Source organism: Perna viridis, chromosome 13, assembly GCF_037379345.1.
Source record: "Perna viridis isolate PV_CMFRI_1.1 ecotype Kerala chromosome 13, ASM3737934v1, whole genome shotgun sequence".
NCBI classification, from domain to species: Eukaryota; Metazoa; Mollusca; class Bivalvia; order Mytilida; family Mytilidae; genus Perna; species Perna viridis.
The window spans coordinates 31495885-31640063 of NC_142457.1; the positions used below are offsets into that span (position 1 = coordinate 31495885).

Below are 144179 nucleotides of genomic sequence, written 5' to 3' on the forward strand. Positions count from 1 at the left end.
ATGGACCAGGTGCATTGGTAGGGTAAGAGTCCTTTGCTTTTCTAAAAACACCCGCCGAGTCAAGTCCGGGGTAGACGAAAGAGGAAAGGAAAACTATGACACGTTGAACAAAATCATCTCTCATGGTGCAGTTGGATACACAGTAGCGATCCACGAGTTCATGATGACGACCATAAAAGTTCTGTAACTTCTAAAGTGAGCAACACCTGCTTCGGTCACGACACTAAATATAACACTCAATCCATGGTACTGTCCATTGGTTATGTGCTGTCATGATACAATGTAGAAATTACTTTCAGGATGTTAAGCAAAAGTTAATTGAAAACACTCAGGTCAACCCCAAAGACATATCACTTATTAAAATATAAATGTTACAACAAACATGGATGTATCTATGATAAATTTCACTCTCAAGCAAATTTAAAAAAAATATATCATAGCTAAATTTAACGTTTAAAGCATAATTTTTAAATTGCTTTATGCATTATACACATTTCATTGTTACACTTTTTCAGAACTTGAGGGAGCATTTTATTTGTTTGCGAACGATGATAGGATAACTTACACCGATCTGGGAAAGATAATGAACATTCTAGAGGGCGGGGATTATTATGATGAAGAACTTAAAAGTATATTAAAATCTATTGGTACAGAAGGTATGTTTTAAAACCAATCAAGCAATTGAGACATTAAGTACCAGTACATACAAAATTCAGACTGCCTGTGGTACAGGTGATTCATGGTGTAGAAACAACCACAAATGTGTTTGGTCTTCAGATGCTATATGATGGGGTTACATTAGTTCTATCTATATTCAGATCTGTACATTTGAAAGTATCATAAATGTACATTCATCTCAAAATAAATTCCAGCAAATGTAAGCAAATCAAGAACGATAACTTTCAATGTGCTTATTTCATGTACAACCTATATAAACTTTATCTCAAAAGTGCAACACCGAAATGAAAAACTAATTTTTGGTTCAATTTAGGACTGTGGAGTACAAGTTGCTCATTTGCTTTTATTACTTTGTATGTGTTTTTTTTTAGTTATTGTATATTCTGTGTTGTGTGTGTCTGTATTCCCTCTCTTGTCCTTGTCTTTCGTTTACATTCTTTTGATTCCTGGTTCCCTTGATTTTCCTTTGTAAATATTAATACTTTAAATTCATCGTCCACAGAAGAGGGGTTTGTCACATTTGATGAGTTTAAGAAAGTAATGGCTGCTAAAATCGAGAAAATGGAGAAACCAGACAGTATAAAAGAAGCCTTCCAAACATTTGATATTAATGGTTCAGGAATGGTTAGCACTGAACATATCCGAAATGCTTTAACTGGACTTGGTGACCATGCGACAGAATATGAACTCAATGACCTTATGTCAGGTTTTGATGGAACAACAGCTATCAATTACGATGCCGCAGTAAACATGTATGAAAGTAAATTGTCTGCATATAAAAGCGCAACTCAAAGTAGTTAAGTATGTTTTTCTCATTTATATGTCTATAAATCTTATATATAAAATTGTATTTTTTATTTTGTGTGATTGATTACATTATCAAATATTATTAAAGTACAAAATGTATCGATCTCTGTAAGAATCAGGCAATGGGTAACAGATGATTTTTTCCTAATTTAGTCATGTTCACCAAAAGTATATTCAGTACATCTAGAAAACATCTGTGGCGTATATATTTTTGACTGTTTGTACAGGGAAAGAGTTCGGGAAAGTTTTTTTCCAAGGTGCATTTCAACTGAACTTGACCTACCAATATCTTAAATTTGCACGTTTTACAGACACTTTGATAGTTATTTCAGGTTGTTATCAGGTAAATGCAACTAAATCTCTGCGTTTTTTTCCTTCATGTGCCACACCTTATATACATTTTGCCCGTTTCTTACACAGAAAAGTACTTAAATTCGATAAATAATTATTCTTTTGGATGTTTACATCACGTTGTTTAACCATGGTTACATCAATGACAACATCAAACACGAATATGTGTGGTGAAACAAATAAACAACACCGTATATTCATTAAATGTTGAAACCGAAGGGCACTAACTTTATCTACCGTGTTTACACCTCTTATTTGTGTTAATTCAACCCCTGGTAAGAAAGTTGGGGAAGTTTTTTTAACAATTGTATTTTAGTTATACATTTTGGATACTGTAATATATGTTTTCCTTAAATACATTTTGTGATCAAAGGGAACGAACTCTGCTTACCTTAATTTTAGTTATTTTTTACTTAAAGATGCATCCAACATATCCAAAGACAAAAAATCGGACAATTTTATCTATCATGTGAATGTAGAATTAAACCAAAACTTTAATAAACAGAAGACTTGTTTGAACCATACTCGTTTGAAAGTCCCTTTTCATCAATGTTATTGTCATTTACTGGACACCTGTCATATCCGAATGTAAAAGTTAAAAAGAGGTTTAGTTTACACAGGCTTCACTATAACACTGATATTTCGTTTGTTCAAATTTAATTTAGTTTAAATTTAAATGTACTTATTTCGCTATTATTGCGTTGGACAGAACACCGCAACTAAAACCGTAAACACGAATTAGATTTTTATAATTATAGTACGTTAACCATTTTTTGAAGCCCCAAAAATACATACCTGCAAATATGCTCAAGTGACAGACTCAGCGATGTAACCGCGATATGTTTACAGGAAGAAGATTATATTTCTTTCCTTTTTGCACATTCAAGCTATGTACTCGGATTTTTTGCATTTGAATTGTCCCGTTGTTGACGCTGCGGTATTTTTTGCCTAATTCTAATAGAATATCAACAAAAAGTATATATATGGCATTTCAATGTGAAGCGGTAGGGTAAGCGTCCTCCGTTTTTTTTTATAGAAAGACTCCCCAGGTTGCTCATAAAAGTCAAGCCCGAGGTAGTCGATAGGAAAACTATAACATGTTGAACAAATCAGATATCATAAGCGAGTCTACGCATACCTAGATACAGATGACCAATGTTAAAACAAATTTATAAGTAGAAAGTAATCTACCTGCTTGACCGACATTTTTCCCCCATTACACAATCAGTGGAATAAACTTATTCAATAATGCCTCGTTCATATTCAACCATGCCTTAATCATGTTTAACCACGCCTTACTCATGTTTAACCACGCCTTACTCATGTTTAACCACGCCTTACTCATGTTTAACCCTGCCTTAATCGTGTTTAAACATGCATCGTTTATGTTCAACCATGATACTTTCATATTTTACCATGCCTCAGTCATATTCAGCCATGCTCATATTTTGCCATGTCTCATTCATATTCAACAATGCCACAACCATATTCTACCATGCCCCATTCCAATTCAATCATGCCATTTTCATATTTCACCATGCCCAATTCATGTTTCCTTATGTTCCATTAAATTTCAACCATGACTGTGCCCTATTCATATATTTAACCATGCATCTTCACATATTACCATGCTCCGTTCATATTCAACCATGACCCATTCAAATTCAACTATGCCTCATTCTTATTTAACAGTGCCATTGTCATATTTTACCATGTCCAGTAATGCTTTAATATGTTAATTTTCAAACATGCCCATGCCCCATTTATATTCAACCATGCTCCCATTAAAATCCAAATAAGCCCCATTACATGTTACCATGCCCATTCATATGTAACCATGTCCCACTCATACTTAACCATTTCCTATTAAATTCAGCCATGTCCCATGCATAACAAACGCAAATCGTACATTTTATAAAAAAAAACATCTCATTCCTTCAGTTGTTTAGTCGAAACACAATTATTACTTTTTTTATGATCACTTTTAACTAATATATTTTGATTAAATTATCAAGCCTAAATAGATATGAAAGTAATTGCATCCATTCTAGAACAATTTGTATATATAACAAACTTGAACAATATCACGTAACAGTTGTTTCTGCGATAATTTAATTTTATAAAATATTTCATCATTGTAGTAGATAAAATATTTGATGACTTTGAGAAATATGTTTGTGATATGACGCCAATGTAGAACGCCTGGTATTACTAGTATTTACAAGACGGTATAAAACGCTTTAATGTAAAATTGCAAAGGTCGAGAATTTATATATCTATCGAGGAGATATGAAAATTTCATATGTTTAGGAATAGAAATGTCCTTGTCGCAAATTTACAGACAACTTTTAAACTAAGGACGACATTTAACAATGATAAAGGCAAGTCATACAGTTGAAAGATTAAAATCTTAAATGAATGGTGAACCATTATATTAATGTAAATGTATACCTTTGCACTTAATAAAAGTTAAGAATTTTTTGTTCAGTTTCTCATAAAATTGAAAAATAATTGTGCCGTTTCATCAAATGAGAATTGGCACAGAAAAACAAGCATACTGATAAACACAGGCAATTGAACAAAGCTAGAGGCTTTTAACAATCGCTAATAACAAAAGGTCATCTGTTACTGTACGTTATCGGCATGCAATCACACTCCGTCAGCTTTCTAAAAATAAATTGTATCAGATATGGAAGTACTAATGGGAGAATCACAAAACTCTTTCCATGGATAAACATATTGGAGATGTTTATCATTTTACTTGACAAACTATACTTCATATCATGTTAACAGTTTCGTTTTCTGTATTTTTTTTTATATATTTGTATGTTATAGCAAGTATAGTTGTTTATTGGGATGAACTCTGCCCATTCCATGTAAACAACTTCTCCTTCCCCCATCCCCCATCGCCGCATTCGCAACAAACACATGCCATTTTCCTTTCAAAAAAAGAATCAAAAGTTATTTCGGGTAGTTGCAATGTTTAAATCCCCGAATCAATGAGTTTTATAAAGAAATAAAGAAAAAAATAATCATCTACATAGCAGAAAAAGAGATCAAAAGATCTTGCTAAACGATGTTTCTTTTCTTGTACATAATCAGGTATAAAGCCAGTCTCATACTAGCTAAGGGATAAATCAACAATACTCGACGTCACATACAGCACATTTTCGAATGGAAGCATTACTTTTTAAACCGTTGGGACTTACCGCTAGAGTTGTCTCTCTTTTATTTAATCTGAAGATAGTTCGCGTATATGCATGACGTGTTAGTACCAACGAGTCGTTTATTGGCTTAAATCGTGCGTCACAAATCCTTACGGAAAAGTCCCGTACTAATATCCGCCATGTTGGTTTCTACGGGATGATCTGTTTACAAACGAAGTTCGTAAGTTCCCGTCGAACTCCGGTGACAATCGTCTGCTTGATCAACTTCTCAGAATTGTACGTTGTTCGCGTAAAATAAATCCGAGATGCATTCTGGGTTCTTTGGTTTTTGGACAAACCATTTAAACGTAAACAATATCTCCTAGCAACCCGATCACTGTAAACATGGCCGACTTTTGACAATGTAAATATTGGGACCGAGAATTAAAATCTCGCCGGAATTTAACGATTCAATGTTTAAGGAGAAGTCGTTTGGCTAAACGAATGAACAAGTCATTTAAGACAATTTAAACGACGATGGGTGTCAAAGAAAGTCGTAAAAAATACATCGTCGAGTACAGTAGCGAAGCACAATTTGTTTCCAAGTAAATGCCGACAGTCCATGACACTAGAGAAATATTTTGTCGACCAAACAAACCAGTATTTTGGCATAGACGGTGATTTGTAATTTTTGTTTACAATTGTGGATAATGTATACCAAGTACCGAATATTTGTATGCAGGTGTTCCATATTTTTGTCTTAGTAACATCGTTCTGCATTGTTATTGAGTCAGAATTTCGTCTGAGTATGAAAAGTAGATAAAGAAAAATTATAGGTCTAAATGCCATCATGTTTTGATTATAACTTAGTAATATTTTTGTCTATAAAATCTTTTGAGTCTTTCAGGATCCATATTGAATTAACACCACTACCAGAAAAAAAAATGTCGTGGCTGAAGACCCAGTTTCAAAACTGCAAGTACGGAAATTAATTGTTTCGAATGAAACTTTACAGAACATTTTGCAGATGCAAGCATGAAACATTATGCGTAGGTATTATCTTTAAATCCAGCACATAAACAGAAGATCACAATCATTGTCTTTTGTAGAGAGACTGAAAAATGAACAGAACATATCTGTAGTATTCAACTGAATTTTCTAGTCGTTTTAACAATGATCCATCATCCTGCATAACAAAACCTATATGGACTGTCCCGTACTACATACATCGTGTACTAAGTTACAATCCTTGATTAATACCATGAGGAGCAATGACCCGACCAACGAAAGCTATATTTTTTTATAGCCTAGCTGGCCGAGTGGTTTAGGGCTCTGGATTTCATGCAAGCGGTGTTGCCATAGATCTCACTGCGGGGGAACGACCAAACATTTGTTCTATCATCGCTGGGAATTTTTCAGACCTTTTTATGCTAACGTTATTAATTTGATCCGATGGATCAGTGTAGCGAATAGAGTCTTCACATTCTAAGACGTTTGCCTATATATATTTTCGAAGACAGACAAATAAAGAGAATGCTAAAAAATGTTCTTCTGAAAATTGTGTTGAAGATTTAATTGAGGACAACATACAATGATCAACAAGAAGTCCAACATATGACTTTTAGTTGGTGTAATTATAGTATACAAACAATTTTTCAGCTGTATTATTTAATCAATACATTACGTACTGAAGATATTGAAGCGATGTTTTATGTTCTACAGGGAAACATTTCTTTGAATAGCAGCACTCGCAAAATTATGAAATTCATGTTTTAAACAATTCCAGTGCTTCTCGTGCATAAACAAAATAAACGATATGTAATTAGCATGGTTTTATTTTCTATTAAGCATTTGAATTACACTTTCATTTCATATTAATGTTAGATGTAATGTTGTATCAAGGATGAAAACAAAATTCCTCAAAGCAAAACAAGCTCATAAGGTAAAGTATAGTAAAGCAAAAGCAAATTAAATATATTTTGCAAAATGGGCAAACAAGTGTAGAACAAATACGTTTATTCAAAATATGAAAAAAAAGAAACGTGAAATAAAAACAAAAACATATGTTGTCAAAAACATACAGACAAAAGAGAGAAGCCTATTTGTTTCAAAACATTAATATGAATAAGATGTGGGCATTCGGCTATTGAAATGGCCTAGAAGGGTCAATTGTTTTGGAATAACTTGAAAATTTATGTAAACATAAAAAAAAGATATGTTTAATTCTTTGGATCGTTGGGATAACGTCATAATGTTATAGCAATTATATCTAATTTTTTTAGACAATGAGCCGAAAATTCTAAGTTTTGTGTTTTTTTTATGTTTACATTTAGAAAAACAATTTATTTCACATGATCAATAAACGAAATTCATGTAATTTTCAAATAAGTTCAGCAACGAAAACACTGTGTCATAGTTAAAATAATTTTAAGATGAATTGTGGTTCACGTGAAATCAACATCCCTTCAGCACCCGCGCATGGAGTGTTCATATCACAACTCATACGTTATGCCAGAGCTTGCCGAAACTACGTCGACTTTTTGTATCGCGCTAGAACTCTAACAAATAGGCTTCTGGAACAGGGTTATGTCGCTACAAGATTGAAGTCATCACTACAGAAGTTTTATGGTCTTCATCATGATCGAGGATTGTTATGGTGTATCCATGAAAACCGATTTATTCAGCGGGTCATAGTTTTCCTTTCCTCGTTTGTCTACCCCAGATTTGACTTTTTATGAGCAACTTAGCGGGTGTTTCTAGAAAAGCAGAGGACGCTTACCCTACCGGTGCACCTGGTCCATGATCCTAGTTTTTAGTGGAGTCCGATTTGCTTATTCACTTTTGTTACTTTGTGTGTATGATTTTAGTTACTTTATATTCTTTGTTGTGTATGTCTATTTTCCATGTCTGGTCTTTGTCCCTGTATTACATTCTTTCGATTACCGCTATAACCTTGGTTCCCTTGATTATTCTTTCGCTTTAAGTGACTTTCACGTGAATATTTATGTGAAGCTCGATCAACATGTTTTTCGTGACCAGTATAAGCCTATGTCGACTTGAACAACAAAGAACTAATAAGAAACGAAAACAAAATATCAGTCTTTGCAAAGAATCAGGCAGTTGGTGAAACATGATATGAAAAAAACATTATTTTAAAAGTGTAATTTGACAGTTTGCACGATCAGAATCAATGGAAAAACATGATTTTCCATTTTTATGTTACTGCATTCAGATAAAATTTCAATGAAATGCACTGTAAATAGACATTTTACGGGCAGATAATTCTGTAAAAACCCTCATTTTTCTAACTATCTATTGAAAAATTTACCAGTAAATCCAATGATACATAGACCAAATAATAATCTGTTTCAAATGGAGAAGAGCATTCTTGAGTGAAATTTTATTGTGAGATCGGTGGGTTTTTGACATGCATTTTTCTGATTTTCCCCATTTTTACTGATTCTCACAAATATTTACACTTAACCATCTAAATAAATCAATAATGCATAGTTATCTAAAACAAGTATGACTATAGCGAGTATATCCCGAGCTGAGGCAAGGCAGCAGCAAGAGTGTGGAGCTCTAAGGCAATATGCACGAGCATGTTAGCGGGGTGCAGAATGATGATCAAAAATCGTCGCCTGAAAGTCAAATGTCACGGCGGGAATGCAAATTAAGTTAAGTGTCCCCAATAATTATTTTTAGATCTATAACAATTTCTTGAATGATTAACAAATCTAACTTAAAAAGCAAATGAGGATCGGAAATTCATAACACATTATGAGAACGTAATATTGTAATTCATTTCGGTCATTTTGCATAATTCGTCCCAAACATTGGCAAAAGCATTGGAAATGTTAAATGCATAATAGAATATTATTGCAGCTAATAAATTAGAAGTCACTTTGTCTTCACTATTGAGATATTAAGAGTGTTACTTCTTTGAGAATACAATACTTGGAAATCTAAGATACCCAAGGTACGATTTAACGGAGCTTTGCTACTTAGAACACCAACGTTCCCCAAAATTGAATGCGAAACTCACACCGACTTAGTATTCCAATATAATGCATTGATTTAAAATGATTTTCATTCTACCACTAGACACATAATACATCATGGCCAAGTGTAAAATAAAAACCACAACAGTCGCAGCTAAAAACTTTACGTTAAACAATCAATCACTCATTATAATTGTTAAAATTGATATTTTTGAAACATATATTCATGATATTGGTAGGATAAGACTGTCCACTAGCTCTGTATTAACCTGTTCTATTTGACGGAAATTAACGCACGTGTTCAGTCTCACGTATTGTAACAGGAATTCTAAATCATTTTCTGAAAATACAGAAGAAGAAATTGTTAAATGCTTATATGTTTGATCAACGACATATTGTTCAAACATGGTGGACGAGTTTTTCTCAAGAGATCGACGTCAATCCAATGGGAGCTAATTGTGTGTGCTGCACTACTCCCTGATCTTTTCCTTCACCAATATGAGGATAACTTAATAACTGATTTAAATCTATAGAAGGAAACCGTTTACATGGTTTTGCCAGGTCATTTGATCTCGATTACTCTTATTTAGATGACGTGTTGTCTTTAAACAATCTTCCCTGGGGAAATTGAGATAAAGGACATTACAGACACTGTGAAGTCAATCCCATATCTTGCTGTACACATAACAATCAATGGACAAGCAAAACTATTGATGAATGCAATTACTTTTTATTCCGAATTGTCAACTTTCCATTAATCTGTGGCAACATCTCTTCAGCATCTGCGGAAGGAGGTTTCGCATCTCAACTGATACGTAATGTCAGAGCTTGCTGAAACAATTTTAAATGTTGTAAAAGTGCTTGACTTTTACACCAAGGTAATAGGAATATGTTGTCACAAGATTAACGTCAACACTTCAAAAGCTTTATGGCCATTATTGTTAATTCGTGTATCCCTATCTGCCATTATATCGATTTGTTCACCTTGTCATAGTTTTCCATTTATCTTTCTTCTATCCTTTACGTGATATTTTATCATCAATTCCGCGATTTATTCTAGAATAAAAAACAGATGACGCTTACTCTTATGTTGCATCTGGTCCATACCATGTGGAGTTTTATGTGGAGTCCGAGATGCTCATTAAGTATTGTTTTTTTATTTAGGTTATTTCGTGTTCTTTGTGGAATATTTTGTAATGGGTAAGAAGGAAGGTTGGACATATTCTGACTTGTTAAAATTAAAGACCGAATAGTCATAACAATTCACATGTACAGTGTGTTTGCATATTAAATGTTAATTTGAAAATTAAACAAAACAAACGTGAATATTATTAATTGAGATATATATATATATATGAATTTTAATGCAACAAACTGTACATGAACAATTCATTCAGTACAAAGCGCGGTTACAAAGGTATAATCGCGCAAAATGGACAAATATCAGAATTATTCATGTCAAACCACTGGCCGCACAATCATATTCCCTTAAGAAAACGTTTTGATCTCGGGACCACATGTTTGGACATTTTTTAACAAGGTAAATTGAAAGGGTACAATTAAAACCTTCAAAACCAGAAGAGTAATGAAATTAACTACGTAGTGATGAATAATCAAAGAAATGAGTGTATAATATAGTTTCAATATATAATTATGACGCACTCTACTAAGGAGTGACAAAGGGAGCGGAAATCCAAGGATAACTACTAGTCAGAACAAAGAACACAACATTTAAAAGAAAACAACAGGCACAAAGGGAAGAAATAGATAAACAACCTTGACCCCCTTAAAACTGGAAGCATGGACCAGATGTCCCAGATTAAGTTCGATCTTTGATATACTTCCTTTTATAAAAAAAAATTGTACCATTGTTTGTAGAAGAATTGGAAAAAAAAGTGGGTGTTCAAATCCAGTTTATTCGAAACGTAAATAGACGTGTTCTTTCTTCTTCTGTGAGAGAGATAATCGTATAGGACTTTCGTTTTCATTTAAGTTTACTATATAGTAACATCTTTTTATCAAACATGTTAATGAAATACACGAAATTTGTCCTCATTTTTATTTACATTTTATAAAGTTCGATAGCTTGCTATCTGACTTTTTAATGATATTTTTTTATTAAAACGTTTACTCTTGCCTCAACATCTCTTTGTTATTTTTTCAATGTAAGGTAAATTTTTAATTACCGAAGTAGTTAAATCTGCCCATCTGGCCCAAAGCGCAATCAAAGGGAACCAATATTCGAAATGGTAATCTAAATACTAGTATCATCATTCAATACTCGTCTGCTCTCCTCATGAGGACTAGAAGTATCTTTTAGAGACGTTTTGTTTAAATCAATTAATAGTCAATAGAGAGTCCATGGGGTCAGATTTACTGCCGGTCAACTGTTTCTTACTTTATTAGTCTTAAGTCCAGTTTCATTGATGGTGATAATGAGTATAACTGTATTCGATCTGATACCCCCGGATTATCTAGTTAAGGCTCTATTAACAGTTCTATACTTGTAGTAAATATGAATCATCAATTGTTAAATTAACGAAACAATATTAATTATCAATTGTTTTATAAGCAAAAACAAAAAATACCCACACAGCAGTTCTTGAAATACGTAACATGTCAATAGCAATCATATAGAACTTTAAGACTACCCAAGGATCAGTTTTAATATTCCAGAACTTAACTACTTCAGAAATCTCAATAATTGTTACTTATTTGTTCTGTTTAATTTTCTACAGATCACGGCGCAGACGGAATGTACGAAACGAGGGAGTTATTCAGCTTTCTTAAGGAGGTACACCTGGGATAAGGGCATATAATTCTAACTCTTGAAATCAGTGATATGTTTGCATCATATTCAATTTCATCAAAGTCTATCAAGCTTACATTTGAAATAGAATGAAATCAATCCAAGTTAATTTGATGCTTCGATAAGATTGATGTTAAATTCTTTACACAAACGTTCCAATACTTTCTAAGAGTTATGACTTTTACCCTAGGTTTACTTCCTAAAGACCAATTCATTATAACGTAAGATTTAATAGGAAATTGTCATTTGTATAGAAGTCCTGCAAAGAAAGTTTCAGAGGCGTATAGAATATATGAGTCTGTTCACCCTTGAACCATGCAAGTTCAATTGAAACCATTTGATGAAATATTTAACAAATCCGCATTTTTAGTAGTCCTACAAGCAAAGTTTAAGAGATTTATATAATTCTATGTGTCTGTCTGTTCACCATTGAACTATGTAAGTTCCTTTGACACCATCTGATGTATGTTGAAGATTCTATTGAAAACATAAAGCAAAATAATTTTTACCTACTTGTAATACTTAATTAGAGAGTTGATACATGTACAACTTAAAAAGAAAGACGATGCACGTACAACTTAAAAAGAATGACGATGCGTGTACAAATTGATAAGAAAGATGATACGTGTACAATTTAATAAGGAAGATTATACATGTACAACTTAATAAGAAAGACGGTACATATATAACTTAATAAAAAAGACGGTACATGTACAACTTGATAACAAAGTTGATACATGTTCAACTTAATAAGGAAGATGATATATGTACAACTTTATATGAAAGATACATGTGCAACTTAATGGTCTTTTTCCTGTGAAGAGTTAGTTGATTTAAATGAAACTTTATATGAATGTTTGGCAAGTAATATAGATTCAATATGTAATTTTTTGTTATCAATCATCTATTTGTAAAAAATATGCTTTGTAACAATTTATTGATTTCAAAATACAGAAACATTGGTATTTGGTTACCAGACTGTATTGGAAAAATATGGAAAGAACAGATATAACACAACAACAATGGAACTTTCCCCAATTGTTACCTTGGGCGCGAAAAGCTCAAAGCCGTCAACACTAATTTCACATCCAACTTTGGTTTTTGTCCTGCCGCAACGCGGAATGGGACTTAGAAATACCGGTGTCCGCGCGTGCTTCCGTCCGTCCGTCCGAACCTTTGGGATGCAAGCCCTCAGAGACCACTGAATATATCTTGATTCGGCAATTTTATGAAAGTTATTTGACTTTGTTGATTTTTTACATGGTTCGCTTTAGGAACACTATGTGGACGCAACTCCTCGGAAACCGCGGAATGAACTGAATCTGACCCCCTGTTCTGTTATCCTTAATGTTGCATTGTTTGGATTAGGCCCTTCGGTCACTGTCTGCTATTTTGACTGGATTAGCCTCCTCGGTCACTGTCCGCTATTTTGATTGGATTCGGCACTTCGGTCAATGTAAGTTACATTGACTTGATTAGGTACCCTGTCACTGCCTGTTTTGTTGATTGGATTAGGCCCCTCTGTCACTTTCTGCTATTTTGACTGGACTCGGCATTTCGGTCACTGTAAGTTGTATTGATTAGATTAGGCCCCTCGGTCACTGTCTGCTATTTTGATTGGATTCGGCACTTCGGTCACTGCCACTGCAAGTTGTATTGACTCGATTAAGTCCCCCGTCACTGTCTGTAATGTTGACTGGATTAGGCCCCTCTGTCACTGTCTGTTATGTTGACTGGGTTTGGTCCCCTGTCACTGTATGTTATGTTGACTGGATTAGGCCCCTCTGTTACTTCTGATATTTTGATTGGATTCGGCACTTCGGTCACTAAGTTATATTGACTTGATTAGGTTCCCTGTCACTGTCTGTTATGTTGACTGGATTAAGCCCCTCTATCACTGTCTGTTATGTGGACTGTATTAAGCCCCTCTACCACTGTTTGTTATGTTGACTTTAATTAGGTCCCCGTCACTGTCTGTTTTGTTGACTGGATTAGGCCCCTATGTCACTGTCTGTTATGTTGACTGCATTAGGCCCCTCTGTTATTGTATGCTATTTGGATTGGATTAGGTCCCTCGGTCAATGTTTGTTATGTTGACTGTATTAGGTCCCCTGTCACTGTCTGTTGTGTTGACTGGATTAGGCCCCTATGTCACTGTCTGTTATGTTGACTGCATTAGGCCTCTCTGTCATTGTGTGCTATTTGGATTGGATTAGGTCCCTCGGTCAATGTTTGTTATGTTCACTGGATTAGGTCCCCTGTCACTGTCTGTTATGTTGACTGCATTAGGCCCCTCTGTTATTGTGTGCTATTTGGATTGGATTAGGTCCCTCGGTCAATGTCTGTTATGTTGACTGGATTCGGCCCCTCGGTCCCTGTCTGTTATGTTGACTGCATTAGGCCCCTCTGTTATTGTGTGCTATTTGGATTGGATTAGGTCCCTCGGTCAATGTCTGTTATGTTGACTGGATTAGGCCCCTCTGTCACTGTCTGTTATGTTGACTGGGTTTGGTCCCCTGTCACTGTATGTTATGTTGACTGGATTAGGCCCCTCTGTTACTTCTGATATTTTGATTGGATTCGGCACTTCGGTCACTAAGTTATATTGACTTGATTAGGTTCCCTGTCACTGTCTGTTATGTTGACTGGATTAAGCCCCTCTGTCACTGTCTGTTATGTTGACTGTATTAAGCCCCTCTACCACTGTTTGTTATGTTGACTTTGATTAGGTCCCCGTCACTGTCTGTTTTGTTGACTGGATTAAGCCCCTCTGTCACTGTGTGTTATGTTGACTTTGATTAGGTCCCCTGTCACTGTCTGTTATGTTGACTGGATTCAGCCCCTCTGTCACTGTTTGTTATGTTGACTTTGATTAGGTCCCCTGTCACTGTCTGTTTTGTTGACTGGATTAAGCCCTTCTGTCACTGTCTGTTATGTTGACTGGATTCAGCCCCTCTGTCACTGTTTGTTATGTTGACTTTGATTAGGTCCCCTGTCACTGTCTGTTATGTTGACTGGATTAAGCCCCTCTGTCACTGTCTGTTATGTTGACTGGATTCAGCCCCTCTGTCACTGTTTGTTATGTTGACTTTGATTAGGTCCCCTGTCATTGTCTGTTTTGTTGACTGGATTTAGCACCTCTGTCACTGTCTGTTATGTTGACTGGATTTATCCCCTCTGTCAGTGTCTGTGATGTTGACTGGATTAGGCCCCTCGGTCACTGTCTGTTATTTTTATTGGATTCGGCCCTTCGGTCAATGTAAGTTATTTTGACTGGATTAGGTCCCCCTGTCACTGTCTGTTATGTTGACTGGATTAGGCCCCTCCGCTCTCTGCTATTTTGACAGGATTAGGCCCATCTGTCACTGTCTGTTATGATGACTGGATTAGGTCCCTCTGTCATTTTGTGCTATTTGGATTGGATTAGGTCCCTCGGTCACTGTCTGTAATGTTGACTGGATTAGGCCCCTGCATTAGGCCCCTCTGTCATTGTGTGCTATTTGGATTGGATTAGGTCCCTCGGTCAATGTTTGTTATGTTCACTGGATTAGGTCCCCTGCCACTGTCTGTTATGTTGACTGGATTAGGCCCCTATGTCACTGTCTGTTATGTTGACTGCATTAGGCCCCTCTGTTATTGTATGCTATTTGGATTGGATTAGGTCCCTCGGTCAATGTTTGTTATGTTGACTGTATTAGGTCCCCTGTCACTGTCTGTTATGTTGACTGGATTAGGCCCCTATGTTACTGTCTGTTATGTTGACTGCATTAGGCCTCTCTGTCATTGTGTGCTATTTGGATTGGATTAGGTCCCTCGGTCAATGTTTGTTATGTTCACTGGATTAGGTCCCCTGTCACTGTCTGTTATGTTGACTGCATTAGGCCCCTCTGTTATTGTGTGCTATTTGGATTGGATTAGGTCCCTCGGTCAATGTCTGTTATGTTGACTGGATTCGGCCCCTCGGTCCCTGTCTGTTATGTTGACTACATTAGGCCCCTCTGTCATTGTGTGCTATTTAGATTGGATTAGGTCCCTCGGTCAATGTCTGTTATGTTGACTTGATTCGGCCCCGCGGTCCCTGTCTGTTATGTTGACTGGATTAGGCGCCTCTGTCACTGTCTGCTATTTTGATTTGATTTGGCACTTCGGTCAGTATTTGTTATATTGATTCGATCCCCCTGTCACTGTCTGTTATGTTGACTGGTTTAGGCCCCTCGGCCACTGTCTGTTATGTTGATTGGATTTGACCCGCTGTCACTGTCTGCTATTTTGACTGGATTCGGCACTTCGGTCAGTGTTAGTTTTATTGAGTTAATTAGGTCCCCCTGTCACTGTCTGTTATGAGGACTGGATTAGGCCCCTCTGCTGTCTGCTATTTTGACAGGATTAGGCCCATCTGTCATTGTCTGTTATAATGACTGTATTAGGTCACCTGTCACTGTCTGTTATGTTGACTGCATTAGGCCCCTCTGTCATTGTCTGTTGTGTTGACTGGATTAGGTCCCTCTGTCATTGTGTGCTATTTGGATTGGATTAGGTCCCTCGGTCACTGTCTGTTATGTTGACTGGATTTGGCCCCGCCGTCACTGTCTGCTATTTTGACTGGATTCGGCACTTCGGTCAGTGTTAGTTTTATTGAGTTGATTAGGTCCCACTGTCACTGTCTGTTATATTGATTAAATTAGGTCCATCGGTCCCTATCTGTTATGTTCACTGGATTCGGTACTTCGGTCACTAAGTTATATTGACTTGATTAAGTTTACCTGTCACTGTCTGTGGTGTTGACTGGATTAGGTCCCCTGTCACTGTCTGTAATGTTGACTGGATTAAGCCCCTCGGTTACTGTCTGATATTTTGATTGGATTAAGTCCCTCGGTCACTGTCTGTAATTTTGATTGGATTAGGTCCCTCGATCACTGTCTGTTATGTTGACTGAATTAGGTCCCCCGTCACTATCTGTTATTTCGATTGGATTAGGCCCCCTGTCACTGTCTGTTATGTTGACTGGATTAGGCCCCTATGTCACTGTTTGTTATGTTGACTGGATTAGGCACCTCTGTCACTGTCTGTTATTTTGATTCGATTAGGTCCACTGTCACTGTCTGTCATGTTGCTGGATTAGGCCCCTCTGTCACTGTCTGTTATTTTGATTCGATTAGGTCCCCTGTCACTGTCTGTCATGTTGCTGGATTAGGCACCTCTGTCACTGTCTGTTATTTTGATTCGATTAGGTCCCCTGTCACTGTCTGTCATGTTGCTGGATTAGGCCCCTCTGTCACTGTCTGTTATTTAGATTCGATTAGGTCCCCTGTCACTGTCTGTTATTTTGATTCGATTAGGTCCCCTGTCACTGTCTGTTATGATTACTGGATCTGTCAGCTTTATCACTGTCTGTTATATTGACTGTTTCTGGCACATCGGTCACTGTCTGTTACTTAAACTGGGTTAGCTCACCCCTCCCCCCTCCCCGCAAATCACTGTCTGTTATATTGACTGGATTATGCGCATCGGCAACTATTTGTAGTTTTGACTGGTTTATACCTGTACAGTTACTTAATCTTATTTTATTTTCAGGACAATTGTCTAGCTAGTGGTGTGGAAGAAAGTGTCAGAAGAAATCCAAGTCTGCGCTCTCATCTCAATTTTTCCCTGTTAATCTTGACTGTGTGCATATAGCTGTTTGAGATTTTGGCATTTCATTAAAATCCAGAAAAATAAGGATATCGAATTAAAAAAAGTCTTCCAGAATTTAGCTAGAACCTCCACTTCAGAAGACAAGCCTGTCGATTTTTGGTAGAAGTTTTATCAGTGGGATCATCTTGATAGAATTTCTTATGCATACAATGTATTTTTAGAGAAAATTCAGTTGTGATGAATGCTCCCTGGAACTGCTTTATGATAACTGACATAGCACATTGTAATATACAATACGTATTTTGCACAGAATCTGTATTATTATGTTTTGTTAAGTAACAGAGATATGTCACTATATTTATTCATCTATATGCATTATTTAATTTAAATTTAGTAAAGATTACACACGGTGAAAACTCCCTAAACTTTACTATCTCAGACTTTAACATATATACATATAAATAACATTTTTATTATATGAAATTGAAGATCCAAGGTAAGTAAAGTTCCACACACTACTCAGGTAAGGATAATATGAAAATTTTAATATTAGAAGGGGGCTGGGACTATTCTGAAAAAAATATATATATTCCAAATTTTAGCATTTTGTTTTACTAAGTCATAGTAAAAAAATAAAATTAACCATGTCGATTTACAAATTTTAAATGTTTACTCCTGCTAAAAAATTGATTACATATGCACATGCAAAAACATATCTAACTCAATGTAAAATTCCAGCCTTCCCCTCAAAATGAAAACGGCCTGCACCTAATTTGCAATAAACATCTTGCTTTATCTCGGTATTTGTTGAATATCTAGAGTTTGGGTAGTCAGTAAGATCTCGTACTATACATAACGTATACATATACAAAGCGGTAAATATATGTAACTATACCAATGGAACGCCTCAAGCCATGTAGGACCAAAAGAAGTGTTCAATTTACAGCATTTTAACTCCTGGATCAGTAAACTAATGGTGGTAATGAAGGGTGTTCAGTTGATTGGTTCCGTTAAAATATGTAGTTGGCTCCATATTAATTTTAATTTTTTGAGATAAGAAATTTAAAAATTTTGGTGGCCAAAACGATAGAAATGACATTTTTGGACAGGCGTTTTTTTTTTTTTTTTTTTTTTTTGCTTTTTGTTTTTTTTTTTTGTTTTTATTTTTTTGTTTTTCTGTTTGTTTTTTTTTCAGCAATATTTGGACACATGCGTTGTCCGCAACTCCTACTCAAGAACTTAGAGGATTGTTATACCACCTGCAAACTAAAAGGTTTTGTGAGGTATATAGGAATCACCGCGTCTATTAAAGTGAATATTGCCGTCAATACTAACCCGTATGGAAGCTAGCCGTCAATAATATTCATCAGCCGTGCGCTCCAAAATTTGAATTGAGTTGTTTATGTAATAAAAATGATAAATAGGAATAAATATAGTTAGACTTCTGTAAATATTTTTTGCTTTTGTTTTCAATAATGCTTTCAGGGGCGGGGCCGGATCTAGAAATTTTGAAAATTGGGGTTCTAAATGGGTTCCCGAAACAAGGGGATGGATCCAGACTGCTCATTTTTGCCCAAATTTTATCAATTAAAAATTACAAATTTACTATATTTTCCAACAAAAAAACGGGGGTCGGATCCTGTCTTTTGAATCCGCCACTCAGTATAAGATCTGATTTCTCGTTTTTTATAATTCGCCATGATGGTCCATTTATGATAACAGTCACATGTCTAAGATGTTTCAATAAATGTAAATTCATTACAATAACTTGGATATTTTGAACTTCAAAAGTGACTGGCGCTTGATTGTGTTCTTAACTGTTTTATTAACAATTTTAAGTTTCCGTGTCTTTTCAATACAAAGTTCGTTCATTCAACTAATAAGTCGATATATGGTGTAATAAAATTGAAGCATAAGAAAATCTAGATAATAGCAGTAGAACATCTAAAATGTCAAGATGATATTTCGAAAAACTTAAAAGAAGTATGATGAGTCCGATTATGACAAATACAATATTTATCCAAAAAATAACTCCTGTCAAAAGGGACCCTCAAATCCATTAAGTATCAACTTCGAAGTCGGTGGCTGGTACCAAGGTCCATGAGTCCATCTTTGGACTGGAGTGAGATTTTAGGCCTACTTAAGGACTATAGAATATGAATACTAGTACTAATTTTATCCGAGACTAGCCATACTGGACTGAGGCGTAGCAACTATACATTTATTGACTAATTAGCTCAATACGTCATATTAGCCTACTGCAGACCAATATTCAATTTGATCTTAGCCAGGCCAAAATCACGTATTGGACGGATAAATGCCGTATAGAAAGGTAAGAGGACACAATTAATTCCGTAGTGCATTTCGACAGACCCATCTTGACATATAAAAAAATTCCACCGCTTCTAACTCAATAAAACTTCACCAATATGGAAACATGTATAATAGCAGATTTCTATAAGAGTGCCAGAAAAATTCACCATCATTTTTTTTTATTTTTAGCAACTTTGCTTCGGAGACCCGGTAGACATGAAAAGTGACTACTGCCAAATGTCCTAAAATTTGACCTTCTTCCTTAGGACCAAATCACAACTTCCACATAAAATTACAGAATGAAAAAAAATCTCTTATAAATTTGACCCTTGCTCATATTTCTGCAGTAAATACTAAGTAATAAAGCTTATGACAGCAAAGAAAAAAATCAGGAAGAAACACACTAAAAAAAGAACTATATATTGGCGCACTTTTGTATTTTGTATTGTATTGGCAGTTTTTATCATATTTAGCTTATATTCGAACGTTTATTACAATGAATTAAGTTGTCATATATTTCTTAAAATGTTACACCTTACATGTAAGTGCGCCAGAGTATATAATGTTACACCTTACATGTAAGTGCGCCAGAGTATATAAATTTTCGTTGAATTATTATTTTTATTTTTAAACGCACCCGAATCTCAGAAATATTATTGACGGTTAGCTTTTGTGCGGGCTGGTATCGACTACTAGCTTCACACTGGTATCGCGAATGTCTGTTGTCCGAATGTCAGTTATGAGTGGCCGTTCATGTTATTGGCGGATTGACATACGCGTATATTTACGCGTATGTTATCCTACTTGGGATTGTAAAGGTAGGAATCAACAATTACACAGCATGTATCAAAATGACCCTAAGCCCATTAAAAGCTCTCCCAAGTTTCCTTGGCATAAAGGGCATATCTAGCCATTCTCAAGTTATTGGCCCAAACCCGTGTCACAATGAAAACCATCGAATCGAGAGATTATTCCTTCGTCTATGGTTGGTCTCTAGATTTTTTACCCCGCGGGACTACATGTATATGTACATCCCTGATCGAAAACGTTGGTCGAACCAACACTTGTGCCATTCAAAGTCACTTTACAATATTATTTAAACGAACGCTTCTATTGTGCGTTTATCGTGCGTTTAAACGAACGCAAAACGATGTGAAAACGCACGTTACACGATGCACGAACGCTAAAATAGGAAACGTGAACGTCTCAAGGAGTGTACTTACAGAGGAGGTTATCAGTAGAAGCGTTTTTCAACTGATCGGAAAGGACATCGCTAATATGACATCACCGGGGAGCGACACAAATTTCTTTCAAGCTTTGGTTTAACTGCCCCAATGATGAGCGAAGTACTAGATGTACCTGAATCTACAGTCGGAGAAGAATACAGTAAATTTGTTTAATTTAATTGTAAATATGCGTAAATATAACATATTATATTAATTTGGTAATTATAGTATGTAATCACAATCAATTGTAATTTAAGTAGCACTCCAGCTAAGAATCATGCAAAATGCGATTCATGGGTGAAAAACCTATATATTTTTATTTTTTTTGAATGGCAGGGGAAAAACAGACATTAACATTCAGTTTTTCATATAACCTGGTCTTAGGAGATAAGTATTCTATAGAATGCACTGTAGAATTCAAAATTAAGGGTGATAGCTCTGTAAATGACACTAAAATACAATAGAAACTGTTGGATTTTTAATGTGGATTAAAGAGCAGACAGATTGGAATGAATATTTATACATTTCATCATATAGACCTGTAAAACCACAAAATAACAAAAATAGAAATGTGTAGCCTTTTTTGGGGCGTAGCACATTTTTCAGATTTTGCATGATTCTTACAAAGACAGCTACTTAATACTGATACATTCTATCAAGTAATCGCGTGACAATTTATTATTATATGAATATCAGAATATACACTGCTCCATCGGATCAAATTGATACAGGGAAGATATGTAAACGTATAGAAAGGTCTGAAAATTTTTTGGTCGTTCCCACCGCGGGACTCGAACTCGTACCGCTGTGACAGCTATGACAACACCGCCTGCACAAAGTCCAGCGCCCTAGACCACTCGGCCAGCTAGGCTATTTCACTTATAAATAATAATGTTCTGAGCACTGCATATGAAATATGGTGACCACTGCATATAATTGTTGTGAGCACTTCATATAATCTTGTGACCACAGCATATACTAAGTAATATTTTTAGCACTGCAAATAATGTTGTGAGCACTAAATGTAATCCTGTGACTACTTCACATATAGTGTTATGAGCACTGCATGTAATGTTGTGACTATTGCATATATAGTGTTCTGAGCACTGCATGTAATGTTGTGACTACTGCATATATAGTGTTATGAGCACTGCATGTAATGTTGTGACTACTGCATATATAGTGTTCTGAGCACTGCATGTAATGTTGTGACTACTGCATGTGATGTTGTGACTACTGCATGTAATGTTGTGACTACTACATATATAGTGTTCTGAGCACTGCATGTAACGTTGTGCTGTTGCTGTATATACCTTTGTCAGCTCTGAATACATTTCTATAATTTCGTGAACGCTGCATATAATTATGTCTCGTAGATGATGTTTTATGATATTGCTATTAAAAATGATGTTTCACAGGGCTTTTAGCATTAGTTGGAGACAAACATCTGTTATATCTGATGACAATCTAGATCAAAATAGAAAAGATAGGAGAAGTTGTTGGTACAAGCAATAGGAACTAATTCATCACGTGTTAGGTTGGCCAAGAGGAAATATATATATATATACACACAACAAGACAGAGTACTAGACGGATGTGCAAGAGTTGATCTAGCAGGGTGTGCAATTTGGTTTCTGGAGAGGAGAAATATTTAGAGGCCAACCTACAAAGCCGTTGGTCCAAACTCACTGTGGTATTTGGACGAAAATCATAAACTTACGTCCAGATACAACAATGAGTTTGGACCAGCGGTTCGCCTCTAAATATTTCTAAATCTGACATTTCTTTAAATGCTATACACAATGTAGTTATATTAGATATACAGGTGTGTTCCCATTTCGCCTCAGATGTGAAATACAGGTAAAAAAGTACTGAGGCGAAATGGGAATTTTCATATTTATTGGTTATAAGAACAAAACTGTAAACTAATAAGGTGTTGTAACAATTTTGAAGGCAAAATGATTATAAAATCATGTTTTATCATTTTTTTTCTATTTTAGCTACAAACTTAAAATACTTGAATACTTTTCGAGTTATGAAATTTCTTGATAAAAAATATTTTAAAAAGATACCAATAAAATAAATACATATATTTTTGTCTGTATTAGTACACATACAATTCAGGGACTAAATTTTAAAAAAAAACACAAAAAATGAGTTCAAAATATGATTTTTATTTAAATAAATTTAATGTGTCTATGCATAGGATTGAATGATAGTCAGGAAGTTATTATTAAAGTAGTTATTATAATAAAAAATGTTATCTTCATATGTGCACATTCAATACCAATAAACTGACATTATTTATTTGGGTGCATGAATAATTGATAATTAAGTACCATTCTTTGTAAGAATCAGGCAATGGGTGGCACACCATTTTGCCCCAATTTCCCAATTTAGTCATTTTTGCCTAAAATATATTCAGTATAATTATCTAGAAAATAACCCAAAAGATATTTAAGTTTATCCTGAAGTATCTGTGAATTAGATATTTTTACTGCTTATATAGGGAAAGAGTGCGGGAAAATTTTCCCGCCATTCTTCCATAGTGCTTTTCAATTGAATTTGACCTTTTAATATCTTATAAAGGCAAATTTTACAAACACTTTGATGGTTATTTCTGGTGGTTATCAGGTTTAATTAATTGGTTAATACAGTGAAATGTCTGCGTGTTTTTTTTTCCTTCATGTGCCACACCTTAAATACTTTTGCCCGACTCTTAGATGGAGAAGTACTTAATTGAAATATCTAAACATCAGATATTTGAAAGTTACCTTGCATATACTTAAACCTTTGTAACTTGTAATAAAAGAAAAGGTGTTTAAATTTTTGAAAATGCTTAAAAGAACTATTTACATCCTATTTGGCCTTGTAATGCTGTGTACAGTAATTAATATATTTCATATTTATATTGCAGTTCTTTTGTTTTTAAGAATAGGCATGAGTCTGAGTAATTTAAATGGAAAGCAACCAAATCATTATCTAATTGCATGCAAAGTCTCTTAATGGGATCATTTATCCTTCAGCATGCATCTGAAGCTCATACACAGAAGGGGTATGTAGAGACTGAAAACTATATGCTCACCTTACTTTGTAGGTGGGGCATAAAATCAAACTTATAATTTGGTAAATAAATGACTAAGTACCTGATATTTTGAATTGATACCTGATTTTGATAGTCTTCTCACATGAACAATAAAAAGCTGGTGTGTTCACTCTTCTCTTTGCCAAGCATATTCTGTCCGACATATAGCTGAGGTCTCACTTTAAACATTTGAACACTTTCCTACATGTGATACTTGTGTTCCTTAACTACTCTTCGTCACTTCTACAGAGTCAAAAAATATATTCATTATAGGCAAAATTAGATGTTAGTACCGTCGCCTGTAAGGAAATTTAAAGAAAATTCTATGTTTTTTACTAATATTAAATCTAACATTGTCTTTCTAGGTGGCAAATTGTGATACATGGGTGTATTGTTGGCTATAGCAGTAATCTTTCTAAAGGCCATCTCTGTGTTTGACAACTTTATTGACGCCATAAAAGATTACGGTATTCCATCCAGAATCCGATGTGATCATGGTATTGAAACTGTTGACGTTTGTGCATAATTGGAATAAAAACTAGAAAAAAATAGAGGTAGCGCTATAAAGAGAAAGGGCTGTCACAACCAGATGATAGAGTGCCTTTGGGTGGATGTTTGGACAAATGTCTATTAAAGTTTTTATGATTTATTATTTTACATGGAAATTTCAGGTGTGTGGAACATTTTTATAAGTCTTTGGTATGACTCGGTCAGGGATCGAACTCTCAACCTTCCACACTCGAGGCAAGCACTCTACCACTAGACCACCCAGGCGGCTCAATAATGTCGAAGACACAGGTTTTTTTTTAATGGTTATGTATGTAGCAAAGGAAATATTAAACATTTGTCCATTGAATAGAATATATATTGCCCCATTTAAATTAAGTCACAAAATGTGACCCAAAAGTTTCATTACCCCATTCAGACACACAAATAGTCCATATAACTGAACATGCTAATGTAACTTTTAAAGAAAATTTGTGATCTACCACCCACAAGTTTTCGACTCGTCACATTATTTTTCAAAATTTATAAAGTAAATGCCAATTTAGTAAATTGTTATACAAGGTACAGTAGTGAATGAATAGCTTTAATTAAGCTTTGAAGTTATGACAAGGGCATCATTTGCCTCTTTTTCATACTTATAAGTCCGACAGAAACTATGGGTGATTGGTTTAGCGCACTAAAACGTAAGATTCCCCGTCCATAAATTTCAGGTCAGAGGTCAAGTTTATCTAAAATGGTACACGACAAGTCGTCTTTGCAGGCTATACCAAATATCAAAGGCCTATGTTAAAAGACAAAAAATGTCAAGAACAGGACAAGGTTTGTATGAGAAGCAGGAGATGGAGAAGAAGAATTCATAGCAAAGCCACGTGTCCCCTTCATGGCAAGAGGAGAAATAGTTAACATTGTCAATAATATCAAATCAATGACAAAGGATTTAAGGAGCTGGTAATCACATCCTGGACAAATTTCAGATAAAAAATAACTTTTTATTTTTCACAATTAAACTCAGATAAATGGCCAACATTTTCAATATAAAAATCGATCACAACTAAGCTTGTTCATCTAAAGCAAATGGTGTATGTCAGATAGTAATCGAGAAACTAGAGACTGACCAGAGTCTGTAAATGTTCATGCGGTAGGTACCATTATTTGGAGTGTATGGGATCACCAAATTAAATTTAAGTTAAATTAAGTTTTTTTTCTATTTTTATTTGTTGTTCAAGTTGAAGATGAAGTTTGAATGAAAATCAGTTTATTACTCCAGATTGAATAAACAAGAGCTGTGCTCCAGGTCCCGCTTCATTCCATTTGGTACCAGTGACCTTGAACTTTGACCTAATGACCACAAATACAAAAAAAAAGGTGCCTTCTTTAACCAAAAAGCATTCATTAGTGTACATGTGAAAATCTATCAAGGTGTTCTCAAGTTATGCCCCGGAAACCATATTATGGGTCAAAAATGCAATTTCATTAAGTGCTTGTGATCTTGTCCTTTAACCTACTAATCCCAAATTCATTTGGTGTCTTTCTTACTCCAAATGCATTCATCCGTGTTACATTTTGTAATGTTATCAAAATTCATCAAGGCGTTCCCAGGTTATGCCCGGACGGACAGATGGACTGACGGAAAGCCGAATTCTATGGCCCAGTATATCTTGATAATGTACGCGTAAGTTAGCCCTCCTATGACATGAACGGCCACTCATAGTTCGTCTGTCTACATTTATTGTGAGCACAACTCCTCCTCTAAACCTCTCAGGGAATTCTAATGAAATTTTATGAGCAGTTCGGGTATGTTGATGTGCATGAATGAATATAATTTCGGTGGGATGACTCAAAAGGGGGATTATCTAACAAGTCAATTTGAAGCAGAAGGTATTCTCTTTGTGACATTGCTCACAGTATTTCTAGTTTCACCCCTGTATTTGTACATGTATGATGTCTGGAAGCTTGGTTTATCAGTCAGATATCACCCATATACTCAGTTGTAAGTAACACTTGTAATGGAAAGTTGTATGCCTTGTAGGGCCCAAACATTGTTCATTGTTAAAGCAAATTGTGCTATGGATCTATAAATTTATGGTATTTATGTACAGTGATCTGTTGATGAAATAACTGATTGACATTTAATGAGGCATTCGGTGGTGTATCTAGAAAAAAAACCGAGACGCTTACCCTACCGACCACCTAATCAAATCTCCCAGTTTTCAGTACAATCTGGGCTGTTCATAAATTTTTCAATCTGTGTGGGCTGTTCTATTAATATTTATGGTGATTTGTTTGTCTTCTCCGTCAGCCCCGTGCAGGTCCGGGTGTTAAAAGAATAGGCCTACAGCAGCGCTAAGCTTGTCGTATAAGGCGACTAAATAGTGCTCAGAAACCTAGCCGGGGGCTAGGCGCTCTGCCCACAGAGCAACTGGGATGTGTGCCCCAGGCGGTGGAATGGGGTACCCCTGGCGTGTTACATGCTGAGGTTTTCAGGCTATAATACGGAAAACCTGACCGCAAACCATAGTGGTGCACCGTGTTTGGAAAGATGCCACGTTAAAGAACCCCGCTGTGGCATTCGATAGGAGTAGGAACCTTGGCGCTCCGCCACAGGAGGCTAAATTGCCCGACCTTACCCATCCCCCCTTTTTCCAGTGGCAATCAAAATTTGTCGACCCTATTATCCTTGTGACTCATCCTTTCTTTTTTTCATTTCATGTTCATTGTCTGAATATAGCTGAAATATTGCTGCTCGGACGTTAAACCCCAACAAACAAACAAACAAAATCTTCTTGTCTAGTATTTGTCTCTGTATCATGAATATTCATCACTCTCTTTGTTGTTTATTTTTTAATTTTTTTTTAAAATTTTGTTTTCTTAGTGTAGTCTTTGTCCCCTGTATTATGTTCTTGTTCCTACCATGCTTGTCTTTACTCTTTCTCTCATATACAACAAATGAAATGCTTCACAGGGCTAAGGTTGATACGACTGCGGAGGTTGAACAATGATCAGTTTGTTAAAGTTGTAACACTCTATTCCAGCTCAAGAAATGTTTCAACTTTTTCAAAGTTTTTAAAGTTATTAGACAATTGACAAAGGATAAGAACTTAACCAAAACCAGCGAAGTCTTTTTTGACCCCTTATTCCTTAATAAACACAACCCCATAGCTAATCCAAGTATTTCTTTGGGAGGAGGGTGTATTGCATCTTGTGGTAACAATTTATAAGATTCATTTACCTTAACTCAAATTTCTGGACCCTCTTTCCTTATCATTTCAAGTCAATACCACCAACATCAATTCCAGGCTTCCTTTTTTGATATAATAAGATATATGCTTATACTCAAATAATTGTCAAGACATGAAATGTGGACGAATGACGATAATACGGGGAGAGAATCACTGATTGGTTGCTATTAAATATCTGTCTTGTATTGTTCAAGTGTGACATGTTGGTATACTAGTTAAACTGAAATAAACCTACTATAATAAAATCTCTGACAAAAACCTCTTCGGTCGATGTAATCAGGAAGAAAGATTAGACTAGTCTCGAGAAAGGACCAACATGACCACAATTACAGTAAACACAACCCTTTTCCTGCGTAAAAAAGTGAAAACAGAGATGAAGGTCCAAGAGAACAGGGTGTCATACACCATTTTGGCAGAAATAAGCTAACTTAACCTTGCATGACGAGGCCTTCTAAATATGACAAAAAGACAAGTATATGTAGAAGTGGTGTAACTCCACTCCTGTCCAATATTCAATTTAGTGTAATGGCCAGTAAGTAAATAAAAACCTGCTGTATACTTGGTCCGATCGTCACACTAAATTGTTCAAGTGCTACACTCCTTAAAATGTTTAGGTTTCCCGCACGCAAGGAGTGTAGCTCATCATTAAATCATTATATTTCACCTTCCATAAATACTTTGAGCCATTAGCAAATTGAACTTAAAGATGTATCTTATGCTACCCAAGCAAATGACCGCAAAGTGAAGACTAACAATTCTAATGCATTGATCCCATGATCTCAAGGTAAGAGCATTTCAACTTGTCTGATGACAAGGACATTTCACCTATACCCTGTAGGCAATCAAATAGAGAGTTCCATAAAATGTTTTATTTTTATACATGTGTACATTGGCACTCAGCATTTGAAGACAAATTACACATAAAAATAAAAAATTTTCTTAAAAAGAGAAGTAAAATTCTGAATACTTAAAATTCAAGAGCAATAACTCTTCTTTTTAAAACACCATATAAAATAAAACCAATTATTGAAGTGAGAAATGGCTGGACAATATTTTACACTAATTTTGAATCGAAATAGATATTAATTAAAACATCAAATTGGTCTTTAATACATTGTCACAGTGTCTATAAAACTCATACTTTTTTACAAAACAATTACACACACACAAATATAGATGATACAATTTTGTTGAAAGATTGTTATAGTCTACACAAAAAAAGAGCCCAAAAATGCAAAATAAACAAATATTTATTATTCACTTTTGTTAGTTAACATTCTGTTATTTTATTTCACTGGTTTAGTAGGAAAGCTTTTTGAAAACAAAGTGCTACTATTGATAAAATAATAGATACTGTTATCATTTACTTCGGTATGTTTGAAGCAAAATGGATTATCTCCCTTAGAACTACAATGCAACTTACGATAATTTAAGTAAAATATTTAGAAATCTCTAGGAACTTTAAAGTTAATAAAATGCATTACATACTTCAGAAAGAGAAATGAATTGAACCAGGAATATTGTAAGCAAGCTCACTGCTTCAACTAGAAACAAATAAATGTACTTGTAAAATGAAAATAAACAAAAATGCGGACAAACGAACAGATAGACAGTGTAATTCTTATTACATATAGCCACACTTGAAAAACAAATATAAATATAATACTTCTACAAACATGTCAAGCTGGTTCCATTCAATTAAAATGCTAAATAAAAACATATAAAATGTAGAACATATCTGATAAATTTGATACATGGATGTTTGACTCTCCTCCTGAAAACTCCAAATTAAAGTAATTAATCATGGAATCAAACAACTTTAATTAATACAGTAGCAGTTTGTGTTGATTCCTGTACTGTTAACAAATGAAAATATTTTGGTATTTTCTGACAATAATAAACATTCTACATTTATTACAGTTCCATAAGTACATGTACATGTATGTGCATTTAATTTTTTTACCTGTTCCTTTTGTATAAAAATTCTTTTCACAGCAAAACTCTTAAATACAAACTCTTATGACTACCGTTAATAGTGGTGTTACTTCAGATATTATTTATAAACTGAATTGAGAACAAGTTAAAATTTCATTCATTTTACTTACTAGTACATAATTACGACAAGGTAAACCTCCATCCACATATGTTCCCATTTGGATGGAGGGTTAAGTTATCATAACTACTTGTACATGTACCTATTTAATCCCATACCAATATTAAATGATATTTTAATTTGGAGTATTCAAGAACTGAGTATACATTGTAGATTAGCACTATTTTATACACTTTCACTATCCAATTTAAGTTCACACAATGATAAATACACAATTCATAATACATGTACATGTATGAAAAATCCACAACTGATACAGCAAAACATAAAAAATTCACATCATAACATGTCTATTTACAGAAATTCAATATTGTCTAGCCTTTTTTTTTCCAAAAAATCCATATTGGCTGAGTATAACAAGACTCCACGATTAATATTGTCATAGTCAAATCATGAGAAAATCCAAATTATTCTTCCATTCTAAGTACATGTACTTTCATTTTTCAAGGCCTTGTTAGTCATAAAATTGTTCACCAAGGCAAATCCTCACCGGCCTTGTTCTTAATTTCACTTGTGATGTTCCTCTATTAAATTGTCGGACTTCTTTGAATTTGAACTACTTATTAAGTACAATTATGTAAAAGAATCGGGCAATGGGTGACATATCATACTCCTCAATTTGGTCTTTTTTGCTTAAAAAATATTCAATACATCTAGAAAACAACTGAACAGCTATTTAAATTAATCCTGAAGCATCTGCGACCTAGATATTTTTTGACTGCTTATATACGGAACAAGAGGCTCCCAGAAGCCTGAATCGTTCACCTACCTGAATTTCGCCTTTCAAAGGCAATAAATTAAACAAGAAGTTGTCCAACAATTTTGACTAAAGAAGTCTTTGGTAGGACTATCACAAGACCTTTTCAACAACTGGAAGTTTCTTTTAATCTATCATAGTTTTTAAGATATTGACTGAAAACTATCAAAAAAAAAAGTCATTTTTCCCCTTTCAAGGGCAATAACTCTTACAAGGAGTCTGAAGACTTGTAGTCCTAATAATATGGATAATTTCAGCTATTGGAAGAATTTGGATAAACCTAACAGTTTAGGAGATGTATGTGAAAAACTGTCTGACATTTTCGACGAAATCAAAAATCCCCACACAAATTCTATGTAGTATACCCCAAGAAACATTCATACTAAGTTTGGTTTAAATTGGTCAAGTAGTGTCAGAGGAGAAGATTTTGGAAAGAAATAACATTAAAAATAGCAAAAATCGTTCAGAAAGGGCAATAACTCAAGGAACATTCATACTAAATTTGGTTCTAATTAGTCAAGTAGTTTCAGAGGAGAAGAGTTTTGTATAATTGTTAACTACAACGACGGACGCCAAGTGATGGCAATAGCTCACCTGGCCTCAGGTTAGGTGAGCTAAAAAGTGTGGGAAAATTTTCCCACCATTTTTTATAGCGCATTTCAACTAAACTTGACCTTTCAATATCTTAATAAGGCAAATTTTACAATTACGTTGATGGTTATTTCTGGATGTCATCAGGTATAAATACATGTACTTGGTTAATACAATAAAATCTTTTTTTTTTTTCTTCATGTGCCACACCTTATACACATTTTGCCTGATTGCTAGATGGAGAAGTACTTAGTGTTAATATAATAACAGTGGTAAATCCAAAAGAGGGGGTTATCTCTTTCTCTCCCTCCCATTAAAGAGGGGGTTATCTCTTTCTCTCCATCCCATTAAAGAGGGGGTTATCTCTTTCTCTCCCTCCCATTAAAGAGGGGGTTATCTCTTTCTCTCCCTCCCATTTGAAGGCAAATTTTGTGAACTTTGTGCACAATATGGGCTTAAAGGAGCAAATAATAGCCTGAATCCCCTTTTGACCCCCCCCCTTTTAAAAATTATCTATCCGCCACTGTATGTACATAAAAAAAAAAACAGAGAAAAATACATATTCATATTTTACAAGTTAAAAAAATAATTAAACAAATATAATAAATAAATCAATGTAAACATGGCATAATTCTATAAAACCACACTTTTCATGTTTATCTTTCATGTTTTCATCAGATATTTTCATTTTTTTTACAGTCAAAATGCCAGATTTTATTGTATAGAACTACACCATGTTTTGAAGACATTTCAATGTATTTACAACTTTTAAAGTGAAGAGAAATTTCAATTTACATAATTATAATAAGTCACTGTTCATGACCAATGAGTAATTTGAAGTCTTTAATACTATCTCTCAAAATATAATTTGCATTTTCAAGAAGAACTACATAAAAGTTCACCAATAATTATACACAAGTCAATGTATTATAAGAATATCGATCTTACAGTCAAAGCATTGAAGAGTTATAAGGAAATCATATGTTGAGGATATACTGAATATGAAATTTCTTGAAAAAACAATTAGACACTTTCCTGGTAAGTTTATGAGCATGCCCAGTACACTTCTGTGAGGTAGGGCTTGGGTAGAAGAAACATTTTTTTTCATATTGACTATCCCACAGTCAGCACAGAAGGGTCTATTCAAATCATGGCTAAAATTAAAATATCATGAATATGGTGCATATTTTTACATTACTTCTTGTTTTACAATTTTTTTAAAATTTATTTTTTTTTAACATAATCACTTATACTAATGTCTTTATATCATTTGATGCTGTACATGAATAGTAATTTAAAATATGTGTAAAATAATGATTATTATTTCTTGATTAAACAAAACATCTACTTACACATGTACATATGAAATCATATTTTGAAACCTAAAAATGCTAAAAACAAGTATGCATATCAAATGGAATAAAAATATTTTCTGTGGTAACATACATGTATCTTGATACATGCATTTGACAAACTTGATGAAGAACAACACTTAGTCTAAGACATTCAAATAAAAATATTAATATAAAAAAAATATATTAATTTTACCCAATTTAAAATTTCTGTACAGTTTCCAAAGATTTTTTATCAATTAAATGAATTGTTACATGTATGTGAATAAACTTCTTACAAGATAAAAGCAGAAAATTCAGATAATTTGTAAAGAGTTCTGAAAATCAAGTCCCAAAAAATAAAACATGATGTTTCTTACCTTCTAATCCAAAAAATCATTCGTTATACTAAATAAACAATTTTTTTTTATTATTATTTTTTGAAGATTTTTAATCAAGTTAATTATTACATGTATGTGAATAAAAAAGTAAAAAGTTCTGTTATTAAAGATAATTAATTAAGTCAGTAAATTAAAACATGGTGGTGAAAAAACTTCTTACAAAAAAAAAGGGAAAAAAATTTTGATATTGTTATTAAAGATTTCTGATCAATTGAATCATTACAAATTAAACATATTTTATTTACCTTTAAATCTGAATTTGTTTATCTCAGTGTTGGTTCTCCATCAAAAGTCAATATACAGTAAATATCCTGATCACCTTCTCATCAACAACAGTGAGGAGATGGGTCACTTTATCATAATGTACACACACAGGGAGATACAACCCATCATCTCCACTGACTACAACTTCATGTTTATCTCCATCCCTTGAAATTAATAATAAATTATTGTTGTAATTATTACACACAAAAATATTCTGGTGTTCATCCATTGATAATCCATGAGGCAGTGACATTGTATTGTGATCCTTGAATGTGAAGATAACTCTGAGGTCAGAATCTAAGACAGCAACTGTGCCGTTGTTCCAATAGTTGTAAGGACAGGTATAACATATTCTGTTGCCATCTGTGTCTATATATGATTTAACATCAACAGTCCGGTCATCATGGAGTTTGTCTATTTTTTCTGTATCTATATTAATTTTTCGGATTCCTACCTGAGGTACACAGAAGTATAAATGTCCATCACTATGTGTAATTCCTCTGACTGGACTCTTTATCTGAAGTGTTTTAATGATTTTACTCCTGTCTACATCTATGATGGAGATTGTTTTATGGAGAGGATTAGAAACAGCAACATGGTTCTCATTGATGACTGTTACATCGTATACTGCATCTCGTCCTCCATTAAATCTGACTGATGATTTGTGTTGACCATTACTGTGTAGTATGTTTACTACACCATTGTAACAATCAGTCAACACCAGGAGTCCATTAGGCAGCCTACAACAACCAAAACACCAACCTTGACGTGCTGTAAACTGTTGTTTAAGTGTCAGTTGTCTGGGGAATCTTGTTTTCACCTCTGCCTGACCTATACTTGGTTTGTTTATGTCTATGGATGTTGTATTTTTTTCTTTTGATACCTTAATGTCACACAGAGTTTTTATTCCAAAAATTGTGTCGTCTGCTGTGATGTTTTCATTCATTTCTATGTCTGTATTATCCATGGCTCCTTTTTCAGATAATTTGTGTAAGATTTCTTCTGATTCTTGGACTTCTCTCTCCATTTGTTTTGTTGCTATGAATGTTTGGAAATTTGATACATGGTTCTTAATGAGTTCCTCCTGTTCCAATAATTCACCAAGTTTTCTTTTATTTGATTCCAGGATTTTTGTGGTGGCTTTGATTTCATTTATATTTTCATTTACAACTGACTCCAACTCTGATAGTGTTTTGTTTTCTAGTTTCTTAATTTGATCAATAAGATTTTGTGTTCTTTTTTTCACCTCTGTTGATAGTTTTTCCTTCTTTTTCTGTAGTTTTTTCACATTTTCTTCCCTATCAATGATTGCATTCAAGAGAGCTTGATGATTTGTTTTTATATTGGTCCACAAATCCTCGAAAACTGCTGATGATTTTACTTTATGAATGACATCTTCTATATCTAAAGTGTCTTTACACTTTTTATGGGACTCCAGTCGACATTTTTGACAAATAACACGATCGTGTGATCTACAGTAATATTGATATCTTTGCTTGTGTTCTTCACAGTTGAGTTGAATGTTTTTGTCGAAGAATGATGCCATTTTTGCTGCAATATAAAGAGAAAATTATGAATTTTAATTTTAGTCCAGGAGACAATTCTCTTAAAATCAATTATATATTGCTTAGTATTTTTGGGATTTGGCATTGGTTATATTTTTTTGTTTTGTTGGTGGTGGTCAAGGCAAAAAATTTCTCCAGCCTCGAATCCAAAAACAGATAAAGCTTGTTACAAAATGTATTTTTTATCAACTTATAGAATGAGTTTATATAAACCTTTCATCTTTCAACTACTCTGGACTTTTCATGAGCAACTCGGCAGGTGTTTCTAGAAAAGCAAAGGACACCTAACCTACTTTGTATGTATTATTTTAGTTACATGTACTTCATGTTCTTTTTTTTGGTATATGTCTGTTTTCCATGTATTGTCTTTGTCACTGTATGAATGATGCCATTTTTTCTGTAATATAAAGAGAAAACTATGAATTAAGATTTGGTCCAGGAGTCATTTTCAGTTATAAACATGTATAGATTATGTGTTCATGATTAACTTTTAAATGAGTTTAGAAATAGGCTTTTCAAACAAATTCAAAAGACCTGACCCTATCAGATGCATTTTTTCAAGGACAGAGCTCTACCATCCACACGTGTCATTTGAATTTTCGTGAAAAAAAAAAACGAAAAAAGAGATTAAAATATAGTTAGATATACATGTATATATTATATATATAACTCTCTTTTTTGTTTTTTTTCATTAAAATTCGAACTACCATGCAACATATTTTTTATTTTGCTTGGTTGTCTGGTTGCCTCCCTTTGCTATAAACGTCACATTGATTTTAAAATAATGCATGGACTAGGGGTCACTTGTGGATAATATAAAATTAAATTCCTAATTATTGAGTAATGAACCAGTATACACTACCTGACCTAGTGTTGGCACATAAAGGCAATGGCAGCAATAGATGTTTTTTACACTGTATATACTATTGTAAAAATCTGAGTGTTGGTTTAGGCACTAACAATTGTTTTTATTGAAAAAAAGGGGGGCTGACATCATTAAGAAAATAATAAAATTATTCCAAATTTTAGCAATTTTTTTATCAGCCATGGACGAAAACAGTTAGGATTCAATATTTCTCTAGCTGCTCGGACGTTAAACCCCAACAAACAAACAAAACTCTTTACTTCACAATGTGAAAATTAAACATTTTAATTTACTCCTGCTGCTGTCTTGCTGGAAAACAAATATTTTAGCGCCTGTGAGAAAATAATTCCAATCCCTACCCCCAGTTGCCATACATCAACTTTGAGAATTAACAGAGTCAATGTGGGGCAAATCTTTGTCTTACTTACAAACATGTGCCACAGTCAGATTTCAAATTGTATAGCGCTGCGGTGTTCATGGGTCGACGTGCATCAGATGTCAGTGGATCTCACTAATTGGCGACAAGAAGAGACAAGAAGCGCCAAGAAGTGTCAAAAGCGACAAGAAACAGTGAAAAATCGCAAAGAAGTTTTTGATTTCATATAAAGGCAAAATAAAAAAAAACGAAGATGGGAAATGTTTTTGTTGTTAGAGTTTTTATGCAATTAACAGGTGTGAGATTTAGGGGAATCCACTGTTTTATTTCATTACTCATAGCAACTAAGCCTTTTTTTATAGAAAAATAAAATAAAAAAATAGATAAAACAGAAAAACATCTCATTAGATAATCAATTTTATTATACAGTTTAAATAAAGTTATAATATGAGGAAGACAATAGCCATAAGTGCGAGCGAAAGTATCAGGTTTCCTTTTCAACAAATTAGACTTCAAGCCGTTTATCATTTTGCCATTGTTTAGGATTTTTTCATCAGTGATAAGTGGGAGACAGGAAAGAACATTCCAAATATTCGTAAAATTGTCGGAAGAACTGTTCCGGGTACGGCGTATATTGCATGGTTTTACCAAAATCTTTTAAACCTTTTGTTTCGTCTGCATTTTTACTATTTCTGAAGCTTTAATGTATAATGTAGTTGCTTGGACGTAAGTTAACCTGGTACCCTGGATCTGACATCTTCCGTTATATACTTCAAATATAGACTGTAAGGCCGCCTGGGATATTGACTCAGGTTTCCAGATTAGGACGAAAGTAACTTGGAAGCCCGGGTAGTATTTTCGCTCCACCAGTTTCTCTCTATATTTTTAGCGATCCTAGGGTCGCTTATGATATTGACCAGGTAAACAGATTAGAAGGAAAGTTTTCAAGTGTCAGTATGAAGAATTTTTATACGAATTTTCTATACATTTGATTACGAGCTTTGCTCGCTTATGAATACGCATAATGTTTTTTAATAAGTTAATTATAAATGGTAGAACCGTAATTTATAAATTGCTCATTTGGGATTAATACAAAAAAATTAGTTTTATTAGTTGACTTCCATGTTTTTTCAACGTATTCCAGTGTAACATAAAGGAGTATGTTAAGAAGATGTCAAAATCAGCCCCAAAAACTAAAGTATTTCAAATAAATTTGATAATTGTATAATTTACTATTTGAATATATGCCTTCGTTAAAAAACAAAGTTTCATGGTTGTTAATGCCTGTGTTTCACTAAAATTGTAGATGAAAATAAAGCAAAATCAGAAAATAAAGTCGAATTGTGTTGAAACAGCTTATTTAATGAGACATTTTTATGTAGAAAATATAGAGCGCATTTAATTGTCGAACTCTTTGATATTTCTACAAAAATAGCCTTCTATACTATCACAACTTCTGACAGAAGATTGTGTTGTTCATAACTTGCGCTCTATATTTTTGGATTAAAAAATATACCCCTAATCCTCTCATTTTTGTGAAAATTCCTTGAAAACTTTGTGGAAGTAGTGTTTTGTACCCTCCTTCTGACTAAATTATGACCCAATAGCTTGTATTTTCTGTATATTAGTATTCAGATAATATTTTAGCTCTAAAAAAGGCAATTAGAGAATTTGAAATTGTAAGTTGAAATTTCGTGAAAATAGTAGGCCTGAAACAAGAGTTAGTGAATTTTGTCTTTCATATCTTTTTTTTTCATATCTTAATCGTTCATTTCATAAAATAAATATCTGTTCATTACTACTACATTTTTAGTTTAAAGTTGTGTTTACAAAATCTTGAAATGATTTTCCCTTGTCATTTTTGTTTGTTTTTTTTTGTTTGCCTATAATTGAAATATATCCTACAGGCGCGTTTTGTCGCTTCTTATAAACTTTAGTCGCTTATTAATGAGACTGGCGTAAGCTTCAAATTTTGAGTTCTAGAAAACTTGTACGATACATTTCTGAATGAAACATTTTGTTATAACGTGCAAAACGATGTGGTGTTGAGTCACGATAAGATATCTATTCATTGGAATTTATTTTAAAGCTTACGGGTTCAGCTATATAGCAGAGTGTCAGAAGTAGAACTTGTAAAGTCCGAAACGAACTAAAATCATGAAACAAAACGAAATCAACCGAAAGTCAAACGAAACGGAATAAAAATAAATGAAATATACAACGTCAAGAGAACTACCGAAATTACATCAAGAAGTATTGTTAATTAAGGCGGGGCGACGGACTATTCATCAAGATTTGTCTAATTTTTACATGTGGTTAGAATATACCAAGTAACATCAAAATATAAAATTATTAAAAAAAACCTGGGTCCGCGGTTCTCGATTGTTCAATAGTTCGCTTATCCATCTCATATTTTGCGGGAAAATAACAGACGAAACACCGTATTTAGCGAGAAAAAAATGTATTTCGTACTAGAGGTATACCTAGTAGATTGCGTTGCGATTCTGACTGAAAAGAAAAATCATATTTTTTATTAAAAATAGTGATATTGGTGTAAAGTAAAAGGTAGGCCATTAAAAATTCAAGTAATGTAGTCGTAGGACGGCTTTCAAGATACTAATGCAGACGTTCTATACGGATTTTTTTTCTGTCAGGGCGACGGGGATATGTATTTGGGGGTTAAGTGGACGGAAATCAGTGGTTAAAAGGGCAGGAAACGGGATGGAGGGGACGGGAAGCGGTTGTTGATGGGGATGGAACGGGGGTGAAAAATACTGAAAGCTAATAAAAGGAGCCGGGAAGCAATTGTCTAGGGTAAGGGAAGCGGGGATGAAGTGCCCCCCTGTCCACCCTCTCTTTTCTATTTCAGACAGTAATATCCGATACACACGTATCTTTAGATTCATCACTGAAGTAACACACAGAAACGTTCCGTAGATTTTCTTCATTTTTAGATTTTATTTGCATCTCCATAAAAGATTCGGCAGAGTTTTGGTTTGTATGTAAAATTTTCAACGCTATTTTCTAACTTGCAATGACTAGGACATAATTACATGATAAATAAAGTCAATAAAGTTTAATTGATTTTCTGTTACATGGGTCGGAAGTTATTGGAAGGTAGAAGACGATTCAAACGTCTTAACGTGTTTTACTCTATTCATAACCAATTGTGTTTATAATACTTAAGCGATCTTATGTCCCCACTTAATAATTACTTCGTCGTATAATTTATACAACAGCGTGGATTATACCATACCAAACTTCAGATTAACTAGTACTGAAATGTCATTTTTATATTCAACAGTTAGGGACTGAAATCAGCTAAATTTAGAGACAAGAAATTCATAAGCATTTCCAAAAGAATAAAAAAAAACACAACCGCAAAAAAACCCGAATTCTTCAATTTTGGTGTAAGGAAAGTTAATATTATACATACCCAGCTAATGTCCAGTTCCCTAAATGCATTATCATGTATGCAGAAAGACATTATAGCTTGGACATGAATGTGAATTGGAAAATAAAGCACCGATTTTACATCAAGCCTATTAATTTCAGTAACTTGACGGTGGTTTGCCTTACGAGACCAAAGGCTTATGTTTCTTCAGTATAATAGACATTTTGAGTTTTTCATAGAGTCGACGTCGCAATTTGATTTGCATATTATTCTTCACAAGATCAGTTAGCATCCCTTAACTAAGGTTTTTTTTTGCTTTCGGGTCTCGCACGGACATCATTTAGGCTCCCTAACCTGAATTATTTGTTTTGCCCTTGTTAAAAGATATTACTAAAATGATTATAAAAAAATCTGTCAGCTGACCAAGGTCTGGATCCTCTACTGCATACCAAAGGTTTGTTGGAATGTTGCTTTTATAAGTTTCCGCTGACGCGTTCATCGATAGCAGACAATGACTTAGATAAACCAAAGAAACAAATAAACAAACAAATAAGCATAATTATTAAGTTTAAGGTAATAACTTTGATACTAAATGTATAACCATGACCATACTTCTTGCATTTCGTATCCCGTTTCCGTTCCATTTTCCGTATCCACCTTTTAGTCAATCGGAACTACCCGGCCATTTCCACCACACTAAAAATTTTCTTCGGATGCAATCGAAACTACTCAGCAATTTCCGCTTCCGGATGCAGAAAGGAGAATTTCTATTTGAAAAAATGCCGGCATTCAAGTCATACGCGCCTCAAAGTAGCCCTATCTACCAGCTGGCACTAAAACAAATTTGTTAGATATCACTTGAAATAAAGAACAATAACTCTGTCAAGAATTTCGGCGTAAAGCGAGAAGGTAGGAAAAAAAGTAATGGTAAAAATTTCAGCCATTTAAATTATGATATTAGATTCGAATCGGACGAATTCCAGTCAGATTCTTCCGTCTATTGCCTCCCAGTTTTTTTTTAATTATGTATAACTAGAAAGGCTTGGGGCGTTCTGATTGTTTCGGATGCAAATTGAAAAATTTGCTTCCGTTGTAGTCATACGCGAATCAAGGTAGTTCTATCCACCAGGTGGCGCTAAAAAAAATCAGTCAGATTTCACTTGAAATAAAGAACAATTGATATAACTCTTCCAAGAATTTAATGGCAAAAAAAAAAGAAAAAAATGAAAAAAAAAAAAAAAAACAGCCAATTAAACTAATTATAATTTTAGAATCGGATCGATCATATTCAGACCAATTTCTTTTGTTCAATTCTGAGGTTTTTCTCCCTGTGACCAGAAAGGCCATGTAGTTCCAATTGCCTTTATAATATATAAATTATATAATATAACCCGTAGATTTAACTTAAACATAGAAACATGTCAAATAACCAATACTGATCAAAGCTTAAGAACAAAGGGAATATATCAAAAGTCGTAATTTTGTAGATTGATTAAACAAAACAAAAAAGACAATTTTGAAGTATGCTTAACACAATTTACAGGACTAACGCTTGGCATTTCACTACTCCAAACACATCAGCCTTTCTTTCTTTCTTTCTTTATTATTATTTTTTTTAATTCAATTTCTTTGGGGGATGGGGTGGTGGTGGCGCAGACACATCACTTATATATAGTTTAATTATATCTTCAATATTGTGATATTATCGACTTTGTCTTCTTACAAATCTATTAAGGCTCACGTCTATATATGCATGTTTGACATATTCATCATACCGTAACCTATTTTGATTAATTAAATAAATATAATTTATTTTGTTCCAAAAGGTACAGCCTATTTTTTGAAATTTGAAATTCCCCAATAATAAATTAACCCCCTGCATATATAGCCTCCCTTAAAACAACGCGCCTGCTGCGAAATCATAACCCATTATGATCAATCAATCCCTTATTACAACAGTCTTACCTCCACGTTATGATAAAGTTACCTCACTCTGCAATCCCCACCCCCGGCTGCCATATTTTCACTTTGGTAAGGATACATATAACCCATTTATCCCCTATTATAAAATACCCCGTTATGAAAGATAAACGCCCTGTTGCAATATTTTAACTTCCCATAAAATTTATCACCTGGAGTGATATTTTATTCTTCCGTATTTGAAAAAAGTAGCCCCTAATACAACATTTAACCTCTTCTGTATTGTAAGAGTAATTAAGGGAACCAAGGTTATAGCGTAATCAAAAGAATGTAATCCAGGGACAAAGACCAGACATGGAAAACAGACATACACAACAAAGAACATAAAGTAACTAAAATCATACATACAAAGTAACAAAAGTAAATGAGTAACTCGGACTCCACTAAAAACTAGGAGCATGGACCAGGTGCACCGGTAGGGTAAGCGTCCTCACCCCTTCCCTCCCCTCCCCTCCCCGTGTTGCGAAAATATAACCCTTTGCAGCGATACTTTAAATTTCACCTCATGCAGAGATATTTCAACCTGTTAACGCCCTGCTTCAATATTTTTTCCTATTCCCCTTGATTAATTACCTCCCTGTTGCGATATTAAAACCGCCCTTTAATTTATAATCCCTCTGTTGTGATAAATCAACCCCTCTTTTATGTAAAATTAACCCTCTCTAAAGGGTTAAAATATCATAGGATGGGTTATGTAACCCCCTCCCCCGGGATCAATGCTTCACACTTTGAGGGTCATTATATCATGTGCCTAAGGTCAGGTTGTCATTTTGTCAAATTACTGAATAGATCCCCCCCCCCCAAAAAAAAAAAGAAGAAAAAAGACAACTCCTGTTCTATTAATATTGTTATTGATTTTTAAGACTTAGATAAGGTCGTTCTTGTGAAAATCCTTGCAAGCAGTTCCGATAAGATTTCAAAACTATATCCCTTGTGGTTTTTGAGTTACAAGGCAAAGGTGTTTAATAAGCACCTTCAAAGCAAAAATTCTTTCAAAATGTAAAAAGTACTATTGCATTTTGTGCAATGTAATGTCTAAATCAGTTTTTGTCCGTATATAATGATGCTTTAATGTGTCAACTAACATTGTATCCACCGTAATAATATGTGGCATTTAATATAAGCCACTGCCTGTGCTCCAAAGCGAACAGATTTCCACATGCATGTTGTTGTCATTTCATGCTGTACAAGGCGACTCTTTTTTTATGAATCTTAAGGTGTGAATATGTATTCTGTATGAAATACACATGCATGTTATAGAATATAATAAATAATATAAAGAAAGACAACCCCAAATTTCAACTTTTCCTGTTCGTGATAGAAACGGTCGTCAAAATTCTGATTAGAATAAAAACATGATATGAATAAATATAGCCTCAAAAATCAGAAATGTATTAAAGAATTTCAAAATGCATTCAACGATAGTGCACCATAAGCTTCTAAATGCTGGGGAAAAAACAAGAGCAGTACTCCAAGTTCCCCGCCTCGCAACAAAAGTAAAATGTCATGGGATATTATTTCTCATGATTTATCATGAATCTATGAAGGCGCCCCGGAAACCAATTTTTGCCCCCAAAATTACATCTTGTTAAAAGTTAAGTCTGTGTGACCTTGACCTTTAACCTACTGATCTCAAATGCAATAAGATGTTCCTTTCTCCATAAGTCTTCAATTGTCCAACTTAATTTGGTGAAATTGTATGTAAGCGTTCAAAAGTTACGCTCCGGAAACCTATTTCGGACGGACGGACAATGTCAATGAAGCCCCGACAGTGACTGAAATTGACCTAGGCACCACATGAAATCTTCGTTGTAAAGCAATATCATATTTTACAGTTGCACTGACCAGCATCAGCGATTCATTTTTTTTAGGCAATGACCATAGTCTTGGAATTTTAAGAAGTAAAATGTGAAATGGAAACGATTAAAAATAAACATCAAATTCAGTTTATCAAAACCGGCATGCAAGATAAAATTCACTTCTATCATTTCATTTCGAAGTTCCTATATTAAGTTAATTCGCACTATTTGATGACTTGTTCTGCCTATCACTAGGTAATAGTAGCAGTGCAGTAGTAAGCCATTACATGCATATTATTTCTCACGTGACATTAGAAGGAAAGTTGCTGAAAGTGTCATACCACTCTTTCTGGTCTCCATTTCTTTCTATGCTAAATTCAGCTATTGAGGCTCAAGATTTATTTATCTGTACAGATTGTGCTGGAGAGGTATATTATGATGGTCACCCTTAACCTTAACTCTCATAACAATACCAAATGTGTCTTCTAAGAAAGAACTGTAAAGTGAAAGACAGGTGCAGAAATCACAACTTTCGTTTTGAACTTTAGCCATGTCAAGGGGCCTAGAGTTGTTGTTCAGAAATGTTTTAACCTACACTGAATAAAGGAAATGAAGTTTTTAGATAACTGTTGATTTATTCAGCTTTCAGATGACACCAAATTTGTATACCTCTACTAAACAAGGAGAATGCTAGAGTACAATAATGGGACTACTGTGTATCATTACGAACTACTTTCTTGTATGTGCAGGCGACTGGTTCACGAAATAGTGGTATTACACCTACACCGGAGTATTACAAAAACAAATGTTCAAATCTTCTGTTTTTTCTTGTTTTTTTTTTCTGTTATGATAGAGTATTGCGGTCATAACGGTATATAGAAAGTGTATATTTTGTCATACTGGGTCACTCTGCGGGAAAAAAAACAATGCCCCCATACCCAATACACAATCTATGGGAAAATTGGAACTTTACTTCCATTTAATTTGTTATCTCTAATAGGCAGACTTTTTGGTATCTGGCTTTTATAGCATGAAATGTGTAAATAAAATGGTATATGAGAATGTTTTAATGCTGTTTTAGATTATAAATATGACAAAAATATCAAATGTTATTGTTTTCATATGCAGTGTACAGATTTTCACCTCATTCTCTCCATGACATTAAATTTTCAATATTTTAAGCAGTATTGAAAACATGGTCATTTCGGTAAACATTAACACTTAAACAGGAAGTTGTTGTCGAATTTACAAAAAGAAGATCCCACTATATGGCAAAACTACAGGGAAAATGGTGTTACAAGATATGGTTTAGGTCAGTAGATTTATAATGAAGATATATTTTTGAGTGTCACTTTTCTTGTTTGTTCGTGTTCGTCTGAGTGAACTCATGCGCGATATGGACAATTTAAACATAGTTATATGATTGTTTTTGTATTATTGTATTGAAATTTTTATGGGAATGTTTTCTAAGGGTCAAGACAGAGTTCGTTCTCATTGTTGCATCCCTCGTGTCCAGTCAGTTCCAGGCTGTCGACTAGTCCCCAGTTTTTTTTCGTGTATTTATTCATATTTCTCACCTGTCATTATATTCATATATTCTGCTAAGGGATATGATTGTTATAGGCTTATTTCCCCGAATTATAAGCTATAGTAGGCCCCGTCTTCCTTCTTTTCCATCCCGTTATTATATTGTTCCTCTCGATGTCAACCATGTTTGTATTTGGCAGACCGGAAGTAATTAGGAGAATATAGACTTCTGTGGGAATGCAGAGATTTCTTAACCAATCATATTGTTTGAAGGCCCACAAAGATAAGCCAATGATATTAGCCGAATCCCTACATTTCTGAAAGTGGGCCTAAAATTCTAACAAGTGGGGCAGTTATATATAAACTTTGGGCCTGCGTCCTGAAATCAATCCTGGCAGAATTATTCTGAGAGCAGTTAGTACTATTCAGCTCAATTTTGACCACTCAGCGCTACCAGCTCGCCAGGAGAACAACACTTGTGGTATGCCCCTGTATTTTTAGTAGTAAATATTTTTACTACGATTCGACCTTGACATAACCTATAGAACCTAGCAGCCCATATCATATTTTGGGGGGAAATCCGTTTATACTTTATCATTCAGTGGTAGGGTTTTAACATTATATATTGTATGTATTAAATTATTGACTCCTGAGAGGTTAATAAATGTTATTTATAAGTTGAAATTCTGTTGAGTTGTGTGTTAAGAACAAGTATATGGAAATACCTTCAAGGGACACGCTTCCAGTGAAATACCACTTTCGTATACAGTTGTGCTTGAAATATACATACACATCCGTGAGGGCGTAACAATATGCTAAAAAGTCAAGTCGCTGTGATGAGTAGTCGCTGAGAAAAGTGCGACGAAAATTTCAACTTTTAAAATATAAGATAAACAAATAAATAAAGTCCTTGGTAAACAGGAAGTTGTTGTAAAATAAATACCACATAATGGCATATCTAGAAGATGAATGTTTTCGGACTTCAAGCCGCTGTGATGAGTAGTTGTTAAAAAAACTGACGGAAAAATCGGAAACACGGGCAAGGGTAAAAATGTATACCCACTATCCTTCTTAATGGGGGTTTAAAAATTACATCCCTATTTTACTATTATACAATCCATTTTTTTTTATAATTTGAAACGTGAACAGAGCCAGTTATGAAGACCCTCATTGACTCAGTACTTCAGTACTTTGATTTATGCCTGACTTCTGTTTTTATACACTTTCTCTATCTTGAACATGGTCAACCTGATCTATATTTCTCGGACAATATTAAACTTAGTATGAACACAAATATTCAACCTGAGGACCAGCATTTGACATTATTAAACTTAGTATGAACTCAAATATACAACCTGACGACCAGCAATAAATATAAATGTCCATTTTCAATAATTACTAAACTTTGCCTTTTGGCTAAAGTCTAACTATATAAGCAGCAGTTTTATTTTGCCTGGAGACTTTCGCTGGAGACTTGCAGCTGGAACTTTCGCTCTGGACTGTGACGTTTTGGCTTTTTACTGTAATGTACCTGTGTATCGTTGTTGTTCCTGACTTATTAAATAAGTCAAAACACAACGCGAAGTATTGCTGTTAGCCCTGCTGTCCGTACGTCTGTCTGTTGGTGCCCAGCCGTGGTGTGTCAGTAGTCAGTATGGTGCCCGAGATCAGGATTTGGAACAGAAAGACTTGGAACAGAAGGAACAACTCTTCGATCTACAGGTCAGTCTTAAGGTTGTCTTAGTACTGCGGAACCTCTCCGTTTATTTTTAAGGTTATTAAAAAAAATCAACATGTCAATATCAAAAATTAATAAAATTCTAGAAACACTTTTACTGAAAATGGCAGCTCCAGAATTTAATTTAGATGAATTCATGGTTGAACAGCAAAACTACATTGCTGAAAGTTCGGAAAGAATGGGACAAAATTTTGCTACGATTAACGCTCAACTTTCGGGGGTTACTAGCTCGATATATATACAAAATGTATCTCAGGTAGTTCCCTTATTTGAGGGAGACCCAGTTAAATATCAGGAGTGGGTTAATGCTAACGACAAATATCCTACCCTTACAGGATTAAGAGATGCTGACATTTCAAAATTGCTTTCCAAACCTTTAAAGGTCCAACAAGCGACTACATTAACCGGTATGTAAATGATGTAGAACGGGAAGGAAATGTACCAAGATGGTTAGCCTTCAAACCTTTATTAACTGCAAGATTTGCAGAGTTGACAGACAAACATATCGCTTTCGCGACGTTCAGAAAAATCAAAAAGAAAAACGACGAGAGCGTGCAGATCTACGCGTAGCGACTGCTTGCGGTTGCCAAGGATGCGTACCCAACAGGGGTCGAGCAAAATATTGTTGAACACCAATTGACAAATATTTTCATCGACGGTTTAAGCGCGGACTATTTAAAGTTTAAGGTCTTACGCGACGGCTTACAAACTTTTCAAGCAGCTGTGGAAAGTGCAGCTCGGGAAATAAGCATTCGGAAAAGATTTTCTTTAAGGCAAGATGCCACTTCAAAGACAAAAGCTAAAGCAACCACTTCACATGAGACTCGAAATGTAACACCTATGGAGGTGGATCACTACAGACATAAGCATTGTCATAAGTGTAGAAAACTTGGTCACTTTGCGAAGGATTGTAGGGTTAAAAATGTTCAGGCCATTAATAAACTTTTTTTGGGTCAATATACCGGACGGTATAGTAAACAATTTACCGGTAGATGTTGGGAATGCGGAGAAATAGGTCATGTCCAAAGGCACTGTTCAAAAATTGAGAATAAAAGTAGGGATCAGGAAAACTAAGGCGCTCTTTCCTTCAAGAAGCCAGCAGCGGGAAGAGCCTAGGAACGCTTTTTAATAAGAAAACAAATTGGAAAAATTCACAAAATAAAATCAAAATTAAAAAGAAAGAATGTTTGGTTAATATTCAAACTGTTAAATTAAGATGTCTAATAGATACGAGCACTGATATTTCTTTAATCCATAAGAAAATTTTCCAAAATCTCGATCCTAAGCCCAAGGTAACGAAGGATCGTCCATTAATTCTATTAGTTAATTGCGGTGATTTAATCGTTGTACGAAGCCCTTAAATTGAATTCAAATTAGGAAAACAAATTTTAAAACATAAATTCTATGTAATTGATGGATTAAATAGGAATATGATTTTAGGAAGAGACTAAAAGAAAATGGCGTTAGGCTATATTTCGACTTTTTTACGATATTTACAGGTTCGTAAAACGTATGTTACATAAGAAGACATTCATATATCGTCCATAACTGGCCTCAAAAGAAAGTGATATTAAAACCTAATTCGGCAAATATATGTCACGTGAAATTAAACAATGGCTTTAACGTAGAAGAAACAAAACTTTTAACCTTGACCGTATTGTCAAAGGTTTCCTTAGCGAACAACCAGAAATAACAATTTGTGAATCAATTAATTAAGCGAATTATCCCAACAAAATACCAGTTATGCTGGTAAATAATAGTAACAAAAATATAAATTTAAAAAGGGGGACTGTGATCGGAAGAGTGGAATGTGTCATGGAAAGTGAAATAAAACCGGTAAATGAGGCAAAGGTGAGTGAGCAAAAGGACGTTTTGACAAACATTGATGTACCAGAGGAGTACAGAGTCAGGATCGAAAGGTAAGTGCAAAAGAACAAAGATATATTTGTTCAAACACACACATTATTTTTGGACGCACAAAACCGTAGAAATGAAACTTGTTCCCATTAAACAGCGACTGTAATCATCCAGGAACTAGCTAATAGAGTCTTGGAGGATTGCAGAGATTTTGCATTAGCGTATATTGACGATATTCTCGTCTTCAGACAGACAGAACATGATCATTTACGCCATCTTGAATTGTTTTTGTAAGAGAACACACTTTAAAACTGAAAATGAAAAAGTGTTCTTTTTTTCAAGGACGAAACTAACAATGTAGGCTTTACCATCAATAAAAAACGGAGTAAGACCGAATCCAGAAAACGTAGAAGCAATCAAAGTCATCCCTGCTCCAAAAAGTGCAAAAGAAGTGCGTAGCTTTATTGGTTGTGTTAGTTTTTATCGTAGATTTATACCTGGATTTAGTAGAATAGCTGAACCATTAATAAACTTAACTAGGAAGTATTCCAAATTCAAGTGGACAAAAAAATGTCAGTCTGCATTTGACTTTCCGAAAGACAGATTAACGGTGGTTCCGTTGTTAGCTTACCCTGACCCAAATAAACCATATACACTCAGATTACTTAGAAATATGTTTGGTGCAGCATTGATGCAACCTTTAGATGCAGACGAGGGACAAGTGCTTTATGGGGAGACAAATGAGAAACCTTTATATTTTCTGTCACATAAGTCCATCCCAGACAAAATGGCCGACGTTTCAACGTGAAATGTACGCCATAAGGTACGTGTTACAGAAGCTTGACCCACATCTGCACAATGCGGAATTCACGATTAAGACCGACCACCGTCCACTTAAATATGTTTTGGAATCCCCTTTGACGAATAAGCAAATGCAATTGTGGGCTTTAGAGTTAAGTAATTACAGTTGCAATGTAGACTACATACCTGGCGAGGCAAATTTTTTCACGTGTCCCTGTGGATCACGACTCCGCCAACGCTGAAATGTCAAAGGCAGAAGGTCAGATAGATGACGACTTCGACGATCGATGGTCGATGGTTCGACGAGCTTACAGAATGGAACAGCAACTAAAACAGAACAAGAAAAGTTTATTGTACTAAATAATTTGGTATATTTCTTGTCTAACTCTGATGCAAATCCGGTTCTTCGACTTTACGTCCCCGAAAAGTACAGAACATCAGTAATAGAACAGTTCCATGACAAATTAGGTCATATGGCCCTTGACGAGACTTATGACTCTGCCAAAACTTAAGTATTATTTTCCTACGATGTATCAGCACATAAATGAATATGTAGAAATGTGCAGATTTTTTCAGACCCGAAGTGCAAAACAAACAAGGCCGCCCCTTCAAGAAACACCCATTCCATCATATCCATTCGCTAGTATAGCTCTAGATATGGTTGGCCCATTACCACAGACATTGGTTGGAAACAAATATATCGTAACTTTTATCGACTTGTATACCGAGTAGCCTATGGCTTTTCCAGTTCCCGATAAATCTGCAGAAAATATAGTACACTTGTTAATTGATGAAATTGTCCGAGTGCATGGTGCACCTTTATAAATTGTCACTGACAATGGTAAAGAGCAGATAAATACTGTGGTAAGGGAAACGCTAGAATCATTAGGAATCCAACATGTAAAAACAAGCTACTACAACCCACGAGGGAATGGAAAGTGTAAACGTCTTCATAAGACAATGAACGATATAATGTTGGCCGCTGTTCGATTTCATGTTAGCGAATCAACTCAGTTTTCACCATTCTCCTTGTTATATAACAGAGACCCAGTATTCCCGTTAGATTCTATTTTAAGACCTAGACGACGATATACGGGAGAGGAGTTTCAAAAAACTGCGTTGGAACAAATGCATCGGTCTTTCCTACTTGTACATAAGAATTTACAAAAGTCCAAACAAAAGCAAAGCAGGTACGCTGACAAAAACAGACAGGAGATTGATTTTAAGGTTGGTGACCCCATATACCTTAAAAAATCACAGACGTACCAACAAGCTAGACAATAAATGGACTCCATATTATAGAATTACTGAACAAACATCTCCAGTAAGTTTTATAGTTAGAAACCAACAGGAAATACAGGTACGCCGTGCAGAAAATCTGTGTATGCAGAACCGCCACAGAACGAGGGAGATAATTCCTCAGAAGAGGATTCAGAAAATAACCCACAACCCTTAAGCAGGCTGTAGGGAAAGCGAGGTTTGAGAGAGAGGATTGGTCTTCAGATGAGGACATAGCGTTAGCGGAGCTCAAGAAAAGACTTCGTCACAGTCAAACCCCTAGTAAAAATAAAAATAGTGTTCTGAATGTTAACTGTAACATTAGTTCAGATGAATGCTCTGAAGATGCAAACACATCTTGCAATGAACCAAGACGTGATAATATTTCAGATAAAACCAATAAAAATGATGATTTAATGACTTTTTTAACTCTCTCGAATAAGTTACGTAACTAAGCACTAAACATATTACATTACCACCGTACTATAATAAAGAAAGTCGATACAATATTTCTGATTCGATAGTAGATTTCGTTAAATCTTATAAAGTTCTAAGTCACAAGTTTTGGTTACCTTTTCAATTGGCTTTGGCCAAATATCCAACAATTAAAATGCCTAAGAAATTAGGACTTATACAAGAAAAGCCCTTGAGTAATCTAATCAGGTAATTGTCTGAGGTACACACCGATATCGAGCCCATGAATATTACGTTTTCTATTTGGCATTATATTGGGTAGTGGTAAATACAGTCCACTCCAGTGGTAAATACAGCCTGATACAAAGATGACTAAAGAGACACCCCATCTCCAAAAAAAAAAAAACAAAAACAAAAACAAAAAAACAAACAAAAAAAAACCAAAAGACAAAAAACAAAATAAAACACAACAACAAAAAACAAAACCAAAAAACAAAAATACAATACAATGCAATAAAATAAGTTAATAAATAAGTCTGTCTCTCTTTCTAATCTGTTTGATGGATTTATATTATATGGTCAAACAATACATGTACAATGTATAAGATTTCATTTCTCACAGTAAAAGAGATGATCATGATCTTACAAACTTTTTCATTTAATGTGCAATATGGGAGAGTGTCTGATAGCGGCCGTTGGCCTTAATTGCTCACAGTATTTCATGTAAAACGTGACAGTCCCCATAAGTGATCACTTCTTGTCTATCTGTATCAATTTCATGTCCCAGCTATGTCATTTGTTGTCTTTTGATGTACATTGTTCAATTGTAGGCTTTTGATATTTAGTTTGTGGGTAGATCATCCAAAAGAGATGATGGTAGATGACTACCTTTGACCTCAAGGACAAATGTATGACTTACAGGTGATAAATTAGTGTCCTAGCTGAAACTTACCTTTCTCACTTTCAATGTGGGCTTATCATATTTATCATGTGGATGGATTAAACAAAGCAAATTAATGTATCGTGTACTATAGTCGGTCACCTTTGACCTTAGGATCAATCTTGTTATCGTTCAATGAAGTCTTTTGATACATGTATTTGGTATGTGGGTAGATCAACCAAAGGCAATGTATTGTTATTGTGAATCATATTTGGTGATTCTTGAACTTTCAACTCAAGGTCAATTTAAATATTTTTAATTAATTGAGAAGTTCATGAGTGTGCACCCAGATAGTTTCCATCTCAATGATATCTAGTTATGTGTATACATTATAATAACTTTTACTACAATTTATGATATCATTTTTACAGGTTACGCGAGGAGGGCATGCAGATACTTCACAGCAAGACACAACATGAGGGGGATAGAAGTTTAATTACAAAACAGTGTGGTTTCAAAAAAATCTGTGCATAAAGTGTATGTCGAGACAATTAGAACAGAAGTTTCAAACCTCATTTCGACCACTTCATTCCATGGTAAGAAAACTCAGAATGAAATCAAGGAGTTCAGTGGGGATACGAGAATCTTCTGATCTGGTTCAAGCTGAACTAGAATCTAGGAATCAACCTACAGTTACTATTCTGATCATTAAGTTTCCTAATAGCCCTAAGGTAACACGGGGATCAACTCAGATCAAAATTCTAGGATGGGGCAAATCAACCATTAGTCCATGTTCATACTCTTTCAGATATTTAATTGAAGTGATTTTGTTTTTATTTTTTTTTTATATTTGTATGTTCTTGGCTTATATAAATTGCTTCATTGTGACGTTTCCTACCTAATGGCGATTTTTTTAGTGGGGCAAGTGATTATAGGGTGATGCTCAAAGTCCTTTAGTGGGGTAAGTTAATTACAGGGCAAGAAGCCCCATTAAAAAATAGCCTGCAAATCTGTAACACGTACCCTTTTCACTGAATTTGAAAAAAATTGTCTATCAGAATAATTTTGTTTTGCAAAGCACAACAGATCGTACATGGCTTAATAAAACATAGAATAAATTTGGAATAGCTGGAATTATCAGTATTTTTTATCGACTTCTTTTTAATGACCCCTTTTTTCATGTACATACAAAATATAATCCAGGTCATTCACAATTACATGCATGTATACACAATGTATATCTTTTATCAGTGCTTCTGAACTTAGTCTAATCAAAAGTGTTTTTTTCATTTTTGAGCTGTACGATCTCATTTATGGAAACCAATCATAAAATTATAAGCATAATTACTACAAATCTTAATTTCTTCATGTATTGTTCAGGGAAGCAATATATACATTATATAAATTCCCAAAACCTGAAGGGAGAATGCCAAATACATCTTTCTTTTCCAGCAAATGAAGTAAAGTATGTTGTTCATCTGTCAGTTATATACTCAGTTTTTATTTCCATTTCACCTACTTCACTGCGATCTCCAACTTTTGTTTACTACACAATGTTTACATTTTGATGTAATTTTCCATATAAGGAAATGAAGACCATATTTGGAATATCCAAAACGAGGCTGGACAGGTGAAAAACATGTCCGACAAAAAATATGGGTCGCCCCTTCTCGATTTTTTAACCCATGATTTATAATAACATGGATAAATAATCGTAAAGGGTGGATTCAATTATATTGAATTATATGAGTAAAATGAAACTAGCTGCCGTTTTTTTGGATGAAAATATACCGATTAGTTCCAATTAGTGTCAATGGGCCGGACACAATACCCTCACGGGAACGTATATGGATTGAGGGTTACGCTATCATCATAAGTGTAATGACTGTGCACGAATATAAGGAAATAATTATACATGCCAAGGTACATTAACAATAACAATATATATCTATCTAAAAGCGATAACAATCGATTGATGGTCAAAGACTAGCCAACACAAAAACCTTAACACACCGTAATTTTTCAATTATGATCATGGTGGATTTAAATTCTATATGAAGTACAAATGTATGTCATTCTGTATGAAGTACAAATATATGTCATGGAATTTATTAAATATCACAATGGAAATATCCCCCCTCCCGTCTCAAATTTGCTTTATCATTTAGGTGAAGAAATATAACTCCAAATTTCAACTTTTCCTGTTAGGGATAAAACCAGTAGTCAAAATTCTGGTTAGAATAAAAACATGATATGAATAAATATAGCCTCGAAAATCCACATTTATAAAACAATTTCCAAATGCGTTTCAACGATAGTGCACCATAAGCTTCTAAAGGCTGACGGATCTAAACAAGAGCAGTACTCCAGGTTCCCCGCCTCGCGACAAAAGTAAAATTTCATGGAAAATTATTTCCTTACCCTATAAGCCTTCAAATGTCAAAGTTTGATAATTCTATGACGGCGTTCAAGTTATGCTCTGGAAACCAATTTTCGCCCAAAAATTATATTATGTTAAGTCCGTGTGACGTTGACCTAAAACCTAATAACCTCAAATTCAGCAGATGTCTTTCTTACCCCATAAGCCTTCAACTAATTAAATTCGTTGGAATTATATGAAGGCGTTCAAAAGTTACGCTCTGGAAACCAATTTATGCCCCAAAAATTACATTTTGTTAAGACCGTGTGACCTTGACCTTAAACCTACTGACCTCAAATTCAAAAGATATCTTTCTTATACCCCTAAGTCTTCAACTGTCCAACTTTGGTGAAATTCTATGGAGGCGTTCTTAAGTTACGCTCCGGAAACCTATTTCGTATGGACGGATGATGTCAATGAAGCACCGACAGTGACTAAATTTGAACTAGGCATCACATGAAATTTTCGATGTGATGCAATATCATAATTTACAGTAGCAGGCATCCGTTTTATCATGTTTTTAGGCACTGACCATAGTCTGGGAAGGTGTAAAATATGAAATGGAAAAGATTAAAAATAAACATTAAATTAATAATTTGTCGAAACCATCATGCAAGATAAATTTCTCTTCTTTAGTTTCATTTAGAAGTCCGTGTAATACGTCCGCACTATTTGACGACCTGTTTTTATCAGACTTATCCTAATCACGTGGCGATGGTCGAACATGTACAATCGCAAGCCATCACGTGCGTATTAATTTCTCACGTGACATTAGAAGAAAAGCTGCTGAAAGTGTCATACCACTCTTTCTGGTCTCCATTATTTTCTGTGTAAATTCGACTATTTCTAAGCCCCATTAAAAAAAGCCTGCGATGAAACCTGTAACACGTACATGTACCCTTTTTACTGAATTTGAAAATTTTGTCTATCAAATAATTTTGTTTTGCAAAGCACAACAAAGCGATCATGGCTTGATAAAACATAGAATAAATTTGGAATAGCTGAAATTATCAGTATTTTTTATTGACTACTTCGTTTTATAAACCCCTTTTTTGTACATACAAAGCATAATCCAGGTCATTCACAATTACATACATGTATACACAATGTATATCTTTTATCAGTGTTTCTGAACTTAGTCTAATCAAAAGGTTTTTTTTCTTTTTGAGCTGTACGATCTCATTTATGAAAACCAATCATAAAACCAGTATGTCAATTGTTTGTTAAACAACTGAAAGGTCTTTCCCTTGAAAACTTTCTCTTTGTAATATAAACAGAAAGACATTTTGTTTGATACATAAAATGCTAACCTTCTACAACAGTTTGACTTTTTGCACATGGTGCCTTTGTCAAATGCAATTGTCGATGTTTCCAACATTAGTTTTGTAATGTAAATTTGACGACCTTTCATTAAATATACAACAATCCTACTTTCATTGATCTTTAGAATTTTGCACTTATTATGAAATGAATGGTCACATGGACCAAAGATTATAGATAAAAGTCCCATGTTATCACAACTTCTGGTTCTCGAAATACAAATTTTAAAATCTTAAGTATGATATTTCAAGGGATATAACTCCTGTATGATTTGATAATAAAATACATTTATGTTAATACATTAGGTATTCATCTTGTGTACTTGAAACAGTTTTTAGATTGATTGCATCTATTATGGTTTTCAAGATACGAGGGATTGAAACAAATTGTTTGAAAGAAACATAACTCTTAAAGATGATAATGAAATCCTTGGCAGGGTCATTTTCTAATAGATGATGATGAAATCTACATGTTCACCAAGTACGATAATGATATCATGAACAATGAGATCGGGGGACCATGTTGACCATGTTGATAAGACGCTAATAAACGGGAGATAACTTCTACAATAGATGATGAAATTCTTCACGGGATCATCCAGTAAAAGTCCTACAAGAGGTTTATCGATATTTTAAGGGATATAACACCCGTATGATTTGATAAAAATATTCAAATTTGTGTTTATTAATTAGGCCGTCTGCTTATATACGTGAAACCGTTTCCAGAATTATTCTATCAATTATGCATTTTAAGATATAAGCGATTAATAGAAACTGCTTTAAAGGGACATAACTGTTATAGATGGTAATGAAATCCTTAGCAGGGTCATTCCCTAACTGAACCTGATGACATCTACATGTTCCACAAACATGGTCATGATATGCTGAAAAATGAGTTCAGGGGACCATGTTAAAAAAACGCCAATAAAAGGGAGATAACTTCTACAATGCATAATGGAATTCTTCACATAAAGGGTCATCTGATATAAGTCCTTAATAAGCTATATCGATGGTCCAAATTTGGTAATGATATCTTGAAAGATGAATAGAGGAGACGGTGTCAAAGAAAATTTAGCAAATAACGGAAGAATGAAAAAAAAAGAAAAAAAAAGATCTTTCCCATATAGGGAATGTCCTTAACAATAAGGTCTTCCCCATGTAGGAAAAGCCCTTAATTAAGACGCATAAGGTGGGGGCGGGAACCCGCTCTCTCCGTTTAATCTGCCTATGAGAGTGTACGTAGTTCAATTGTATATTTATGGTATTTTACGATTCCTGACATGTCTATGGATATATCCGTTAGACAGGACGTAGGCTTCTTAATAATATGATTCATTTATATCAATTTCAATGCTTTTGAACACTTGAAAATTTATCACTTGCTTTAAAGGAGCAAAACCTTAAGTTAAAAAGAAATAAAATAAAGAATTCACATATTGGCATAGCCTGGTATAGACAGATTCACTCTCATGAAGCCTCTGCTACTTGGTTTTGAAAACGGCTAATAGAATGGAATGGTACTGTTGTTTTACCAAAAGAGGTTTTATCTGAAAAAGGGATAATCCGTTGTAGATGACGTAAAGTAGGTCACTGTATGCGTAGTTGGTTACGAAATCATTATCTATAAAACATAGACAAAAATTATACGGGGCGATTAAAAAAAAAGTGACGGTTAACATTGTGACCTAAGCGGTTACTCAGTCTAACAGGTAGAATATAAATACTGTGTTTTAAAATTAGCTGTAACATTTCTCCTGTGGCTCCGTTGCACATAGTTAAGTGCTAGCTTAACCTGGTAATGATTCTGGATTATGTTTCCAATAGATACTTTTGTGAGTATAGGTTTCTACCATCACATATTTCCTCAACATTGCTGTCGTGTTCAGCTAGGTATAATATGATTCAATGCTTACATAAAAAAAACTATTACACGCATACACATGTATATATGTAACTTGAAATCTAAATGATTGTTGAATTTTGCAAGTGGTGACATGGATCTGTCCAGATACAAAACTACTAGTTCTGGATAAAAAAAAAGAAGAATACACATAATGCAGTCGATGCCAGTACTTAAGTGTAGAGTGTCACCGAAAGAGTTTGCGGTAATCAGTTATTTCAGTTGCGTTACCGTAGTAAGACATATTATTAAAAAAGGCACAGTAAATGGTTCCCATCGAACACTTTTTCTGATTTAAAAACAATCACTGATTATTCTTATCACACATGACCCTATGGAAATAAAATATCCTTTCAAGTCTTCAAATACAAATGTTATGTCATTTATGATCAAAATAAGTATCTGTTTTCGAAAAGTTACATGTGCTATGTATATATAGATGTTTGAGGGTTTGTTTTTATATTGAGTAAAAAATAAAACGGACTTAGCTTTATAACAACAATGCAAGTTTTAGTGATGCCTCATATGTATAAATATAAAAAAAAAACTTCGTGAATATCTAAGCGGTATACTCACCGCAACGATACAATCAAATTTAATATCATTAATTAAAATATTTGCCATGTACTATTCAACCAGGAGCACGAGACATACATTTTCTTATTTAATAATTCTGAATAAAAAATATCTATGGTGCATAAGTTATGCTTGTGCAATAACCCTGTTTATTTCAAATAGTAAACCAGGACTCCCCGCGACGATATACATGTACCTATTACGTACACTTTACTTTCAGACTGTTATTATATCGATATATTACCAAAATATTTGTATCAGACTTACTTTCCCGTACAATTTAAAGTACGATTTAGCCACAATCAAAGATAGCGTGGGCCGCTTTTGTTATCTTCTCGTGGTTCGGCAATCCGTGACACAAGTGTCGACTTGCGATTGACAGACAGGTGTACTTGTAGGACTTCATGTTGTGCAACATGAATTTACATTTTACATTATCAATTTTTTTTAAAATATGCAAAAAGAAAAGGAATGACACGACATCGCATAAATACACGTGTCTTAAGTATTCGGTTACACATCAGTGGCAGGTATAGAGGGGGGTGCAGGAGGTCCCCTTTTTAATGAAAAGTTTGTCATTTACATGTGTAAAATTGACAAAAATTGCAAATAATGTCATAGCACCCCTTTTCCTGAGACATCTCGGCTGGCAACCCTCTTTTTCAACTTCTCAAAGTGTTTTGATCCGGCCCTAATACTACATGTATATTAGGAAAAAGGAAAAAAGAACTAAAAGAAAGTAATCATTGCAAGACCAAAATACCCTCTGTTGTTTTCCAAAAAGTTTCAGGATACCCGGAACAATATGTCAAAGTCGAATTTCCTATTTGCGTTCCATTGTAGATGCACGTAAATTAGAATTTTATAAGTCTTTCGACCCCCCCCATATATAAATAAATAAATAAATAAATAAATAAATAAAATTAAAATAAAATAAAAAAAAATAAAATATGAAAATAATAAGATAAAATTGTTTGAAACTGCAAGGTGATTTTTTATCATATTGTCCATGAACAAGTTTAACATTGTACGACTCCTTATACTAATGCATTTAGTATTAGAGGTCAAAGGGGGTTAACTTAAATAATATTTCTGTATACTGAAACATACTGAACAGACTATTGTTTACTACTTAACACATGTCATCTTTATTTACTGAAAATGCACTGAATTTGCACTGAATCACTGAATAACACTAAACATGTTTTGTTCAGTAAATTCAGTGTATATTCAGCTTATTTTGGCCGTTTCAGTAAATGTTTGGCCTACTATTGTTAACACAGACACAATTCACATAGGAAGATACTTTATTTTTTGAGTTGCAACGGCATGACAATACGATCTGGTTGAATATATTCCCCTTCATACTTTGTCTTGCTAAATTTCAGTTAAAACTCAACAATTGTGGTATACATATGTATATGTACAATTAACAATGAATAAATCTGAGCCTTCTAAAATTTCAAATCTCTTCATTTAGTAGTACATATGTCATGCAAAAATACACACGATCTATAAGCAACCTAGTAAGATATAATCAGATCATTTAAGAACAAACTTAAACTGTTAGATCTGGACCAGAGGAAGAAGAAGATTCTGACTATTGTAACCATTTATCATCTGACGGAAAGTTACTTTATTTATAGAAAAAAGTTGAATCCCTGTTTTGTTTGTTTGTTTGTTTTGTTTTTCCTTTTATTCTGGAATTTCTTCCTATTTCAAATTAATTGATGTACTTAAGTGCCCATCATTTCAATTTCACTATAATTTCCCTGAAGAATAAACTTTAAAGGGTCACATTACGTAGATGCCTTTAACATGTTTTCAAGATAAGCTACTTCTTTGTGACTTTAAATAGAAGCAATGAAATGTCTATACTCTTACCGCTGCCATTATCTGGTGAAATATTTCCTGAAATAGAAAATGTCGTAATTAAATTGTACTAAATGAATCAAATTAAGAAGGAAACCGATATTTTCCCACTATTTGGAAACAATGAAATCATTGAACATTGTAGAGAGTGAAAGGGACGAAACCAATTTGGGACGAATTTAATATTTAAAGTGTGTGTTTAAACCGTTTTTTCCCCTTATGATATTGTACCCGATAAAAGACCGATGTTTATGGTCCAATTTAAGTTTTTTTATATAGACATTTTGAGGGTTATTGAGTCAACCAATATGGAAAATGTGTTTGCAATATTAATCAAGGGAACCAAGGTTATAGCGCTAATCAAACGAATGTAATCCAGGGACAAAGACCAGACATGGAAAACAGACATACACAACCAAGAACATAAAGTAACTAAAACCATACATACAAAGTAACAAAAGTAAATGAGCAACTCGGACACCACTGAAAACTTGGAGCATGGACCAGGTGCACCGGTAGGGTAAGCGTCCTCAGCTTTTCTAGAAACACCCGCCAAGTTGCTCATAAAAAGTCAAATCCAATGCAATGAAACATTCACTATTATGATTTACATGTATTTATAATGCATTATTACGGTTATTATTATGATATAAATGTGAAATGAGAAAACAACAATGAATCTAGTCTTTAGACATAACATTATACGTGTTTTACTGTTTATTTACATCTAAAAAGGATGTCCACGTTTGATACATCATATTAGCCAAACTATAAAATGAGCAACTCCCACTATATGGGTTACTATAAAACCCTGTCATTTTGATAGCGAGTTACAAAAGTCACACACGTCAAAAATGTACAAAAAGGTTGAGTGAAACCCGCACGTATCCATCATTTACAAGTATATCTGTATTTGAAAGTGAGTTAATTGTATCGGTTGAAAAATTTGTGAAAGTTTTTACGAGCTTGTGACATCAAATATCGTGATGCAGTAATTTCCCGGTTATATAAACATACTAAAGACAACTGTCGTTTAAATCTGAAACACTGTATCAAATATGAGCAAATCGAACCAATTGTGATATTTAAACACCATATGATGGTGTTCATGTAAGACTTAGATGATGTCCGGTTCCAAAAAGGTGTCCAATTTCACAAGCACATCCGATAATATCATGACGTCAATTTTGCCTTGGAAATTTGAAAACATGTTACATGTGCATATCGTACTATGACGCTGTAACTTATAAAAAAAAAAAAAACTTTAATACGATCCCACCAACTTGTCCGATTAAAAAATATCAATATTCTCTTGACAGTGTGTTACCAGTACAATACATGGTTCAAATTCATCATTATTTTAATCACCGCAGTTTGTTTTCGACATCGTCCTATCGTTCATTTTCTTGTTTAGGTTAACGTGAGAAAAAAAATATCCGATTTTTTAGAATTTTCAACACACCGTTACCAAAGTGAACGTGCTGTGGGCGTATTAGGCTGAGCTCCGGGAGTTTTTTTTTCAGTCCTAAAATTCGTTCTAAGGACAAAAAACCAACAAAGGCTAACAGAAAACACAAACGATTACAACGAAATAATATGGAATATTTAAAACGTTTCTATAGGGGCTTCTGTTTGACATTGAACCTAGCTTTTTTTGTTTGGCGCGTGTCGGAATCGTAAGCTTATAAGCATCGTTGTTTGTTGTCTGAAATATATTCCCCTTCAGTACCACGGAAAAATTCGACATTTTACACTCAGTGCCAAGGATTGTTTTTCACATTGTCGTCGGGGGTGTTGTGACGTTAACAATGGCGTAACGTCATAATATGATTTTGGATGTTCTTTTCAAGACAACGGTGTGTGAAAATGTCCAAATTTTGACAACCTGTGAAAGGATTCACCTCAGTAGTAAATAAATTGGTGCTACGTTTGTGCTTTTGTGAAGTTAGAAGGAGACTTTCCGAATATCTTCTAACGTATTACATCAATTTTGACCGAATAATTAATTGTTCTTATCAGTCATCAAATTCAATGAAAATGTTACACTTTATGACATGTGTCGATACCTTTAATGACATTATCAACATATTCACTGACAGTTTCATAAAATTAAAGTACAACATGACCCGCAATGCGTAAACAAATGATTTGGTTAATTTTACCCATTATAAAGCGCGAAGGTGTTATTTCTAAAATAAAATATAGAATGTTCAAAAATAGAAAACATCGAAACTTCGAGCTTCTAAGTCTTCTTTTTAATACAAAAAAAAAATGTTTTACTTCTCGTGATGTCGTAACTACACAAATAGTAAAAAGTAGTAAAAATTAAAAAAAAGAATGAATAAAAAAGGCATGCTGCAGTATATACCTTCCAAATGCTGAAAATTCGCTTCTGGGTACTTCATGCGTATGAACGTGTATGGTTTTATCGGTTTATTCCACATCAGCACGCGTAACTCGGGGATCGCAGGTAGTAAAATATTTATTACAAGCTGTTTGAATGCTTGGGACATGGCATCACGTAGTCTGCGATAGTTGTTTTCACTTCGATTAATTTGGTTAAGCAGCTTTTCAGAAGATGAACATACTTGACGGGAATAATAAGAACAAAAGGCGTAGAAAGGGAACCACGAATTGGATTACGTTAGAATCCGATTTATTAAAATGCCATCCGGAAAGCAGAAGGAATGTGATGTCTGTTCAGATAGACACGGTTTTGGGTTGCAGGATGGGGGCGGCAGAAAGCGCGAACAATGTGTAAGCACTAATAAAAAGGTGTTCATAAAAATTGTATTGTCAATCATATGTATGTACCGAAAAGTTAGATAGAACTTGTAATAAAATTCAATAAACTGGATCAGTAAAACCATCCCGTCCCCAAACATAATGAAAAAAATATATTATACATGTAATGATGTAGGAAGTTAAGCAATACAAAGTATGTATCAAAACTATACACCATGCATAAAAATCGACTATGGCTTATCCCTCTGAACATGAAGAAGTAATAAAAAAACAAACACACAAACAAAAACAAAAAAACAAAACAAACAAAAACAGTCTATACAGGGATCGTTTTACGCAAATGAAACCTAAATATAAAATTTGCCCTTTTAAGGACTATAAAAAGATGGAATTTTGATGTAAATAATTAATCCTAAGATAGTCAAAACAATCTCAAGTTTTACCAAACCGAAATTGTCATGAAAAGTAAGTTGAAATATATACAAAAAATCCACAAAATGTGGACATGAGGGCGCGTTGGAATGTTTGCTCTTAGTCATTCATTAAATTAAATCGGTTGTCAATGTCAATCATAATGAAAAAGGCTCCTAAACGGAAATGCACTATTTTCTTTTATTTTGGCGCGCTTTTATTCCTATCGTGGAAGCACCGACAATGACGTTATGTAATAGTATTATCCATAAGCTCAATGGAAATAAACAAGTGGCCCGAAAAGGGGCCATGAGACTGAACGTAGCAAAACAAAAAAGGCAAAAATAGGCCTATGGCAAACAGTAAGTTTTCACTAATGCAGAAACAAATAATGAACCTCGTCTTTCTGAATAACCCTATACCCTAGAAGCTAATGGGATGTTTCAACCGTGCAGCACCGCTAAACTTTTGCCATCGTTGGGAACACTATACTCCGCCCCCAGTCCAAACATCTTACACTGTTGTTGTGACGTATTTTTGGACATGTTTGTAAAATCAAATATGTTTGTGGAACCGGAAACATTTGTGAGCACTACAAATATGATTGGCTTGTTTGTATCATTCAAATCGAAGGATAGCTTTTCTTAGATAGGAAAGGTAACCATATTTGTTTTGTTTTTGCAATGCTGTCAGTTGTGTTGAATTCATGTTTTTCTGTTTACGTCACAGGTCATGTGTTAATATTCCCGCCATCCGTGGAGTGCAATTATATTTCCGGACTTAGTACATACGCTGACACACTGAGAGCTTGAGCTCCACTTTAAATTAAAAATGAAAATTCAAAAATATCGAACCTCCCATATTAACCCTGAACAGTACAAATGACAGCTTAGGTATTGGTGATTTTACTACATGCGACCAAAGGAAGAATAATTGTTTACAGTAGGTGAGAATTTTGGTATTCTAGACAAGTATAATACATGACAACTTTGTTGCTACAGTACCTGTATGGGAAAGAATAATCAAGAGAACCAAGGTCATAGCGGTACTCAAAAGAATGTATTCCAGGGACAAAGACCAGACATGGAAAACAGACATACACAACAAAGAACATAAAGTAACTAAAATCATAAATACAAAGTAACAAAAGTAAATGAGCAACTCTGACTCCACTAAAAACTGGAAGCATGGACCAGGTGCACCGGTAGGGTAAGCGTCCTCTGCTTTTCTAGAAACACCCACGGAGTTGCTCATAAAAAGTTAAGTCCAGGGTAGACAAACGAGGAAAAGTAAACTATAATAAATCAGTTTTCATGGTGCTGATGGATACATCATAACGATCCACGAGTTCATGATGACGACCATAAAACTTACGTAGTGATGACTTCAATCTTGTAGCAACATAACCCTGTTCCAGAAGCATATTTGTTAAGAGTTTTAGCGCGATACAAAAAGTCTGCGTAGTTTCGGCAAGCTCGGGCATAACGTATGAGTTGTGATATGAACACTCCATACGCAGGAGCCGAAGGGATGTTGCCACAGATGAAAGGAAAGTTGACAATTCTGAATGAAAAGTCATCACGTTTGTCGTAAAGTTTGATCAATAGTTTTCCTTTTCCATCGATTTCTAAGTGTAGGTCAAGATATGAGGCTGACTTCACAGTGTCTGTAGTATCCTTTATCTCAAGTTCTTTTGGGTAGATGCGATGTATCAAATCCCCGAAATTAGGATTGTTTAAAGATAATACGTCATCTATATAGCGGAAACTGAGATGGAAGGATCTAGCCGAACGATATTCTTTCTTTCTGATCAAATCAGCTATAAAGTCAGCCTCATAAGAGTGAAGAAATAGGTCAGCAAGTAAAGGAGCACAATTTGTTCCCATTGGAATGCCGATCGTTTGTTGAAAAACACGTCCACCACACTGGACAAATATGTTGTCAATTAAAAAATTCCAGCAGTTTGTAAACATCTTCCTCTGTATATTTGGAAGATGATTTGGAATTATTTCTTACAAAGTATGAGGAATCTCTACCAAGAACTATATATTTGTATCTAGGTGTACCATCTTTTTTTGAAAAAACAACGATGTATAATGTTTTTAAGGCGGGATTTTAACTGAGAATGGGGAATAGAAGTATACAGTGTTGAAAAATCATAGGTTTTAATGCTATTATATTCAGATAATAGTCTTGAACTGCTTGTCTTCAAAAGATCTTTCGAATTTAAAATTTTTAAATTTTAAATTTTTAACTTTTAAATTTTTAAATCCTATTTTTGTAAATTTTAAATTTTTAAATCTTATTTTTGTAAATTTTAAATTTTTAAATCTAAAATTTTTAAATTTTAAATTTTTAATTGGGAACAACTTCCCATTTTATGTGGTATAGGGCAATGGGGCATTGGGAATGGGCAATGGGGAATGAGCCATTGGCAATGTGGTGTATGAATAGGTCAATTGGGAATTGGGCGAGGGAATAATTCTGTTTGGTCAATCACAAAAAAATTGTTCTGCCTTTTTCCGCAAGCAACGTACCTATCATAATTCTACGACAACAGTTTAAAGAAATTTCGGTTCTCTACCTTTTGGCAGAAATATGTTATTTGTCGAAACCTCGAAAGGATAATAATATTGCCATTTTTGATTTTGAAACAATAATTTTGGACGTTATTGAACTTAAAATTGTTCGTATCCTTACAATCTGCAGAAATATGTCATTTTTGATAAATTGGACTGAAATTAATGTGTCGCAGCCATAAATATGGTGCTTATTTTGACAGTTTTAACATTTTAAACAATAATATAAGACCATAAATGTAATTTTAAGTGTTTGCACTCATTTAATTTGCCAAAACATCTCTTTTTCAAGAATTTGGTTTGAAATATATGTATTACAACCTTCAACATAAAACTAATATAAACAATTTTAACATTTAGACTAATAGATATTCGCACACATTCACTCTGCAAAAATATGTCATTTTGAAAATTTTTACTGAAATATGAGGGTCACAACCACTAACCGGATACTATATTGCCATATTTAATATTTTTAACATGCGAGCCCCGTGCAGGTCGGGTGTTAAAAGAATAGGCCTGCAGCAGCGCTAAGCTTGTTGTAGAAGGCGACTAAATAGTGCTCAGAGCCGGGGCCTGGGGCGCTCTGGCCACAGAGCAACTGGGATGTGTGCCCCAGGTGGTGGAATGGGGTACCCTTGGCGTGTTACATGCTGGGGTTGTCAGGCCATAATATGGAAAACCTGACCGCAAACCATAGTGGTGCACCGTGTTGGGAAAGATGCCACGTTGCTCGCACGTTAAAGTACCCTACTGTGGTATTCGATAGGAGTAGGAACCATAGGGCTCCGCCACACGAGGCCAAATTGCCCGACCCTACCCACCTCTCCCTATTTCCAGTGGCAATCAAAATTTGTCGACCCCATTGTCCTTGTGTCCCATCCCTTTTTCATTTCATCATCATTTCATGTTGCTGTTCGGACGTTAAACCCCAACAAACAAACAAACAAATATTTTTAACAATAATATATGATGCTTATTTTGATATTTTTTTGCATTTGAAACAATAATATCATTCCATCATTGAAATAAAATTGGTTTGCACCATACAATTAACAGAAATATGTTATTTTGTGGAACTGGGACTGAATATGTATACATTTGGAAGAGTGTTTCCTATTTTAAATTTCAAATAAAAAGAATGTCCTTTTTTAAGAATTATTTCAGTAATTAAATTTATACACAATTTAATATATATATATTTTTTCATGCAGCAAGGGGTGACGATAATACATATACATGTATACAATACAATATAGCGTGATTTCGGTAATTCTCGAACTCGGCGGCAAAATTTTTTAAATCAACATGGATTGCACAAAAGTGTTTGCATCCAAATGCATTATATGTGTTTGATAAAATATTTACTTTTTTTCTTTTTGGAATGGGGAATAGACATTGTATAACAGGAAATTAGTCGATGCAATGGGGGAATAAGCAATGGGGGAATGGGGCAATGGGGAATAGGGGATGGGGCAATGGGGTATGGGGTAAGTTGATATTTTTTCTATACAGGAACTGTGATGCTTTACTTTGATTCTATGAGCCACGTTCCAAATGACTAAGTACACAAGCAGTTTTTGTTTATGTTGCTTCGTGATTTGTTATTTGATTTGTCTTGGTTTGTTTTTTCTATTATTCTCTTGTTTTGTTTTGGTGTTGTTCTGTTGGTGAGTGGTATTTTTTACTCTCTTCTAATATTAATGATAAATAGACATACCTGTGCTTCTATGTCATACAAACAAAATGCTTATATATATATATATATATATATATATATATATATATATATATATATATATGTTTGAAAAAAGGTGTGTTTATAATTTTGAAATTATACTATTATGTTGGTACCATGACACAGAAGGAGGGTTTGATTAATGTAAGGGTTTTATTATTACCTTTTAGGATTTAATATCAGAAAAGGGAAGATAACAACCATTTGTTTGAACTTTCTAAAATAATAGTTATATATTAGAAGAAATTAGTATATAAAATATACCGGTATATATATAAAGAGGTAATATCAATATTTTGAATGGAGTGATTACTTTTTCACTGAAAATTTCAATCAACCACATCTGCCTGAACTTATCATAGACATGTTTCTCAAAGAATAATCAATACCATAGAATTCTTGACATTAACTTGATTTACCTCTAAATGTACATGATATTATTATACTATTTATGAATCGTAAACATACCTTCTTTCTTCGTTTCCAATACCTGTACTTTCTCTTCCGCAGCTATGTAAAATAGTAAAATATATGTTGTGAATGATGAAACAATTAACAAGCAATTAAAAATAAAGTTTATATAACAAATAGCAAGAGCAATAATATTCATTCAATTATTAGTAAAAAAAACAAACGAAGTCATGATAAAACTCAGAAATCACAATTTCAATGTTGATATGTACATATATCATTAGCTGGTTTATTAGAATAAAAGATGCTTTATTCTATTTGCTCTGCAAATGGTAATCATTTTGACAGACATTCTTGTAGTTTTCCTCAAATTTTCGAAAACTAAAAAATAATATAAAAAAGTATTATTGAGTTATGTATTTGTACAAATATGCATCAATTTCCTGCTTTTTGACTTCCAACTTAAAAACGCTTTCACCAAATACTATGACATTTTGAATTGTTTAATTCTTTCAATCTAAGCTTTTGATTTTAATTTATCATACCATACAGAGACAAATTCAGGGCTTTATGGAAAGTAATTTGTCAATCGATCTGTTTATCTGTTCATGTTATTAAAGTATTATTAAGTTGTTTTGATAGCTTCCATTCTTGTCAGAATGGTTATTGTGTTTAATTAATCACAATCAAAATTTAAAGCTGTATCAATCTTGAATATTGTGCCTTTATGTGCCCTTTTTGTCTGGGAGTGATCTAGTTCACCAATCAGAAAACTACCATTTAAGCTACACTAAAAGTAACCATTAATGCAGAAAGGAGAATTTCTTTTTGAAAAATTTGACTGAAAAGTAGTCATACGCGACTCAAAGAAGTTCTATCCACCAGGTGGCGCTAACAATTTGGTTGGATATCACAAGAAATAAAGAACAATAATTCTTGTCAAGAATTTTGGCCTTAAGTGAGGAGCTAGGAAAAAATATAATGGAAAAAAATCAACCAGTGAAACTTTAATTTTTGAATTGGATCAGTAAATATTCCAGATATATTATTCCGCTTAGTGCCTTCTGAGGTTTTTATCTGTGTAACCAGAGTGGTCAAGTAGTTCCGATTGCTAGTTCGCCTCTGCAATGTTTTTTCTCTACATCCATTTAGCTAAATGTTTTATATGCTCAACTAGTAGTATTGTTGATGCTTTGTATTTATTTTGCTCTGTCATTTTGAAATTTGGAGCAATAATGCTGTTAAAATTGTAATAAGATTTTATAAAGAACTAAAAATGTTGTGTTTGTTTCTGAAGTAACTTATTCATGATTTATTGAAAAATAATTTAAGACAACGATCTTGATATCGACATATTGATGAGAGAACAGTCATCAAACCAGAAAATCTTGAAACTACAGAAAAACAATTTGGTGTATTTAATTTTACTATGTCTCACATATGTGTTAAGATCAGTTCTTAATTGGATTATTATTGAAAACAGCAAGCAGGGTCCATGTGAAAGAAACAAATTTTCTTAAAAACCCTTTGTTGAACATGTCTTTGTTTAGTATTTGTGTCCTAAGATGGCCCATCAAAAGATTCATATATTTGTTTTCGGCAATAAAAAACTTCAACCTATTTCCAGTGTAGATCAAGGTTATGATACTGGAAACTGTTCATTCCCTTATTTCCAGATTGATTGATTATTAGGGTTTAACGTCCGTGTACCAATATTTCCGCTGTATTCAGGCGATCCCTTTTTTCATAAATTATATTGAGGACTTAGTGGCACCAACCACTTACTATTTGCCCTTATATTACAATTGTTTGCCTGCTGTACCCAAAAAGGTCATATATGACATCTTAAAGACATTGCTGTTAAGTCTATTGCAGACGTTAGCGAAAGGACGTTGCAATATACGTCTGTAAAAGACGTCTATGATAAGAAGTTGTTATCGCAAAAAGACATCAATATGATTTGCAAAAACAATGAAAAGAGACGTTATTGAGACGTCTACAGATAACGTCATTACAATGTGATAGCAACCAGTTTTGCCTGCTGGGAATCGTATAAATTTAAACCACTTCGAGAAATAAATGATAAACAATGTCCGAGATATTAAACTATTACATGCATGAAGACTTTCAACATTGAGACGACACCACTTTTGTTCGAAGATTACATAGAAATATTTCATTATGTTATGACTTTCTACATAAAGTAAATTATATCCATATTCTTAGATTTAAACTGTTCCGATCTCGATCTTCAATGAACATATAGATTTCACTCATTGTTTGCGGAACGTTACTCCTGACAAGTGTATAAGTACCAGTGAACGTAATATAAAGTCCCTGCCAATACAGAGGATACTATGAACATATTTATTTTTTAGTGGTTTTTGATAATTGGAATTGATAACCCTTAAGAGTTTCGTGCTGAACCTTTATCGAGTTCTAAATATTTTTGGTAAAAATAAATATTTTAACTGACCTATAAAAAATTGTCCGTACCAGAAAAGCTCCCTTAAACTCGCCTAGGGTCAACTATTTTATACTGTGTACTGTGTCGAATTCTCCATGTCAATTGTTTTATTTCAAAATTCGTAAGACAAAATAAATCAATAGCTTTACAATTATTATCGTAGTCATACACCTGCATGTCAATCGTAATGCCAACCAAGATTAAAAAAATGGCCGCTTCTGCCATGCAGACTTGAATATGAAAAAAAAACATGAAGCACGTGAAATACAGAAATTCGTTACATGTAAGGGTAAAATTGCACTAGATAAAGGTGTAATGGCTTACTGATAACGATTTGGTATCATTTGAACGTGTACTGTAGTTACCCTATTTTTTAGAATTCTCAAAAAAACTACATTTTGTTTTTAAATTACACTATATTTGATCAGTGGCACTTCAACATAACATTAAAAATATGAAGGTAGTAAAACATCAACTTCTTGGCCAAGTGTCAAGCCTATTTATGATGTAATAACGAAAAAAAATAACAACTGACATGTTTCTTTAATGGAACCTTAAGCAAGCACTGCTATGAAGTCCGAAAAAAACAGAAAAAAATCAGTATTAAAAGCTAAACAACACGTCACTAATTTAACAACAGTAAAAATTAAATGATAAAGATTATATACTACTTACAAGAGGTTTAAAATTTATTCCTGACCCTGAATGCAAAAATGCAAAGCAGCAAAATATGAAAGATTTTGACGAAAGAGATGTAAATTTTTATTCCATATGAATGGAAATGTAAAAAACATCCGTTCACTGGGACGACGGATTATACCCGGGGCTTGCTTTCATACGTTATATTATGTTTAAGAGTTTATTTATCTACCTATCAGTCAGAATATTTGAAGACAACATATCTGCACTCGAAATAAAAAGCTTCCGAGAAAATGTAAATATAGCCTTTACGAAAGCCGAAAAAATCAGAAAAGTTTGAGACTTGACAAAACAAACTAAATCCAAGAAGGTTATAGACAGTTGAATATGCCGCATTAGGAATAAATTGAATATCATAATTTAAACACCTCACAAAAACAATTATGAATTATGTTACATCTATGCATGCGAGAGTATGCTAATACTATTGATTACCTAAGGGGTGGTTAACTTAATGTTTCCCATCCAGGAAGTATTTATTTACTACCAAAGATACACCACAGATGTCCACAAAATCATAGTCGACGGCTATAACACAGATAATATAATACCACCCGGTATCATATGTATCATATCGCAATCAGCGTCGATATTATAGAGTATTGTTGATTACTTTATAGTAATATAATTTATTATTTAACAACATACTTATATTAAACACACTGCAACTTTAATCAATATCATTGAAATGCTAAAACCATACATGAAAATTATGTTTACATTTTATCTGCACAACATTTTCGATTTCGAAAACAAATTAGATTTAAACAAATAGGAACTTCTATAGGTTATGTATAAAATATTTGAAAAAAAAATAATAGATCAATTTGACCACAAAGATCAAATTTATTATTCAGAGCGTTATCATGGTGATGAATGTTTGCAGTTAAGTTATGAATTATATAATAACGCAAACAATTTTCATAGATTTGTCAAGTTCACATACAATGTCTAAACATCTAAGATATGAAAACATAATTCAGACCGGTAGATTCATCAAGCGTGAATCTATACGCAACATCCGTATCACAAATAATAGACAGGACTGGACAATATCTTTATTTCAAAGACAAATTAACAGACAGGGATACAATGAATCGGAAATAGAGGAACAAATATCAGAGCCTTTGGAAGTTAAAAGTGTGTTGATTTACTGAAGGAAAAGGAAGAGACTAATGAAAACAAATTTAATCTTGGGTACTAGATACAACCCGTGTATACAGAAATGAAAAAAGAGCATTCTGAAATATTGCATTTACTAAGTTTCAATGAAACTTACCGAGAATTATTCAAAGAAAGCCAATGATTGCATAAAGAAAACACTGAAACATGGGAGACTATCTGACGTCTAGAAAATTGAAATAAAACTACCATTATTTCCATAAATATTATTAGATTCAATGAAACTATAAGACAAAACATAGTCAAAGGTAGAAGCAATATCGATTAATCAGAAATCAGATATTTATTAATGCAAAAGGGAACTCTAGGAGGTCTTCCGATAAGAGCAACCTAGAAGATCTTTTTACAATAACAAAAATTAGCCGTCCCACTTGACAAAAGGCAATTAATTGCCGAAATACTAAATTAGTATCGGGCTCAACAATAAAGTATTACATGGAGCATTGGTGTCAGTTACATTAGTAATATAAGAGACGATTTTTATTATGTTTTGTAAAATAAGTTATCTCTATCTATTTAAAACATGAAATAACATGATATGACTTAGTAAAAATGCTCATTAAAAGAAATCAGTCAAAGGAATAAGGTAACAGATGACCATGAGCAGCGACTTTGGTAGCGGTCAGCAGTCTATTTTGATAATAAAAAAACTGATGGATGAACACATTGCCAGATAAAAATATGCAAGTTGATGATGCAGTCCAATAGTTTCTGTACCGTTGTACAGTAATGCCCAGAAAACTTGTATTAAGAACAATTTGCACTTCCGTTTGTCTACAAATCGACTGAATAAAGGCTAATTTTAATAACGTAGTATGAAAATATATCTTTTTTATATTCTAAATTGTGTTTAGCTATCGTTTGAAAAGGAAACAGGAATATTTACATATAGATGAATGAGAAAAACGTCAGCAATAGTTGTGCTATATTTGTGGTGTAGTTCAAACGGATAACACTGATATTTGAATTGACATTATTCTTTAATGTCGTTGAAATTGATTCATAACGCCCCCCTCACAATGAACACAATGTAGCAGAATTCAAACAATGTTTATAAATAATAAAATTTTGCAATATTATTAAATTGTCATCATATTAACATACATGATAAATGACCTATACAAAGTGCTGTTTAAAGAAGATGCTCCTTTTTGCCCAATTTCAGTCCCTTTTCAATTCCTGGGCAAGTTATATACCTCGTGGTACCATTTCATACAAAATCGCTTATTTTTTTTTACGTAGAACATGTTTTCATTGCCTAATTGTGTCGCTAGTTTGAAACTTACCGAAAACATCATTGTCAAATTCTATTGTGTTGTAGCAATGAGGACATTCTACTACGATAAGATCAGTCTGAGAAGAAATTGACGTCTTTGTTTCAAACTCTGCTGGTTTTGCCTGATTCAGGTAAGAGACGCTTTCTTCACCTCCTATTTCTATTGAATCTAGAACAATGATCAAGAACACTTGATACATGTAACATAAAAACGTTTACAAACCACATAAATATTGCTCGACGTCATCCTTCCTTATTATTTTTTTTATTTGGTTATCTTTCAATTCCTATTCCTTTAAAGAAAATAGCAGTAATATTTTGTCCGTTAAAATAAGAAAATACGCAACATTGTTTGGATTTAGTCATACTATACTCGACGTCACATACAACACATTTTCGAATTAGAAGCTCTACTTTTTAAACCGTCGGGACTTACCGCTAGAGTTGTCTCTCTTTTATTTAATCTGAAGAACGTTCGCATATATGCATGATGTGTTAGTACCAACGAGTCGCTTATTAGCTTAAACCATGCGTAACAAATCCTTACGGGAAAATCCCATACTAATATCCGCCATGTTAGTTTGTTTTGATTTGTTTACAAACGAAGTTAATAAGTTCCCGTCGAACTTCGGTGACAATCGTCTGCTTGATCAACTTCTCGGTATTGTACGTTGTTCGCGTAAAATAAATCCGAGATATCCGAAATAACGCCGAAATGCATTCTGGGTTCTTCGGTTTTGGACCAACCATTTAAACGTAAACAACATCTCCTAGCAACCGGATCACTGTAAACATGGCCGACTTCTTACAATGTAAATATTGGCACAAAGAATTAAAATCTGACCGGAATTTAACGATTCAATGTTTAGGGAGAAGCCGTTTGGCTAAACGAATGAGCTAGTCATTTAAGACAATTTAAACGACGGTAGGTGTCAATAAAGTCGTAAAAAATATTTTTATTCAAAGTTTAACAATATCTTAATTATGTGACGCCGAGTATAATGGTATTTTGTGCAACATGAACTCTATTATCATTTTTAAAAAAAATTTTTACAGGTACACTTCAATTTATAATTAACATCTAATCAAATATGACATTTTAAAAAAAAATATGGTTCAGAAAAAAAAGTGTGCAAACATTTATTGGCCTGTTGTAAAATTCAAAAGAAAACCTTATAGGTACATAGAACGCATATGCTCGAAATTTACCATAAATGTACACTACATTTTAAGTTACACATTATAAGTGGAGGTATCTATTGTGAAAAATATGCACAATGAGATAAAACACATTGGTATCATATGTTGTCGTCATTAAATGTTATCATGATTAAAAAAAAACCTTATTACATTGAAAATCCTTTTTTTTTATAAAATAAAAATAAATAAATACAAACCACTGTGCTCCTGAAGAAATGAGAGAACTATTTCAACATGACACGTTGTTGACGTATCAAACTTGCAAATGTCAACCATTTTTGTCAGGAAAGTTTTGATGGCTGATTCAAATGTTGCTGGATTTTCTAAGATTGAGGCAGGCACTGATGTTAGCAGATATAATGACCCAGTTTTGACAAATTTAACTTTGAGAGGTAATTCCTCTGACTTAGACTTATCCATTAAAGTTGCTTCGACTCCTTCAACATCCCAATTTGCCGGAGTTTCTATCTGCCACAAGACTTTGCCTTCACCTTTAACAATAAAGCTAATAAATAATAGTGTGAATGCCTTCATTTTGTATCAAACGTACTGTAATGATCTTGTCTGTGAATCAAACTAAATCCACTTGATACATGTGGTTTCTGCTTACATGGTGTGCAGAATAACTAGAATGATTTTAATTGTAGTAAATGCAAAACAACAAAAACATAAAAGATACCTTAAGAAAGATCATTTTCTTAACAAATTACATTTACACCTAGCAAAACGCAATAATCCAAACAGCATTGTTTCAAAATCAAATTGACCTAAAACCCAAACCAGGGAATAAGTGATGGTTTGTTCTATATTTTAGTTATCAACTTGTGGAGTACTGTAATGTTCAAAAATTCATTTATCATCTTCACGATATACTTCAAAATTCTATAACTATTCTTACCTCGTAGTTTGATGTTACTTTGTGGAATAAGGTTGAGTCTTGGATACTTCATTTCGAAGTTTGCGTTTCCAATTGCTTGTAATATTATCTCTAGAAGGGAAACACACAAATCATAAACAAGCAAAGTGAAATGAACATTGAAAGAACAATTACTGCAGGACTTAAAAGAAAGATATAGAACATTAAACACTTCTATATTATCTAAGCTTGACTTTTAATTTAAACACGAAGAAGAAAATACATTTGCAACTGTAAGTAATATTTGCCCAGTATTCAAACAGCATAAAATAACTTACATCCTGCCATATCAGTATCCTTGTCTGTAGATAAAAATGAAAGCAAAAGTTGTCACAATTGTTTTTTAATGGACGATTGTGTGATACCTGTACTGTTCTGTTGAATTTCCTGAATGGTTTTGAATCCCTCTGATAGTTTATTTTGAAAGTCTGATGACTGTTTATCAAGCTGCGCACAAACAATATCCGTAATTGCGTTCCTTTGATGAAGGCAATCGTGTTTGAAACTATCAAAGTCAGCTTTTGATGGTAGCTGGTTTACATCCTTAAACAAAATTCTAAATTGCACAAATATCAAAATGATTGACAAAATTGAAATACTGAAATTCCATATAAGTAAATAAAAAGAAATAGTACAGACTTAATCAACATTTTTTTATATATATTTGGAGAGAATAATACGAATACAGCAAACGGTTTTATCGACAATCTGCAATCATAACTTTTGTTTAAACCTACATAATTGTTTCGTCTCGTTATGTTGCCATTGTTTTGGGTTTTTGTCTGTTTGCTTTTGTTAGTTACTTTTTTGTTTGTTTTTTTTTCTTGACTTTTTTTTTGCTTTTTGCTTTTTGTTTTGTTTTTGTTTGTTTGTGTTTGTTTTTTGTCTTGTCTTTTGTTTTTGTTTGTTTTTGTTTTTGTTTTTGTTATTTTGTGTGATAGTTTGTTCATACTTGTTTCCTTAGACTGTCGGTGGCAAAAGACAAAAATACGTATGTATGAATTTTACCTCAATCATTTTCTCCATTTTTTCCAATAGTTCAGAGGTTTCGTCACTGCCAATAGCATAACTTCTATGATGCTTAAACTCGGTTTTAATCATTCTTTGTATATGTCGCTTACATGTAAGAGACATAAGGGATGACTCTAATTCTGTCCACATCTTGTTGATCACGTAGGTTGTATAGTGGTTTTTTGTCCAAATATGACAAACGTCATTTCGATAGTCTCTTATCTTTTTAACACACGACATCTCGCTTGAATTTAATGACCCTGTTGTTGTCAACATAAAACATAAAGTACTGATATCTAAATTATCCAGAGTTATGTTCTTTGGAACGTATTTATGAATGCATATCTGATCTACTTTTCCTCTCTGCCTAGTCTCATGTCCTGGTTCCTTGTTTCCCGTGACATCATACAAACTTTCGAAAACATGTTGATCTATTTTGTGTATTTTTTTACTCATAAGACAACCTATAGCAGAACAAGCACATGATGGCGTATAAAATGTTCCAACCTGATGGTAGAATGAATGTTTCTTATCTTCAAGAAACTGCTGCAAAGTCCATCGCTTTGGTTGGAGAAGTTTTTCTTCCGACACGTCTATTATTACATCAGTAACTGTTTGCACATAGCATTTGAAAAAGCGAAGAATTTCATCTGATTTGGAAGATCCCATTTCTAGATAAAGGATTTAGCATGGGCCTGAAACGATATATACATCTGCCTTATTTCGTTGATGATAAAATTAAAAAGACGTTCTCATAGTTGGATCAATTCGCGTTTCAATCGTAATTCACGATCCCAATTAAAGGATAGATTGTTCAAATAGATTCATGTAACTAGAACAAACAGGATTCAGGGTGAACAGATCCGGACTGGAGTGTGGACATACCATCCAACACTTATACAACTTTGAATTTTGTTTGTAAACAAACGTTTGACAGATAAAAAGTAGCTGTAATTCAGTGAGTTAACAAGACGCTACTATGATAGATCGATCAACTTTGAAAGAGTCATAAAAACGTGTTAGTTTGATAAAGCCAGTGTATTGTTCGCTTTATCGTTAATTAAAAAAAAACAGAAACAAATTTTACACATAATACCAAAAGTACATAAAATGTTCATTATGCAGACCTTAACTTTTGGGAGTATTATGATTTACATGTAATACATTGATCGTACAAAACTTATAACAGTCATACATGACAACAACATTTTTAAGCCATATTGGTCAGTAGAAGTTAACTCAAGTACTATAATTTGCAAATGGTTAATAAGATACAAGAGCGCAATTATTCACAATGCTGTTTCCTTATGGGGGTCCTCACTTCTACTGAAATTTAAAAATAAATCCGGGTGAAATTTCTCTAATATCACTCAATGCTGCTAAAGTACACCTTTATAGTTTTAAAATTTTGAAATAAAAACCACCATGCGACATTTTTGTCCATACATTAAGGCTAAAAAGGGCTACTTTTTCAAACATCAATTATTCAGTAGCCATTCTAAATTCTAAGTGCCCCATAAAATACACATATATTGAATGCCAGCTTTCAAATTCGATATTTTTGGTTCCTTACTGTTCGTATAATGTTTTCATGAAAATATCTTTGTTCATTATCCACTAGTCATAAAAGTTTCTATATTATCTCCTGGGCTTAAACATAGATCACACATTCATATTTGTTTGTTTGTTTCGTATTTTATTTCGAATTCATAGTATCTTTTTGTGCTAATGTTTGCTATTTTGCTACTTTCTAACCTGTTTTTATTTTAATATCAATTGTGTGTTATTCCTTTACTTTTTTTTTGGCTCGTTTAAAAAAACAACCTTAGAGAAAACATGCACCTTGCGTGACATTACATTTGAATCTGTCCTTGAACAATATGTCAAGCTAATGAAATAATGACTTTACAAGTAACTAATATGTTATTAGAAACACGTGCAAAACATTTAAATTGTCATAATCTTTGAACAGACGCTCTGAACATATGTAAACTCAAAATTATAGGCTTATTGAGAAGGTCATTTCGTACGCTGCATGTATGCTACAGTATACATTTATCGTTTTCTAAATGTCAAGGCCTGTAGTTTACAGTTTCTAGAAGGCTTTCTGGCACTCTATGACCTTTGATCGTTGATGCAAATGAGAGGTCACATGGACCAAAGATCACTGATGAAGGTCCAATTTCTCTACAACTTTCGGTTCTTGAAGTATAAATTTTTAAAATTTTAGTATGATTTTTCAAGGACTCTCGTACGGTTTGATAACAAAATACAAATTTATGTTTATTATTTGGTCGTCTGCGTATGTACATGAAACCGTTTCCAAATTTATTTTATCAAATATGTTTTTTAAGATATGAGTGATTGCAAGAAATTGTTGTAAAGGGACATAACTCTTAGAGATGATAATGAAATCATCATCAAAATCATTTCCTAATTGAATATGATGTTATCTACATGTTTACCAAAAACGGTCATGATATCTTGAAAAATGAGTACGGGGGACCATGTAGAAAAATGGCCAATTAAAGGAAGATTACTTCTACAAACGGATTTTGACAGGGTCGCCTAGTAAAAGTACTAAATAAGTCCTATCGATGGTCTACATTTGGTAATGATATCTTGAAAGATGAATAGGGGGACCAAGTAAATTTTGCAAATGGAGAAAAAATGAAAAAAACCTAGTATATCAAATGTCAAAGCAGAGGACGCTTACCCAACCGGTGCACCTGATCAATGCTCCCTGTTTTTAGTGGAGTCCGAGTTGCTCATTCCTTTTTGTTACTTTGTATGTATGATTTTAGTTACGTTATGTGCATTGTTGTGTATGTCTGTTTTCCATGTCTGGTCTTTGTCCCTGGATTACATTCTTTTGATTACCGCCATAACCATGGTTTCCTTAATTATTCTTTGTTAAACATTTCAAAGGTCTCTCCCTCAAAAACTATCTCTTTGTAATATAAACGTAAAGACATTTGGCTTCATGGATAACATGCTACCTTCTACAAAAGTTTTTATTTTTTTTTTGCATTTCGTAACCTACTCAAATGGAACTGTCGGTGTTTCCATCATGATTTTTGTAAATTAAACTTAACTATTTAAAATACTTTAGTTTTTACACTTAATGACCTCATCCAACTCATTTATGTCGGGAAAAAATATCGATATTTCGAATGTACGCTTCAAGACCTTTCATCTGATATGCAACAACCTTACCTTCTAAGAACTTTACATTTTTGCACTTAATGACCTACTCTTCGAACATGAATGAATTATCGAGGTAGAAACTCTGATTTGTTTTTTAATGTACTCATTTAGACCTTCAACATGATATATCACATGACCCCCTTCGACAAAGTTAAAAAAAAATGAAGCAATATCAAATTTATAAATATGTGTTGATGAAATATACATAATTTTTGGAAAATATGATAATTTTATGTTGTTGTAGTATCGTCGGTTTGTTACATTGGTCCTTAGTATTTTGTCAAAACTTACTAAGCAGATCTATCAATCTTTGTAATGATCATTTGTGTGTCGGTTGTGGATTTGAAAATATATACCCCCGCGCTAAAAACGTATAATTTCAATAAATCCAAAACTAGACAAGATATCTCAAATCTGAAAACTGTATAATAATCTTCAGAACATATGCAACAAAATGCGATAACAATATGGGCCATAGAAAAGCTCATTTTGAGCACAGTGATTATTGAAATATGAAGCAAAAACAACTCCAAAACCGAAAGTCGTATAGAGACATGAAACTACCACTGTACATCTCAGAATACCCTGACCTTGAAAAAACTTACAAGGTCAAGGTCACAAACCGGATTCTGCAAAACATTTAAATTGTCATAACTTTTGAACAGGCAGTCTGACAGTTGTAAATTTTGTCTCAAAATGTAGGGCTTATCGAGAAGGTCATTTCATACGCTGTATGTATGCACTTATCTCTTATCGGTTTCATAATGTCACTGTAGTTTGCAGTGAGAAAGCTTTCTACCACTCTATGACCTTTGACCTTGGATGTAAATGTAAGGTCACATGGACCAAAGATCATGGATGAAGGTCCCATGTTTCCACAACTTCCGGTTCTCAAATATAAATTTTAAAAACTTAAGTATGATATTTCAAGGGATATAATTCCTGTATGGTATAATAAAATATATGTTTATGTTTATTCATTAGGTCTGCTTATATACAGGAGACCTTTTCTAGACTTAGTCTATCTATTATAGTTTTCAAGATATCAGCAATTAAAAGAAATTATTTTAGGGGACATAATTCTTAAAGATGATAATGAAATCCTTAGCTGGGTCATTTCCTAACAGAACATAGTGACATCTACATGTTCACTAAATACGGTCATGATATCCTGAAAAATGAGTTCGGGGACCACGTTGAAAAAAAAACCGCAAATAAAAGGGTGATAACTTCTACAATGAATAATGGAATTCTTCACAGGGTCACTTTATAAAAGTCCTTAATGAACTCTATCGATGGTCCAAATTTGGTAATGATATCTTGAAAGACTAATTCGGAAGAGCTTGTCAAAAAAATTTTGCAAATAACGGAATAATAATAATAAAACAAAAACAAAACATTATAAAAACAATATTTTTTTTGCCATGTAGGGAAAGCCCTTAATTATAATCATTTCACAACAAATCAAAATTACCTCATGTAGTATTGAGGGTAGCAATATATACATTATATAAATTCCCAAAACCTGAAGGGAAGATGCCAAATACATCTTTCTTTTTCCAGCAAATGAAGTAAAATCTGTTGTTCATCTATCAGTTACATATTCAGGTTATATTTCCGTTTCACCTACTTCACTGGGATCTCCATCTATTATTTACGACACGAAATTTACATTTTATGTAATCGTCCATGTAAGGAAATGAAGACAATATTTGAAACTTCCAAAACGAGATTTGACTGGTGAAAAACATGTCCGACAAAAAATATAGGTCGCCCCATCTCGAATTTTCAACCTATGATTTCTAATACCAACATGGATAAATAATCGTAAAGTTTGGGTTCAATTATATTGATATACATGTAAAGTGAAACTAGCTGCTTTTTTTTTTTTTTTTTTTTTTTTTTAAATATATCGAGAAGTCCTAATAACTGTCAATGGGCCGGAAACAATACCCTCACGAGAACGTATATTGATTTATGGTTACATTATATAAGGAAATAACAATACATACCAAGCTACATTAAAAAATAAAAATATATATCTATCTATAAGCGATAGCAGTTGATTGTTAGTCAAAGACTAGCCAATACAAAAACCATGACACAATTTGAGCAGTAATTTATCAGGTACGGATCATAGTGGGTAGTACAATGAACTGAAGTAGTACTTTGTGAAGTAGAAGCTAAATGGAAAATAAATCTTACTTTTCTGCACAGAATTGTCCCTGTAGTATTCCCAATTAGCACAAAGTTAACTTCCTTGGAAAGCGCACTGTTGTTATGTTTTTTACTTCCTAGTTACAAACACGGTTGGTTGACCTCTCAGTGGTATTTTTAACATAGTTAAATGAAGGAACATAGAAGATAACTAGCAACCTTTAAAATACAGGGCATGAAAGAAATTTGAAATGAGGGGCTTGAAATTAATTTGAATATCAATTCTTATTACAGTTTCTGACATTAGACATTTGTGGATCCAGGGGATGCCGGTTGCATACTTTTGTGTATAAATCCGTGAATTTATAAAATGTTTTATCAAGAACTTTTTGCTCCCTTCTCCCTTAGATTATTTCTCTGTATCCGCTTCAGTTACATAGTAGTATGTGAAATATAGCATGTTCAGCAGATTTAATCAGATTCGTTTTTTGGGGAGTGCAAAATGTAGGGCCGGGAGCAAGCTGTTTATTTTCATGAAATAGGAGGTTTCATTGCATATACAGTTGTTACTTTTAGAAGAACCCCTTCCGGAATAAAAAGAAATTGTAAATCCCTTTAATTTGGTAGAAGGCCATTTCGTATTGTCCTTTGAAGAAGGTCAGTTTATTATAACAAGTGTTTAACTTCTAAAAATGTTACTGTCTAATGCTTTTCTACAATTTGCAGTGACACGTGACAGTACAACTATCTTTGAATTTTCTGTCAGTCGAGAACACACGAATTAATTGTGTTTGTTTCTGTTAGTCGAGAATACTTAAATTTTGAGTTATGTCAGTGTCTGTCAGAAGAAAATACATCGAGCAGTACATGTCAGTTTCTGTCAGAAGAGAATACACAGATTTGTGTCGATTTCTGTCAGTAGAGAATACACCGAGCTGTGTCGGTTTCTGTCAGTAGAGAATACACCGAGCTGTGTCGGTTTCTGTCAGAATAGAATACACCGAGCTGTGTCGGTTTCTGTCAGAATAGAATACACCGAGCTGTCTCAGTTTCTGTCAGTAGAGAATACACCGAGCTGTGTCGGTTTCTGTCAGAATAGAATACACCGAGCTGTGTCGGTTTCTGTCAGAATAGAATACACAGATTTGTGTCAGTTTCTGTGTATTGAAGTGTGACAAACATTATATTGAACAATTGCCTTTTTTTTATCTGTGCACATTTCATAACAAAAATCTCAAATATTTACTGATATCACAGTGATATTTTTGTTGCTTATAAAATAACCATTAAATGTGCATGTATTTACACAATTGTTGGTTAAGTTTCTTTTCTTTGTAAATTTCAAACAAATTCATTGCTTTCCTTTTTGTTGTGATACTAAGATACAAGTATATATATTGGTTTATATTTAGCAGTAGTTGGACTTGATGACATGTCTCTGTAAAGGTGGACTTGATTTAGACAGATTTTTGGAATATTCATGAGTTGGTTTAGACAAGTTTAAGGATTTACTAGGGCTTGTTTTAGACAGAGTTTTTGGATTATTCATGAATTGGTTTAGACAGGTTTAAGGATTTACCAGGACTTGTTTTAGACAGAATTCTGGATTATTCATAAATTGGTTTAGTGATTACTCGGGTTTTTGTTTTAACATATTTTTAGATTATTCATGGTGTGGTTTAGATAGGCTTTTAGATTATTCACGGTATGGTTTAGATAGGCTTTTAGTTTATTGATGGTGTGGTTTAGATAGGCTTTTGGGTTATTCAGGTTTACTCAGACAGGTTTCTGGTTTATTCAGGGTTTGGTTAAAACATGTCTTTGGAGTATTCAGGGTTCACTTTAGACAGGTATTTGGATTACTCAGGATTGGTCTTACATGTTTTGGGATTATTTGTGGTATTGATAAGACACGTTTCTTGTTTATTCAGGATTTGGTTTAGATACGTTTTTGGATCACTCAGGGTTTTACTTAGGCAGTTTCTGGATTGTTGAGGGTTTCGATAGACATGTATCTTAGATTATTCAGGGTTTCGATAGACATGTATCTTAGATTATTCAGGGTTTCGTTTAGACAGGTTTTTAAGTACTCGGGGTTAGATAGATTTCACTATAGCTATACATGACAGGACTGTTGCACATGTTTTAAGGCCAACAGCCGAAAAAAATTAAAACATCATTATCTACATAATGCGTTAATGAAAATAAAGTTTGATGCCATTTCAACAATGTGCTTACCGATGTACTGTGTCCATTCTCCCACTTTTGGGTGAAGACCGAATCACCTGTTAGATTTTGTTTCTTAATACGTGTTTTTTTTATTTCATTTTCTTTTACGTGTATGTCTTCTTTACTTTTTACTTGACAGCTGTGACATATTCAAGAGGCTGTCTATGCGAAAATCAGGCAGTGGGCATCACAAGGCAAATCACCCATTTCATATCACAATTTATCCTTTATCAAAGTTGAAAACTGGCTTTGGATTAACTGCAATGGCTAGAAATTACATTAAAAGCATTGAAATGCATTGAAAAAGGAAGATATCTCTATGTTTATTAGCAAAATGTGGTTGCTATGTTAGGTAAATTTAGAATCGTTGTCTGAGCCATCCATTGTCGATTTAAAAAAAAACCTAACTTTTTTGACATATGACATACATATGTTATATACATTGTAGTCAATGGGAGATAACTCTATCTGTCATTGACAAAAATTGAGGTTCCCCTAGGAACAGTTTAGCGGTAACTATATCAAATCTCTGTTATTTGAGACAGATTTACTATTGTTTTCGATTTGCGACAGTACGGCGCCAGAATTTTTTTCCTGAATGTATTTCAGATCCAGAGCTAATTACTGACAAAAACAGTGTAGAAATGTTCTCCAGGACTAGAATTCATTTATCCTAGAATATAAAATCTCAGTCAGTTGTGAAAAAGCCGTAGATCAACCTTTAACGGAATGAGAAACTCATTATGATGGGGAGGGGCGGGTGGGGGAGGGGGCTAATCTCAACGCCAATTCTACAGGTTGTACTTGTAAATGACAAAAATAAACATTCTAGTGACGAATACGTTGAAAAGGGGGTCCGTTCCAACGTCAGGACTGCCGACTTATAAGATTCAATTGCACAATTAAGGAAAGAAAACGAGACCCCTTGATTCATAATGATTTATGATGAACTTGCTAATAAAAACACAAAATTAAACAGTTGAAAATATCTAGGGATAAATATTCTAAAAAGAAGACTATCCTTCCGTGAAGTAAATAGTGCCGAAATAAATTAAGACAAACTAAACTGGCATCAAAATTAGAGAAGGCAATCCTTGTTTAAAGCGCGAAAGCGATAGTCCGAATTTTAGAAACTGTGTGAGAAGTGGGAAAATCCTTTTGATCCCACATATCGACATACCTGATAATCATGTCAGGTTGATTCAAACACGTGACTAGATGTCCCCTTCATATGCCATTCATCAGCGTCTAATTCTATGGAAAAAACGTCTGAATATATATTTAATGTCAATATAACAAAATTTCTGAGATCCTATTTATGTAAAAGGAAAATATTGTTTATATGTAGTTGATCCAAGGACAAAAATATACAGATTGATAATAGTAACATGTACATTTCCCACGAGTTGTCAGGGGTGGTATATCCATCTGCACCATGAAAACTGATTTATTCAACGGGTCATAGTTTTCCTTTCCTCGTTTGTCTACCCCGGATTTGACTTTTTATGAGCAACTCGGTGGGTGTTTCTAGAAAAGCAGACGCTTACCCTACCGGTGTACCTGGTCCATGCTCCCAGTTTTCAGTGGAAACCGAGTGGCTCATTTGCTTTTGTTACGTTGTATGTATGATTTTAGTTACTTTATGTTCTTTGTTGTGTATGTCTGTTTTCCGTGTCTGGTCATTGTCCATTGATTACATTTTTTTGATTACCGCTTTAACCTTGGTTCCCTTGATTACTTTTGCACATCATGTGCCAAGTCATTTAGACACTCTTCCAAGTCGACATTAAGGTTCTGGTGAATTATCTGATGTTCACTCTACACAATTTACTTTTTACTTGACAGCCGAATTTAGGTGAGCACTCAGACTTGGATTCTGGTTTAGTTTATGAAAATATAGGTGAAGAGTTAGGATACCTTAGTTGCCAAAATGTAATAAGCAATCTGATATACATTGCAATTTGAGTGATATTTTTGTCATGATGTGAACATAGACAGTGCTGGACTATAGTAGAATCTATGACAGTTACAATGTATGAATGTAGTTTGGATAAATTTTGACATACAGGAGCTGATACTCTTTCAACATATGTATATCCTGATTTGTTAACCATTTTTTTTTGTCGATAGATTTCCATCTTTAGACTCTGATGTTTTTGATATAGTGCTGCATGATAAAATTGCTCTGTCAGGCAGAACAAATTATAGCCATTGTCGTAGGTGACTTTTTACGGACTTAAATATCCCTTTATTTAGGCAGTACTTAGGCGATTATTATGATCCGATAGTTGTTTTGGAATATGGCTGGCCGATTAATTATGTCAAAGATTCTTTGCCAAACCCGCCATCCCGTTCTGACTCCATGACTACACAACCGAAATCGACAATTATATTTCTAAAGAGATAGAGAATGGACATAGTTGTGGTCCTTTTGACAGTTACCCACTTAGTATTAAACAGTCCATCGCCCAATATTTTACAGTTCCAAATAAAGGAGGGTGGCCGTCGCGTTACAGTCGAATGGAGGAAATTTAGCAGTGAACTATTGATTCTTTTATATGGATAAGAGTGTTTCAAGATCTGGAAATGTATCAACTATTTTTAGTTGACCAACATTACTACATGTATGTTTTTTTCTGTGTTTTAGATGGAGAGATAAGGTTTGTGGAGATAAAAGTTTGATTTTCGGAATAGTAATGCGATGTTCTCCTTAAGCTTGCCAGGAACAACAATTTCTTACAATTATATACTGAAATTAAATAGCATTATGTTTTTATGCACTTTGTGTAATCAAACATGAAGTATTTATGTGCTAAAAAGCTCCATCAATATTCAAAATACGTCTACATAATTGAGCACATACAATTATGTACACCTCAACATTAGTCTTTACTTTCTAAATGCAATAAAACAAACACAAGTTTGGATCCTGAATGGCGCAGTGACCATCTCAAATTTTATTTCCTTAATACAATATGTATCTGATCTGGTTAAAAGTTCATCAAACTACAAAAATAAAGTCCATCAAAAACACAAAATACACTGCCTGACAGAATCTTTAACACGTTCTGTAACAAAATAATCTACAAAATAAATACAACAGATTTAAATACTGTACTACATGTATATAAAAACTTATATTACGTGCGATTGTGTGGTCACTACCGAGTTCTCGATAACTAAATACTAAGAGGGTTTTTAACGTCATTGACTACCCTGTCGGGTCTCGCACGAACGGTAAGTAAATACCCGTGCAAATAACTTAATATATACTAACATCCAAACCGGTTGACGGCAATAGTTATCCAACTTATACAACATCCCCATTAATAGATTAATGCGCAATCTTTCAAATTCCGCATAGCGCATATAAATTTATTAACTACATGAAGTATTAATTATATTGAGGATTTTGGAAGAGTGGATACATTACAATGCTAATACGATCTTTTATCCATTGCTACAAAGATGTTTTATATTTATTTGATTTTTATTCGCTTATCTTAAATATTTTTTCTTGGATCGATTAAGAACTAAATGTATGTGTCCAGTTTAACGACTTAAGTCGAGTCTGGTGTCGTGATGTATCGGTGTTTCTTACTTGTTATGTTTCCTTACCTAAGCAGGGTATTCTAAAACTAATAACTAATTACCGAAGACCTCAATTTCCATTCGCAACTTTACATATTAGACAAATGGTTATTAGACACCAGAATTCCCATAGAAGCTTGTAAGTGGATGTTTCTAACATTAGATTTTTTCGGCATGTTAAGAGCCTCAAATGTATTATGTTCTTCTGCCTTTTAAGAGAACCATGATTCGACGCAGTCCGTATAGGTTTACCCTTTAACCTTAAAGACGCTCTTCCATGGAAACGCAAGTCACCTGATCGCAATTCTGTTTTCCGATTGACCAAGTACTGATAACTTAGTGGCGTTCGAACAAATCTGTATCGAAAATTGAAATTGCGTGTCATGTATTATTTCCTGAATGAAATGTAGAAAATTATAAGTAAAAAGAACAAATTTTATAGCGTCTGCTATTTTAAAAGATTGTACTTGTTTTTATATATTGTTGTATTAGCTAGGAATGTTGATGATCAGATATTATGACCATATAGAGCATATATTAATATGCTGGAAGGGATTTCAGATATGACGTCAACTCATCAATCATAGCTATCCCAAGGTCAGAAAGAAAGATTTAACTCCCCTTACAAAATCTAAATTTCTGCTTTTCTTCCATAGATTGTTGAGATGAAGATAGCCTGTCACCTTCTCAGCATAATTTTCATTCTCTTGGCCATGGGGTGCGACACTTGCCACTCAATCTGGGGTATCGGAGTAAATGTTAATGGCGCATGGAGACTGGAGATCATCCTTGTACCAGACATACATCAAGAATGATCACATCAGATTATTCTTCTTCACATTAGTCAGATCTGTGTTTCCATGTAATTAACAGACCTTCATTTACTAGAACTTAGCATCAATATACATGTATGTCTTAGACTTGACCTTAGTCCTGCTCTTCTCTTTGAACTCCGACTTTACCATAGTCCTGCTCTTCTCTTTGAACTCAGACTTTACCTTAGTCCTGCTCTTCTCTTTGAACTTAAACTTTACCTTAGTCCTGCTCTTCTCGTCGAACCCAGAGACTTTACCTTTAAGTTAGTCGTGTTGTTCTCTTTGAACTTCTGATATGTTTTATAGTATTGCATTGTAGTTATTTCATTTGATTTTGTTAGTGTTATGGAAATTTTTATAGGTCAGTGTCACATAATGTGCTGATTTGTATAAATGTATATGATACACTTCTTGAGACGTTTAGATTTCCTGTACGCACGATATCTAAACGCACACTAAACGCTCACCAAACGATCGATAAACAAACCTTCTATCGTGCGTATAAACGAACGCTCCTATCCAATCGTGCGTTAAAACGCACGATACGATAAAAAAGCTCCTAGCGTGCTAGTACGAATTTCCTCTGACCCTGCAACCCTCCTCTTTTTTATTTGGATATTGACATGTCGGGTTGGGGTCAGGACGATGTGCCATACAAAAAGTTGGAGATTCAGCGGTACCGCGGAGTATCGCCCTTCACGCGCTTCGTACGACTTTCATGTTAAAATCGTGTAGGTGATGCATACCTAGTTCGATTCGGGATTCATTTTTCTTTATGCTGATGTACGTTTTATCGGCTATTTGTCATAAAATCTCGGTAAAAAGAAGTCTGAAAGCCTTAACCCAGGGTCAGCACTCATTTACTTTCGATTTCCAACTTTGAGTGACGCAAGCGAGATTTGGTCATCCTGTTAGAAACATATTCTGAAAAAAAAATATGTTTAGTTGCATATGATGAGGCACACTGCATATCAGAATGGTATGTTGTATATAGTGACAAAAAGAAATGTATGCAGTACAGTTAGAAATCTACATGTCTTGTGGATGTACATAAAATGACAATTGCAACCTGGTAGCTGCCTCCCATGTGTAATAACTTATGTTTTACATGAAAAAGGGCATTTTTTGTAAAGGGTTATTGTTCGAGCTGGCACACATTGTATATTTATTTTTTTTACAATACACAATAAAAACCATATTTAATTTTACAGGTGATTAGATTTTAGGGAGGACCATAGAAAAGTTTGAATTATTCAAAGTGAAATAAATTCCACAATTCTCAATCTAACTGCAACTTCAACCAAAGACATAAGGACATATCTGTTGTATTGGAGCTAAGTGAGGCATCTGATGTGTCAGTTTTATCGAACAATTAAAAGTTATATATACATGTACATGTACATTTGTATATCTGCAAATTGAAACAATTAATATTTGTGTTGGCTCTCAAATCCTAAAATCACAATGTTTTTGTACAGAATGATGTTTTTGGCATTGATACAAAAAAATAATTTGTAAAATGGACCATGTATTATGTTTTATTATTCTGTCTTCGTTCAATCTCTGAAGCATCGACCATTGTATTAGCAAGGGGCAAGTGATCCAAATTCCTGAAAGGAATATTTTACTCCTCCAATGAAAAGAAAATAATGATTTTATGTTTCCCCAATTACTAAACAAGACATTTTTTTTCAAAATGAAATATTGATTTCAGTTGCTTCTGAGTTAAAACTAAATGTTTGTGCAACATAAATTTCTTATTTGACATCAAATCCCTGCCCCCTAAATCCTACAAGAATATTGTCACTGGAAGATGTAACTAAGTTTACCAGTGTATAAACATGTTTTATTTATGATGCATGCACATAGTAATAGAGACAAGTGCAACATTTTGTTTAAACATGTAGGTACTCAAGTAAATTCCAAATCAACTTTTAATTAACTAATGTGAATGTTATAACTCACCATAACATACTTAGGTGAAGAAAACTCCTCAGCAATTAAACAAATTGAAAGCAAATGCGAAACCCTACAGTACAAGAATGTGTCCAACTTAAAATAAAAAGCTTTGCCATATGCAGCATGATACAACCACAGTCAATTAAACTCTGCAAGTGTGGACACAATATTAGTTATTGACACACTTAATATAGAGTCTTACAGTTCATTATGGACATAACAAATCATTTGGACACAATATTGCACATTTTGAAATTCAATACAAGTATAAATGTCTGCTTTAGAGTGCATTCATGGATCACTTTGTACTTCATTATCTCAAAAAATATGATTTGTTAGGGCGTGACTTCCTTTATAATTTGAAAACTGCAAAAGATATTTGAAATCTAATTGAAAAAACGCAGGCAAGGATTTTGATGTGACATCTACAAAATTTTTCAAACCAAACCAGAAATAAACAAGTGTTTTTCCCCTTTATTTCTTGAATCAAGGGGAAAAAATACTTGTTTAAAAAATAAGTGCAAAACATATTTATAAACTGCTATTTAAAAATATGAAGCAATTTAAAATCTAGAAGAAAATGTATATGATTGCCTTCTGCCCCCCCCCTCCAACACACACACACCCAATGCATTTCCAATATTTTAATAACCTGCTCGAAAATTGAGTTTAAACAGTTGAATTAGGGTATTCTAAGGATGAGGTGCCACATGTACTATTTTACACATCTAAAAAATTCACAGTTCAACCAAAAGTAATTGTAATTTATAAATTGGATCCAACCACGTGTTTTCATATGTTGTTCCAGTGCACACGCTTGTTTAGACACACAAAGAAGGCGGTGTCTGTTGATCTCACGTGACGGAATTTCATTTGCATACGACCAAATCTCGCTTGGGTCACTCAAAGTTGGAAATCGAAAGCAAATGGCTGCTGAACCTGGGTTAAGGCTTTCAAACTTCTTTTTACCGAGATTTTATGACAAATAGCCGATGAAACTTACTACAGCATAAAGAAAAATGAATCCCGAATCGAACTAGGTATGCATCACCTACACGAAAGTCGTAAGAAGCGCGTGAAGGGCAATACTCCGCGGTACCGCTGAATCTCCAACTTTTTGTATGGCACATCGTTCTGACCCCAATCCGACATATCAATATCCAAATAAAAAAGAGGAGGGTTGCAGGGTCAGAGGAAATTCGGACTACTAGCGTGCGTTTATACGCACAATAGACGAATAATGAAAAATAATAATATTAACAAATAATGACAAAAGAAAAAGTAGAAAATTGAAATAATGAAAATATATAAATTAATAAAAGCAAATAATATGAAAATAACAGTTGAATCAAGGAAATAATCAAAGTACAAATTAATAAACGAACGTTTCCTCGTGCGTTTAAACGAACGCTTGTTTCGTGCGTTTATCGTGAGTTTAAACGAATGCAAAACGATGTGTTTCCGTAGTCGAACTCTCCCGTCGAATTTCTGATTTTGCTTTGCAAGACATGATCTTAGTAATTTTAACCGAGTTTTGTCATTTTAATAATCATTATGAAAATTAATATCATATTATAAAAGTTTTGTATCTAATATATTCTGTCTTTGTATGACGTCACTGTTTGCCTCCACGTTATCGTTGGTACCTGCTTGAATAGCTTGATCAACCATATTGGTTACTCGGGTATTCTCGTGTTCCTCTGATATTCCTATCATGCACGAAAACCAAGATGTCACTGATGGAAAAGTTTTTAAGAAAGATTTTTGAAAAATATCATTTAAAAATGCATAAATAAGAGGATTTAGGCACGAATTTGTGTACGACAGTGTATGTGCGAGCAACTTTATGATAAACAACACTTCCGTTTTGGGGAAATCTGGGTAAAGTTTGGTGTAAATATTTAGAACGTGAATTGGAAACCAGAATATGGCAAATAATAGAATGATTAGAGCAATCATTCTGGTTATCCTTTTCTTCCTTCTGTGTTGGGATTCTGGTTGGGTTTCTACGCATCTTCTTGTCTGAAATAAACAACAATATCGCAATACAAAACCAAAACAGGTATAAAGAGACATTGAAGAAAGGGTTAGCGACATATTATCCCTTAAAAATACTAAGTCTGGACCTATTTCTTTTTTTCTTGAGCAATCTTCACTTTGCACACTTCGGAAGCATTATATTATACGTAATTGTTCGTTTCTAACCATTGCATGAATCTAAACTGAAATCCTAATTGAAACAAAGCGGCTTTCTGACACCTACATGCATTTTTTTCATTATTTTTATTCATAAACACATATTTGTTTTTCTGAAAATTCAAAAATGCTTTTTCGTACAATCAAATGTTTCATAATCAAATAAGATTTTAAAGTTGTTGTCCTCATTTTTATTGTAGAACATGAGAATTTTTAAAAGACGTGACAAATGCCGCAATATTTTTGACTTTTTATCTTAAAGATATCGTTTGATATCATAAAGACTGCATATAGGAGTTTAACAAACCTCTCTGATGGATCAAGATTGCATACAGGAGTTTAACAAAGCTTTCTGGTGGATCAAGACTGCATATTTGAGGTTAGCAAAGCTCTCGGATGGATCAAGCCGATTTGAGCTGTTTTCTTTAATTGTTATACGAACTTTAAACAGAACTTAACCTGAATGTCAACTAATGCAATAACGAATTTTGTAGAATGCTAAAACTATAGAAATGACATCCAAAAGGCAAAATTTACTTGTCGTCTGTATCCACGATGAAGATTACGTAATATCCGGTAATAGCAGGCGACAATAATTAACAGCGGGATGACGTAATTAGTTGCTGTCACTGTGATGAGGATGACTTTACCGAGTGTTTCATCAGGCCACACCTCCTGGCAATAAACATGACTTTCTCTGTAAACTGTTCGGTGATACATTGCAAACGGAATAGATATAAAACACGCCACTGCAAAAGCAAATAACTAGTTCATCAAAAATTGGCAAAAATACAAAAGCGTAAATAATAAGACAACTCAGAGACACCGAAATCCAAATCGTTGCATGGCTTCAATGACGAAACAAGAAAAAAAGACGGTCTACATACAGAATGTAACAGAAAAAAAATAAAAACTGAAGATTAGGGAACAAGAAAAAAAACTAAACCGTGAGTAACATTAGGTGAGCCGGATGGATCGAATCAGTTGATTTCATCAATATTCAATATTGAACAAACAACATTAAATATACAAGTTTTGAATAATCATTTTTCATATCTACGGAAGGCAAGCCATTTTAGCAAGGTTTTCTTTTTTTAAATGGACATAACCACCAACACACGACAATCTGGTTGGCGGTCTCGTTTGGAAGAACAATTTATTTTTCTTTGAACTATTTTACTTTGGTACATATAATTACATGTTGTACCTAAATGGTTTGAAATAAATTAATGTATGAAATAATTTACCGTACATCATATATTTGAATTTGAAGTCTACTGCTGTCCATTGCTCTAACAGGAGAGTAAATCAGTCTGTCAGGTTGGAGAGTTACTGAGTTACTTCTTTTTTTAAAAAAAGTCAAAGTCGGGAATATTAATAAGGTCTATTGTAAAAGGACAATCACTTCTTCGTACTTATTTTTCTTTTATTAACTTCCCTCTTCACAGTCACAAAGCAAATGGTTGGTACCTCATCATTCGGGTTACAAATGGTCTTTTCAAACATTTCTGAACAAAATTATATTTGTAATCATCTGCATGTGTTACCAAACTACATATGCCTACCTGTCCAAACAAGAAGACATGTGATTGTCGATATCCGTCGATTTCTCCAATTTATAGAACTAAGAGGGTGGACTATTGCGTAATACCTATCTATAGTCATCGCTGTTAGTGTGAAGGACGTGGCATGTAATGTTACCTGCAACGATATAAAAAAAAACATTTTTTAAATCTTGATCTTTTCGGTACTTCTATACATACAATCCGTATTAAGCAATTACAAATGTAATTTTACGGTAAGATCACATTTAAAAACAAAAAAAAACTGAAGCATCAGCATCATTAACATAAAACTCTTAAGGTTTAAACTAAGGTGTTCCGGAAGGATAAGCAGTAAACGGAAGAAAGTTGAAATAAAGCAGAGGTAATCATAGACAGAGTAAAATAAGCCGCATAAAAAATGACATCCGCAAACTTAAAATATTCGACTATATCTCTAAAGCAAACTTTAACTTATACATGTAACAGTAAAGCATGTCTGAACCAAGCTGTAATTTTAAATTTATCGGTTAAGACAGGTACAGTGTACATGTAGGTGTTCGGTTTACCAAGGATCAAAATACATTAGAATTGATGTAAAAGTGTATGGTTTAAACAGGTTTCTATTCAGTGACCGGCACTCTAGCACATTGCTTAAAAAATAACCATCGGGAACCTATCTTGCAGGTTGTACGCCAAGCGACTTCCGAGTTTCAGCACCTTCGGTGCTTTGATTTTTAGAAGAACTATGCCGTACTAATACCTCGCAATGTTTTTTTTTTCATCTGATTATCATTAGCTCATCAAATTTCAGGTGTTAAATCAACTTGATAAACAATTACTCCTACTTAGTTAAGTGAGATCATACCTTTACAGGTTTTTTTTTAAATTTTAGTTTCTTTAGTTTAACAGGAAAAATATTTCGTTAATTGACCCCGATCATTACATGTATATAATTTAATTTCACAAGTAACACGGATTCTGATTCGTCAATCATCATCTCACAGTTATCACTTCTGTATCCAAGCTTAAGGCTATTTTACATTTCAGAGAGCGTCCACAAAAAATCCAGAAAGTGGGTGGTATAAATGCACTTTTTTTCCCTTTGGGTCAGCCTTAACCACAAAACAATCGTCTAATACAGATATTGTATTCCCTGCAATGTTAACTTTAAGTAGGGACAGGTCTAGGAACGTCTTTGTGTTGTACTGCATTTTTTCATTCCGGGCTACTAGTTATCGGTATTTGATTTCACTGGGTTTTTTATTTGCTTTTTTTGGGAGGGGGGTTGGGGTTTTGGGGTTTTTGTTAATGTTATTGTTTTTGGTTCAGAAATCCAGCATCCAGCCCAGCAGTTTAAGTTGTATCAGAAAGCGCGTCCTTAAAAAAAGCTGATAACATTCATCCTACCGGTGCACATAGGTCAATGTTTCAAATTTAAGTGGAGTCCGACTTATTCGTATACATTTGTATGTATGTGTTATATTTATTTAATGCTTGCTGTATGTGTTTATTTTGTCGTGTCGTTATCCCTGTATAATGTTACGTTTTTTATTATCCATCGAATACTGGTTCCTTTGCTTTCCTTCCCTTAAACACAAGCAAAACATGTACATGTAGCTTTTAATGAGGTCAGTAGAATATGCAGCCATAAATGCTGAAATTGGCTGAGTAGATATGCTATGGTTATGTGACCCACGAAGATTTCCAGTTCTGGGCCCGGAAAAGAAAACGCCAGGTCTCGATACCTACATGTATATTTTCAGCAGCATTACTTTTAGGTATACATTACATTCATTAAGTGTAAGTTAATGTAAGAATCAGAAATATGCATGTCAAAAACCCAACGATCTGACAATATAATTTTACCCAAGGATGCTTTCTCTATTTGAAAAAACAATTATTTGATCTCTATGTAACTGATTTGCTCAGAAATTTTCAATTTTCAATAGAATGTCAGAAATATGAGGTTTTTGACAGAGTTATCCCCACTTAAAACTGCTCAATTTCAGAGCATTTCAATGAAATCATAATTCAATTTACCAAAGTGATATGGAAAATCTTGTCATTTCTCCTTGGTTTTGATGGTTCAAATGGTCAAATTAAACTTTCAAAATGGTGTTTTTTATACCATGTGTCAATCACTACCTTATTATTACAGAGACTGACACTTATCTGTACTATATTTGCCTTTTTTGTCGGATACCTCAACACTTAAGAAATTGAGCTGATTCAAAGACATTGTTATTTCTCCGGTACATTATCGTGAACAACTGATACAATGTATCTATTTCGTTGGTTATCATTTTGATCAAAAACCTTATAGAAGAGAAATATAATTATAAATTATGTAATGTATATCACAAAGGTTTTTTTCAGGAACATTGATAACTATATAGAAGTTACAAATCATAAGACAAACAAGCAAAAGTAAAAGAAATTTGTAGCCAAAATAATTATAAATTAATAAAAAAAAATTAAGACAACACGTAAAATGGATCAATACTCAGTAAACCCTTCTTATTGCGTCGTAAGTGGACAAATTGTGCCGCTTTTGTTTTCAACACGGTTATGATTATATAACAAGTCTCGTAGGAGAAAGAAAGGGCACCGAACAAGTGACTGCCAAACAAATTATTCAAGTATCATTCCGTGTAAGAAACCGGCAATACGAAGCCCATTATTTTTCTTAATTTGTTTTTATAAAGATATTCAAATATATCCTGAAGCATCTGTGATGTAGATCGTATTGGGAAAAGTGATGGAAGATTTTCCCGCCATTTTTCATCGTGCATTTCAACTAAATCTGACCTACATGTACATGTATCAATATCTTAAAAAGGCAAACTTAACAAATACGTTGATGGTTATTTCTGGAGGTAATGATGTGTAAATATTGAATAATGCAATTTGTTTCTTCATGTGCCTCACCTTATGCACATTTTGCCTTATTCTTAGACCGAGAACTACTTAAGCAGAATTTGGATGTTAACTTTGGCCAATACTTTAGGAAAATGAAGATAGAGCTTGAAAATAATCACACTAAAGACTGAAAGTATTCCAATTTGGAAAATTCTGGAAAAAAATATCAGTTTTATAGCCTAAGCAAAAATTGTTCCATTCTGTCTTCAGACCCTATTAATCACAATTATTTCCGTTCAAAAAAATATCAGTCGAATACATCGTTTCATCGTTACGAGTTGACATTTTGGGAAAAAACGGGAGAAAATTGTCCCATTAGGTTGACTGAGATAAGATTCTGTCACAAGGTCTAATTCTTAGTCTGATAAATTTACAAACAGTACAGACAATTGTCAATTTATAAAATATAAGTATTCATTGTTGATCGGATTGAGTCACTTACCCCACGAGAGAAGGAAAACAAATAAAATGGTTAATATATAAACCATAAATTGGGTAAGTTGTAAAAAATATCATTTTGGTAAAAGTTCCAAGAAGAACAGGGAAGTTTTATGTTAGATAAATTTTACAAAGTGCTGCGATTATATCAGATGTGCAGATAAAACCTAAGTACAGTCTCCTCCGCAGACCTTTAACTGCTTTCTGGTTTACTACGTAGGACCCTTACCCTACTGGTGCACCTGGTTCATGCTCCCAGTTTTTAGTGGTGTCCTAGTTGCTCATTTACTTGTGTTACTTTTTATGTATCATTTTGGTTATTTTCTGTTCTTTGTTGTGTGTGTCTGTTTTCCATGTCTGGTCTCTGTCCCTGGGTTACATTTTTTTGATTTCCGCCAGAATCTTGGTTCCCTTGATTACTCTAGCATCCGCCATCTTAATTCACAATTAAGACATGAGCACTACTTGTTAAAATCCGACAAGCTATTTCCTTTGGTACTGTAATATCTTGCATACATAAGGAGAAGGGATAAAGCACTGAGTGTTGCAGAGGTATAAAGCTTTGAAATAACGAATATACCTTCTCAACAGGAGATTGACCCATGTCATACAGGGTAACATGTTGCATTTTAGGTACCATTGTATATATACATGTAGGAAAACTATAGTAGTATTTATTTCTCTGCATTTGGGTTGACCAATCGTGTACCCTATTCAGATGAAAGGAAGTAGAACTTTGAAAGGACAGATTGGTATACTGACAATGTTTGTAATGATGATTTCTTTCTCTTAGAATTTTTAAGTATTAAAGTTAAGAAAACTTTTTTTTTCTTGGAAATACTTTTTTAATGAAACTTTGAAAAGACTGCATATTACAACTGAGTATGGAACTAAAAAATGCAAAACTTACGGTACTTTCAAAGTTTTGGTGATGGTTAAAAAAAATCGTCAACCCCTATTGGCATGGTGATCCCTGAATGAAACAACAACAACAAAGGTTTTTGAGTCCTACTTTAAATTAGAAATTACTAAAAACATAAAAAGGTTAGTATTGTCGGCTATGGGAATTTAAATACTACCATTTCCCTTAAAATGAGATATCCCGTACAATGTTAGTATCCAATTCATGGTCACGTGACTGCAGTGAAGAGTTATATTTCATAAACCATGTGATTAAAAAGGGCGGAGAATACTGTCAAATTGTACACGACGTACATATCATAAAACCAATCGTAACTAATTTGCCTTTCTCCTTAAATGAAAGAAAAACATCGTACATAATAGGTGGCGGAAAAATCTGTGCGGATTTTTTTAAATTTTAGTCAATTTTGTATAATTTTTTATCATTAGTTTTTGCTTAGCTCCTCTTTGCTATGCAATTATAAGAGAATTTACTGTTCACCTGTTTTAGCTTGGTCTGGGAGATAAAAATATTTCTGATTCACGAATAGCTACATTTTAAGATAAGAATTCCGAAAGATTTGTTTCTTCATACGAGGTTATTTTTAGTGTAGCGGAAATGGCCAAGTGGTTTCGATTGGATCTAATGCATTAATATTGATGGCGTCATAGACAGTAATGACCTTGCTCAGACTTATGAAATTTTTCACATTTGTGGCACATGGGCCCGATCGGCAGACTGAAGCGCTTGAGTTAAGAATAGGCAAAAAAAGGATAAATAAAAACACAAATGATTATACATGTAGTACAAAACGTTTAAAAGTTGAGGGAAAATAATGTGTATAATATCAATGTTGTTTTGTTGAGTTCTCTATTGCCACAATTTTTTATATTCACTTTAATGGAGCTACATTACCACAGATAAAAATAATATATTCTGATTAATGGACTGATCAGTCATCAAATTTTACTGAGAAATTCTTACAGCAAATTGTAATACGTGACAAAACTATATTCGAATACTGTTTCGAAATGCATTCATAAATCAAAGACAAGCAATATCATTAGTTTCGGTTTAAATTGGAGACATTCGTCAAAATTTTAGACGTGGAAGTTTGATTCTAATGAAACAAGTGCTAATTTGTTCAAGAATTTAAAAACAATGTCGATCGGCAAAAATGTCCTAGACAACGTAAATAAATCCTAGCAATCAATAGAACCAACGGATTGCTAGTTTTTAGGTTGTAATTCGCTTCATTTGCATGTCCAAATATTTTTTATCTAATCTGTCGAATTGAATTGAAGTAAAACTTCTGAAACTGAACTCCACCAAGGCTTCAAATTAGATTTTGTGAAGACTAAGAGTATTCTTTTAACAAATCGAATAAAGCTGTACAATTGTAGATACATATTACTTTTAATCAGACGACGTCGGTTTGAAACGAATATTTCATTTCTAAGCTAAGGTTACCCTTGCTTCCCTATTTTTTTCTTCCTATCCTAGCACGTTTTATTGGTATTTTTCATGAAATGTCACTTAACTATTTTTTTTTAATTGAGCACTGTTAAAGTCAAGAAATCCTCCGATTACTGTTTATGTAAAATAATCTATAAAAATGATTTTACCTACCTAAATGTACCTTCCCTTTATCTAATGTAACCTTAAATTGTTGTATTTAGATTTTCATTTTGCTTTTCATTTTCAATTGCACGATATTTTATTACTCTCAAACTGAAAAATAGCATGTTTTTTCAATGAGAAAAGCAGATCACTAGTGACGTACATGTAGCAATTTCCGGAGTTGATACATGTATCTAGAAAGTCTTTTACAAACAAGCCTTTCTCAGTAGAAAAAAACAAAAACAAAATACAAATCAAGACAAAACAAAAATGTTTCGTCAACGTTTCCAATTTTTACCTGTTTGTTATTTCAATTCATAAGAAATTCATCTATCATTCATCATCTTTTTGATCTATTTATTTCACTTGTTTCCATGGTAATGCTTTATTTCATATTCAACAATGATACAACATACGACCGATGAACACATTACAACCAATGTTGGATTAAGGGGATGAAGGGGCACGGGTTTTGAAATCACCTCGCTTTTATTGGATATTATGTTATCGCGCAGAATTTGAGTAAAATTAAGTAAACACATAACAGCCTTAACCACAACACATTTTGTCTTGTATCCACACATTCAAAATGCCTTGACAACTTTGACATGATATGACTCTTTTTTTGTCATTGCTATTGATTAGTCTAAGAAATCACAAATGACAGAATAAATCAGTCATAAAACGGATCCATAAGTCAGAAGATCGCAATGAACGTCTAATTATTTACCAAATCCGGACTAGACATGATATCCGTTCCGGAAATTTGTAATAAAGAATTTAGATAATTGGCGTCGGAATGTTTGTTCACCGGCATTAACCTCTTTCTGATTGGTTTAATATCATCGCCATGTTGCCGTTTAATTTCTCAAGATGATAGTTGTTTTACAATCATACGCATTTTGTAATCCATCAGCATTTATTAGGATGACTGATTACTGAGTACAGATATAAATAAAAAGGTCATTGTTCTCTACTTAATTTGAAGTTCTTTGTACTGTTAATTCAAGAATATAGAGTAATAAGAAAATAAATGAACGATAAACTGAACCATCGACAAAATGAATGAACGATAAACTGAATCATAGAGAAAAAGAATGAAGATAAACTGAACCATCACTGAGAATTCAAATTTCATTAATCATTACATTTAAGGGTTACTGAGATCTTTGCGATGAAAACTTTGGTATCTTTCAAAAAATTGGCCACAAAATTACCCCTACATACAGGAAGATAATGCGCAACAGTTACTGCACTAAAAAAGCTTAAAACATCATATTAGAATAAAGTGTCTCTAAATCAGTCACATGCATGCAGGTTTGCTGAGATGTATGAAACAAATTAACAGGTGAGCTATTATCAGCATTTGGCACTCCTCTGACACTACTTGTCCAATTTCAACCAAATTTAGTATGAATGTTTCTTAGGGTATCGCGCATAGAACTGATGTGGGGATATTTTATCCGTCAAAAAACATGACCGCCGTAACTAAAAATAGAACATAGGGCTCACGCAATAGTTTTTCACATATATCTCCAAAACCGTTAGGTTAAGCCAAATTCTCATGTAGGTAGAAGAGTTCAGCATAATGGGATCTATCTGTGGTCATATTTTTCTTTTTAATCTGTTATTTTCCGCCCGATTATTGCGCTAATTGTTTGTCTGGAATTGCTTTAAACAGTGTAATGTCACTTAAAATTACGCTCTTTTACGATGTCTTTAACTAAAGCGCTTCACAACATGTATGTGCAACTATGAAAGTATTATGTTTTCGTTGCAATGTCTTTGAAAATGAATTACATGTACCAACTCAAACCCTGACTTGGGAGAATGACTCTGTGACTTTAAAAAGAACCGATCAAAATAGTTTTCGATATGTATAAAGTGGCAAAAACACTTGAGCTTTAAATCAATCCAAAGATAAATTGGGATCAGAAAAAAAGATACATGTACATTTGTTCTAACGTTGGGGTAAACGCTGAACAAGCGTAGAGCATGCTCAATATACGCTTCCGAGCGAAGAAAATTATTTTTGTTCTATCCAAGCCCTACCTCAAGGAAGTTAATATTGAGCTTGCTCACCAACTTACCACAAAAGGGTCTATTAATATGTTAAAAAGGTGTGTGGTTTTAACGATAAGAAAAAGTAATTCGTAACTCGGCTGTTTGAAATGTATTTACATCCCTACTTTTGTTTAAATGTTATATGCAGTTTTACAACAGCTTCTGGTAAAAAAATATTTAAAACTTAAAAGATGTATTACAAATACTCACATAGATCATGTAAGTTGTAATCCTGCAGATAAAATCCCCGAACAACCAGTCTGGGTTCGAGTAAGAGGCAGCGGTCGACGGAACTACGATGAGAAGAAAAGTCAGATCCGCTACGGCTAAATTAATTATGTAACAATTCGACGCCGTCATGTCACCATTTTTGCTAAGGGTATATATAACTAACCCGTTCCCTAAAGAACCAAGGAATACCAACAGAAACCAGATTGAAGGAACAAGCACTGTGTATACTGGACGACCAAAAAACGGGTCATCATCTCCGGAAACATTCCTTGTATGTTCCTGAAAATTCTCTATCTGGTTATTAACCGTACTTATGTGGAACGTCATTTGGTAAACTAAAGATGAATTTTCTGTTAAAATCTCAACCTTGTCTTTCCGGTCTGAGAAAGTAGCCTCTTGAAGAAGTAAATTTGTCAAATTCATGTCCTCAGTATAGTAAATAAATTAAGTTTAGTAAAATTTGGAGGTTATTCAATAATTAGCCGTACTTATCTAGAACGTCATTTGGTAAACAAGAAATAAATTGTCTGTTAAAATCCCAACTTTGTATTTCCGGTTGGAGAAAGTAACCTCTTGACAAAGTAGATCCGTGTAATTCATGTCTTCAATACAGTCAACAAATTAATTCTAGTAGAAGTCAGAAGTTATTCGATAACTATTAATCCAGACTCTAGAACCTTTATTGTTTACATGGTCCTTTCGTCCCAATCGACAGCTCATAATTGTTTTATGTCAGAACATTGTGCATAACTGAAGAATACCCCAAATGAACTTTCTTTCTTTTGCTTGAATAGGGATAGTATCTGATCTATTGATTTCCTGGAAAGTTTTTCTGTAATCTTTGACAGAATTTCTCTCGCTGGTGACACATTCCTGACACTTATTTAATTTGATTTAATCTTTTATTGCCTTTTTCTACACCATACATTGTACTCCGCGACAGTAATTAAACGAATTTCTGTGAAACATTGAAAATAACATGGAATCAACTTCAGTATTGTTTTCACAATTGTTGATTTGAAGCGTTCGTTTTTATCCTGATTGCTATATCTGAAACTCAGTGATTTTTTTCCGGAAATCAGAGGACGCTCACTTGGTTACTCATTTATTATTTGTACCTATAGACGTTGAGTTAGTTTGCTGTTTACAGTAATGTATAGAATTTGCGTGTTCATAACACCATTTTTCTCGTTCTACATTGTACTATCATGGTTTATTTGAATTTGACCATTCTGTGTATTCAGGCAATGGAAGGCACATTACAATTCTCAATTTGGTCTTTTTGCCTCGAACATATTCAAGACATCTAGAAAACCACTAAAACGCTATTTAAATTTATCCAGAAGCATTTTTGACGTTGATATTTTTCAATTGCTAATATAAGGAAAAAGTGTGGGGAAATTTTCCAGCCATTTTTCCATGGTGCATTACAACTAGACATGACCTTTCAATATCTTATAAAGGCAAATTATACAAACGCTTTGATGGTTAATTTTTCTGGATGTTATCAGGTATAAATACTTGGTTGATGTAATAAAATCTTTGTGTATTTTCCATCATGTGCCACACCTTATATCCTTATATATTAAACATTTAGCCTGATTTGCCTGACTTAATTATTTTAGTCAAGTTTAAGGTCAATATCACCCGGCAGTCATACAAGTTACTACACATGTAAAGAAGTATGGACGGGGCGTCAGCAACGTCCTACATTGTATATATGTAATATGTATAAGACCAGCACTATGAATGGCTAAAAACTATTCTAACGGATATCGAAATTTGTCAACTCGGAAGTAGTCTTTTAATACGTCGATGGATACGATTTTATACCTATTTTATTTAATAATAATATGGAAATTATTGGCTGTGTAGAAATGTATTAAGAAGCAATCCACATAAGAATCATGCAAAATGTGATTCATGGTTAGAAAGCCTACATATTTTTATTTTGAAATTTTGTTTAAAATGTTAAAGTAAACAGAAAGTAACATTTGGTTTTTCATATAACCCATGTTCATAGGAGATAAAAATTATATGGAATGCACTGTAAATTTCAAAATTAAGGGAGATAACTCTGTAAATGACACTCAAATACAATAGAATCTATTGGATTTTCAATGTTGATTTGAATGAATAATTACACATATCATAATATAGACCCATAAAGCAACTTAATTACAAAAATAAAAAAATATGAAGCCTTTTTTGTGGTGTATCACCTTTTTTCAGATTTTGCATGATTCTTACAAAGACAGCCACTTAAGCCTTCCCAGATGTAATTCTATTACACTATTCTCATCAAGTGATACTTCGCCCATATATAGCAACATGTGGTGGGTAGAAATAAAGATCAGAAGAATGCACGTTTTAATGTCTTTTTTTCTTTACTTCTATCCACCCTAGCAACATGGCGGTGTACCGTAAACAAAAAATGGATCCCCTTCATTTTATGTATATACATAACCCAAAATCATATTAGTTTGAACAAAATTAATCATGAAAAAAAAGAACTTAATGGTCTACGTAATTTATAGTCTTTCAAAAGACAAACTGATATGCAAGATTTGTCTTTAATTTAGAAAACAAAGCTTAATCTTTATTCTACAAACTTGGATTCGGAAACTGGAAGCAGATTACTGGATGCTTAAATCCAATATGAAATGTGGACGATACAAAAAGTTACTCTGTCATAAAATGATATATATACTTGAAATAATCATTAAAAAGTTGTGACAAAACACATCGAACAATGGAAAATAATTGTGTATGCTTTAGAAACGTCAATCATGATTCACATACATGTCTAAGACTTAGTTACCCTGGATCATATTACTTGCACATACGATACTCAATATTATGTTAGGTCTGGGTTGAACTTACCGCTTGAAAATTAACCCGCCTCGAAATTATTATCTTTATTTAAGTATAGGTAGCATGAAATTCGCGAGAGAGAAAAAACACGACTTCATAATGGTGACGACTTAATATCAATGTATGTTTATCATGAAACAACAACATGAAAAAGACCAACATTAATCACGAGTGCTCACTTTGTGTATGTTATATGGACACAATATGCATTTAAGCTGATACAGTCAAATGTATGTACGGTCCATTGTGTCAGTAGATGTCTGTTAGTAGTTGGAGGTAGCGAAGCCCAGTCGTTCGGGATAAAAATGTACTTGACCGAAGAACTCAGACAGAGTACATGTATGTTATACTAGCAGTCGGGCTACTCTGTTGACGCTCTGGATACTCCCATATCTCACGTGGGTCCGAGAGCGTCTCCCCACTCTGTTTGATGGTACGTCAACGTGGAGAGAGTTAGTCCATTTGTTACTCTTACAGGCTTTATGTTCATGAAAGGGGTGGACCTAAAATATTGGGGTAGGGGTCGAGATCAAAAGCATTATACAAAGACGGTAAGGGGGGCATCCCTTCACCCTTATCCGCCTTTGTGTGTGTTATTTTTTGTTTAAACTTTTGTTAAACTTTTTAATTCATGTAAATGTCTATAATCCATAATTCCATTATTATGTCATCTTTTTCATTTACTTACATACTGGTAATTGATAACATTTCAAATGACATTGACAAACAGATATGTGAGATTTGTCTTTTAGAAAACAAAGCTTAATCAATATTCTACAAACTTAAAATCAGAAACTAAAAGCAGATTACTAGATGTTTATAACCAATATGAAGTGTGGACGATACAAAAAGGACTGAAACCTGAACTGTCTGATACATGTACATGTAACTCCGCCATTCAAATATAAAGAAAATCAAACCAAATCAGAAAAAACAACTTTTTAACAATGAGTTGATTGGTTCAATTTATAAATATAGATTTATTGTTACAAATTATCTAACTGTCTGTTGAGGGATCAGAAATCCCCTATTTTGTTGGAAAATTTTGTAAATTCCGTGCAAAATATGCGCAAAGAATAGTCTGGAACCCCAATTGTTCGGGAACCTAATAATTTTTATTCCTATTTGTCTTTGTTTTTTTATCACAAACATTTAGATAACTCAATTCAATTTTTGAACGAACGCATTGCTCGTGAATATGATTTTATACTAACGGCTAAGTTATTAACGGGTGGCTCCAGTGCGGGCTGGTATTGACGGCTAGCCTCCAGTGCGGTCTGGTATTGACGGCTAGTCTCCAGTGCGATCTGGTATTGACGGCTAGCCTCCAGTGCGGGCTGGTATTGACAGCTAGCCTCCAGTGCGGGCTGGTATTGCCGGCTAGCCTCCAGTGCGGGCTGGTATTGCCGGCTAGCCTCCACTGCGGGCAGGTATTGATGGCTAGCCTCCAGTCGGTCTGGTATTGACGGCTAGCCTCCAGTATGGTCTGGTATTGCCGGCTAGCCTCCAGTGCGGGCTGGTATTGCCGGCTAGCCTCCAGTGTGGTCTGGTATTGACGGCTAGCCTCCAGTGTGGGCTGGTATTGCCGGCTAGCCTCCAGTGCGGGCTGGTATTGACGGCTAGCCTCCAGTGCGGGCTGGTATTGACGGCTAGCCTCCAGTGCGGGCTAATATTGACGGCTAGATTTTCACATTGATTTATTTTAGAACCAGAATTGTTGCATGAACATATAGATATAGACGAACGATTGGGCTAACGGACTTAAGATTTACTTCTATCCCGGCCTCCCGTCGGAAGGTGCATAAAATTCTAAAATATTATATGATATACACAAATTTAATTTAACAATCAAGTTCCGTATTAAGAAAACATTATATGATGTTTTGTCAATTTAAAGTTCAATAATATCCAATTTTGCAATTATTTAAAGTACACAATATAGTAATTGGTTTTGTAAAAAAGATATCCTATCAATTTACAATTCAAAAGAAATGGTCACTTAAGGTCATCTGAGGTCCACGTGGATGTCAAACAAACGCTCAGGTGACTGCGTTTGGGGTCGGTAAAGGCCATCCTTCGTGCGGTTGTCAATCAAGAACACAAACGACGGTATTCTTGGGTTTACAACTGTTTAATAACATATGTTACAACTAAATATAAATGTCAGGCAAATTTTGTAATGTTTGGAAACGCAAAAAAAAACAAAAAAAAAACAGCCAAAAGCCATAGGCGGACCCAGAAATATACAATATGTAGTTCTAGAAATAGGAGGGTCCCAGAATATTGTTTATTCCCTTAGAAATGAAAGAAATTAATGAAATCTTCCAACCCCAGGCGTTCACCCCACTCCTCATGGATCAATTTCTGCTACCAACAATTCCTTCGTGTAAAAAAATTGATGTGACATTAAAAGGGGTCTTTGATGTTTTATATTGTTTGTTTTTATTTTAAATCTCAAAGTATTGTTTTTGGGTTTTTGTTCATACTATTGACAATATCGATTTAGACTTACATATACAAGGATCCAGAAATAAAAAAGGGGTGTCGTTTCAGACAGTTATGCAAAGTGGTTGCATCAGGGGCGGATCCAGACACTTCGAAAAGGAGGAGTACCATTCGGGGTTCCTCAGAAGAAAGGGGTGATTGGACATATTTTTTTTCTCGTTTTTTTTTGTTAATTATACACATGAAAATGACCAAATTCCAACAAAATGGGGGTGCCAACCTCTTGCCCACCCCGCAGGATCCGCAATTGGTTTTACGCTATCTTCTGTTAATTTTTATGACCTTTTGAACATCATTACATTTATAAGACATCAAATAGCAAAGATTGGTCATGATAAAAACAAAAACAAAATTTCTTATTGAGATGTTAAGGTTTCCAGCACGCACGATACCTTAACGCTCGCAAAACGCTCACCAAACGCTATGCTCGTCCGATGAAAAAGTACTTACAATTAATGAAGAAATCGAAAAAAAAGTATCGTTAGAATATTTTAAAATAAACAAACGCTTCTATGGTGTTCAGCCAACGCACGATAATCGATGCAAGAACGCTGAAATTGGAAATCTTAATGTTTCAAGGAGTGTCACAAACAAAACCATTTCCGGAGCCCCCGTATCCCTTTTTTAACAGCACTGCAAATCATACATGTACATGTACCTGTTACATTAAACAACATACGAAGGACGATTATTTCAAAGAATCTCTAAAATATAAGAGTTGCTTTATGCAAGCTGTTGTTTCTGTCAGCTACATTGATATTTTTATTGTTTTGTTCAACGTACATTTATTCGTCCCAATCCGCGATATTTTATTTCATGCCGCTTGCCTTTCTTTTAAACTGTCCATACTTAACTGTCCCATGCGATCTACGTTAAAATTTTGGCACGTGTTAACGTTTGATCTCAGATGTTTATCTTACCAAAACTGTTGTTATCAATAATTAAAAATCTAACAACGGCGAAAATAGCACCCTTTCAAACAGTTTATAAAATATAAAATTAAATGCGCATTATCTAATGAGGCTTGAAGATTTGTCCGTGTTCGGTATCGCTGTTCAGAATAAATTTCGATGCTCTCTGCTTGAACCAAGATTCGGAGGTGACCAGCATTGCCTGTGATCTTGCGTTTTCAATATATCTTGATAAATATGATGCTTGCGTGTATAACTTAAGAGAAAATTTGAAGATGATCCCAGTTATATGGATAGTATCATCTTTCCGTCTCTATGTCTCAGGTAAGTGAAATATATTTTCTTTAAAACAAATTGTACGTATCCTACTCCAGATTCCCGATTGCTCATATTGTTGATCAACCAAAGCTATATAATATAAGGACATTTTGAATACATACATGCAATGTTTTATTTGTTTTATTTTTATTTACATGTATATGAACACCACGACAACAACAATAAACAACTGCCGAAAACTGTTGATCAGCAAAAAGTCCTTTCATGGTTATATATTTGATTATTACGAATTGTTCCAATCATAGGGCGCTCTTGCATGATATCTATAGTTTTGTTTTGTTTTTTTTTTTTTTTTGGTTTGTTTTTTTTTAAATTTTTTTTAGTAATAACTGTTTGTTGTTTTGTCTTGTTGTAATTTTTTTTATTTTGTTTGTTTTATTGTGCTTTCTTTCTGGCAGTCAATGAATTTTAAAATTTTTCTCAGTTTGCTATTTTTTGATTTCAGTTTTACATGTTACTTCCTAACATGTTCTGTATCAATGAGTCTTGCCACTTTGAAGTATTAAGGGGCGGATACAGGATTTTAAGGGTTAGGAAAATTTGGTGAACAAATTAGGTCGACAGTGGAAATACAAACGTATAGAGTTGATCGCCCTAACCGAAATATATACATTTTTCACTTTACTATCTGACCGATCGATCAGCTGCATTTCAATACTACATGTACATTTTGTAAATGGAGGTACATTACTTTCAATTCTGACAGATACCAATTCATCACAAGCACGTGGTACATGTAGATTTTGGTATTTTAGCCTATCATTTATATACATGAATGGAAAAATAAAATATTTGCATAATATGCCCCTAACGGTAAAAGGCATTTAATCTCCAAAAAAGAGAATGTAAACTTTTAAGTGACGGGAAACACTACTTGAGAGCTTTTTTCCAAGAAAAGTTTTCATGCTGGTTGAATTGAATGAATAAAATAACGTTTTTTGAAACATTCAAAATCTGACATGGAACTCTTCGGTAAACCCCATACATCCCCTAAAACAACAAAATAAGAGTGACAATAATTATGTGCATTGTATAAACACAGATACATGTGTACATGTGTATACACTACGTTTCTGGGTTACCGTATCCCTTGTTTCATCCAGAACCCAAGTTCTCAACTGGATATTTCTTTTTTTAAAATGAAAAACACCATAACGAACGATACTGAACCTATTACTGGGTATATTGTATTTATATTTACACCAGACCGTAACGTGTATATTCTGGTTCAAAAATTAAATAAGGATGTCGAACACGCCAAAGAAAGACATTTAATTTACCAAAATTTAATTGAATTTTACAACAATAGTTTTTCATAAACAGATACATGTATGTTCCTTCTGTTTGTTGTTATTAAAGTTGTTTTTTTTATCTTCAATTCTTGCTTTGTTTAATGTGCGAAAACAAAAACCAAATCGGAAAAGTGAGCAGCCCAGTTAAAATTTTTGGAGTTTTTTCTTATTGAATTGGATTTTTTAAGGACAGAGAGGTTGTATGAGGTTTTATGCACTTGGTTATCTTTTGTCCTTGGTTATCTATAGGTTTTATGCCACTTTTGAATAGCTTTTTGTTTTTATTCATGTAAACCCCGGTATGGCTACACTCATACATAATGCAGTATTGTCGCTTGTACATACGACTTTTGTCTGTTAGACAAATTATTGCGGAGCGGAGATATCTCTTATTCCATATTTTACTCTACTTAAGTAACGTTTCGTGTAAGAAATAGGTAGAATTTTAAAGTAAATTATAAGTTTTGGGCAGGGGCATACTGGGATGGATCCAGAAATTTCGAAAAAGGAAGAACGCTGCTGTTGGTGTAAGGGGGGTGGGGATGGGTGGTGTGCTCTCGAGTTATTTCCAGTAGTTTTCCTATTTTGTGCATGGTCGTTTTTCTCTATCGCTGATTCTTAGATGGAATAATATTTCAAACCAATTCCATCACAGTTTTTTACATCTGACCCCTGATCTTTGACCAATAAATAAACTATGTCCTTGTTAGCACTGGACATTTATCTCTCCTGTGGTAATGTAATCTTATTATTGCCTACATTGTATTTTCATCAGGCTATTTACTGTAATCTATGACATTTGATATTTAAATCTAAGTATGAATATGAAGACTATTTGTTTGGAACATTTGCATTAATCAAATTTGTCCGCATGTAAGTTACACCTTACCGAAAGAGGTATTGCATGATAGAATTCAAGGATGAATCATTTGATTGATTCATTGATTTTGACTGTTTCTTTATTTTTGCTAATTCAATGATTTTTAGCATTGTAACAATAGTAACAATTCAGAATGACAGATACAGTATACAGTGGTGGGCCTAAAGGGAGGGGAGAGGTGTCTACAGGTTGGAAATATCTTATCAATTTTGTGGATTAAATTTGCAAAAAAATAAAGCAACATAATTTTTCTCAAAGATGACCTTGGACAAACAAAATGTAAAATTTTAAGAAAAGAATATAGATCAACGTACTTTCAAACTAATTGAGCCTAATTATAGGCGAATTTTTACATCGTTTTATATAGATTCTTTAGGGACTTTTTCAAAGTTTCGCTTACTACTAAAAAAAACTGCATGGTAGGTAAAATTTCTTACAACATTATATAAAAGACACTGATGTACATTATTTCCTATTTAAAAATATATTGGTGTCAACGAACTTTTTTTCTTGTAAAATTGCATCTTTTCAAACCTTATTTGGTCATTATACATACTTTTGTAAGAGTGCTCTGTGTAATAGGTTTGTTCTACCTTAAGTAGCCGCTTGAAGTGTCATACTTATAAAGCTACCCTACCCCTTTTCCTCCAATTGGCCCGAGGGTCCCAAGTCCAAATCTTTCTGATGCAACAGAGTAATAAAAAAATAAGTAACTAAAGAGTGACACCTTATGTAGAGCCTAACAGAAAGTAGAAAAATATTACAAAATATGTGATGACCTATCATTCGATTATAAAACTAAAACGTTCAAAAAGTAACTGAAGACTGTGACACACGATAGTTAAATTTTGATTAAAAAACATAAGTAACTGAAGACTGTGACACGCGATAGTTCAACTTTGGATTAAACCCACTCGCTGTAGATCGTGGGTTGAAATCTAATATTTAGCTATATCGAGCGGAGAAATCTTGTCACCCCCGAGACTGAAGGATAATCTTAATTTCTCCCATTCTTAGCCAGTGATTTAAAGTACACGTGACTTTTTAACCACCTGGCGGTGACTAAATTTCTGCGAATTTACATTTTCCGAGCTTTACAAATTTTATAGGACAAACAGATTCTCCCTGAGCCTATTCTTGATTTAAATTATTTCTCCACTTCTGTGCTAAAATTAAGATAGTAACATGCTCGCTAAAGCTCGCAAATTGAAAACAAACATCTTAATTTTGCCATCTCGAGCGGAGAAATAAAAAAAAATTCAATACTGAAGGAAGCTCTATATGTACACAAAAGATTAGAAACAAACTATCACCATTAACGGATGAGTCTAAGCTCTACCTATAAAGTTAATTTAAACTGAATTTTTCCAGAAAAATATTAAGCAATTACGAATTTTGAAAACAGGAAAATTATAACAAAATTTTGCATTAGGACCATAATTTAGAAATCGAAACAGGAAGTTATAAGAGTATACATTTTTGTACCTCGAGAATATGATTGTAACAATAAACTAGAAAATGATTTCCATTTTTTTTTCTTTACTGTCGAAAAAATAAAATAAAATAAACATTATAAAGTCAAACTTTTTGAGATATGTAAAAATATAATTTCAGATTTGTAAACAGCTGTTGTCGGCTGTACAATGTATGTGCATGTGTACCTTCGTCAACGATCATTATAGTCGGAAAAAGGGTCCACACCGGTCAAAGAGTAAAATTGCATTGACTTTTTATGAACAATGCAGCGGGGGTGTTCTATTGAAAAACAGAGTACGCTGACCCTTCCGGTGCACCTAGTCCGCGTTCCCAGTTTTAGTGGAGTCCGATTTGCTCATTTACTTTTGTTTTCTTTGTACGTATTATTTTGGTTATTTTGTGTTTTTTGTTGTGCGTTTGTCTGTTTTCCCTGTCTTGTCTTTGTCTCTGGATTGTGTTATTTTGATTTTCACTAGAATCTTGGTTCCCTTTAATTATTCTAACATTTGTCTAATTTGCATTTTGTTGTACATATTTTTTGTCATACCTATTATTGGTGTAAATTGCAAAATAAAGTTCTTATATATATTTTTTTTCTTATGTGTCGAGTTTTGTTTCCGTAGTGCCTGCACTTATTAATTTAGATATCTCATCTTGTGTTTATTTTATTTCATAAGCGGCAATTTACTCATATACATGTATTGTGCATATTCGTCGCTGATGAGCTGAGTCTACAGTTTTAGCGATCTTAGGGTCGCTTATGATATTGACTATGGAACCAAAATAACACAAAATCATACTGGTGTAACAATGCCTGCATAATTGTATAAAATAAACGTAGAACTAACAAAGATTTCTCTTCAAATAAACGTTTCAACTGGTTTACAAGTTTTTAATGGTAAGTGTCGTCCACGAAGAGGAACGAATTTCCAGAACACCACTCGTTAAATGTCCGGCAACTATTCTAGCGAACATAATATATGGTGATTTTGTCACAAGTGGACGATCTGAATTACCATGTACAACAATTGACTGACATACATTGGCATAATGCATGTGCCATTTGATGATAACCCTGTTGAAGACTGTCTTTTAAGTTATTCCATTTCTCAAATGGTCTGATTAAATAAACAATCTCCTATTATGACGTTATTTTTTCATAAACAGAAGGAAAATATATTAGAGTTATACAAGTACATGTATGATCCTTTAATGATAATGGATTATTTATACATTTACCAAATTGAATTTTAGAAAAAGAGTATGAATGTCAAGTTTATATTCCTTTTTTTTAGCTTCCATTCAATGTACCACGTCGGATTACGCTGGAGTTGTCGACCCTGAGAGTTATCATGATAAATATGAAAACAAAGTCGGTTTGTAAACATAATTTATATGTTTATCATTTTACAAAATATCGAAATAAAACCGAAGCGTGATCAATTGGACAATTCAAAAACAGAAAAAACACAAACAAAACAAAACAAGTAAACGAAACACTTAAACAAAAAAGCGATCGAAACCTTTCTTGTTATGACCGGAATTAGATGTAGCCTCAAACTCCTTTAATTTTAATTGTTCCTAACTGATGTGTAAGTATTGCGTTAAATTGTACTCACTTGACTCCCTCTGATATTTATCAAAGTAACATCGTGTTAGAAAAGAAAATTAGAGAATTCACGATAAATTTTAAAAGAAGTCAACTAAGATAATTATGCATAAGCAACACTTGAACAAAGCATCGTGTCAAGCATCGTGTCAAACTTCGTGTCATGCATCGTGTCAAGCATCGTGACAAGCATCGTGTCAAGCATCGGGTCAAGCATCGTGTCAAGTATCGTGTCATGCATCGTGTCAAGCATCGTGTCATGCATCGTGTCAAGCATCGTGTCAAGCATGTCCATTTCAGTATTGATCTCTAATACTTCTCTAATTCTAATACATATTTTGAGCTTTCCATTTGCAAGTTCAAATAGCAATTACATTATTCCCGAGAATTAAAACAATTTTAACGAAAATAGTCATTCCTAGTACACGTAAGGCCATATTTAAAATAAATGTTGTTTCATGGTTCTCGTGAAAAATGCTCATTAACCAAAGTTGTATTCCTGCCTTCAAATGTTAATGTATCTGTTCAGTTTCTAAGTCTTGAAAGGGAACACGAAATAAACATGAATTATTACGTTTAGACTAATGTGTTCATGATTATGATTGGTCTATCATTTTTGTGGTTAAATATGACCCAATATGTTTATGACTATCTTCGTCCTAAAAGATCTATTATTTTGGGTGGCCTAACATGTTTATAATGGTGTTTGGCCATATTTTTTATGATTATGTGGTCTGTAACTTTTTCTAAATAAGAACATTAAGTGAATACAGTGAGGCTTTCACATGTTTGAATCACTTCTCGTCTGAACTATATGTCGAGTGCTACTTTTAAAATACAGTAAAGACGGAACTTATTTGCCTTGGTTTCAAGTTGACGATATCTATAAATCCTTGAGTTTTTCCACAAATCTCGATTTCAAGTGGTGATTTGATTAATCAAAATTTGAGTTGAGGAAGGATTTAAGGAAAATCTCGAATTCGGAGAGTTTTATTTTATGAAAATCGAGCCATGAGAGAGCATGACAACAGACTACTAGACTAAGTATTTATTTCTTGATCTTTATAATATTTTCACCGTATTCATAGTATATCTACTGTATTCGACAATGCAAATGATATTAGTACAAATGTACATGTATTTGCAAATTTGATATTTGACGCTTCCGTTTAAACGGGCGTTGTTTTTTTTTAAGAACACTGTCTTTGTCAACTTGTAGGATGGGGCTTTGTTGTCCGACGACCGTCGTACGTTTTCCCATGCTGTGGCGTGGTCGAGAAATGGGAAGTTCACGTTGAGGAAGCCGGTACACTAGAAATGCAAGTATGGCGGGCAGATACTGGTTCCCAAGAAAAGCTTGTTGGAGAAAATTCCCTTTTAACAACCATTGGTAAGTGTATAATATAATTTGTGTTATCGTTAAGGGAATTAACATTTAATTTTTCGGCTGTTACATATATTAAGATCAAAATCTTTGAATATGTCTTACCTAATTTTATTATTTTTCACCAAGGACCATAACTCTGCTCAATCATATATACTTGTTCACCATACCCACCCACACTTTGAAAGCAAGAAGACATTTAGTGATCATTGTGTCCGTCCCTCCCTCCGTCCGTTTTCGCAATTTCCATTACAATTATCTCTGCAACTACTATATTTGAACTATTGTCTAGATTTAATCAGTTCGGTTTGTTTTTTACCTTCACTTATCATAGCCACTTGATATTTGTGCAAAAGATTTAATAATATATGCCATTTCACGGGATGCGATTTCAAACTAAAACAAAATCAACGATCTGTTTATCTTCGGTGATATTTTCACCATTTGGTTACAGAGACGAGGAGCGGGGGTATCCTTAGGAGGTAGACCTAGAGTAAGGGACTTAACTCACATGTACAAATCATTGAAACGTTTGTATTCAGCATTTTACATCAATCTCATGTAAGCGTCAAAGTAACTTGAACTGATTTCATTCTGTTTCAAATGAAGCTTGATATGCTTTGGTGAAATTGAATATGATACAAACATATCACTGATTTCAAGAGTTGTGTCCCTTACCCTAGGTCTACCCACTTAAATGAGCGTTGGTTGTTAAATTTTTCTTTTTCTTGCATACTGTATAAAAATCTTTTTTTGCTAAAAGTAATGCGAGTCTACATGTGCATGAATGTCATGTAATATACATGTGTATGCATTGCTAATCAGAAGATTTGTTTTACACAGGTACTTGTTGTGCTAACTCGGGAGAATGTAAACTATGTATGTTATTTTGTTAATAACCTCCGTTTGTAAACTAGTCCACCTAAGAAACAGGCATCTGATTTCTCATTTTGCATCGAATCATTCTGACCCAATTAATTGTAATTGTCACAGTTTTCAAATCAAATGTCGCACAAATTTAGCTGTAAAACATACATGCTTAATAATAGAAGTCAAACTTATTTGTTACATTGTACATATACATGTATACATGCATTTTTTAAAGGAATTATTCATAATATTAATAATTATGTTTGTTTTATACACAAATATTTGAAATTTTGAGCTGCCTGTTTCTTGAATAGATTAGTGCTCTGTATATAATGTAGCTTGTAGGGTAGACTAATAGAAAAAATAATGTGACCCAGTATTGTAAATTATGTACACATATTGACCTTTACCGAAAAGAAATCGATGATATGCTATGGCGACAATATGATTCGTAATAAATGTACCGAAAAATCATCATGAACTTGGGTGTAAGGTGGACACTTCCAGCCTATGTACTGCCTCTTTTCATTTACATTTATTTTCACATTTCAATAATTAGAAAGCAGAAAGGCATAGCATGAGCATTACTCTAATTTTACTATATAGTCAGAATGGCAATACATTTTAATTTTCTGTAATTTTAGTTCTTAATAAATTCTACGATTCGCGTCAAACTTCTTGACAGAGTTATTGTTCTTTTCTTCTAGAGATACCTATCCAAATTTTTAGTGCCGTCCGATTGATGGAAGTACATTAGTCGAGTGTGAAAACAATCCCGGCGAAATTTTCAAGAAGGAATTCTCCTATCTGCATCCGAGGTTATTTTTTAGTAAAGCGGAAATGGCCGAGTAGTTCCGATTGAACTTCGGGTCTGCTTTCAGCACAGAAGTTAAATTGATTTGACAACTTGTCTTACAGACAAGTCGATCGTCCTAAGTCACTAGCTTATATCTTCGTCCTGTAAAAGAGTTTATACAGATCCATTGTACCTTTCTCATTTTATCCTCAAATTTGTCAAAACATTTGAGAAAACTTTAGTTGCACTGATGTTAAACGAACTTTTGTATGTACAGGTAGCGTTGCAAATGAGCTCATGTTCGTCATAAATATCACCAAGCAAATCACAGTAGTGCCAGGTGATGCTATAGGCTGGTAAGTACAATTTGTTTCGCATCATGTACTTACGTGATTTTTTATACAAACATGCATGCATGTAGTGATAGAGACGACGTAAACAATCACTTCCGTTCTGGAAAAGTTTTCTCATTAATAACGAAATCAACTCATGTCAACACACATAAGACTTTGTGATGGGGCTATGGGAACAGAAACTTGATTCGATCACTACAAAGAATTGTCATACGTGTACATATGTTATCGAAGATTTTCATACTGAAAATTGACTGCCTACTTGTTTCTATGTACATGTATATATATATATATCAAGTCTGAAGGAATCTGCCAACCAGCAAACGTATTTGGACATACATGTACTTTTTCTATATATGCACATACTTTTTCTAAATAAACTCATATTTTTTTTATGACGCATATAGTTCATTGTATGCACATTCTTTTTTTTCATACATAGAAAAGTATAGATGCATATATGGAAGCAATTACATGTATTAAGACAGTTACACATATATACGGCGTTCCATACTATGACGTTTCATAACATAATCTTTTTTGTTTTTTTGTATATATGGGTAGTACAATTATAACAACGGTCAACTTATTTGTGAAGCTAATCGACGGGTCAGGTAGAAGGGAGGTTTCCCGGGATTTTAAATACCCCCTTTCTAGATACCGACAAACAAATACCGGAGCGTCAACAATGCTACAATCAAAATCCTAGTACACATGTTCATGGCCTGAACGTAAAAGCAGAAAATAAAGACAATTCGCATTATTATCCAAATGTATATAAAACTGAAATTAAGACATGCGAAACTTAACACACACACACAGAGCAAAACTAAGGAACTAGCACTGTATACTTTATACAAATGTTTCAGATGCTCCGGAAGGGTAAGCATGTATACCCATGCCGCAGCACCTGTCATGTTATAACTGAGTATAATTCGGTTATAATCTAACAACTATAACGCAGCTCCCTGATACAAGTCACAAGAGGCCTCATCATATTTTTTTACAACAGTGTTATCTTTGTGCATTTGTTGTTGCAAAAATGAATAATCAAATAGCCAATAAAACGTCTTTTAGTCTCACTTTTACATAATTAAGAATCTGCGCCTGGGCTTATATTTTCTTTATCGACATAGCTTTCGACTTCGAGCAGTATGCATTTAATGCATAGGGGACATCTCGGGACGCGGACATACGGGTCCGTGCAGTGCAACTCGGACCGCCATCGATACAAAACGGACCGTAAAAAACAGGTTACTTCGCTTATCTGAAACGATATTTCGTACCATAATAATGATGAAGGAGGTATAGAAAAAATCCTAAAACTTAACGAATTTCTAAAATGAAAACTCAGGCATTCCTTAAAAATAAAAGTTACACTCAATTTTCTGTTTTTAAGGAGAACTGCTGGAACAGAGGTTCTAACATATAGTGACATCAAGAATGATGATAAATTAGTATATCACGACGAATCGATGCCGGATGTTCACGTCGGAGGAAAACATACATTTCCGAAGGATGATAAGAAGGACAGAATGTATGCTGTAAAAGCACATTTGGCGCCGGGTAGGTTTTGCCGATTTGTTTATATGCCTTTTTATCTAAATCGAACAACCATTTTTTTGTTTTATATTATGATTGAAGATCGGACATAGCAGTCACCTGAGCACGTTGATTTGTAAAATCTGTCTGCACCCTTTGAGAGAAAAAGTTATATCGACATTGACAAAGTTGAGATTTCGAAGTCCACTGGATTAACATAGATTTTTGTACAATATCTCAGTCGTAACATGTATATTAGGTAACTTCGAATTATGAGAATAACCTACATGTACATATATATTACATCGTATGCACATGTGCTGATTAACCCTGATCTATTTGGAGTTTCGATTATTTATTTGGGTGCTTGTGACTTTCAAATCATTCACATGTGGCAGTGATCATTTCCATTTACATGTGTAAGTACGTTATCGCCCGGATGTTAAGACATTAAAGAAAATTAGTGACACTATGACAAGTCGTAGTGTTTTTACTTGATACCTTAATAGCATTCTGCATATACAGCTATCCGTTATTTGAATTGAAGTTCTGAGATTAAAGCTTATATTACTCATTCCATATCAAAGAGTAATCAAGGGAACCAAGGTTATAGCGGTAATCAAAAGAATGTAATCCAGGGACAAAGACCAGGCATGGGAAACAGACATACACAACAAAGAACATAAAGTAACTAAAATCATACATCCAAAGTAACAAAAGTAAATGAGCAACTCGGACTCCACTAAAAACTGGGAGCATGGACCGGTTGCACCGGTAGGGTAAGCGTCCGCTGCTTTTCTAGAAACACCTGCCGAGTTGCTCATAAAAAGTCAAGACCGGGGTAGACAAACGAGGAAAGGAAAACTATGACCCGTTGAATAAATCAGTTTTCATGGTGCTGATAGATACACCATAACGATCCACGAGTTCATGATGACGACCATATAACTTCTGTAGTGATGACTTCAATCTTGTAGCAACATAACCCTGTTCCAGAAGCCTCTTTGTTAGAGTTCTAGCGCGATACAAAAAGTCTGCGTAGTTTCGGCAAGCTCTGGCATAACGTATGAGTTGTGATATGAACACTCCATACGCAGGAGCCGAAGGGATGTTGCCACAGATGAAAGGAAAGTTGACAATTCTGAATGAAAAGTCATCACGTTTGTCGTAAAGTTTGGTCAATAGTTTTCCTTTACCATCGATTTCTAAGTGTAGGTCAAGATATGAGGCTGACTTCACAGTGTCTGTAGTATCCTTTATCTCAAGTTCTTTTGGGTAGATACGATGTATCAAATCCTCGAAATTAGGATTGTTTAAAATTGTTTAAAGATAACATGTCATCTGTATAGCGAAAACTGAGATTGAAGGATCTAGCTAAACAATATTCTTTCTTTCTGATCAGATCAGCTATAAAGTCAGCCTCATAAGAGTGAAGGAATAGGTCAGCTAGTAAAGGGGCACAATTTGTTCCCATTGGAATGCCGACCGTTTGTTGAAAAACACGTCCACCACACTGGACAAATATGTTGTCGATTAAAAATTCCAGCATTTTGTAAACATCTTCCTTTGTATATTTGGAAGATGATTTGGAATTATTTCTTACAAAGTGTAAGGAATCTCTACCAGGAACTATATATTTGTATCTAGGTGTACCATCTTTTTTGGAAAAACAACGATGTATAATGTTTTTAAGTCGGGATTTTAACTGAGTTTGGGGAATAGAAGTATACAGTGTTGAAAAATCATAGGTTTTAATGCTATTATATTTAGATAATAGTCTTGAACTGATTGTCTCCAAAAGATCTTTCAAATTATTCAGGATCCACATTGAATTAATACCACTACGGGAGTAATTTGACACATCACAAATGTACATGGGTACTTTGATATTTGTATGCAACGATATACATGTACATGTGCTTGTCAAATCTTTTCATTTTAAAGTGCTTTTAAAATCTAAGTCTAATTCTTTTTCTCAATTTTAATTCAATAACTCTTAATTAAAGGCTTTCTTTCTACTCTTTAAAGGATATCACATGCCAGCCTGCTAAGCTAGTAATTTGAATATGTTTTGTATACCCTTTGCTCATTTGTAGAACGTATGTTTGGTAATTCAAAGCTTTATCACCTCTACCACACTCGGTACAAAACACCTCTTTATGTAATTTAGTATAATACTCTGTAAACTATTTCACTTATTTTCCCCCTTTTTAGAGAGGTTAAAAGCTTATGGGATTATACGTAGCATTTCAGAAAGCGGATCGATATGTCTGCAGATGAGAGACAGAAAAAAAACCAGCAAAAACAGCAATTTGCTTGTAACGTGACTTACATATAATATATAACTTCAGAAGAGACAAGACCATTCGGTGCATTCCGATTTCGGTGCATAAAAGATTGAATAATTCAAGGTTAAGAACTTCCTCTGTCATCTTCCAGTCGTTGTTGCATGATCACAAACTGTGTTTGTTTAAAATTTCAGGTTCACCGCCAAGCTTTGTTAACCTACCCGATAGCGTTACAATGACCGATTCTATATTTCCGGGTTTTACAGTCTTTTCTCCGGTGATTACCGATGCTAATCCATTAGACACACACAATTTTACACACGCTGGCAGCCTTCCGTCGTATTTTAGTATTGACGTAAACACAGGTACAATTAAGTGTTTACCAGTCCCTGTAAGAATCAGGCAGTAGGTGAGACACGGTAACCCATCATTTTGAAAATGTCCTTTGACTGTTTGCACCATCAGAATAAGGAAAACAGACAAGATTGTCTATATCATGCTGGACCATTGAGTTACAATTTCATTGAAATGCGATGAAAATAAACATAACAAGGGCAGATAACTCTGTCAAAATTCTCATTTTTCTAACATTCTATTGAAAAATTTCTGAACAAAGCCAGTGGTGCAGAGATAAAAAAAGGTCTTTTCAAATAGATAAAATATCCTTGAGTGATATTACATTAATTTGTCAGATCGGTGGGGTTTCGACATGCACGTTTCTGATTTTTCCCATTTTGCCTGATTCCTACAAATACTTACATTTAATGTTGATTACATTGAACACAAAGGTCAGTGGAATGAACACTCTGGTTTTCACAACCAAAGTTTAGTAGTTTTATTACGGTTACTCATACTATAAATTCTATCTGAACAAAACAATTCACTCGCAAACTTGAAGGGAAGGAGTAATCAAGGGAACCAAGATTCTAGTGGAAATCAGAAGAATGTACATTTAATCCAGGCACAAAGATCACACATGGAAAACAGACAAACATAACAAAGCAAGTTTCATAATTGGACTGTTGTTTTGTTTAAAAAGATACCAACTATCTTACCTCGCTTTGTTCAAATAGGTTAAACTTTAAAAAAAATCAGAATCCACTGATTTTATACTCCTCAAATGAGTTCATTTCTTTAAGTACAGTACTCATACAGAATGTAAATTATTTTGATGAAATTCAGATTGCATTACATGTAAAAGTAGTGGTTTCATAAACTAGTAAAACATAGAAAATCTTTCTTTGTTTCTGAAGGTGTAGTGAAAGTAGCTAAGGAACTATTGCCAGCAACGTTTACCATATATCTTGTTGTGACTGATATCTGTGGACTGCAGGATACCCAACAGCTATCGATAACTGTGACAGGACCTAATCACGTACGTACAGGGACGATCAGTTCTAGCAATCTCTGTACATTAGGATAAAGATTCAGATTAAGCTGGTTTATATCATAGTACGTGGGCTGAGATAATCTCACCCACCACTGATCAACCAAAATATGATTTTCAGGTACCATTATACCTCCCTTTTACGATTTTTTTTGTCGCCAAAATTAAACTGAAGCATTTTTGTATTTTTTGGTAATTTTTTATATCTCGTTGAAGCAAAAATCCATTTTTTACGTTTTTTGATTCTTTGAACTTATTCTTTCTTCAAAACGAAGTTAACTGACATACATGTATTTATAAATCATCATGTCTCAGCTTTACAATGGTACTAAGAAAGTTGCGGTAACACTTGGGGTTTTGGGGTAAAGCTAAAAAAATGTACCCCATACCCCACCGAAAAATTGCTTAAATTTAGGAATGTTGAATACATCGATATATGAAACGCAAGTATCCATCATTGATTATATGCTAAAATTGTTGTTTTATTCTTCTCGTAAGTGGAGGTAGCAATGTTTCGCTTAATTGGACTTGAACAAATTCAAATATTAATTACTCCGGCGCATTAGACAAATTTAAATGTATTTGAATGTAAAATAGCTCGTTAGAGTATTTGAAAAAAATTGCCAATTACCGGTGAAATTGAAGGAAAAATGAAATTCCGAAAATTCATCTTTTTATGAAAAAAAACTCATAATTGGCATAATGAATCTTGAATAATACGCACCTGAAAATAGCAGGTATACTGAATACATTGATGATTAAAGCACTAGTACCCAACTTGTATTTTTGTTATCGATTACAATGTATATGCAAAAAAATAACATTTGAGATCATGTTGAGGTACTTTCAGGGTTTTGGTTGGCAATATTTCACCCATTAGTAATTGGTCGTTGAAAAAAGTTCAAATATTTATTATTTATTATTTATTATTTATTATTTGGGCTCATAAAAAGCTAAAACAGTATATAACTGTATTTGAATATACAAAAGCTTGTTTGAAATACCGTAACGGTGTTTGAAAAAAAAAGCAAATTACAGGTACATGTAAAATGGAAGAAAATATAAAATTCCGAAAATCCCCCTTTTTTCTTAAAAAACACTGGGACATTGAAAACGCATATTGAAACTGAAAAAATACGCGCCTGAAATAAGAAGATATCTTGAATACATCGATAATTAAAACAATAGTATCCAGAATGACTTTTTGTATATTGTACAAAGCGTATATGCCAAAAATTAATATTTAGTTCATGTTGATGTATATGCACCTATTTTGACTGGGAAAAGTTGAAATATTTATTACTTGGACTCATTTTGAAACTAAGACACTATTTATATGTACCGTGTCACCAAAAGCTTGTTTAATCTGCGGTATTCTGAAAAAAAATGACAATAACGAGTGACACAGAAGAAATTCTGAAAATTTTCCTTTTTCGACTTAAAGCAATTGTCACCCCAAAAGGAAAGTCCAAGCGCCCGACTTGATCAGTTATTTAAGTACATTATTATCTTAATTATGAAGCCTAAAATCATGGTACGGTATCAGTATGCTCAGAATGAGAATTCAGTTTGATACTGAGACTGGTTTTCAAGGAGTAGGGGTAATATTTTAAACATTAAAAAAAACATCTTCCTTGAAAATTACTTTTTTTTGTATTTATTTATTAATTTCATGTCAATATGTTAAGCCCTGTTGGAGATATTGCCCTTTTCAACTTTTTTTTTCGCTATTTTTATTGTTAATTCTTCAAGTATTTTCTCCTTAGAAACTACTGGAAACCAAGGTATCATAATGAGTGTACCGTTAGGAATTTTTAACCAAGAAAAAACATGGTGCTTTTACAAAAACAGAACGTTGTTTATCAAGACACGTTCACGAGCAATTCAGGCTCTTAAGAACTTCTGGTTTTTATTGTATTTGTATTGAATTCCCTTTTACAAAATGGTTACTATTCACTTACGTATGTATTTACTATTATGATTCATGTGCGCACGCACTTAACATTATGCTTAACTGTGATTTAATTCTTAATTACGTCTCAAAGGGATGGACGTGAACTCGAAGATAAATTAAATATGTACTCATGTACCCAAATAGAGGTGGGAAACAGGGTTAGTTGTTATTGAATAAACAATGAAGTAGTATTGAAAAAAATGTCTTTATACATTTACAGATAGTGCAATACTGTTAAAGATCCATCTAAATTAGAACACTTAACCTTTCTAAAGGTTTTATGTGCATTAGAAGGCACATGGAATGCAATTACTGCATATGAACTGTTAAGTGCTTTCTTTGTTAGAATACGTTAGTCAGTTGACATTTCAATGTAAAGAGCACAATATTACATAATTCTTCGTAATTTTATTTTATTTTTTTTTTTTGCATATTCATTTTATTCTATGCAAGGCGTAAACACTTCAAGTTTAATTAATACCAGGAACCATACAAGTACAGTATGGGTGAAATGAGCATCATAAATAATGTTCAATAAAAAAGCAAGTCAAAAGATTGTTGACATTATTTAGGAGAAATCTATATTCTAAAACGCAGTTCGTTTCAGTCATGGCACAAGTCACGCTAATGTTTTATGCTTCCCTGACAGCTTACATAAGGTGGGTCAAGATTGACACGACGATATCATTTAAGCTTGGTCAACTTTAAACAACTTTTATTCTTCTATTTGTATTGCAATATACCGGAAATCATTAACCTTATTGGAGGAGGGATGTTTTGTGTAAATACCACTCTGTCTAAGATTCAGGCAAAACATGTGTAAGGTGTGTCACATGAAGACAAAAAAACATACAGAATTGTTTTTGCATTATCCAAGTATGTATACCTCATAACCTGTAGAAATATCCATTATTGTCTTTGGAAAAAAATTGATCGGTCAAATTTAGTTGAAATACATTATGTAAAATGGCTGAAAAATTTTTCCACACATTTTCCCTATTTAAGTAGTAAAATAATATCTACGTCACAGATGCTTCAGTATAAATTTATAAAGCTTTTCACTTGTTTTCTAGATGTATTGAAAATGAGGTAAAAAAGAATAAATTGAGAAAAATGATGTGTCACCCACTGTACTAAGTCATGACCGTATATTGGTTTCCAACTTTTAGTGTTTGCTTTAATATTTCAATTTGTTGTAAAAAATAGATTTTATTTTTTGACTTTTTCACGTTACCAAGTGTTCGGTTATTCCGTTATTGAAAACTGCGCCAGGAAAACTAATTTGTTCAACGTGTCATAGTTTTCCTTTCCTCTTTCGTCTACCCCGGACATGACGTTTTATAAACAACTCGGCGGGTACTTCCAGAAAAGCAGAGGGAGAGAGAGAAAAAAAAGAGAGTTGCTCATTTGCTTTTGTTCATTTATATGTACGATTTTAGTACTTTGTGTTCTTTGTTGTTTACATGTATGTCTCTGGTCATTGTCCCTGGGGATTACATTCTTTTGATTACCGCTATAACCTTGATTCCCTGATTACTCTTACATTTATTTTTCGTATCTTTAATGAATTATACACATTCTTATGTTTTTTAAACAAATCAATGATAAGTTGGACCTGGTTATTTAAGGTGGTATTTAAGAAAATCGATTATAATTTAAAAAAAAAGAAACAAAAAAACTAATACATGTACAAGATACATTTATGATACATCAAATTCTCAATTTTCTATTAAAGTTCGAAATAATTTTTTTAAAACAAGTCTCGCTTGTGTTACTTCTGGATAAATTTACTTTGAAAACATGTCTGTTTTTTATTGTTTTGTTTTGTGTCCGTATGATTTTTATTTTAGCAACTTTTATGGTTTTTTTTCTTGCAAACATTCTAATTTGTATTTACACTGGTTCAACGTTGGAATTATGTTGAACAAAAGTAAAAAAAAATTTGTAAACTTGAGCATAGAATACCTTCTCCATTCGCGCAAAACTTTTTAGTACATTTCTTATTGTTATATAATGGAGAAATTTGTTTTTTTATAAACATGCGCTGCATCGTTTGCACAATTATGGTCTATCGTTGTCTCAGCAATGCTGACAACCCAATTTAAGTATATATTAATTCAAAGATAATCAAGTTTACTACATGTATCATAAAATCACTTCTACTGAAAACGAATTATTTTTGAAATTTTTTTCACGAGCTTCCTAAAAAAAAACCCAGCTTTTAAACAGAATCTTTTGAATACCTTAATTATGGATGAGTATCAAAAATAAATGTACGATCGCTTGAGCTAAGCTGCAAATGACACCCGCTTCAAGGCGAAACATATATTATATTTTTTTGTTTTCCCATGAATTTTACCTGTTTCTATGCGCTGTGTTCTGTGCTGTGGTGTAAGGACCTCTGACGTTAAGGATATGTCATAATGAATTTCGAATGTATGTCATGTAAGCGTCTGTAAATCAATTTAAGTGTAAGTGCTTGTAAGAATCAGGCAAAATGAAAAAAAAATCAGAAACATGCATATCAAAACCCCATCGAGCCGGCAATAAAATATCACTCTTTGTTGCTTTCTCTATTTGAAAAGGACATTATTTGATCTCTGAATTTCGCATAATTTTATGTATAAATTTGTAAATACACCAAAATTTTGACATCAACCTCTAGAAAAAAAAGAAAATATGAGAATTTTGGGAATATTAATGGATTTTCTTTTATTGACCTCGGTAAGAACATTGAATAGCCCACTCTCCTGTAAATAACACTGGTAAACATACGTAGTAGATAAAAATGTTCAAATAAAACACTGCAAAAAACTTTATTTTTACAAAAGAACTTATTATTAAAGACATATTATGATATCTAAGAAAATAACAAGAGATACGATCCTTCTCTCTTAAAAAGCGTATTTTAAAAAAGTGTTACTTAGAATCATAAATCAAAAGTTAAACAGAATATTTGCCTGTACATCTATAGAAAAAAACATTATCCAGTAACTCATACACCTGATAAATTACAAGTATCATGAAAATGTCGGAGCTAATAATTTCAAAGAAAGCCAACCAAATGACTTCAGCTTTTCCAAAAAGCTAATCTTATAACGACGTGTAATTTCCTCTAAAACGATATTCCAATCCCGATCCACCAGTGCTTACATGTATATAAATTTATAATAACTTTTAATTATAGTTCCCTTTTATCAATTTAATGGGTTTTAATATCAAATATCACTTATACATTATGAAAGAAACCTTGAAATCTGTGTCTTTTTCGTGCTGTTTCAAACTAAACGCAAGTGCTTCTTATTTTTCTTTGTTTCCCTCTTCATGTCATACTAATTACTATTAAAGTAAAGAATTTATTGACGTAACAATGTCCAATGAAATACACCAGGATTGTTTCCCTTCTGGCACAAAATAGGCAATCGCCGTGTAAATTTAGTAACTAATGTACAAATTTAAGTGGACAATTATTGGCTGATTCAGGCGTTCGGATATAAAGGGGGCTGTTACATACATGTAAACATGTAGCTAAAGGCCGAACGGAGCGAGGCAAACACATTAATGAGGCTAGATCTAAAAAGAAAAATCAATGCATCATTCTTACATGACTTAACTTAAGGGGAGTTTCGCTGGGCACGCCATTCCTTGATTCTACGCCTACGAATGTTTAACAAACAATAAAATGTGCAAGGCATACCCGAAGAGTAAATAAACTTCATTTTACTATTTTTCTACAACAGGCACCTAAGCTCGAAAACATGCCGGGAATAGGTCATGTTAATGAAGACTTTGATACAGAGCAACTGGTGTATAACCTTACTGTAACAGACAGTGATCCAGTCCAATGTTCCCTGTTTGATTCGGAACCAGACAACGCGCAGTTTTTACTGAAAATACACAAAGCCATTGCAGGTAATTATTTTTTATTTTGATCTAGGAGCAGAAAGGGACACATGTAATCTACATGTATTTTATACAAAAAATCAACAGTCTCACGCTTATGTTTCCGTTTCAAAGAGGGAAATGTAGCCACAAACGGAAATTTCTTACTTCTTATTTGAATGTTTTGCTTACAATCGTAATAAATAACTTACATGTGATTGCTTATGCAAAACAAATTGATCTCGAACCCGTGATAAATATAATTAATTTAGTATCATGGACAAAACCCAGACATCGAAAACAGACAAACACAACCAAGCACATAAATTAACCAAAATAGTACACAGTACATAGTAACAAATGTAAATGCGCAACTCGCACTCCACTAAAAAAACTGGGAGCGTGGACCAGGTGTACCGGCATGGTAAGCGTCCACTGCTTTTCTGGAAACACCCGCCGAGTTGCTCATAAAAAGGCTAAAGTCCGGGGTAGAAGCATATTCTCTTCTCAAGTAAATCTACCAAATAACCGAGCATATGTCGAGAAGATACGTGTATCTGTATCATGATAATATTTGTCATCAATGAATTTTTCTGAAATTCAACCATATTTAGTATGAGATATTACAGTATTTTATGTAATGTTGATAAGATGCTTGCATTTGAAGGTCAAACCAATGGTAGTTTAGCATACGGTGAGTTATAGAATCCACTCTATTCTTCAACAAATATTTGTATTATATTGTGACACGTGTGATTTATAATTTTAATCACCTTGACTTAGGAAGAGTACACGTGACACTGTTTTCATCTTTATATATTTATTTCTTTAATATTAATGTGTGATTTTTACACTTTTTTGTGATTTTCATCTTCAATTTTCAAGTTTTACACTTCGATCAGTATCATTACCCTGTAAACCGTAAAGAGAGTCCAATTAGTACTGTACACGTCCGAAGTCAGCAGTAAACATGCATCTGACACTTATTTCTACCGTTTTAAGTTTTAAAAGTTTAGTTACTGATTGATCAAGATTATCTTTTAGTGTGTGAGATGCATTTAAATGTCGTTACAATTTGTAATGTGTATAATGTAACTCAAAAAATGTAAAATAGCTTTTTTGACATTTTATGGCACTGCTTATAAAAATGCGTGTTGGCGCGTGTGGTTGAAAAGATGAAAATTAACATTCAATTTGTCAATTTGGTTGATTGTACAAAAATGTACATGTAAAGTGTATTTTTTTTATGGTTTCATACAATTGAAATTGATTTGTGACAAGCTTTCTGGGTGGTTGGTTCTCTTTTAGCAATCCAGATTATTTCGTATATGAAACCTATACAACAAATTCGAAACATTTTAACCTTAATTTAGTATATGTCCAAAATGCAGTTTATATTTCGCCCCAATTTTTGTCCTGGATCTATTATACTATATAAATATCAACCTGATTATAATATTTTGTTCTTTTAAATCAATTTATGTTTAAATATTTTTTTTTAATGTCCAGTTAACTGCCTGATTCAGTTCACCGTTTGATTCTCATAAAATCATCTCAACAAGAGACAGTTACAAGTACTTGCATTTATAACTAAAGCGCCATCATAGTTAAGGCAGTGTATTTATGAGGGCTAATGATTAAAAGCTACACTTACATGGAATAATAACCTGTTTTAATTTTTATTATTAATCTAGAATTTGGAGTATATCTAAAAGCAGGAGCAAATCTGTCCTACAGTCTGCAGTCTTCGTATGAATTGAACGTGACGTGCACGGATGGGTCGATGTGGTCGTCTGATATCATTTATGTTTATGTCAAATCAAATGCACCTCCAGTTTTCCAAAACTTACCAGGTAATAAAATATCAAATCGAACGCACTTTCAGTTTGCCAAAACTATCAGGTAATTATATATCAAATCTATCACACATCCAGTTTTCGGAAACGTAATCATTATATATCAAATCCAACGAACCTCAAGTTTGTTAAAACCTATTACGGTACGACCTCGGTCGTCTAAGGGTATCGTGCTAGCCCGAGTGCGAGAGGGTATGGATTGATCCCCACCAAGTCACATCAATCACTTAAACATTAGTTGTCTTCTCCGCCTATCACACGGTATGTTTTGGAGTACAGTTGTTCCGATTGGGGTGGCATGCCTACTGTACCTGTGGTTTGTTGATTATGTGAGCTAGCAGAATAACAATCCGGTTCAATGTGTCGTCCTTAAAGCAAGGCCTTTTCAGTTGGTCAATCGTTGTTGTCCTGAATGCATAAAATATTATCCGTAGGACGTAAAATCATTCGAAATCAATCTAAACCTACTGGCCTGTTCGGGTAATGACATGTCGCATCGAATGCACATCCGATATTCAAACACCTACGTACATGTATACATTGGATTCTGTCCCTTTTGTTTTAGTTGATATCAGTGAACGTAACTGTCTTGGTTTGAGACAGTGGCTCCAACTTCCCGGGCGTCAACACAGTGTTCAGGAACAATTCGTACTTCTGGTTCCTAGTAATCCAGTTTTACTGGTCCTTTTATTTTAAAAAATCTCACGAATGAAACCAGGCTTTATACATGTGCTGATAAAGGGTATGATATGGATGTTCGGTGCTAAAATTTGTATGAGTTTGTATGAATTATAAATGGTTATTTCTGTGTTTTCTTGATGTCAATGCTTCCGTACTATTTCAGGAAGTACTTCAATTTCTGCACGGACAGCAACTACTGGGACATCATTTTTTACAATAGGTGCCACTGACGATGATGATACGAATTTAGTATTTACTATGAGTTGTGTTTTACCACAGTGTCCGTTCAACATGTCTAATGGTAATATTTAAACTACGAGCATCGCATCCTATTCAAACAGCCATGACTTCCAGAAAACATAAAGTAATAGTGAAAATAATATGAAATAAACGAATCACAATTAACTGCATGGAGATTCTGCTTCAGTTATAAAAGTTTCAAATTATTTCTCCGCTCGAGATGGTGAGATTTTCAACATGCGTGCTTTATCGAGCATGTCTTAAAGATTGCTTGTACCAAAAAGAGTGCAGAAATAATTAAAATCAATAAGAGGCTTTCTCCCATGAAATATGTACAAACCTATATGAAATGTAAAATGGCGGGAATAGGCTTGCGAACATTATATCACCGCCAAGTTGTGAAAACATCACGTGCATTTTTAATCACCGTCATAAAGAAGGAGAAATGGACTTCTCCGCTTCCTGATTTACATGTATTACGTATCTCTATGCAAGCTTATTGGTTCTGCTATACATGATGCTCATTAAAAAATCCGCGGAGTTATGTCTGATGTATTTTATTAATTTGCATAAAGAGGCTGGGTTGAGTTCCGAATTAGGCAGAGGCGTTAAATTACAACCTCTGAGCAGGAGATGTGAAAATTTAATGTAATTGAAGGTTATCACTTAATTTCAATCAATTACTTATTATAATCCCCTCCCGGTAACATTAAACGCAGGGTCACTTAATCTGTTTTTCCTTATTCTTTGTAAGAAAACTTAGATACATGATTTATGTCTTTAATGAAAATTAGGCAAATGTTGATGTGGATGAAACTAAATATATATTGGAAGATATTTGAAGAAGAGTGTACTTTAAATTTTATTTATTAAGCTGAAGGAAATCTTCACTTCATTTCCACATGTATATAATTAGGTAATTTTGAATTTTCATTTATTCAACATGTATGTTTGTGTACAGATCTGTAGAACGAATCCCATGACCCAGTTGTTGAAATGATTTTGTACAAATTATTCAAGGTAATCAATATTAAGATTTTAACATTCAGATACATTTTCTGCCCACAGGTGGTTATTTATATCCTACGTCATCATTGATTCACGATAAAACTGGTATATATGACGTCACAGTTACGGTGACGGACGGGAAGTACACGACAGGTCCTTCTCTTTTGACCATCATTATTACAAGTAAGAACTGGACTGCGTATACATGTAGCTTGAAATTTTGGATTGATATTTCCTAAAATCATATAAGAAAAAAACAGTTCTGATTCTAGATTGACGTAGGCTATCCAACAAATGAGGTAACTCTAACGTTTATTTGTATTGTGACATTATTTTGTAAATAGCATAATGAATTCAATACAAACATCAATTGAATATAAACGTTACCCTTTCCTAGGATTACACTGTTCTAAATAGCGAACGATATGTTTTACTCCAGACAGAAACAGTCCTCCAGTTATCAGCGGCGTTACAAAGTCCCTGCTTGTTTCGGAACATACGGCGCCATTGACGTCACTTTTGACACTCTCGATAACTGATGTTGATGCCCAAGATTCGCCAGTGTGTAGTGTTGACATTCAACCAGCAAGCGGTGTTTCCATATTCATTTTTGATTCACTAGGTAAGTGTGAACACCATGCAATTACATTTCCATGTTACTATTATCATCAGGTTGTTTCTAGAAAAAAAAAATAATACCTTGAGTGTTTAAAGTGAATCAGATTATTAAGAAGGGTTAATTTTTTCCAAGTTTGTACGAAATAAACAAAATATTCCAAACCTATTCCCTGTTGTTGGAATCCTTAACATGTGGTCCTGAGACATTGATACATATTTAATTTCTATTATAGTTACATGTATCCCAAAACTACATGTATATAAAGTACACTATCTCGCTAACATACAATGTATAAAGGCTTCCAATGTATCGCGAAATCGCTAACAAAAGAAAAAATGTGATACATGCAACATTGGACTTGACGCTTAATTCAAAAATATATTTTCCCAAGAAAGAAAAGAAAATCCCAATTTCGTCCATTTGCATCCTTTCCTAATGTCATGTTCAGAAAATTACGGTCATATTGAGTGAAATTGATACAATGTAACAAAAAAAAAAAACACATGCACACACACACACAGATAGTATGATCATTTGGAAAACTGTTGAAATACATGTAAGTACATATAAATTGTCAGGTTATATTGCTCCCGAATGGAGCCTTCGTAATTGTATTATAAACTTGGTTCATTATACCTATGACTTGGTTATTTCTTGTCAATTAGCTAGATATTTGTTTGCAAATATATTTTATTACATTAATTTTTTGCTGAATTTCCGAAAATTGTCCATAAACCCTGACCAACAAAGCCACTTGGGTCTAGGTCATCTCTGCTGTTTTTAATCACGATAAGATTCTTTATATCAATTCCCATAACAACCCTTGACCTAGAGCTTGACTGTCCAGTTTGAGTGGGCGGTGTGTTATGTCTTTTTACGATGTAAGGAAGTCGATATGATGACTGAATTTCAGCCAACCGTGCAAAGATCGGCATGTACCTAGTTTGGCCAAGTTATGAACGAAATTTACGCCTGCGCATTAGATCACTTCATATACAGCAAGTGTATCTATACAATTTAACATACACACTACATTTGTCTGTTTAGTACAGATCTAGGCCTGCTGTGAAGTATAAATTTAAATTATTTGTAAGTTATGATCTTTTATTGTTATATCATAACGTATGACTAATTTCACAATTTAATACGTGCTTTTTTTGTGAAGTTTATCACTAATTGTAATTAATTGCATTTTTGTTGTTTCCCTTTAAATATGGCCTATGTTTTTTTCTTTCAGCATATAATCTACGTCTTGGACAGAATGCTGTCATAGATTACGAGCTGTTGACGGTTACAACATTTAACCTGACGTTTGTAGCAACAGACTTCATTGATGTCACATCCGTTTCCGTTTTAATTTCTATCAATGATGAGAATGATGCCCCCATGTTTACCTCACAAACAGCTTACATACAGATCAATGAATCAGACGTTGGTATAGTCTAATTGTAAAATATGATGTAGTCTAAGAACGTTTATTGAGTAGAAACAATGGTAGTCAAAAATTAAGAAAATTATTATTAAGACTTAAAAAAAACTTGTCTGTTTAAGTTATCCTACCTACCCTACCACATTATTTGGTTTGTTTTGATGAATGCCGCTAATCTATCATTTTTTTTTGGTTGAGAATAATAATAAGTCAAGAAATTCTCCTATAAATGTCAATATAAAAAATATAAAAATATGAAATAATTTTACTTCTAACATAAATACGGATTTCATATGATCAAATTACAAACTTGAACATGTTAAAACTGCACAGTTTTAAACACCATGGTCCAACAAGATTTGATTAAATACCATGATTTTTTAAACTCCGCCCATCACAACATGTAAATGGGGAACTCCCTCTTGATTTCCTCATATGGGCAATAGTATTAGGCTGCAATATGTTGGAATATTGAACTGTTTAAACTTTCAGAAAAATCAATATCAGGTGCTTTCGTTGAGGTACACGTTAAACTGGTGCGGCTTGTTACTCCACAATAATAAAATAAGACGTTAAACAATAGTACAATATAGAGACAAAACATGTTGTATGGTATTCATGATTTGTTGCATACATGTATTTGTGACCGGTTGAGGTGAGGTCTTACAATTAAGAAAATAAGGCGTTTTAAGTTGACAGAACATCCGTGTTTTATATTTGACTAAATAATAATATTAGTTAACGCCACCGAATTCGTAGGGATATTTTAGATAGGTACAGACCACGCCCATTTTAGCAGATGCTTCACATATGGCGCTCGAAATGAAGCAATGGTTGTAGTCTCAAGTTTTAAGGACATTGTATGTCAGATACACTTTACTCTGAGTATTCAATGAATCTGTTAACTCGTCAATTTTAATATTCAGCCAAATTACGAACAAAGAAGCTTCATGGAACTAAAGCTCTATTTAAATTTAAATCAAAGGTATTTATAATTAAACATTTAGCGTTTTCAGATATTGTGTCGTATCATAAGATGTCGACTTTCTTTTATAGGCAAATACCAAAATCGGAACAGTCCCCAGCCATGTAGACCAAGATGTACATGAAGTTTTGCAGTTTAAAATTCTAGGTGGTACCGGAAGTGGTTTTTTCGACCTGAATCCAACTTCTGGTGATTTGTTCTTTAAAGTCGACTATGATGTGGATGTGTCGTCATTTCCGTCTGATTTGTTTATTTTAATTGAAATTAGGGACGGTGGAGGGCTGACAGATAACTGTACAGTGTTCATCAATGTTATTGACCTGAATGACAATGCTCCTCATTTCAATGCTACTAGTTATATTTTCAAAGTCAACGCAAACGCCCAGTCTGGTGTAACCATAGGGACTGTCCAAGCCGAGGATAGCGATTCTGGTATTAATTCTTTGTTAACGTACACAATTGATCCTGTGTCAAATATAAAGGGAAAGTTCTTAATTCCAAACAGCGGAGAAATCATATCAATTGTACCTATGTCTGAATTTCAAGGACAAAATACTGTATCTTTTATTTTATTTGTGACTGACTCGGGATCACCTAGTCAATCTTCAAGCATCAACGTTACTGTAGTAATAGAAACATCTATTACCCCAGTTGCAAACTCTGGCAGTTCTGTAAACTCCTCTTTTCATAATACAGTTTTAGCCGTCGCTACAGAGACAGGGAGTGTCCCATCCCTAAAAGAGAGTACAGAATGGAAAGTGTTGATGTCGGTTTCGCTTTTAGGCTTAGTTCTACTGTTGGTTATGGTTGCGTGTCAAGTTCATCAAGTTCGACGTCGGTCTAAGGACAACAAAAGAGAAGGTGACGATCATCATCCTCAACGACGACAAATGTAAGACAAACACAAACATTATATAAATGACCAAGATATGTAATTATTGTAAATAAACATTGAAATAAACAAGTTATAATTTAACGCTTTGCAATAAGTCCACTATTTTATTTTGCATTACTACTTAAAAGTTTTTCCTACACTCTTATTATGAAAAATATCTAAATAGTGTAGATAGAATTGCAAGAGAGAAAATATTTGTGTGGGGTTGACTTTCCATTCACTGGAGTGTTAGTTGATAGAGAATTAAGGTTGGGAATGTGTATTTCTGTAGGGAGGGGTTTTGAATCTGGAAAATGGATAATTTAATTTGAAAAAGTTTTTTAATGATTTTACATAATGTTTTTGTGTCTGAAAAGAAAATGACTCAATCACTATGTGAACACTATATGATCTTCGAAGAATGTAATGTTCTGTGGCAGGACGGTTTACCTGCGTTGTAGTAGGTAGTGAGATTTAAATAGCCATTTCATTGACTTGGCTAAAGTATTAATTCTCTAGCCGAATCAGTTTGTCACTGGCTACGGTTCGATCCTCGGCGACGGAGTATAATTTTGGGAGTCAAATCATGCTCTCCCGTTACAGTTCAAGTGTGCGCACATCCTCGATGTTATTTCAAGCAGACAAGAAAATTATAGTAGTCCTTCATTGTAACATTAACTTTCATCATTTAGAAGATTGAGATTGATGACGTAAAATTCACATTACAAAATTAGGTCTATGAGACGATTATTTGGACACATTAAATTAAAAATTAATTCATAACACAGATTTGACCCATGTTGAATTAGTAAATAACTGTTTAATTTGCGTAAATTTGCATATTGCATGTGTTGCAGAAGGCTGCTTTAACTTTCCTAATCGGCAGTGTGGTAAATGATAACCGAGATTAAGTCGCTATGAAAGAGTAATCAAGGGAACCAAGGTTATAGCGGTAATCAAATGAATGTAATGAAGGGAAAAAGACCGGACATGGTAAACAGACAATCACAACAAAGAAAAGACGTAAAATTTGTAGACAACAAAGATCAAGGACAACAGAAGAATCAAAGTCACACAACATAGGAGAACAACAACAACAACAACAAAAAAAACAAAAACAAATAACAGAAAGACATAAAGACAAACTTGTTGTAAGCAGACATGCTCAAGACGTGACGAATTCCGGCTTTTTGCAAGACATCAATTGTGTTGTCGATGACCTAGTGCGGTGAAAGAAGAAAATATAGAATATTTGAAACTGCCTTCTAGCCGAATAAACTACTTTTAATGTTGACGTTTCGATACTTCTTTCTTTTCCATGGACCTTTTTAGTCTCATTACATGTATTATGTTTTAATTGTAGAACACCAAAACCATTGTCACACCTTCACAGAATGAAGTCTTCTACGCTACTGCTTAAAGATACAGACTTCTGGAAACAAGGTGGTTAACAAAGCGGTTATTTACTTAAAGAATTGTCTGTCATAAATGCGGTTTACTTCTGATATTTTTACTGAAAGATTAATGTATGTCAAGAGATTAGGAGTGTAAGTTTTTGACTAGAGATGTCGTGATATTTACAAAATAGTTTTAAATTATCGAAAATTTAAGTAGTTGTCTATGTAAGAATCATGTAAAATCTGAAAAATGTGATACACCCCAAAAAAGGCTACATATTTTTATTTTTGTAATTAAGTTGTTTTATGGGTCTATACTATGAAATGTGTAATTATTCATTGAAATCTGCCTGCTCTTAGGAGATAATCGATATTGAATATCCAGTATATTCTATTATATTTGAGCGTCATTTACAGAGTTATCTCCATTTATTTTGAAATCTACAGTGCATTCTATATAATTTTTATCTCCTAAGAGCACGGGCTATATGAAAAACCACATGTTGATTTCTGTTTACTTTGACATTTCAAACAAAATATCAAAAATAAAAGCATGTAGGTTTTTTACCCATGAATCACATTTTGCATGATCCTTAGCTGGAGTGCTACTTATTTTTTGTTTAAATTGGTTTGTTGAATGTAGTTGTTCATTGTAAGGATATCAATGCCTTATTCATATATGTTCACTTCATCATCCTGTACAGATTTGAATTTGTGTATGTTATATATGATATTAAACTTTTTTATTCATAGGAAGTGAAAGAAACAGTCATGCGACCTTGAGTAGAACTATGTCAAACAGACAGTTTACACCAACTGCTCCGATGTCTACAAGAAGCATCCAATCGAGTTTGTCAAAAACAAGTACTGGGAAAGATGGTGAAACTTTTCCAAGAATTATCAGAGTTGATGGTGCTCATGAATACGGAAGTCGAAATTTACATTCTGAAAGAACCGCATTACGGTTCTAATAGTACGTGTTGATTTGTTGTTGAGGTGAAAAAAAAACTACAAAACTTGTGCGATACTTGATCAGTGGAACAAGTATTAAGTACTTCTCTGACTAGGAATCAAGTAAAATGTTTGTTAAGTGTACTACATAAAAAACGCATGGATTTAATTGCATTTTCCAAGTTTTTATACCTCATAACCTCCACAAATAATTATCGAAGTGTTTGTATAGATTGCCTTTTTCGAGATTTTGTTATGTCAAATTTAGTTGAAACGCACAATGGAAAAATGGCGGGAAATTTATTCCGCACATTTTCCATGTATGAGAAGTAAAAAATATCTAAGTCATAGAAGCTTCGGGATAAATTTTAAATAGCTTTTCAGTTTGTTTTCTAGATTTGTTCAATACGTGTGAGGCAAAAAAGACCAAACTGAGAAAAATGATGTGCCATCCATTGTTTGATTCTTTTCGGAAGTTCTAGTTTTTTTCGTTGTCTAATGTACAATTTGAAAAAAATGCTCCATCTTTTATTAAAAAAAAAACACATTTGTAAATATGTAAATTAAAGACTAAGTATCGGTTGTGTAGATTGTGTATAAATGGATACAGATTGTCATGCTGGATGTTTTCATTGCATGGTATATCACTTAACTGCCAGTATTGCTTTGTTTATTTATTTGTGTAACGTATAATCAATTTCATTATTTCTGCTTCAAAAAGGGAGATAGACCTTTTAAACTAATTTTTAGGTGTCTTTAATGGTGTTATAAGTTTTCCACAATGGCCAGGATAAAAATGTGGATGGTTGTTATCACGAGTATTTAATCCCGCCTCATTTTGTTTTGCCTATTCCAAGTCAAGAAAGTGTGGCCGCTGTATGTATTGTTTGGTTTTCTACTTTAAGTTTACTAGTATGTTGCTGGAGTACATGGGGCAACTAATTCGCTACATACTTGTGTAAAATGGTGTTTTTGGGCCAGCTGCAGCCTCCCCTGATGTGTGGGTTTCCTTGTCATTTATTGAAGACCCGCTGGTGGCCTTGAACTGATATTTTTCATCCCGATAGGGTCGTTACAATTGATATCCTTGACATTTTCACCATATTCATTCTCGTTATAATATCATAACAGAATGTGGCATCTTTACTATGAATGGACATTTAAGTATCGATTATAATTTCCAACGACAGTACATTGAAAATTGTCAAAACTGAAATAATAAAAACCCCGAAAACCTGTCACTTTTTTAATATCCCTTCATATAAGTTGAAATATATTTTGAACCTTTGTAAACCAAACATCTGGCCATACTGAACCATTTTTGAGCATTGAAAAGGTCTACTTTAGACAGGTTTTTCCGAATATTTTTTTTTAATTTCGCAGAAATATACGTACTCATGGTTCTCATAAATTAGCAAATAAGTGCAGTCGTCACGTGTCAGATCAACAAATGTAAGAAAAAACAGTGAATGATATCTATTTACATTTTACCGTTATTGGAGTTACCCTCGGACTATACTGAATTTTTCAAATCATAAGGAAAGACTATACTTTCCTAAAAAAAAGTAACGAGTACAAGGTAATTCCAGATGAGATTCTAATTTCTCATAAACTGTCCTAAACTGTCAGAAGAACAGTTCTCAGGCTATTCTAGGGCCAGTTCCTCTGACAGTTCTAGCATAGCCGACTCTCGTAGTGCAGGTCTAGCATAGCCGACTCTCGTAGTGCAGGTCTAGCATAGCCGACTCTCGTAGTGCAGTTCTAGCATAGCCGACTCTCGTAGTGCAGGTCTAGTATAGCTGGGTCTAATAGTAGAACTGTTTTCGTAACGCCAGTCCTGCTAAAACTGTCAAAAGAGCTGGCTCTAGTAATAGAACTGTTTTCGTAACGCCAGTCCTGCTAAAACTGTCAAAAGAGCTGGCTCTAGTAGTAGAAGTGATCTCGTAACGCCAGTCCTGCTAAAACTGTCAAAAGAGCTGGCTCTAGTAGTAGAACTGTTTTCGTAGGGCCGGTTCTGCTTGAAGAACCGTCATAAGAGCTGGCCCTAGAACTGTTCTATGACAGGTGGCTCTTTGAGAGGTTAGAACTGATCCCATCAGAAGACCACACATGGAAAACAGACATACACAACAAAGAACATAAAGTAATTAAAATTATACATACAAAGTGACAAAAGCAAATGAACAACTTGGACTCCACTAAAAACTGGGAGCATGGACCAGGTGCACCGGTAGGGTAAGCGTCCTCTGTTTTTCTATAAACATCCGCCGACTTGCCTATATAAAGTCAAGTCCGGGGTAGGCAAATGACGAAAGGAAAACTATGACCCGTTGAATAAATCAGTTTCCATGGTGCAGATGGATACACCATAACGATCCACGAGTTCATGATGACGACCATAAAACTTCTGTAGTGATGACTTCTATTCTATCTTGTAGCAAAATAACCCTGTTCCAGAAGCCTATTTGTTAGAGTTCTAGCGCGATACAAAAAGTCTGCATAGTTTCGGCAAGATTTGGTATAACGTATGAGTTGTGATATGAACACTCCATATGCAGGTGCTGAAGGGATGTTGCCACAGATGAAAGGAAAGTTGACAATTATGAATGAAAAGTCATCACGTTTGTCGTAAAGTTTGGTCAATAGTTTTCCTTTGCCGTCGATTTCTAAGTGTCGTTCAAGATATGAGGCTGACTTCACAGTGTCTGTAGTATCCTTTATCTCAAGTTCTTTGGGGTTGATGCGATGTAACAAATCCCCGAAATCAGGATTAGATAATACGTCATCTATATAGCAGAAACTGAGATTAAAGGATCTAGCAAAACGATATTATTTCTTTTGGATCAAATCAGCTATAAAGTCAGCGTCACAAGAGTGAAGGAATACGTCAGCAAGTAAAGGAGCACAATTTGTTCCAGTTGGAATGCTGATCGTTTGTTGAAAAACACGTCCACTATACTGGACGAATATATGGTCGAATAAAATTCCAGCATTTTGTAAACATCTTCCTCTGTATATTTGGAAGATGATTTGAAATTATTTCTTACAAAGTTTGAGGAATCTCTACCAAGAACTATATATTATATCTAGGTGTGCTATCTTTTTTTTTGGGGAAAAACAACGATGTATAATGTTTTTAAGTCGGGATTTTAACTGAGTATTTGGAATAGAAATATACAGTGTTGAAAAATCATAGGTTTTAATGCTACTATATTCACATAATAGTCTTGAACTGATTGTCTCTAAAAGATCTTACGAATTTTTCGGGATCCACATTGAATCAATACCACTACAGGAGTAAGTGTTGTGGTAGGACTGCAGACCCTCTTTGACAGTTGGAAAAAAGGTCAATCGTATACTAATTCTACGAGCAGTTTCTTTATGTGTGTATCATGTATCCAATGTTTAAGATCTGTTTATTTCAGAAGTATTGTCTTCAAATGTTTGTACTCATTAATGAACCAACATTCACCAGAATTATATTTAATTATCAGACATTATTTTGCAACATTGAACGAACCTCAAATTGTTGTATCTACTTTTTTACCGTCACTTAGCTTGAGTTTACATAATTTCGAAATTGAATACTTTCTCTCTAATTAAAAGTCAGTACCAAGTACATCACTTCAAAAATGTTAAAGTTGTCATCATCAACTCGTGGATCGTTATGGTGTTTTTATCTGCACTATGAGAACCGAATTATTTAGCGTGTCGTAGTTTTCTTTTTCTTTTTCGTTAACGTCCGACGTTTATGAGCAAATCGGAGGGTTTTTTCAGGAAATGCAAAATACGCTTACCCTACCGGTGCTTATGGTCCATGATCCCAGTTTTAGTGGAGTACGGGTTGTTTTTTTTTCAATTTAGTTACCTGTAGTGTTATTTTGGTTGTATCATGTTCATTCTTGGTGTGTGTTTTTCCAATACCTTGTCTTTATTTTTGGAATTTATTCTTTTGATTATCACCCTACGATACTCGTTTAAGTATTTACATAATAAAAGTTTACATTAAATATTGAAGCCTTATCGGTTGATTACGATTAAGGGAATTTGAAACAGTTCATATGCTGACGAATACCGTATTTACATACCAAAAACACATAAACATCAAGACAGAAGACGATAGAAATGACATTAAATTTTAAAATGTGAAAACAAGAAAGAGATAGAGACCATCAACACAATAAAGAAACAAAACAAAACACCATGTCATGTAAATTATGTAAATGACAACATAAACAAGACAGCACAAAAGTTATAAAAAATAAAGCATTTGAAAAAAAAACACAAGTGACATATAGTGCTCTGTAAGAGTAATTATGCCATGCTCACATGGGTTAAGCGTCACATTTAGTGCTCTGTACGAGTAATTATGTCACGCTCACATGGGTTACCCGTCACATTTAGTGCTCTGTAAGAGTAATTATGCCATGCTTACCAGGGTTAGCCGTCACATTTAGTGCTCTGTAAGAGTAATTATGTCATGCTCACATGCGTTACCCGTCACATTTAGTGCTCTTAAGAGTAATTATGCCATGCTTACCAGGGTTAGCCGTCACATTTAGTGCTCTGTAAGAGTAATTATGTCATGCTCACATGGGTTACCCGTCACATTTAGTGCTCTGTAAGAGTAATTATGCCATGCTTACCAGGATTACCCGTCACATTTAGTGCTCTGTAAAAGCAATTATGTCATGCTCACATGGGTCACCTGTCACATCTACTGCTCTGTAAGAGTAATCATGCCTTACTCAACAGGATTACCCATTAACTTCCTGTCAGACTAAAATCAGACTTTCATTGATTATCATTTGGAGGGCTACTAATGGATGTGTAATGCATCTAGCCATAAAAGACGCAATGGTATGCTAAAACATCCAATATTTATGATACATGTATATGTTGCATCTATTTTGATAAAAGTATCAATAAATTTAATTTTGTATGTATAAGCATGCATGTACATCTTAAAAAAGTTCAGTATCGGTGTAAAGATTTGAATAATTATTATGTTACAGTTACATTTGTTTAAATAATTTTAAGGGGCTTGAAATGGCTTTTATATATACATATTTGCATAAAAAGTCAGCAAATGAGCATGTTAATGAATATGATGTTTTATAACTATGGAGCGCTTATTTAAAACAGAGAAATATTAGAAGTAGAGCATTTACTCGAATGTAAAACTAAACATGATTTAAACGGCTCTTTGTGAAATTTTTGTATCCAGTTTAAGGTTGGAACGGACATGTTGTCGGTGTTAGTACACATCAGAGCAGGAATATATGATGCTATCTAATAAGTCGCTCTCTGTATAATTTATTTATTGGGATTTTTCGTTACGAAGTACTGTATAATGTCACACAATAACAACGTTCTTAGCTGCTTTATCCCCTAGTGCAAAAACATATTCCTTGCTTGTTTTTTTTTAAAGTGCTTTCCTATCAAAGAAATTGGTTAATGAGTGTCAGTTCCTTTTTT

General features: G+C 33.8%; 4 protein-coding genes across 12 annotated transcripts in view; 2 read left to right on the forward strand and 2 right to left on the reverse strand.

Moving 5' to 3' along the window:
• Positions 1-6799, forward strand: part of LOC148600329 (neo-calmodulin-like) — an 8615-nt gene extending 1816 nt beyond the window's left edge. For 7 of the 8 annotated variants that reach the window (XM_088558332.1, XM_088558331.1, XM_088558330.1 and 4 more), the window contains exons 3-4: positions 516-656; positions 1181-4317. In XM_088558332.1, coding sequence (XP_088414458.1) covers positions 584-656; positions 1181-1479 — 372 coding nt within the window. In that variant the 5' untranslated portion in view covers positions 516-583 and the 3' untranslated portion in view covers positions 1480-4317. Of the gene's footprint in view, positions 1-515; positions 657-1180; positions 4318-6091 lie in introns of those variants that run through there. The other variant, XM_088558326.1, reaches the window with a different exon arrangement.
• A 21851-nt stretch (positions 6800-28650) lies between these two features.
• On the reverse strand, positions 28651-81975 carry LOC148600330 (uncharacterized). 2 transcript variants are annotated; one of them, XM_088557106.1, is made up of 10 exons: positions 81861-81975; positions 76446-77143; positions 75803-75980; positions 75420-75509; positions 74719-75012; positions 73332-73490; positions 67755-67796; positions 59826-59852; positions 49342-49482; positions 28651-34804 (listed from the first exon to the last, which is right to left on the reverse strand). In XM_088557106.1, exons 2-10 carry the CDS (start codon positions 77115-77117, stop codon positions 33282-33284), a joined length of 3126 nt encoding a protein of 1041 aa, XP_088413232.1. In that variant the 5' UTR covers positions 77118-77143; positions 81861-81975; the 3' UTR covers positions 28651-33281. The 2 variants fall into 2 exon arrangements, with proteins under 2 accessions (XP_088413232.1, XP_088413233.1); XM_088557107.1 differs by lacking the exon at positions 81861-81975 and adding an exon at positions 81130-81841.
• A 9815-nt stretch (positions 81976-91790) lies between these two features.
• Positions 91791-94423, reverse strand: LOC148600331 (galanin receptor type 1-like). Its single transcript, XM_088557108.1, has 3 exons — positions 94168-94423; positions 93140-93351; positions 91791-92428 (listed from the first exon to the last, which is right to left on the reverse strand). Exons 1-3 carry the CDS (start codon positions 94325-94327, stop codon positions 91979-91981), a joined length of 822 nt encoding a protein of 273 aa, XP_088413234.1. The 5' UTR covers positions 94328-94423; the 3' UTR covers positions 91791-91978.
• A 35977-nt stretch (positions 94424-130400) lies between these two features.
• Positions 130401-139239, forward strand: LOC148600332 (protocadherin-9-like). Its single transcript, XM_088557765.1, has 8 exons — positions 130401-130514; positions 131362-131499; positions 132507-132629; positions 132886-133068; positions 134303-134496; positions 135551-136371; positions 137717-137796; positions 138504-139239. Exons 1-8 carry the CDS (start codon positions 130445-130447, stop codon positions 138719-138721), a joined length of 1827 nt encoding a protein of 608 aa, XP_088413891.1. The 5' UTR covers positions 130401-130444; the 3' UTR covers positions 138722-139239.
• Positions 139240-144179: the final 4940 nt, after the last annotated feature.

Bases quoted from the DNA above. Each gene is read 5' to 3' on its own strand.
- LOC148600330 (XM_088557106.1), bottom strand. From the start codon at position 77,117: ATGGGATCTTCCAAATCAGATGAAATTCTTCGCTTTTTCAAATGCTAT. The intron at 75,981-76,445 runs GTAAAATTCATA...ATTTTGTTTAAG, and splicing joins AAATGGAGAAAATGATTGAG to GATGTAAACCAGCTACCATC. The intron at 34,805-49,341 runs GTATGTAGTCTA...TTTATATTGCAG, and splicing joins GAAAAAATTTGCCTCGCCAG to CAAAAATGGCATCATTCTTC.
- LOC148600332 (XM_088557765.1), top strand. From the start codon at position 130,445: ATGTGGTCGTCTGATATCATTTATGTTTATGTCAAATCAAATGCACCT. The intron at 134,497-135,550 runs GTTGGTATAGTC...TTTCTTTTATAG, and splicing joins TACAGATCAATGAATCAGAC to GCAAATACCAAAATCGGAAC. The intron at 136,372-137,716 runs GTAAGACAAACA...TTTTAATTGTAG, and splicing joins CATCCTCAACGACGACAAAT to AACACCAAAACCATTGTCAC.
- LOC148600331 (XM_088557108.1), bottom strand. From the start codon at position 94,327: ATGTTTTTTTTTATATCGTTGCAGGTAACATTACATGCCACGTCCTTC. The intron at 93,352-94,167 runs GTAGGCATATGT...TTGCTTTTGCAG, and splicing joins ATGTCTTCTTGTTTGGACAG to TGGCGTGTTTTATATCTATT. The intron at 92,429-93,139 runs GTAAATTTTGCC...TGTTTATTTCAG, and splicing joins ATCGTGGATACAGACGACAA to ACAAGAAGATGCGTAGAAAC.